Source organism: Manacus candei, unplaced genomic scaffold (genome assembly GCF_025592945.1).
Source record: "Manacus candei isolate 608988 ecotype Guabito, Panama unplaced genomic scaffold, ASM2559294v1 h1tg000007l, whole genome shotgun sequence".
Lineage (NCBI taxonomy): Eukaryota > Metazoa > Chordata > Aves > Passeriformes > Pipridae > Manacus > Manacus candei.
Window position 1 is genome coordinate 2,390,309 of NW_026138055.1, and position 144,179 is coordinate 2,534,487.

Here is a 144,179-nt window from a genome sequence, read left to right on the forward strand (position 1 = left end):
AATGCCATTGCAACTTATTAATGAAGCTCCTTTTCCAGCATTTATATAAGGAGTTTTTTTCTGTGAAACAACTGGAAAGCCTCAGTGAGCTTTAGATGTTGGTATCATAGGTCTTGGATCCTAGACACCACTGATGACCTGTGTTTGGCATTTTTAACAGGGAGAGAACTTGCAAGCAAGACAGGAACAGTTGTGAAAATAAGCAAACAGCTGAGTTTTAGCATTTCAAAAACAACTGCTTTTTTTCCCTTTTTGATTAGCTGAATTAATTTTCCTCCACATCACAAGCACTTTTATAACCCAATCAATCTCTGTCTCACATATAGCAGAAATTTTGGAAGAACACACATGCTAATGGCTCCAAATATGCTGTCTACATTGCTCTTGCCAAATTCATGCATGTGTACGAGAAGGCTTTTTGTTTTGCATAGATTGACACATTAGTATACTGATGGTGGCACATTTATTAACCCATGTGGCCATTTTTTATATGCATCCAAGTATGTTATGATTTTATGATTATTGCTGTGACTCGAAGATCTGATGCTTAGGAGAATCAAGAGCTAACATCTCTTTAGTCCAGGTCCATGAGCATCAGGGGGATAACAACTTAATGTAGAAGATAAATTGGTCACAAGCAATTTTCATTCCATCTAATTATGGATGAAATATATAGACTATGTCTATAGGCTACATAGACGACAAACAAATCTAATGACATCTTCAAAAAAAGTGGTGCCAACTCCTATAAGTATTTAGTTAGTTTTAGAGGGACATCAAACTGTTGAAAGTACTACTCCGGGAAAATAAAGTAATCCCAGATCATCACTGAAAGAGTCAGGTTGCATTAATATAAATGTAATATGAATGTATAAATGTTCTCTTATTTGAAAGGCCAAAAGCATGAGCAAAACATTGCATAGTTTCCACTAAGTCTTAAACTTTATGTTAAGAAATATGAGTCATCAGCACTTGATTCTGAATTCCAATAATTAATGATACACTAGCTTTAATTTCATGTAAGGACTTTTCCAAGAAGCAAGTTGCTGAAATTATGAGGAAAGGTCATCTTCATGCACATATACCAACATCTGAGTTGAAATCAGTTCAGCTAGGACTGAAAATTGGATCTTAACTTTAAACTTGGGCATAAGAACTGACAAGCTTACCTTTGACCATTAATAATTATTCTTTTTTTCTTATTTTTTAATGTGTTTGTATTTACTTTCCTACTTTAACATGCCCTGTCTCACTTTCTTTTCCCTTTGTCTCATTTTCCCAATTTCCCTTTCCTCTATGTTTTGTTTACATTCCCTTATTCGTCCTTCATTACCTTAGTCCTTCTCATTTCAAAAGTGTACTCCATTTTACACTTATATCATTATGTAAACCAGACCACTAAGCAGGACACTGGGCTGGAAATACAACATGGAAATCCCTGATAAGGCAGGCTAGAATGAACATTTGTATTACATTAATGGATTTTTTATATTATAATAAGAAAAATATCTTCTTGAGTTACTGAATACAATACACAATATTTTGCTAATATACTACGGTGGTCACTAATCCGATGTGAAGGTCATATACACTTCATCTATTAGCTTTTACTATTGCTTTCTGTAATAAATTGATAACCCAGCTTCTGAACCAACCTTTACCATCCTTATTCAGTTTATACTCTAATTGAGGATATTTTTGAGCGAGTAAAAAAAAATTAAATAAAAGAAAGGGAAAAGAGAAAGACAAGTTAATGCTGATGAGAGTATTTTTTCCCCTGTGTCTACGCAGTCTGATTCATTGCAAAGTATTTGTATAGGATTGAAAATCCTATTGTTTTTTCAGGTATTGAAATTTGCTGTATCATTTTTCAAGGGTTTTAAAATTGCATTTTTAAATTAAAAAATAGAACCAATAACAATGAATTTCAGCTGTACAACTGTCAAAGAGACATTGTGTAATCCAGGATAGTCAGGAATAATAACACTCTTGGAACGTATGCTCATCTTTAATTTGGAAAACTGTCTGAAATTAAATGCTTTAAAAGTAGAATTCTAACCCAGTTTTATCATTCTGAAGTTCACTGTTCTGCTTTATAATATCAACCTTTCTGGATATTTTCTACTACGAAAATAATTTCCATGCAAGAATAATGTTGAGTTTAAGCAATGGTTAAGGAACCTGACAGAAAAATTGCCTTTAGTGAAACTATACTTTATTCACTATTGGTCCCATCTTGTTCAATGTTTGATAATGAAGGATGCCCAGCTCTTCTCTAAAAGCATGCATAGGCTGTTTCCAAAGAATAAACATTTAGGTACCATCCTCATTACCATGCTCTAAGAAATTAACTGCTGCTGTTGTAGTATAGAAAATATTTTTCAAAGTTTTGCTTTTGCCCTTTACTTCAAAAATGCTTTAAGTCTTACAGCAATGTTTCTTTTTAAGGTCTTGTTATTACTTTTGTATCTCAAAAGAGGTGTTGAAGAAACTGAGAGTTTGTGTGCTGAATTACTTTGGACCCATAAAAGGTCTGAAAGCACTGACATATAATGTTAAAGTACTGTAATGCAGTACATGACATTTAGGACCACCAAGTTTAGAGAACAGGCTATCCAACTTAATCCGAAAGCCATGAAATCATACAATATGCATTTTCAAGGCTATCATAATTCAAGTTGCAAAAAAATAAGATAATACGTGACCTGCATTCAACAAAGATCCAGCCAGGCTATGTCACCCATGTTGTTTTGTCTAAGTCACCTAAACAAAGAAGAGGTATTAGTTTTCATCCATTTGGAGTTCAGTAAAATACTGGCATCGTGTGTAAATGTAATAAATACATAAATACGGTCATATGAAGAAGCATTAATGATGGAGTCATCAACGTCCAGGAGCTGAAGTTTGATGATCCCTGTGGGTCCCTTCCAACTCAGGATATTCTATGATTCTATGGGTAGGAAGATGGGAATTAGTACTGTAACTGTGAGGTGAGCAAAGAATTGGCTAGAAGAGAAGTACTGAAAGTATTGAAATGGAAAAAAAGGGAGGTAAAAAATGGTTGGCCTTGGATCAATGTTGTTAATTTTTTGTGTAAATAACCTTGGATTATAAAACAAAAAGTATTCTTTAGATGGAAAGCTAAAAGGCATTGTCAATACTGAAGAGGATTAGGGTATTTCACAGAAAGAACTGCATGGCCCTGAAGATGGGAGTCAGCATAATCAAGTTAAATTAAATTTAAAATAAAAAGAGTAAGGTCATCAGGGACTATGAATGAGAATTTTTTCTATTGACTAGGACCTTGTCAAGAAGTGACTGGGAAGAGAGAGACACAGGTGTACAAGCTGCTCACAGGATGACTATAAGGTAGCAAGGGATGGCAAGCGTGGAAAAACTCAAATACCATCGTGCAATATATCAGTTAAAGTATTTCCAGCTGAGATAAAAAAGAATAAATTCTGCTATACTAAGCCTTGATGAGACTTAATTTGTAATAGTGTGTACAGTTCTGGTCATTTATTTTCAAGGAAGATATGAAATGGAACAGGCATAGAGAAGGATCACTGTCATTATCCATTGAGTGGAACCAAGAGCTTATCAGACAAGAGAAGAATTCACCTTGTAACCCAAAGGGATGTGATTGGTGCCTGTATGTAAACCAGTGTACAAATATGGGAGATAAACAACTTATTTAAATTCAAGGAGAGTGTTTTACACAGTAATAAATGGTCATAGCCTGCGTGTTATTGCAGTAAGATACAAAACAAAGCAGATTCTGAAATCATTTTCGAAGTAAAGTACCAGGGATAAAAAGTGCAACTACTATTAATATACTGTTTGAAATATTTAAGACAGTAAATATAGGACACTGCGTCCATAATTTAAATGTCAGGGGATTGCATTTGAAGACCAAGAAACAATTTCCAGTTCTGTATTTCCAGGATTCCAGTCTTTAGCCCTTTCCAAGGATTCCAATACTCCTTATGAAGTCATGAAATTTTCAAGAATAAGGTATTGGATATGATTTTTTTAACTTACAAATGTAAGAAGACAGAAAATCAGTATGACAAGCGCAGGCCACTTTCGAAACAGTGCTTAGGCTGTATAAATTTTTCAAATTGTCTAAACCGCCCTGTCAGTGTGGACCATGATCTCTGAAGTTTTATGGCAAACTTCAAGAGGTTCCCTCTTTTTCGGGATTATGGCAACTACACTCATCCAGACCTCACTGCAATCCACAGAAGTCTTTCAGATTTCAGAAAGTTTTGAACCAGGTTATAGATATATCTTTCTATAAATATGTTTATTTAAAATCAGAAAAAATAATTCAGTCAAAATTTAAGTTCATGAAAGAAACAGAGAGATCATAACTGTGCATTTCCTTAACTGTATTTTAACTCAAGCAAATTAAAGCCAAGTATTCCAACACCTCATTCATGGAGAGAATCTTATTCACAGGGCTGCTTTATTCATGATGAAGTCTTGCACATATTCAAATTCATCACAATTTTCTTAGTCTGAGGTTCTTATTTTCATGGAATAAATTCATAATTAACATTTCAACAGAGGGACATCTGTTGACACACTAGAAAAGTATTACAGCTAAGAAGGATTTAAGAACAAATGCAGATATTTTTAAGTGGAAGTAGCTCTTTATTCCCTCCAAAACAATATTCACTCTATCAGAAATTTACAGTGTATGGACATACATAATCTCTCAACATATACACACATAAACACATTAAAAAAAAAAAGTAAAATAGACTTTTGTTCATTAGAAACACTCGTGAAGTAGCAAATGAAGAAATAGGTACAAAAAGTTTAGTAAATACAAGTAGTAGGTAGTCATATTGTGTTTGGAGCTGCAGGCATGGGTAAAGATGATTAACCTGCCTCAGTGCCTTACCTCCAGGGGCCCCTTTCAGCATCAATTATTTTCTTGTTTCGTATCACCTAACACAGACTCATAGAATTATAAAATACCAGGTTGGAAGAGTATCTCGAGGATCACAGAGTCACAGAATATGCTGAGTTGAAAGGGACCCATAAGGATCACTGAGTTCAACCCTTAGCCCTGCAGAGGACCATCCCCAAGAGTCACACCATGTGTGATCATCCTTTCTTAGCAAGAGCACAGTAAAAAGGAGTCCCTTTGGTTTGAAAATAAGTTATTACATATTCATCTCATCTGAGTACGTGCTTTAGACAAGAAATACGTTGGTTTCTCTCCTAGACAAATTTTAGCCACTGATTATTACAGTGCAAAACACTGCCTGGATACTAGTTTATCACTGTTGGAGGCTGAAAGATTATTATAATCTTCTACCAGAGCATTGCCAGAAAGGTCAAGTAGTTAAACAGTTACCTCCCTTCACTGTTAGAAAAGGCTGGATGACAATAGACAGCATAAACTGTCAAAGGGAAGTTTCTAACAGTCTTCAATGTAAAAATTAAGCTAGACCCTAACACTACAATGAAGACATTACAAATGAAACAATAGTGTCTCCTTCAGCATTCCACTCACAGTTCTCATATCCATCTCTGAATGTGTATTTAACACAGTTGTAGGGACCATGGAAATAAAATAAAAATTATAATTAAAAAATAAACTAAACACCAGCTTCCCACCCACACCTCCCTCCTCAAAAAAAAAAAAAAAAAAAAGAAAAAAAAGAAAAAACAACCTTAAAGTGCCTGGTTAGAAAAGGGAGGGGAAATGAAGTTTAGTAAAAATTATATCATTTCTGAAACAAGGATCCTTGCATAAGTGCTTGAAATGCCTGTAAAATATATTCAGGCCCTAATCAGAATTAAAACACTGCTCTCAGATTATTTAGGCCCATTTAAACAGAAACCCACTTATAATAACATAGTACTCCTCTAAGTGTTAGAAGTAATGATTTGGCAAACTTAAGAAGCCAGAAGATAGAACACTAGGCTTAGGACTGTCAGATTTATGACAGTGTTATTGCTGCTGGCAGATCCCTTTTCTTTTTAAACTGCAGCATGTACCAGGTGAAACTGAAGTATTCCAACAGTTGACTCTGCCTGAGTGTTGTACAGATATTAGCAAATGACAATAATTTATCAGGAAACATTCCAGGTCTCTGCTGAATCAGGACTCTGTCATACTACAAGACCTTCATATCAGTGTTGTTCACCTGGCGAATTATAAGGTCTAAATCCTGGTCATTTGGGGTCTGCAAAGAAGTCATCAACATTCTTGTGTCTATCTTTAGCATTTAGGTCAAACTGCAACTGGGATAGTTACACTGTGAAGTACATCTTGTTATTGGTTATTAGTAAAATTTTCTATATTCGTTAACAATTGGCCATTTTGTGTTCAGTTTGCTTGTGTCTATTTTTCTCTCAGTCAAAAATAGGGCTTATTCTAACATAAAGTATTAATTTATTCCCTGGGTATGAAAAGCATATAAACGCATTTATTTATTAGTGTATTTTTAGTTGGATTTATCTTAACTGATTACATTGTTCACTGTCATCATTGCAATGTGTCACAACACTCAGACTCTTGCAGTTCTGTTTTCACAACTATGCAACTTTCTTCCTGCAAATCTGCAAAAAAAAAAGAAGAGGTAAACACTAGAAAAAAAAACTAAATGACAGAACAGTGGCAAACTCAACGACCTAACTCTCAATTCTGGTCTACTGTATGTGGAATATCCTCCATAATAACACTTTGATGCACGATGAGATATGGCTTGCACACATGTGAGCCTATTTACAGCAACAGAGTGATGCAAGTCCAGTGAATATTGCAATAATAGCTTTTGCCTCTGTCTGAAATGTAAATTCACCTCTGAACACCCAAATCTGTGTACATACCTCCCTGCAGCATCAAAACCAGGGTGAAACCTAGTACAAAGCACAAGTCACAGGTGGGAAACCTAAGTGTATTCCATGGATGTCAGCTTCCATGTGCTCTTGTTGGGTGTTCATTTGAACAATCAGTGAGAATCTGCCTTTCAACCCACAGTGAACTCATGAATCTGTCTGTTTTCCTAACAGCTATGCCTGGTTTTCCCTCCTTTATGCCTGAATAGCACTGACATATTTTACAGTTGCAGTCGCACACGTATCCCATTAGACAGGTGGCACTAATTAAATATTGGACATCACAGTTATCCATTTAGGAACAAATATAATTATAATCTATCTGCTGGTGCACAAAAGCAGGAGTCTCTTGAAACTAAATTGAGGCAGGTGTATTTTAAAGGAAACTGCAAATAACTTATCAGAGTCTCTTCCTCTCTAAAGCAGTCCTCAGTGAGATTCAAAAATTGAATAAATGAGATCTAGCTCACCAGGTGGGTTTTTGCAGGCTGTGATGTTGGTTCTTACAGTTCTAAAAAGGAAGTGATAAGCCTTCTGTATTGAATGTGAGTGCTCTACAGACAGGATAGAGGACTGAAAGGAGAAATCCCCACAGTGAGGGATTTGTGAGATTTGGCAGAAAATCTGCATCACAATACTGTGCTATTTCCCACAAGGAAGGAGCCCAGACAATTTCTCAAGAGGAAGGCAATATTCCACCATTGCTACTTTACAAGTGACAGACAGGAGACAAATCGGGTACCAGCAAAGACAGGTATCTTCTTTATTGTGTTCCTTGACACAGAAAAATTTGAAAGGTCTAAGACACCAATTTCAGCCCCATTTCACTTAAGGTTTATATGCAGAATAAAACTCCAAGTTCGAGGTATCTTGGAAAAATCCATAGGGTGAACAGAGATCACTTATTTTCAGAGCTTTCTAGCCGCTTGCCAGACTTGCAAGCTTAGCAGAAGTCTGTAGAAGCAAAAAAACCATAAAGCCATCACAAAAGGCTGTATTTTGGGACTTACAAATGGAAGTTGAGATATTTTAACTATTCAATTAACTGGGGCTATAGGATTTGCTTTGTGAGCATTTTATTTCTTAATCTACGCTGCCCTTCTCTAACCTCTGAATAACTTTTTACTCTCCTCCTTTTTATCTGTCACTACCTTAAAAGAGGAAGCAGAACACTGTGTGAGTCGCAGGACCACCTCTGTTGCCACTGAAAGCCATTACAGGTGGTGAAAGCATTAGAAATTCAGAAGTAAATTGCAAAGTCAGTTTGGAGCACAGTGAAGCATTTAGTTGCAACTCAGTTGGGCATAAAAAAAAAAGAAGTCACACTCCAAAAGAGACAGAGAGCTTTCTCTGCTTGAAATTATTGAATAATTTATTTGAAACACAAATCAAACTATTAGAATGAAGGTGATGGTCTTTAGACAGAGGTCACGCGGAAAAGTACAGGGCCAATAACAACTTTTTTTCTCTTTCATTGGCTATCAAAATACTTGGTTCTTTTAAGGGAGAAGCCAGCCACAATCAATCATTTTTATATCCCCTTCATTGTAGATTATGTCTAATCAGTGTAACTGGATTTGAAAAACGCTATCACATAGAAGCTACAAGTCATGCAAAATATCTCTTAAGTAATGAAGCCAAAATGAAGATGTATCACCTAAGTCCATTGAAAACTTCATTTCCATGGAATGCTGTGTGAAAAGCAAGTTTTATAGTACACATTTGGCTTTACTACAGAAAGAGCTGCCTGACAGAGCCCAGAGCAGTGAAGCCACTGTGCATGAGGCAACACACATCTCTAAAGTAAATGATTATCTTTCAGACACTCAGCCCAGATCATTTGCAAAGGTAGTTTCTGTTAGAACTCGTTAATCCCCCAAACAGGATCTAAACACATTGTAGAGTCAAGGGCTCATGAAGGGAAACAGCTCTCCCCATTCTTCCTTCAGTAAAGCGATGCTCTCAGGCTGTGTCTCTCCTCCTTCTCTCACGTCCATTGTGTTCTTCTCTACTACCTTAACTAGTAAATGTTTCTTCTCCACTCTCAGCAACCCCTTCCACAGGGATCAAACCTCACTTACTCACCCTGCAGAACAAAATACCTCATTTACCTCTCAAGCCTATATATATATACATATATATACTTTCTTCATCACTGTTTTTGATAACTATCCAAAGAGCTACAGATCGCAGAATTACCGCAGCAGATTCCTTAGCCTTAGCCAGAGAAAGGTTTAAAATCCTTAATCTGCTGCTTGTCTTTGATAATCCTTTGTTATTAGCCTTGGGAAGGATCCTTATCAGTCAGCAATCTGTTTTAGCTCCCATTCCCAACTTGTTTGGGTGTTTTTCACCTTGTGGGAAAGAATTGCTTCAAGTTGTTAAGCTTCTTTTATAGAGTGTTAATAAACATTTGGATGTCTGTCGTTCCCTTTGAAAAATCTGCTGTGAATCAACACGATCCTGTTCTTGTGTAAAGCACCAAGGTCACTTGTCAGAGCAAGAATCATAGTTCTTGCACCTTTTTTTTTTCACAGAGCAGAGACAAAATCTTGCACTTCCTTTTAGTTTTTGCTTGATGAACAGCATAATTTTCTCGCTGGTTTCCAAAAATCAAAGCCCAAAATTTTTGAAATACTAATATAACAGAATGTAGGCATTATATACTCAGATACGTAAATTCCGCTTTACTGTCTGTAATCTAGCATTTGAGATTAACTCATTGTAGTATCACAAGCCAGACTTTCATATAGTCAGGAATTTTCAAAGCATTATAAAGGATTAGTTCATGCAAATTTCTGATAAGGACGTCTTAATAATTCTGAGAAAAGAACATATTAGCTTCAGTAAAACAAATATTTAAGGCATCCCTAAAACCTTGTAACCAGTCTGAAACACAGTAAACAGCATCTGTACGTTAAACAAACCCTATCAAAAAGTAAATCTTCTATCCATGACAGACTTCTACATCTCGTTGGTATTACGTATATTCAAAGGCAAGGCTTCCAAATAACACATACCTATAATTTGAGACATGCAGCCATTCCCTTCTGAGCCAAAGGTGACAGCAATATGCAGCATGTACCCCTTGCTCCCCTCAAAGTTTGAGGAGAATTGCAACATTTCTGTGCTTTCCTATCCTAACTGCAAAAAAGGAATATGACACAGGTCTGTGGTTAAGAGATCCGTCCTCAGCTTTCAGCAAAACATTTCCAAGCACTGTTCCTCTCCACAGGCACATCTCACCCTGTGTCAGGGAGACAATTAGGTCCCACAGCTGCTTTCACATCTTAATTTGTAAGTTTGTACCCTGACTGACACAGCTGATAGAGGATGAGTCGGTATGATTTGCCTGGGACATGCCTCCCAATAAAACCTTATCAATAAAAGCTATTAAGAATGTATGATAATTGAAATGTTTTCTTTCTGGTGTTTCAGAATGTTCCTAGTTGAGTTGCCATGTCCTGCTTTTTGCTAAGGTAATCATATATATAGTATTACTAATAATACCTGCCTTCTCTTCCTCTGTCTCTACTCTGGGATATGTTCCACCTAACCAGGAGTTTTCAGCAGTCCAGGTAACCAAAGTTTACGTGCTGAGAAGATCCTTTTCTAAAGACTTCCTTTGTGGACATCCACAGAAAAAAAAAGTAACACAATTTTACAGCTGAAAGTGATGTAAATCCCTTTGAAGAGGTCTGCATTTTGTTTCATGTTGCAAGTTCTCAGAAAGCAATTTGACTTCCTTGCAGAAATAGCCATTTTAAAGATTCCTTGCTCTTTGATACTATTATGAACTTATTAATTAGTCTACTCTTGAGTCAATTTTCAGCAGTTGTAAACTGGATCAAGACCCGTGGGATAAAACAACTAGATAAATATTGAGCCAGTGGGGCAACATTTTAATGCCTGTACTTGGACTTTTTTTCCAAAAGAAACCTTCTGAGACTTCAGTAGTCTTTTTATGGGTTAAGGTGCTACTCAGTGAAAGCAAAATGATCAATACTGGACTCTCAGATACCATGAGCTAATACTTTATGAGACTGGAATTATTTATGTGTATTCTAAACATTTCTAAGTCTGTACATAGCTAGTTATTGCTGACATGCTTAGGAATTTTCATAGTGGATAAAAACCAAAGACCATCTAGCCCAATGTTTATCCTTCACTGACAAGCAGTACAAGAAGTTTCAGAAATCTGCAAAATCCCAGATGGGCAAACCAGGAAGAAATCTCAAGAGATCATTTCATTCATTCAAACCTTTCTGTTTGCAAAATACAGATGAGAGAGTCTCTCTTTCACAAAGTCAATCTGATTTTCATTGCTGACAGAGATAAATTTAAAAATTTCAAATGTCAGATTTAATATACCCTGAAGATACTTAGCACTTTTCTTATATCAATGTGCTCTGGGCTTCTTGGTTCTCTAGCTTTGGCTAGGCTTCCCTTGAAGACCTCCTCTTTATAATTCCTTCTGAAACTATCCATTGAATATTTCAGTTGGTCTTTATTATAATAAAGATAGCTGTGATAGCTTTGTTCTTTGCCTGTTAAGCATGTTCATTAATCAACAGTTCTTATTTAAAATAAAAAAATACTTTATCCTGAAACTTTATGGTTATGGTCTCCTAGCAACAGAATTTCCTCTTAAGAAGCCACTTGTCTTTCAAAGGGTCCATGCCTGGAATATATTTGACAGCACTTTTCAAAAAAATTTAATCAACTCATTTCTTCATATGAGTTAAATAATTTTTTTTTTTTTCACAGAGACGGCAACAGTATCAAATGCTACAATTTTAAATCATCGTTAAAAAGAGATGACAAAAAGTAAGTTCACTGTCCATAAAAATAGCAACTAATTATTATTAACGCTTATTATGAGTGTTGCTGTCACACACCAAGATATCAATGGGCAAAGTTCTGTAAAACCAGAAAATGAATGTACTCCCCTCATGCAGCTTATAGATTTTCATGGTTTCTTTCCACGTTTCTGAAGCATAAGGAAAAGGAAGCAGTCTCTGGTTTCAATTAAGGAAGCCTACTTGTTTACAAGGTCTCTGATCCTTACAAATAATTCTAATGCATTTATGATGAATAAAATCTAATTTATTGAACGGATACTCAAGATCACTTCAAATAGTCATGCTAAATGCAAATGCCAGACTTGAAAACCTGAGACTACACTGTTCTGCAGTCACAGCCTTATTGTTCTCCCCCTGACTCATTTCCGTTAATATTTTCTGGTGCTAGTTGTTGGCTTGTAAAGGGATCATTTGTCATGGTTCCTCAAGATAGCAAGGTACAGACCTCACCATAATAAGAGATCACTTCCTGTTCTGTCCACCTGAAAAATCCCAAACTCCTACAGAGTATGTCAAGACAGCAATCTGAGAGAAGAAAAACCATCTGCAAAGAAGCAGGTATAGAACATCACTGGAAGGGTTAATAGAATAGGAAAACATACCTTGGGGGTGAAAGAATAGATGGGTGGTGGTAGCCAGAACATTAGTGTGGGGTATGAGCAGTGGTGACAGGAAATGGTCCTGGTAAAAATGAAAAACATTGCTTTTCCAACAGCAACTCCATAAAGAGACAACTGTGCTAATGAGTCCAAAGAAGACAATCTAAATTAAACAAAATGCCATCTCAAAACCCAGATGTATCATCATCCTCAGTGACATAAATGCCTGAATAGGCTGGTGTAAGTTTTCTCCCTCCTACCTCTTTCACAATCCTGCACTAAAATTTAACAGAAAGCAACTACTATGTATGAAATGCAGAAGACTGTACCAAACACTTCTAGCTGATCTGCTCACTGCATTGACCTGGATGTCAAGAGTCTCCAAAATGAGCAGTATGAGAGGAAGCCAGTCCCATAAGCTGCTGCTGCTGCTATTTCAAGCAGCAGTCCCCAAAGCCTGGGAACCTTTTACTTCCTAGTCCTCTGCAATCTGCCAGGGAACCTGTTGAGAAGAAGCCAACTTCAATACTCCCCAAGGAACCCATGTCTAAAACCTAAATAATCTATGTACCGTCTTTCTTACTGAGAACCAGAATAATTCAACTGATAGACTGAGGAATTTCCATTGAGCTCAGTGGCTGCTAAATGGTTGGTAGATGAACAATCATTGCTCAAATTATCTTCTACCATACTGATGTAAGAAGCAATTTTGACTTCCAATTCTTCATACATTTACTTTTCATGTGAATCCTCATCTTATTTACTACCACATCACCACCTTTTCAGTCATCACCCTTGCTTGCAGATGAACCTTTGATAGGAAGATGCATGTTGATGTGTTTTGTTCAATGCTGTAGGGTATTTTACACTCTGAAATAGAATTTTTCTATGAACTTTAAAGAAGCATTCACTGCTTTTTTGATACGTCTTTTTAAAATATATATAAACAAAAAGATTTTTTTTCTCTTTCAGTGAGATAAAACATCTAAATAGGAAAAAAACTATTCTGATAAGATATCTAAGTCACAGCTTTGGTCTGAATAAGTACAATGTTCCTACTACAAACCATTTCTTCTTAATTTTAATATTTATCAATACTTGATTAATGAATTGAAATTAAAAAAATCCATCATAACACTGATATATAAAACAAAATAATATTGTCAGAATTATTATGGATAAGTTCTGTCTGAACATAATTTAGATTTCTACAAAAACAAACTTGTAGAGTTATCCAAATGGAGATACAGAAGATGGAGAAAATTAGCCATTTCTAGGAAATGATTACTGTCTTTCTAAGGTGAATATCTAGAATAACTTAGATAAATGAGACCCTGAAATTGTTTATTTCTCGCTAGTGACAGTTCAGAGATCACTGGATGAGCAGCTACTTGTAGACATCTAGACACATTACATCTAAAACTGCAGGAGTTTAATCCCACCTCCTGTGTTTTATTTTGGTAAATGAGTTCAAGATTTTATCTCTTTATAGATCTCATGATCTCTCTTGAGTTTTTTAACACAGTTTGCTGTCTACATGAAACCACATATATGTACGTCAGATGCAAATCTGTCAATCACAAGATGGAATTGAAAGGACAACCAGGAACACCAAGTCTGGTGTCTTGCTGTCCAAAGCAACAAAATGGGCAAGATCTAGCTTGAAACCCATAAAAACTCTTTAGCTACTCTTGAGATGGTAAAAAATCATTCTTTAATTTCCAATCCAAAGTTATCCATGACCCATTTATAACTATTTGACTCTATGCCAACAGCTCACTTTACCTTTTAAAACCTGCCTCATTCTCATATACAGAAAGTGTGACAGCTGATTCAAGTACAAAATCCTCTTGGAGCAGCTGAAACTTGGTGTCACCTCATCACTTTTCTGTCTTTCCACACCATTTGGTGCTGATGGCTGCCCAGAAGCTTTCTTCCTCACTGAAAAATTATCCATTTCTTATGAAATGCCTATCAGAAACCCAGTCACAGTGATACTAGCAGCTAGACTGTACTCTATTTTTGTTATGTTTACATACAAAAACATCTCTATGAAAGGCTTGAGGGGTCTACAATTTGTTAAGCTTAAAATAACATAATGATCACTATACAAGGCCATTAAATATTCATATTCAGGAAAAACATTAACTGAGCCAGCAACATTAAATAACAATGTGCAGGTGACAAATTACCAATCAATATATCATAGCATTTTAAAAGCACGTTCACCACTTTCAGAAACATACTCTTATTCAAAAAAATACTTTCAATAAATTACACCACTAATTAATTTTCCTTTAGTAGATTTTCATGAATTTCTACACCATCAGAGAGTGCACTAATTCATCTATATGACCTTACTACAATTAGTTTTATTCACCCTGATGTTTAATATATCGTTATATTTTTTCTGAAGCAGGTTTAGTAGGTAATATTTTCACACCAGGGTTATATCTTTTTGAAGGTCTGCTCTGTTGGCAGAATCCTTCAAACCCATACGTTATTACCTACTAGGGAAATTAGGAATGATCCCAAGAAAACCAGGAAAGTTGAAGCTAGTTAAACTATTTTCTCATGTGCCTCTATTTGGGCAGAAGGATTGAGGGGTGAAAGGGAAGGAGGAAGAAGGAGGGAGTTTGTTTCTTTTCTTGATTCACAGTAAGAGGTAAGTTTTTTAAGTCCAAGAAATGTATTTCTAGCCTAGTTCCTTGTCTCCAGTCCTGACTAGAGTCCCTGGTGCAGGTGACCACCTTCAGCATGACATCCTGCTGATATTTATCATAAAATTAAGTGCTATCTTGTAGAACTGGACCAGCAGTGCCAGCCAACAATGAAATCTCCACCATGGCTGCTGCCAGCTTGGGCTGGATTCTTATTGCCCTGGAAAAAGTAAAGAGGAGAGATGTGATATTGCTTTCTCTAATGATAAATCAAGCAATTGGTGGAAAGACTATGGGACATGATAAAAAGATACAACATTGCATAGATTTTACTGTAATTTTTTCTTGGAGATGAGAGAAGTGAATTCATTGTCCGTATAAACAGCTAGCTTAAAAGTCAAAGAAACTGGACTTAACTCATTCTTTCTAAACTGAGCACTGAAGAGACAGCACTTGTCTCTTCCTCTATCCTTTCCTCTATCTCACCTTTGCTCCCAGTCTACCCTATACGGACCCTTTATTGAATTGCCCCCATCATTCAGGCCTCTTACTCATTTCAGGCCTCTTCGCTGACACCAATTACAACTGATGACAGGTTATGATCTGGACACTCCTGTGCCAGAAAATCATCTTGGTTTACTGTCCTGTTGAGTGGTCACACAATTTTGAAGTATTTAATTGACATTTAAAGTGTCTTTCACATGGAATTTCACGCTCCATCCCATATTCCCCACATGTTATTTCTAATAAGCAGGTAAAGATTCATTGTGACAGAGGTTCAAGATAATCACCCTAAGAGCCAGGTACTATGGGAAAAGTATCAGAAATGCTCACATGTGTTCACTGATGGGAACACAGAAGCATTTAATTGGGAAAAAGATCTACTTGTTTGATTTTTTTGTTAGCATTTTTGGTTGCACAATTAAAGATTTTACTTGCTTCAGCAGTTTTCCCTGCTGATTTGTGGGGGCTCACGGAGACTTTGCTGCCTCAGCAACACCTGGGATCAGAGGTAAAGCTGTTTTAAACTACTTGGCCTATAGGAAAACAATTTGAGCATTGAAGCTGAAATTGCACTAAATTTTCTCAGCTGTCTGTAACCACACAGATTGACTGTATATGGACTACACTGTAGGGAGAGAAGAGGGGGGGGAAAAAACAAACACAGAGAGTGCATTTTTATAAGTTTCTGACTGAAGAGTGCACACAGTTGATTTTAAAATGCTGTAACAAGCTATATATTGCTAAATATCAGGCTGAATGTTTTTGTTGTTATTTTTCTTTTCCCAGTTCTCACCATATTGATTAAGGCCAGTCTGATATCTTTTATTAGATTAGTATCTCCCTTCATGATTACTCCCATCTAGATTACATGGCTGCTCAAGGACTCTCATGTTCTCCAGAATGAGTAAAGCAGTTCAATTTGTGTCTGAGGCACTCAGAAGCAAAAGGACAAAGGTAAGTATCTTCCTGTGCAGCAGAATGGGAATGACCTGTTCACATAAAAACTTATGTCACCCTTCATCTGTTTGCTGTACAGGGGAGTCAGATTTGCCTTCCCTAGGGCAGCCCACATGAAATGTTTTATCTCTTGTGAGAAACTGAAGGGCCAGTTCCTTGAATCAGGTGTGAGGATTTAAGAGTTTCTTCTAATCCATTAAACCATGGGCATGTCCTCCTGGTGGTGGTCATAGACCTGTACTTGTTCAGAACAGAAGGCTACAGGGCCTCTAATCCCAAACCATACTCCTCAAGATTTTCCTTAAATAACAGCAGGGTTTCACATCACTTATTTTATGTATGGATATCCCCTCTGACCTCCCCAGATAGTCGACTGAAACTTAGCATAAAGTTCTAGAGCGCATATTTTGGTTGCTTATGCAACACACGCTCCGGAACAGGAGCAAATCCCTCTCAGCTGAACAAAAACATTGACACTGGTCACTTAAATTAGATGCCTGAGACAGATGATATGTAGTACCACCAAAGATGGTACAAATACCTACACAAAGTTTCCAAAACCTTGGGTTTGTACCATATCCTTTTTGGGAAATGTGTGATGCTGAAAAAGAATTTGTAAGATTAAGAGTGTGGACGGTGCAACACAGAACTACGTAAACCCAAGGCAGTAGCCACTTCCTCATATACGAAGTTTCACTGAAGTCATACATGTTACAAATAAGTGCTTTAGTAATTTGAGTTTGACTGTACAGACGGATACAGATGACCCTAAATAAGGGTTTATGTGCACAAAACTGAAAGATTAAAGGTTCACCTCCTGCAGTTACTACTGCACTACTCCTTTGCCTGAACACATTTAGGAGAGAATGGCATTACAGTCTCATCCAACACATGCACAAAACATGAACTATGAAGTTTGTGCAGCTATAGTTATAAAAAGTTCAATTTAATGAAGAAAACTTATTTACCACTTTTTAACTCACAGTGTAGTTTTGAGGAATAGTCACTTCTTTCATGTTTGCAAAATCATGATTAATCCTGGAAGGACAGGTTGGAACAGACTACTTATGTACCAGTAAGAAACTACAATTTAAAAATCTGGGAATCATCCAAAGAAATCAGCTGGAAACATGTTCAAAGACAGATGTGATTATTCCCATAAAAAGATGATTCTTCTGAAATTCTCCAAAATGTGTTAGCTGTAGGTATATGGGTTCAAGTGAAGGCTTTACTAATTGTTTCAAAGTAGACAAATCATATAGGGCTTAAGAAGTTCCACAAACCTAAAATACCTAGAAGTTGGTTGAGAAACACAGAAAAATAACAGATAGCTTTGGCCTCTTCTCTCCTTTCTTTTCTGTGTGGAAACACTCCAGTGATAAACCTAAATCTATTTCTTGAATAGTGAAGATTAAAACTGACCCTCTCCTTGCATAAAGGTATTGTTTCTCTTTAACTTCCTTTCTAAGAGGAGGATTTCAGCAAATAATTCCACCACTGGAATACCTAAAATTCATTTGCATGCATAGCCCAGGAAAGCAAAAGAATCCTATCAAACCTCCTGCATATGTTCTGAGTAAAGTAACCTCTAGCTCAGCACAGCATGCACACTTTTAGCCCATAACATAATGGTTTTGCTAAGTAGTTGCTGTGAATAAACATGTATAAGCTAAAAAATATACTCTTAAATACACTATCAATAAAATATACTTAATGTATGAATGTACTTGGTAAGAAAAAAAAATTGACACATGGTGTGAAAACATAATACCAAAAAATATATTCAAGCAAGGAAAAAAAAGGAAAAAAGAAAAATTGTCCTTAATTAAGAGAAAGCCCTTCCAGCAAGAAACCTACACAGAGGGAAAATAAATAAATAAATAAATCTAAGCTTTTTTTCCTGAACTATAGGGCACTCTGGTTCTTCAATCAGTATTGAAGATTTGAGACCTGTTTGAGACTTTTTAAGAACTGGCTTAATGTCCAAAAGATAGTGTAATTCCACATACATGGTGGTGTCTGGTGTAGCTCTTAATTTCATTAATAGATCATGTCCAGCAACACTTAACTTTCACAGGATATTAAAACAGGTCAAATAAAACAAGTTCATCCACACCTTTGAAATCCGTCCTCCACTGATCTGCATTTACTCACATGAAGCATTGGTAGATTCCTCTGAAGCTACAGGCAACCTTCAGATTGGCAAAGCTTTAAGGGAGCTCATGCTGTTCCAATCCTCTTCTAGAGGAAGATAGGGGGGAATAATACCCTTTTTCTGAATTTTTGATGATTATTACCTCTAATATTTCAAAGGTAGCTTCCTTCTCACAATACTTCAAGACTACATGCACCAGGTCTGATGTTTTTAAACAAGATCGAGTTACCCAAGCATGAAATAGTTGAAACAATTTTCTTAACAGCTGAAAAACACTTGGCTAACTCAAAAATAGCTGAACCAATTTTCCCCAAACTTTCCAGTGCAGTACACCTTTGGACTAACACTATACCTTCTAAATTTTCCCCTTCACATGCATCTTTGCTTTTACCCACTGACTAACAATATAAAACACAGATTAAAGATCCAATCCTGCACATACACAAGTACATGATTAAAATCACTTGTAGAATATTGAGTCAATGTTAACAGGGTCAAACCCTAAGAATGTTTGTACCATTTCAACTTCATAACAGTGCTTTATCAACACTGCAGCTCATAAATATGCAATAAGATAAAGTCCACTATATTTTATAAGGCTGTAACTTTTCATGGCATTCTCATATTACTCTCAATAACACTCTGGGGCAAACCTAGTTGGTTGAATTTTCAGAGATTGCTTTCTAAATCTGCTCATGGCTGCTATTTCACATCAGTTGTGCATGTAAATTGGAAATGTTTTTATGGGAACAAATCATGTGACAAGTATGAATCAAAATGGGACAAATTTTGCATGCAATCATGCTCTGAAATGAACAAAAGTGCTCACAAGTCAAACAATAACATTCACCATTTTTAAGTATAAGGAAATTTTAATCCATGGGCTGTCAAGCTTTCTTCCAAATCTGAGCAGGTATCATTCCCAATTCATGCTCTTTATTGTGATAAGTGAACAGTGTTCCCTTGTACATTTCCCTCACTCTAAAAAGCATAGTCATCTACTGTGTGCAGATCCAGTAGTGCAAAACATAAGTAGACCCTCACACCTTAATCAATCTCTGCTGCAGTTCAACATGTATTAGACATTTATTAAAGTCAGAACATATGTATTATTCTATAAGAATTTAGTGTGAAAGTCATTATTTTGTTTTCTTGTACTCCTCATGAGTTGCACCCAGCTTCTAAGAACAACATAAGTTCATTTAGTAATCAAGTCAGTACAGCACATCTGTTATTCTCAAAACAGTGTTAGCACTGGAAAGCTCTAACACACGTGAAAATTAATCACAGCTTCCAGTATTGTTTTTTCTTTTGCTTGGCCAAGCACAGAATGTCCACTAAAGTGGATTACATCTTGAACAGCAGTAGAATATACAATAAACTGGTCCTTCTTCACCTATAAGAAAACTCCCAATTACACTGGCTCCACCAATGAATTTTTCTTCATAAGGCACATTAGTTCACCCCTGCTGTTTTAAGATCATAAAATCATAGAATGGGCTGGTTTGGAAGGGACCTTGCAGATCATCTGGTTCCACTCCCTCTGCCATGAGGTCTCTCCACGTGCTCCCCAAGCTTCTCACAGAAGCCACTTCTTTAGCTCTCCCCTGACCAAAACCTTGACACTCAAACTCAAGTCTTAAGACAAACCCAAATATATTCATTCCTTCTTTTTTTCTAGGCCGTGCCTGCAGGCTTCCAGTCCGTCCTGTAATGCATCCAGTTGACCCAACTCTTGTTTTTAACTTCAGTTTTCTAATTGGACAAGGTCTCTTGTCTAAAGTTTAATAGGCTCCAGGAGAGTCAAAGAATCATGTCACACTGTTTCTGAGCTGTGTTTTAGCTTGCACATTTTTTCAGAACATGCAATAATATTAAAATGCACCTTAAGCCCTCAATCCTTTTCCATGTTATGTAGATCTGCTACCAAGAAGCACTTCTTCCCAGTCAGTACAAATCAGGTTTTGTGCAACTAAGTTTTCCTGTCTGCAGGACTTTACATGTATTCAACAAGATCCATTCTTCTGTACTTTGTCCAGGTTTGCCAGTATCCTTTTCATTTGTAAGCCTGTCCTGTAGCATAATGCCATCTGAAAAATTTAAAAAGGTTACCTTCTACTCCACCATACAATTTATTAATGAAAATATAGTATTTGAGCAAGACAGCCCCCTATCATCGCAAAAATCATTTTAACAATAAATCTAACTAATTCTTCTTGTGCAACCTTAGTATTAGAAAGCTTCTTTCTTCAGGTAATGAGGGATAGAAGCCAAAATTAGAGACATCTAGGCATACACAGGTGGGCTTCTCATCAAACAAAGACACAATAGTTTAAAAGCATCAAGAGGCAGCATAAGCTCACCACGTGGGAAGTCACTTTTTCCTGTTTTATTCTATTCAAACTGCACAGAATCAAAACATGTTAAAGTATATCCCAAAGCAGATCTTGTATGATGGTGAGTCAGTCAGTGTTATATTCATTATTGGACTGAAATTACTTGAAACAGAATGTGCTTTTGAAGAGAGCAAAAAGAATAGGAAAAGGAAATGAATGATTCAATATATTATCTCCTCAGGCTGTAATATACAAAGCTGGCAGCTTCAGCTTTACCAGCACTTTAATTTCAAGAGACAAAGGTCTCATTTCTATTATTATTCTAGTCACTGAAATTTACATTTTAACCAAGAAAGACCCTCTGTGCCAGCTTGAGTCAGAAGTTACCAATTTATATCTATTTAAAAAAAAAAAAAGGAAGCGTTAAGAATAATAGTTGAAATTCTGGCCCAGCTCAAGTCAATGGACTCTATGGTCTCAATTCCAACAAAATGCACACAAGGTGATTTGGTATTCTGTGTTACACAATTAGACCAATTAAATTCTTCTGTTCTGCTAACAGCAGTTAATTTTCTAATGAATACGTAGAGGTAGAGCTACAGAAATACATATACATATACTGCTTATCCATTTATATGTAGTTCGTGATTATTTTAATACCTTTTTCCCAACAGCTACATTCTTATCAGCTATCTCATATTAATATCTTTTTCTCTTAGTACATACAATTATTTAAATAGGACCTCTAGTGGTATAAGGCAAATATGATAGGACATTTAGCATTAGTGGCAGTATCTGAAAGAATATCTGATCTTCATCCCTCAGGTTCCTCTATAGCTGAGATTTAGAAAGTGACACAACAACATCTTTTGCAACAACATCTCTTCACAATATCATAATATGTACAAATCTTTGTAGCTTTTCTGAACAAGAAGATGCTGTCCAGACTGTATATCAGAAGTTGAAGCATCTATAAATTGGATAAGAGGGTGAAATGTTACTAGTGAAGATGGAAGCAATTGTAGGTTTCCATCCTAAGGTCTTAATGAGATGATCTCTTTTTGCCAGGCATGGAAATAGGAAGATGCTACCAAGCAACAGGAGTATTCTGCACCTTCACATCGGAAATCAACAGATACATGGTCCATATTACATAAAAGAAGCCCAACTGCAGATTTAGTGAGCATTATCTGAAAGCTGTTGAAATTTTTGCAGCTTTCCTTGTAGAATCATAGAGTCACTGAATGGTTTGAGTTGGAAGGGAGCCTAAAGATCAGCTCATTTCAACACCCCTGCCATGGGCAGGGGCACCTTTCACTAGACCAGGTTGCTCCAAGCCCTGTCCAACCTGGCCTTGAACAATTTCATTATAAGCACAAATTCTTCTGTAGCTTATGGAAATCTGCAATCATCTCCTTCTCTATCAGTAATGGGGAACGTCACATTCCCATTCCAGTCTCCTGCTTTAACTGTGAAACCACTGTAGCAGAGTTTACATGCCTTAAGCTCTTCTCCTTAGAGTACCACTCTGAAATACGGATCTTTAATTCACAGTTTACAGATGAAAATTGAGAACAAAGTTGAAGACATTTACCTGGTGTCCAAAATCAAAATATTCCACTGCCTTTTGGAGAATACACTAAATCTATGTCATAGAAGTTCCTATATCAGTGCTTTCCTTACATCACTCACACGATACAAGTACAATCACTGGTATACATCTGCAATTCTCCATTTCTTCAGGAAAAGCCATCACCTGGAAGAAGATTTGGCTCTCTAAATGTATAAATCTGTCTCCCATTCAGCTGGAGATAAAACACGGATGCCAGTTAAGGGCAAAATCTGGTATTTCCATTGCGGGCTGAGAAAACCATTTCAAAAGTTAGTAGAAGACTAAAGCAAGTCTGCAAAGCAAGCTTAAGGTTTTGTGATAGTGCAAAGCTGTCCCATGCTTAAGGGTACTTGAGAAGGCAGGAATCTTTCCAGAACTGAGTAGAAAGTAGATGAAACATCCTCTCCCCTTCTCCTTAATTAGCATTAATGCTCTTGATGTAGTCATACAGCCCCTGATAACTGCCTTTGGCAGTCCTAAAATTCAGGGAGTAAGAGTATTACTTTGGCAGGTGGAAAAACATGCAGCCATATTCCAGTACTGTAGAGAGAGTCCTATGACAAAACAGGGCATTGGGTGCATATTCTGGCTTACGCCAAAAGCTGAGATTTAAGAAACATGTAAGAAGGTGAAGCTAGCACTGAAACTACTCTTAACATTGAGATCTCTTGAAACCTAGCTCCTGGTCAAACTTGTACGGATCAAAATCCAGCCTAATAATTTGATGTCTGAGTAACTTTTGTGATGTAATTAATCATTTGGTTCTATCTGTGGCTCAAACACAGCACAGTGTCAGTATATTGTAAACATCTGTGCTGTTAGTCTTGACATCCACTCATTTTCAATCTTGCAGGCACCTAACAAGGATCATATCAGGCTGGCTAACTCAACTTTAATAGAAGTATTGCATTAAAAAAAACTAATAGGACATAAAATCCTCATTGTTCATCCTAACCAAAATATAATGCATCATGTTTCCATTTTATGCATTTGTGATAACTGGCCTGAGTAACAGATGAGGAAAATGAGCTATGTACAGTTTATTCATATTGAAGTTTACATTATTAATAATAATAATACTCTGCATATAAATCTGTTTTGATTCAGGTTTTTTTCATAGGGAGACCTGAATATTGCTTTAAGACATTTTCTCAGTAGACCTACAGAAATTGTTAATTATTTCAATGCCCAAAATTACATTTATAAACTTTATACATAAGTAACATGGTTTTGAATTTGCACAGGCAAAACTACTGACATTATGTCTGTGGAGGGATCTATCTTTTGTGTGTGTTTATATGATGGTTAGAACAATCCAATATGAAATAAAAGCACTCAAATTATTATTATTGTTGTTGTTGTTATTATAGGTCAAGATTTTAATTAACTTCTGTATGGGGCTGGCTAGAGCTCAACTACCTTTGAAATATAAGCCCACTTTTATAGCAATGTAGACAAAAAAGTTCAGGTTGCTATGTCTGAAGACAATCTTCCCAGTTATACACAGCTTATGACTTAGTTATGGCCTGAATTTTCAAAAGAGTCTAAAAAAGTCACGTTTCTTAATCCTATCACATTTTAATAGATTTGGGAACATATATCCTTGTGTTCAGGCAAGGTATTACTATGAAGGTTGGAAAAGCAAAGAGTCTAGTTGCCTTCAATGTGATATAAATGTGCTATTGCTAATAACTAGATGAGAGGCACTCACCTAGAGGCACTCACAATCTGAAAAACTGCTTAGTTGCAAATATGACTAAGCAAGCTATTCAGCAAGAGATACTGAGATCTGACTTAGCCAGAGAAAATGTATCTCACAGAGAAGTATTACTTGAGAAACAGGGAAATACAGAATTCAAAGTTATATGGCCTAGCATACAAACAGAAGAGAGAAAGTCAATAATTATTAGCTCTGAGTGCTAAACGCTTCAGCATTTAAATGAAGTAATTAAATAATCATAGAATGCAGGACAGTCACATGACAAAATGCTGATAATCGAAGCACTACCATGTGGTCAAATATATAAAACCAGTGGAAGCTCTGAGTACAGAAGTGTGCAGTCACTGGACTTGGCTTTGTGAACATCTGGACTTCATGCAGAAAACAGCTCACCTCTAGTTCGTAGACCTATTCTTGCTGCCTCCAGCCTCAAGTGTAGTCTGATATCTCACATTGGTCTATCTTTTGGGGCTTGGAAGGCAGCCTCATTCTGCTAATGTCTGCTTAAGCATGTCCTTTAAGGCACATGAATCCCACACAGATCCAAGGTCTTTGTGGGGGCAACAGACCTTGACCTGTTTAACACATTTTACTGCTAGGCAGGCTTCACAGGGAAACAAATGAAAGATGGATGAGTTTAGCTTTAAGGTAAGTATCTGTGAGTAGTAGAAGTTGTCAGATCCAAGACACTGGAAATGCTAAAACATGTATATAAATATATATATAAAGGAAATTCTATTCTTAACAGCCTGCTGTCTATCAATACTAGAGCATCTCAGCTGAAATACAGAATTTCAGAATCCTGCATTTATAGCAACCCTGACTCAGATTGTAGGTATATTTCTATCTCTTCTTTTAATACACTAGTACTAGTAGTCTTAATCTAGTGTAAAACAAATGAAGAATCAATGGCTTGTCTGGAGTGACTACCCTCTTTGTTATTGAAAGACTCTGGGTTTCCCACTCCTCGCCTTTGTATCACATACTTTTGGCAAGAAATGCTTTTATTCTAGCTCCAGCCAACTCATCTCAGTCCATGTTACCTAATACACATTGTAAAAAGCTTTTCTGTTTTTGTAATGTGCCATATGGTATCCATCACAAAAGTGATGCAGGATGATGCAGGCCGACTGGTGAACCTGCAGCCTTACTATAGGGATTTGATCAAGATCAAAGCACTTTGGAGCACATTACCAAAAAGACTCTAACCACAACAATAAAATATTTCCCCAGGGAGAACTTAAAGAGCAAGTGTCCTTCCTTCACCATCTCCTAATCTTTATTCCCAGCTGAGTCCATCCAGAATTACTAAGGCTGAATTTCCTACTGTATTATAGGCCCTGTGTCACAAATGCTTCCTGTCAACAGTTTACCATCACCTTTCACCACTCCCTTTCCTTATGTATTTATTCCCCATCTTTCTCAAAAGAGGAGGAACTGAGAGAATGAACAGGAACATAACTTAGGTACTTCTTTCCTCTTTAGCTCTAGACAAAATGGCTAGGAAAAGCACAATGACAAGGAAAAGCAGTGCATTTTTCAGTGACTACTACCACCCTGCACCCTTAAGACATCTTTGTCTAATAATACTGAAAGCAATTGACCATGAAAATGCTACTCAAATCTTGTTCTCAAGGAGAATTCATTGTTTTAGTGAGCAAGTTATGCACGAAGAGACATAGATTCTGTGGAAGTTATATTAGTGCGAGATATGAGTCCAAAGCAAAATAAGAATGCTTAGAGAACTATGACTTTATTTTCACTGCTTTCCACAACCTAACTTCAGTGAATCAACAGCAGAAAAAAAAGCTACTTCGAATTATTGTCTTTCAAAAAATTAATATAAGAACATTTTTATCTTTTTTTTCCCCCTTTGTATTTAACTGGCTTCACATATCTCACCAGGTTTACCTTTGTGGAACCCCCTGTATCTGTGTTGATATATTTGACTTTGATTAGTCCAAAAGTGGAAATTATGCACTGACAGGAAATCATGTATTTTGCAAATAATACCCTAGCAATATATATCTTCAGAGTGCAGTGCAACTCAATTATAAAGACCTAGATATAGGTCTTTATAATCTGATAACTGCAGCAGTTATCAGATGTGCTCAGCAGGTTGTTAGGGGGGTCTTAATTGAAGTTATGTGGGAAATTTTAATTGATAGATGCATTTTAAGCAGACTGACAAGGTAGCTGCAAGACTCAGGTGACTCCATTCAATCCTGAAAGATTTGAACCCCAGTACTCATATGACTTTTGCTGCAGAAAAATGTTTTCTAAACCATCAGGTCTTTGCTCTCACTATATATTGTTTGCTCACTCACAGTAACTATTATGGTCCTAAGGGGAGAAAAATGGAAGGGATATGGTGTAAGTCAGATATAACGTCAGGACCAAAGAAACCAATGTCTGCATCAGCACAGGGACAAGATGAAAAGTCTCCGAGGATTAAATCTGGAATCAAGAGGAAGAAAACCAAGAGGTAAAACAGGGGCATACATCCACTTTAACCAGCTGGTGACAGTTTTTATTTTTATATAATGTGGCTCCAAGTCAGGCTTCTGCAAACCCAAAGCTGGTCTGGGTTTTCAAGTCTGTAGCTGTCAAGAGAAGTGTTACTGCCAACCTTCACGGTAACCACAATGCAGCCACAGAGAAAAAGCTTTCTATGAGTATAGCAGTTGAAATAATCTACATTTCTTTGTTCTTCCTGTTACCCATGCTGTATTCTCCTTGGAATACCTGTCAATGTGGCATGAGAGGGAGTGCTCTGTCCAACCAGGGAATAATATCTCTGAGGCACCCAGCCCCCACAGTGCCCTCCAGAGTGCTCCTCATTCAGTCGACTTGTCACCCAGAAGCTTCTCTGTCTGAAGAGTTGTGAATAAGCCCTGCAGCATAAGCCAAATTTCCCCTCATTCATGGAGATCCTCAGAATTTCCAATAGTCAAAGAGAACAAAGATCTTTCACATTTACACTTTGATGGCCTTTCACATTTGAAATATGATGGCACCACCCTACCAAAGACCTGGTCCCCAGAGGACATCTGTGTACTTATCTATGTAGACAGAAATGCAACTATACAGTATTTGCAACATTTCCCAAAATCTACACTTACAGATGTTTCTTGCTGCCTGAGAAATTGTAGGAAGACTATAAAACTGTGCAAGATTAATGTTAAAAAATCTGAAAGCACAATAGCAATCTGAGGAAGGTGAAGAGCAAGTAAAACTCCTACCTCAGAAACTGTCTCAGAAGTCATCACCTGAGGGGTGGTAATGCCTTCTCCCTCAGAAGACAGGGGAGAAGGAAAGAAACAGAAGGAAGGAAAATTGTTTTAGCATCTGCATCTAGGGATATCATGACAGAGGGCAATGGCAAGATAATTAACATTTAACAGGTGACCATGGCCATTGGCACTAGCCAAACAAGAACACTACCTAATGCCTTTTCCCCAATGTGCCTACACTCATCCCATGGCTAAGCAGGGCAGATGCCTGAAAGGGTAGATTCCCAGTCCATCCCTCTCAGGAGTGCTTTAATCAGGATGCTTTCAACGGCTAAACCAGAAATGTATCTATGTTCCCTCTCTGTCAATTACTGCAGGAAACCTGACACACGTCACTGTCTGAAGGTGATATGTTTAATCTCAGTAGGTTCTGAGGTATTCCAGATGGTCCCAGAAAATAAGCAGGTACTCTATGAAACTGTTTTCTTAACTGTGATTTACAAATAATGAGGTGAGAGTCGTCTAAGAGTAGCTGCCCTTCCTGCTCAAACTCTCTCTTGGTTATTAGTCTCCACATGTAGCAGGCAGTCCTTGGGGTGCTCTTACATATACCCCTAGATTTCAGGGCCTACCCATAACCTGCATAACCTGCCTCAATACTCAACATATCTTGCTTGCAGGTTCTATTCGTAAACAGTTTTCACACACAGCAACAGAAAAGTATTATGTATTTATATTATGGCCTATTTTATATTATGGCCTAGAAGTGTGTATCTGGTTTTGGGGCTCACCGTATTCTACGAAGGACAACATCAGATATTTTTCTCCTTTGCTGTAGTCCTGGAAGGTGAAAATCTCAGACTGTCATAACTTTTACATCCTAGAAAAAACATATTCTTAAAGGAAAATGTCATATATGTGGGAGATAGTGTAAGGAGAATACAGGTTGGAGCAGAGATTTGCCTCTGGGATATGAGGAGTCATGCAGCAAGGGAAGTGTGAGTTGACTATGGAAGCTGGTGAACAGTCCAGCCTGACCTTTAATCTGAACTCCACAGTGCCACAGTTTGTTCTCCTATCCTTGGGCAGGAGCAGCAGCTGCAGCATGAACCTGCAAAGGTAGAGAAAAGTGTGATGTCTAGAATTTGTGTATGATACTTCACAGTTACATATGTTGTTTTGCATTTACATATGATGTTTTCATTTACATCTGATGTTTCCTTACTGGCACAGGGTCAGGATATGACTAAGATGAGGGGGTTGAGTCCACCATCAGCAAATTTGCAGATGGCACCAAGTTGGGGAGGAGTGTTGATCACCTGGAAGACAGGAGGGCTCTGCAGAGGGACTTGGACAAGCTGTAGAGATAGTCTGATTCCAACAGGATGAGGTTCAACAAGGCCAAGTGCCGGGTCCTCCACTTTGGCCACGACAACCCCCTGCAGCACTACAGGTTGGGGGCTGGAGAGCAGCCAGGCAGAAAGGGACCTGGGAGTTTGGATTGACAGGAAGCTGAACAGGAGCCAGCAGTGTGCCCAGGTGGCCAAGAAGGCCAATGGCATCCTGACCTGTATCAGGAACAGCGTGGCCAGCAGGAGCAGGGAAGTGATTCTTCCCCTGTACTCAGTGCTCGTGAGGCCACACCTGGAGTGCTGTGTCCAGTTCTGGGCCCCTCAGTTCAGGAAGGATTTTGAGGTCCTGAAGCAGGTCCAGAGAAGAGCAACAAGGTTGGTGAAGGGACTTGAGCACAAGTCCTGTGAGGAGAGGCTGAGGGAGCTGGGGTTGTTCAGCCTGGAAAAGAGGAGGTTCAGGGGAGACCTCATCACTCCCTACAACTCCCTGACAGGAGGTTGTAGCCAGGTGGGGGTTGGTCTTTTCTCCCAGGCAGCTATCAGAAGACAAGAGGGCATGGTCTTAAGCTGTGCCAGGGGAGGTTTAGGTTAGATATTAGGAAGAAATTCTGTACAGAGAGAGTAATCAGACATTGGAATGGGCTGCCCAGGGAAGTGGTGGATTCTGCATCCCTGGAGGTTTTTAAATGAGGCTGGATGCGGCATTTAGTGCCATGGTCTAGTAACTACAGCAGTGTTGGATCAAGAGTTGGACTTGATGATCTCAGAGGTCCCTTCCAATCAGACTGATTCTATGATTCTATGATTCTTAGTGTCTGGTGTGTATCCTTAGATAGTATGTGAAAGGGATCTTAACAAGAGATCTCTGAATTCCTCATTGTCCCACAAATAAATTGTGAAATGCAAAACAGGTAACACGCAGCAGCACTCTCCATACCAGTGTCAAACCAGACAAACAAGCAGGGCCAGAAGATTTTGAGTCAACTAAGGGTACATGTAGAAGAAATGTGGTTATTACAGCAGAACCACAGCATCATGGCAGCAGAGGATAATCAGTGCACTGCACTACCAATATTCCCAAAGAAGGAAGGAATCATTCCTCTTCTGATTATAGTAATTATCTTCCCCCTTGCATGTTCTGGTACTGTCCTAAATGTCTCATGTGGCAATAACACAGATTTACCAAACAATATATTTACACATCATGCTACTACTTACAGTGAGTTGTCATGAGCAACTCATGACACTACCATGGCTTGTCATCATATCTCTTGTGCTATGTCTCAACAAGAGCCTGGCATAATTTCCTTCCAGAAGGCAGCATCTATATGACGAGCTGAGCTGGGGCACCAATACCAACAGTATAACCATCTTGACAGTGTTTTTAACAGCTCAGCATAGTTGTGCCTGGAGCCATCCATCATCACCCTGAAATGAGATCTCATCACCTGGTGGCTTTTTACAGGCAAGTTCAAGGGAACAAGGAGCATTGGTGGGTAAGAACTTCAGTCTAGAGTTATACTGTGGTTCATTGTTATGGATAGAACAGAAAAGTTAATGGCAAGTTGACAAAAGAGCTTTACCAGCAGATTTACTGAGTTTGTGAGAGGGGGGTGAGGACTAGATAAAACTAGGGCCTTTGTAAGAAATTATATGATCTGAAACCTGGAAGTATTCCAGCTGAGGGAAGTCTCATTAAATGTTTGACAGAAGAGTTCTAGAAGACTTTACAATTAGTGTGGGCATAAGAAAGCATTACCTTGTATTTTTAAATAATATTGTAGGCTATTTACAAAACTTACATGTTTAGCAAGAAATTTTTTATCAATCTATCTGAAAGCGTCTCAAAATATGTGCTCTTTGTTTAGGTTTTGTATGTAATAGACACAGTGTTTATTCCTTGAAATGTTTGTTAAAAAGACAGAAATTCTTGTTTGTTGCTTTGGAATGGCCATAAGCAGAAATGAAACACAAAACTGTAATGCCGTGTTTCTGACAGCTTCTCTAATAGTGTGATAATAGCATAAAAATCACAGCCAATTCAGGCTAAAAAACAGTAGTATGTGAGCTGTGGAGAGAGCTAACCAAAGGCTGATAGGAAGATTTGAGACAGGAGAAAAGAAAGAAACTCAAGGATTTGCCTGACATTCTGAGGTGCCTTCCTGCAATATAGCATTTGCAAAAGACCATTTGTCTGTGACTGCAGGAGGAAAGTATTCCTTAAAACTCAGGATCTAGGGCTGTCAGTCTCCCTTTTTGATGCCTGTAGCTCAATAAGAGACATCCGCCAACCTCCCGGTTCCTGCAGATGGTACCTTCATACAGTGTTTTATCTCTAAAGGTCTGCCACTCACATAAGTTTAGTGACAAAGTCAAAATTCATTCAGCAAAGCAATCTTCTCCAAGTTTTCTCTTCTCCCTATCTTTCTTTCATTTCTTATTCCATAGAAATGCAGTTTCCTTTGAATCATCACTTGCACCAGTCTTGTCTTTGGGAATTAGACACTGAAATACAACTATAAAATGACAAGTTATCCAAGAGTTCTTGCTATTCAGAGAATTTCCTTGGTAATTAGAACATTATTAAGGTTCTCGTAATTGAACTGCAAGAAATATTAATCTTTCCTACATTCCACCATGCCCAGGATCTTCAGAATTTTTTAGTATTGGATACAAATGACAAATTAAATCCCTCTTCATTTTTATTGTCATAGACCAATATCAAATTCTTTGTCTGTCTTTTATCTCTTACTATTAAGAGCAAATAAAACAAGTTTCCATAATGCCTTTGTGCCTGAAAAAATGTCTGCCTTTCTTTATGCAGACTTTTCTTCTTCAACAGGTTTAAAAAAAAAAGAAGGCACAAAAAAACCCCCACAAAGACCAAACCAAACACAAATGAACCACAAAAAAACTCCCAAAACACCAATACATTAACTTGATGTTGAGGAATTAGAAAGTAATCTAAAAAGACTTGATGGGATTCTCAAAAATTATAGAAACAGAAGGGTGAATTTTGGGTTTTTTAAAATATCAAAAAATATAAAAGATTTTCTTGTTACATAAAATCTCCCAGTAAACCAAATGATTCCAGATGTTTTGTTTCTGTATTTAGCACACAAAGTATGACAGATAATATTTTGCAGACTAACTTCTAAGACACTGTCCCGTGGCTACCATTTCATTTTAGTGTGCACTTGACCTTACTTGTCTTAGTCATTATGCTGATAATTTTGCCCAACATCTGTACATTCTTTTGCCCCATTCTGTCATTGCTGTTGACATACTTTACAGGTGACTCTCAGTTTTTCCTTTCCATCTTCCAGTGTCAAAGGGAATGATGTCATCAGTACGACAGCTGTCCCTTCCCATCTGGAATTCATAAATGGATAATATTCTATTTCCACAAAAATAGTTCAGTGCTGCCTGACTGCTTGGGTTTGTATGAAAGTCAGATGGTTTTGCCTCCACACACATTCCAATGGCCCCTGATTATTTCCATAAAGTCAGCCCTGTGAAATGTCCTTCCCCAACCCTGACTGCAGGAAATGTAAACTGCAGTGTTCTACCAGCTTCTTGGTGTTTTCCTCTTAGGTTGGATGAAGTGCTAATAGCTTGGTTTTATGAAGTGAAGAGTTTGAACTGTTTGTCTGCATCAGTATTGAAATGACAACAATGGCCATGGGTTTGACTCTGTTCTTGCATTGTACTTGGCTGTCAAACTTCTGGGAAGGGCACAACTCTAAAGCAAGGTAATGATTGCTCAACCTGTCAGCCTGTACTTGGCAAAAGCTAGGGCTGACTACCTTTGTTTTATTTTAAAATATGCAGACATTCTACTTTTTATGCAAAAACAGTTTTTGTTATATTTTATTGTAGTCTACTGTGGTTTGAAGGGGGGGGGGAATTGTATCCACAGCGTGGGGGTATTTCAGATTTACAATCTTTCTCTATAATGATTTACATCACTCACGATTTCTACAGCAGAGGTGGAAAGTAGGCTAAAAAAATTGTGCATATATTTAGCATCTTTGAGACTTCCAGAGACTCTGAAGTTAAGCCCACGTGCAAGAACAGGCACAAAGTTGGCTTTTTTTGACACCTTACTGAATTTCAGTTTTTTTCTTTTACTAGTGGAAACACACAGCTCTCAAAACCACCATGAAAAAAGTGTCATTGTTTGCTAACATTATCCACAACCTCAGCAAACAGGGCAGAATTCAACAAGCCATGAGAGTATATCAGACCACATTAGTCTCCTGCAATGAATGGCAGCCCTTCCAAAACAGAGACAAATACAGTTGGTAGAGCAAGGTGAGAAAAATCTTATGCTGTCATTGCCTTTCGCCATCACATCTTTCAAAAGCAAAACTTCCACACAGAAAGTTGTAATGTGCTGAAATAAAGCTGGTAGTTTGTATAAATATATATAAGAATTACGAGACAAGAAAAATCTGAAATAAGACCCCAGAGAAATACAGTGCATAGCACAATCATAATTTTAAACAGATGAGAAACTACTTGCATTTTTAAAAGCTATGTTGAATCAGAGTCTGAGTTATTATGTGAATTGGATGGAAATGTACTCCATATTTTGGAGGGCTTTGAACGAACTTAGACACAGTTCATAAGCTGCCTCACTTAGGTGTTAAAAATTGTTCTTCCACATCTGTATTTCTCCCAAAGGAAACAGCAAAGTCAATGGCTTTCTTGTACTTTTTTCTCCCAAATGATTGAGGCAACAGAGTAGGATTTAACGGATAAGCACTTATTTGATATTTTTATCTCCCTAAATGAGCAGCTAAATTTGGTATAAAATGACCTATCCCTTTTCTCTGTGTTTGTAATGCTTGTTTATAAAATGATGCCAAATTGTCTGCCCTTGAGCAATGCTATTTTCATGCATGTAAAAAAAAAGTCATAGGCAGCATCAGTGAAAGATTCCACAGAGGTCTCCACCAAAATGCTGTAATATTGAGAGAAAGGAACAATTTACATGGATAGAGGCATAATATGTTTTCCAGACCAGCTGCAACTACATTTTTTTTTCTGTTATGAGGCCTTTCTGCCAATTGTCAGGCTAATTTCAACACTTCAGAAAACATCAGGTCATAACACGCTTAAGTTACTTCTGACTTGAACAGAACTAGTAGCTGCATCTGAGGTCCCATCTAGATGAGGTTAACAGCTTCTGAACTCAAAAGTTTCGGAGCCAATCCAGGTAACCTGATTTAAAATAAAAATTTGCACCCAGTATTCCCTTGCACTCCAAGGAAGATGTGATAAGAACATGCTGACTGGCAGTTTTCACCTTTTAATGCCCTGTCATGTTTTGTAGACCAGATTCAGCCAAGGAGAGGTAAGAAAAGGACCTCAAATGCCTGGGAATGCTTCCTCTTCGCACTGATGGCTCAGAACAATTTTCACTCTGTCCCTGTTGGGGAAATGAGGAAGAAAGGTCTTCCCGCTTCTGAACTATTTAAAGAAGTATAAAGAACAAAAATTTTTATTTGGATATTGTATGATTTTAACATTAAAATTAATTTTATTATTTGCAATACTAATACTGAGATTTTTGGCTATGTCTGCATATGTATGCCCATGTAAATACACTCCACATATATAAAAGGGGCTTCAGGCACAAGTATTTCAGGAGATTATGAAAATGTCCCATTACTCCATAACATAAACATATATGGATATTTGTCATAAAAGCTTGTATGTTCAAAAGGTACAAATTATTTTTTACCATGACTCCTCCTGCATACATGTGACCACTTAACCTTTTCAATCTCTTCCTCAGAAGATGCCTGAAAGCATCACAGAGACTCCCAAGCAGATGGCACAAGTATTCCAGAAGATACTCTGCTTTTTTCAAAAAATTAATAACATATTGAGCTTTATTTTATTATCACAAGAGAATTACGTATTTCCATTTGAAGCAGATGCTGCACCTTCTCAGTTTGCAGTCCTCTCTCACTGTTGGTGTAACTCACCTAACCAGTTAAACACTAGCTACAATTTTTCTTTACAAGTGCTGAGGAAACTAATTAAACCTGATGAAAGCAATCAGTCTGTAAGCATGAGAATGTTCCCTTTTTTCCCTTTCTGAATATAGGTGTAAAGTCACCAACCCTTGGTGGTGGTAAGGCACTCAAACATTGTGCTAATGTATAAATTAAACAAGACGTGAGCTGTAGGTTAAAAATCTCAAGTGCCAATTCCAAGCCAATACCACAGACCAGCCAATTTTCAATTTCTGTCATAAAAGCTTTCTATTTCCTCTTAAACTTTTATTACAAGTTGTGAAATCAGTACTATGTAGAGGTTAAACCTTTTCACTTGAATACAGTGCCTCCAAGATTAAATTATGTTAATTTAACACAAAAAGTTAGCCGTTGAAAAAGAGCAATATATCCTAATTTTTTTTAATATTTTAGGACTAGATTTTCAAACTCTGTGTTTAAGGTGTATTTGAGGTGTATTAACAAGTAGTTGAGCGGGGGAAAATCCCGGTGTGGAACTTTATATTTTGTTCAACATGGCTATGCATCTATGTAACTGTAATGACACTTTTAGGAACCAATATTGTCTCAATCAGGAAAAATTGCCTCATCCTTCTTTATGAATTTGAAAATACTATGGACTTTTGCTAGAAACCATTGATCTATTGTATCAGTCACTTGTCCAAATCACCATGGTTGAATATTTTTTTGGTTCAAGAGATATAAAAATTGTGATTACAGTTTGTTTCAAAATTTTAGGTTTAAATTACAATGAAAAATCATTCTGTGATTTGATTCACCATAGTTCTCATATAAAACAGGGCACCCTTTCCATATGTTTAATTCCTCAGCTTCAAAAAAAAAAAATCCATCTTCAGAACAAAGAATATCCAGGCTGATTGCACTAATTGATTTCCTTGGAGCAAGTGATTGCATAGCACAGCGAGCTGCTAAGTAAAGAATCAGGAAAAAAAACTACCAAAGCCATGTGCTTTAGTTACAAAAGCTGATTTATGGAAGCAACTTTCCAAGTCTCTTGTTGCTGCGTAACGTTCCAGGCGTATCAGGAAAATTCAGCATCTGTGCTGCCTGATGGTTTTTTTGCTGGTTCGACACATCCTAATGTGTGCTGGTGACTGTGATGGAACACTGGAACATCAGAGGAACATTGCTCCAAGGAATGTCGCAGGCTGGATACTGCAGTGAAAAAACAGCAGGGGGACAGATGGAAGGAAAATTGTGAAAATTTTAAAAAGTGGCAACAGCTTAGCACATTCCTCTGAAGATCAGACCACAATGGGGCAGGTGTTGCATTATAATTCATGTCTGTGTGTTGTTGGGGTACACTTTGAGTCTGACTTTCCATCATGAGATGGATTATGAGAACTCAGATCCTAGAGTACTGGTAATTCCAATGAAGTTTGGTAAAGACTTTCCATTGCATAGGTTTCATTCTTAATATTTAGGCTCTTTTGTCTTTAGAGATTTATTTAGAGCTTTCAAAATCATTCTCTTTGCTTATTATAACTAGTTCTATGCTGTTGACTAAAATTGCTAAGTGCAGTTCATTACAGAACATAATAAATAAATTCTATAGCATCATTATAGAAAGAAAGTGTCCCTTTCATGAGAAACTGTGCACTTTTAAGGGACTGTGCTTTCCCACTCCTGTAAAAATGAAGAATGGGAGCAGGAACTGCTGCAGGATACTTCCAAGGCTCTGTAAGCTGCAGTACTGCTCCTGGACTACCAAGATTTTTGGCACAATTATCTATATCTGTTGCTGTCGAAGGTATTCTGTGATTCTATGGTTTTATTGTAGAAGACAAAGGCACTCAATCATTGCAATTAATCACATTTTTCTAGAGTTGCAGCTCGGAGTCATCCACTGCCAGGTAATAAAGTCTGAAGGTGGTAAGTAGTTCTTTGATCATCAAAGAAATGTCAAGAACAGATGTGTTGTATCTTATGCACAAACACTATATTACTGTGTTTGATTTCACAAAATTCAGTAAGTGTATCTGATTCTTGCAGTATACCAGGTTTCTTGTAACATTCAAAGATCCATAATGTAAGGCTCAACTTACATGTAAAGACTCTATTAAGAATCTCTTGTGGCACTGGGATAACAACTGAAATTACCAGAAAACCATATAATTGTCATTTAGTTGCTTCTAGATTAATCATATATAAATAAGATAAATAAAATTAGGAGGAAATTTTTTTTTTAGTGAAACGTATCTTGTGGTCTTCTTTAGTGCTCTGGACATGACTGGATATGAGTGGATTAAGTTTTTCAGGGAAAATTCCTAGGATCTTTCTCATAATCCCAGATAAAGAATAAATAAGAGGCTAGGTAAAGATTTTTGCTAAATTGTACACATAGATTCAAACTCATCCCACCTAGATGCAGGCTCACAGCAGAGCTGGGGAGGGAAGAGACTTCTTACTGTAGGCTGCAACTTACTGTAGGTAGCAACTTCTCCAGATAGTAATTTGTCTCGTCTGAGATCTGGTTCATACCTGAGGTATCAGCTGCTCTTCCTTAGCAGTCAGAGAGATAAAGCAGATATGTCTAGAACAAGCTTAAAATTAAGCATGATAAATCTAGTGCCTAAATGAACAGTGTCTAAAATCACATACATCTGATTTTCCAATAACTTTCTAGCTTTCTTACTGACAGCAATGAGCACCCAAAATTAACAGATATGAGACCTGAATTCAAGCCTTTATTTCACTGACTAAAGGTAAATCTATAAAACTGATGCAACTGAGTAAATTTCAGATACTTTTCAGAGAAGTATCTTCAAAGAAACCGTTTTTTGGTTTTTATTGGAAGGAATCAAAGATTTAAGTCTTGTTAAGAGTGATAGAATTTGCAGCCACATTCATATTAATTTAGTTTCATGTCTTTAAAAAAGAAAGAGATCAAAACACTTGAAATTCTAGTAGCTTGTCAGAAAAATGTACCATTGACTGGGTCACATCTCCTGCTATCATTAAGCAGAATGTCATGGGCAGAACACTTTGAAACAGTAATAAACCACTCCTGCAAAGCTTAGGAAACTGAGAAATGAAAAAATGTTTCAGGACAAATGAGAATTCAAGATTATAATGGACCTAATTCTCTCACATATAATTTACCAAAATTCTCATCACAACATTACTAATTCAAAGGCTTTGTAAATAACTTGACATCTGGAGAAGATGAACAACAAGAGGAAAATGGCCTTTTCACTTTAATGCTCAATGAAGTAATTACGGTTGAGAAAAAGAAGATGAGTTCTCACTGGCAGAAAATTCAAATAATTATGGTGAGTACGATAGGTGAAAGAGAGTCACTGAAACAAAGAGCAGGAAACTGCACAAACAGATAAATTCAGATTTGAAGTTCAATGAGGAAGAAGATACAATTTATTCATTTGGAAAATTACTCCAGCAATGTTTTGAATACATGTAGTTAAAATATTTTTATTTTTAAAAAAATAATTGAGTGAATTAAGTGTATCTTGAATGAAATGGAACACCAAATACAAGAACATACTACACTATTGAGAGCACACAATTGTTGGATTTTTGACTCACTAGAAATAAACAAGACCTTGAGGTGACATCATGTAAGAAGCTTTTCTAATTTAGTATAATTCAGTCCCTGTCTGGTTTAACAGCAAGATTTTGAAGTATTTGGATTGCTTTCCTTCAGATCAGTAGATCTGATTAACCACTGTTCCCCACTAAATTTGAGCATTGATTAAATTTATCCACTCCCAATATGCAGACATTCTGAATAGTCTATGGTTTCACAGAAAACAAAGCCAAAGGGAACAATCAGGTCACCTAATCTCACTTCAGGTCTCTCAAAGAAATTTATATTTCATCTCAATACCCCACATATTTAATTGCAATGAATGTTTCAGTCATCGAAAACCTGAGAGTTATAACAGTATAGAGATCAAGGTGGAAAAGTTCCACATGAAAAAAGAAAGCTGATTGTATGTCAGCTAAAGGGATATATCTTCAGGTGAGGAAGAAAAAGAAAAGCAAAAAGCCCTTTCAGAATAATCAAGGACAAAATTTTTTCTCAACTACACATCAGAAAACAAATATGACTCTAAGTGTGTGAGAAAATAAACCACTCAGACACCTGTGAGAATTCTGTGTACCAAATCAGCGACCTATCCAATACCCAGCTGCTGCTTATTTCTGTTACTTCTGAGGGGAAAAAAAAAAAAAAAGAAAAAAAGACTAAAAACTTGGCAGCAGGGGAAAAATTCCTCCTTGACTCTTACAGATAATCATGTGAAGTCCAAAAGCCATTAGCTTTGATTGTAATCATTGGCTTAATATAATTCTACACAGGCCTAGAATAAAAGCATGATCAGGGAATGCAAATCCTTCTCCCAGCTGTCACTCACCCAGGCCAAAGAACTTCTTCAAACTGCCTGAGCAAAACATATTTTTCAGAAAGACATTTAGTTCTGTGTTAGAAACACCTAAGGTTTCTTCCCTGTTATCTTTGTATTCTACCAATCTATCACACATTTCATGTCATACACTAGATAACTAGATAACATGGAATAAATGACGTTAAACAGCCTTTTAGGAAAAGGTTGTATCTTGGGGCAATTCCAATGAAAACTCCTCTCATATATATCTTCCTAATAGCTACTGCATTGTTAGATTTCAGTGAGACAGAGTTTAACTGAGTTCTCATGCACCCTTATTACTACCACATAATGTAAGCCTCTGAGTCAAAATATCATGAAGTTTAATCAAATGTCTTTGAGAAAAGATATTTCAGGTATGATTGAAGACCATTTAAAAGCATTAGCAAGACTACCTCTGTATCTTCCTGTAGAGTCACATTGCCAGCTTTTTTGTATAAATGGCTGTAAGAAATGTTTATAAAGGGGGCAGCTCTCTTTCTCTTTCCTCCAATCTTCCAGAACAAACTGTTAGACTTTATCTATAAAGCTGACCTACTTGCAAGACAGCAAGGTGGTCAGATGAGTGTAGGAGAGGAAGAAAAAATCGGTGTGACATCATGTAGCAGTCAGCACGAGTTAAACCTAGTAAGTAGAACTGTTAAAATAGCACTTTAATCAAATTTTTGTTTTAGTAGGGACAAAGTTTAGCCGAACTTCTGTTTAAGTAGAAGCAGGTGAAATAATACCAGCCTCTTGCACCTCAGAACAGAATGAACTTTGAATAGTTTTAGTGCACTCAAGGAAACAGCCAAACCTTGCAAGCAACCTGAAGATAGTCCAGAAGGGCAACCATGTTCAGAACAAGCAAGTTAGGAGCACTAACAACAGTGAAATCAGCCATTTTCTGATAGCAAATCACAGAACATCAGTGGATGTCAGCAGAAAGGTATTTTTACCCTAATTAAGAATTTTGGACCTATGAACCAGAGAGACCATGAGTGGCTCCGTGACACTGGAGTGGGGATTCAGGACTGTTTTACCAGCTCCAGGAGGAGAGAGGGATCTGAAGATACCCCAAAGGACCTGCAACTCTCTTCCAGGATGTTGCATAGCACAGTTGGAACAACTACATTAACCCCTCCTGGATTGCATCACCTCTTCCACATCACAGGGAAGATGTGTAATTACTAAAATTGCTTATCTCTATGATTAAAGTGCTTTGATTAAACTTTTCTGAAAGTGGGGCATCCATAATTGTTCCCACCTGAGGAGCTGAGACCATATTCAGCCCCTGTCCCAAAAGGGACTCCACCTTCTTATTGACACGGAATTTTCAGGAAGTTAAGATGAAATCAAGTCTAGATGTCCACACTTGTTTACTTTCCCTAGATATAGAGAGAAATGAGCTAAAGGACATTTCTACAGCAAAATTTGTCTCATCCTACAATAAATGGTTAAAATAGATTACATAAATCACCACATACAGTGACAATTCCCTTCCACTGCCTGTGAAAGGAGCCTCAGGTGTTGAGTTCAAACAGACATAGCCATACTTTCAGCTATCCAAAGTTACATGAGATTACTCTCAACCTGACTATCTTTGAGATTTCTTTCCTCACAAGTGTAGTTGAAATTGCCCAGGAAGCCCAGTTTAATACCTACACACATACACATGAACATGTAAGTATTGCTTCCTTAGGAAAACAGGTTAAAAATAGGAGGCAATAAATCAGTGATGAACTGTGTTTATTTCTTATTCTGTGTCCCGTTATTTCTTTATGGTCTCTGAGGCTGCATGGGCTAGAAATCCACAGAACTGAAACATTATCCTGCATATTGTTGAACGTTATATTATTTAAAGATAATTATGAAAATATTTGGAACCTGTGATCATTTATTTCTGTATAAGGAACAATTACATGATGACAGCTTCTGTCGAACAGACTATACTATACTGTAGCTTGATAAATCTTTTGTTTGCATGCAATAAAAAAAGCAACAGTAATTTACTGAATATATGTGAGCTCTTGTGGGTCTTGAGATTCCCTTCATAGCTACTTGTTCATTCATATTTTCAAGCCAGTCTCATATTTGGGAAGTAGAAAAGCCCAGTCTCAAAAAAATAATTCACACTATTTTAGTAATTAGTGGGATCTAGGTGGAATTACACCTACTTCAAGGTTAGTCTACACTGTAAATTTGATTAAAATATTTTTTAGTGTAAATGAGAATCTGATTCAAAGTGTTTCATTTCTAGATTTTTTTTCTGGAGTTCTTCAAGGACACCTTTCTTCTGGCATTGAAGTCTCTTACTGATGTTATATTTCCCAGAATAGTGAGCTTTATCTCTTCAGGAAGCTGAAAACCTATGACCTCTTCTTGAATAATTTCCCAGGTGGTAGCATTTAATTTTTAATTATTTCTAAGTTTATTCTGGCATTTTCATGTCCTGCAACAAAGCATCTTTTACTTTCACTGTTCTTTCTAGTTTGTCACCAACCACTTTCATTACTGGGGTTAAAAGCAGCAGTTGCCAGTGCTTTACCTCACCCAACACAGACAAAGAAAAATGTCTGAATAGAAGTCTTCAGAGACAGGCACCTCCAGAAGGTGATTCATCTGCCCTATCTTAGATACCTCTCTTAGGGGAAGATGAATAGACTTTTGACTAGGATTCTGTCAGTGAGAAGTTTCATATAAATATCTTTCAGAAGTGTTTTTAACAGAATATTTTTTTTTATCTAAGGAATATAAATTGCTTCTATTCCTACCAGCTGATGTATCTGGCTGGCTATGAAAAGTGAGTTTGCTTATCTCACTCTGGCAACCACTATATTCAAATGCTACCACTGCCATTGAATCATACTACCCCTTTCTTGTTAGCATTATATAGGAAAAAAAAAAAGAGGAATGGAGGAATAAATATCCTACCATCATCTGGTGCTCTCTCCATGTCAACAAAGAAGGAGGTTGAATGGACAATTATGGGAAACTACTGCTGTGTGAAATATATATCTTAATTTTAGTAATCTAAAAATAAGGGATCTGCTTAAAACTAGTTATCCAAGTTGCTTGTATGCTCATTGAAGGCAGACTTGAGGATCATCTTTGCTGGCTTGAGACACCTATTTTTCAATGAGTCATCTTACACAAGCAGTGGCCTGGACAGCTAGGTTGCAACATAAACTGATTTCAAAAAATTAAAGTCAATTCAAAGCAATCTCTTGCAAAATTTACTACCCGTTCCATGGATTTATGGAGACCCAAACAAGAATTGCATCCTGATAATATTCAAGTTATGGGAGGACAAGAATAAAATCAGTGAGATGGATGCTTAGATCTGGGGTACCTTGCTGAGATTAACTAGTCAGCCACTATCTTAGGGAATGGGACTGGGCAGGTTTACTGTGAGCTTGGAAGGAGACTTGCCAACAGCAGAGGTGTATCTTCTCTAGCTTTCACATTCTTTTACTTGTTTCACTTTGGAAGCAAAATCCTTCTCTTAGAAACATACACACAAAAGATCTTCTCACCATTTCATGAACTTTTAACTCCAGTGATTTATATTGACAAATCTGGCTCCTCAAGGGCTAACAATTGTTTAAAATGAGAAACAGAGTCCGCATAATTATAAGACTATCTACTGACTCCAGCAGTCAGAACATTTATGAGAAATTAAACTACTGAGAGAGAGGGAGGAAAAAGCAGAAATTAAACAGTGAACCCTGAAGTGAGGTCCAGTATTTGTGTGGGCTTGCTGTGCTAATGAGTGTTCGGCCATGAGGACTGACGATAAGTGTTCCCAGACTTGCACAGCCCAGCAAAGACTTGACAGATTTTCTGTGAGTCTCCCCAAATAGGTTGACCAGAAAATGCTAAGCAAGCACAAACAGGCAGCTTTTCAGCTACTGCTTACTTGGTGTAGCTCTGACGGTCTCCCTGGGTAGTTATTTCTGCTTTATGTTAGGATCTATATTCAGAACAAATACCTCTGCACAGGGACAGCAGATGCTCCTCATCCAATACATAGAGCAAGCCATGAAGAGACCAACCACCTGGCCATAGTCAGTGGCAGTGACTGGCAACATCAAAAAGGGTCCTGGATCAGTTTGCACTAGACTGGAGCTAACCCAGGGGCTCATCTTGTTTGGCCAGGAGCCAATGCTAGCAAAACGGTGGAGAAGCTCTGTGATGGTTAAAAGGGGAAAGACTTAAGCAAAGAAAAGTAGTTTCCCAGCTTATTTAGGCTTTGTTCACAGGGACACAGTAAAGAATACAGCAAACAGTTGACAGAAATTCCCAGAAAGCAAAACCACTTTATTTCACAGAGCCTAAAGGGCCATTCCTCACAGTAATGTATCTCAGATTTCTTTCCACATTATCTCATGTGGACCTCCTGAAAATGTCTTAACACAGCCTGAGAAAGTGTAACATATTACTGTGTGACACTTCTGAGCAAAGTGGAATACATAAACATTTTTTAAAATACCATCTCTACTACCAGAAAGACCCTGAAGAATCAACCTTCATTTCTGATCTGTGCATAATTCTCAACCGCAACTTAAGTTTAATCAACCTCATAACTTCTTCAGTTTCCTTCCACAGAGACAACCCAAAGCATAAACATAAAGCACCTCCTCCTGTTTTTTTTCTCCTCAAGGGTATCTTTACATGTGAGCAGACATTACATGCTCAGCTTCATGAAAAGTACTAGAATCAGATTTCTACAATATTTTTATGGCTGAATCTGCCTTTGAATTCTGAAAGGTCCTGTGCTTTTATTTTTATCAGTATATTAGAAGCTTTTCATGTTGGCTGTGTTAATCTAATTTAATTCCCATCGTAGTCATTGCTCCATAGTGACAATTGGTGTCTAACTGAAGGCAATAATTTTTAATTCATTACGTGTTCTTTTAACTTGTGTATATGTATTGCTAACTTTCCTTTTCAACTGTTTCTCAAGAGCAAAAAATTAAATCATCAGTGCTAGATGCATAAAATGTTTTTATATGGTTCTACATTTCAGATTAATTTGCAAGTCAGAAGTTTCCAGTACATTGTGCTAAACAACACTATGTATTTATCTTGACAAATGATGCAGGAAAAACCAATAACAATGAGGCATATTGAAAGCTTTTCATCCAAAGATCCCGGGACACACAACAAACTTTACATGCTGATTATAGTCTACACTCAGTATTGTTCAAGCTTTTCATTGGCTTTAAAGTGTATAAATGTAAATAGAAAGCCATGCACAGATAACATCACTCGTTGATATTCAGCTAGGTCTGGGGTAGGAAGTGCAAACAAGAAAGGAATTTCGTCCTCATAGTGCGACACAGAGCATGAGGAATATTATGTGCAGAGAACAGTGGGGCAGCAGCTATAATTACCCAGTGTAAACCACAAGTTGTTCTCTCACTTTCTTCTCAGCAGCGTTCTGAGTAAGAACCAAATAAAACTAAGCAAGTAGGAAGAGAAAAATGCTTACAGGTGATCTGACTTTGTTTTTTTGCCTAAGTTATTTTAGGGTAAGGGCAGAGTGAACTGTGGCCTAAAAGCTGGGGTTCTCTTGCTGTGTCAGTACATTGTTAGTTTGGAGACAAATTTAAAAGGATGAAGAGACTTCCCTTTATATTTTCTGTCTTATTGAAGTCTTAATCTCCTATGCCTACATGGGTTATTAGCAATTTAGGCTGAACTGAAACCCAAGGTCTTTCCAGATCACCATGAGCTGAAAAGCCCATATGGCTTTTATCTGTGTGCTGACTGTGTGGAATTGAAAAGGTTTGCTGTATGTGATAATGTTGTTTTTCTCCTAACGATTCTTGAACCCCTAGAAGTAACTGAACTAGGTCAGACTAAAGCTCCCATTTGCCCGGTATCCTGCTCTCAGTTCCATCTCCCTAAATATGTAATGCTGGCAAAAAGGGTTGCAGGAAAAAGAGGTCCTGCAAGAAGATAGAATTGTGTTTGTAGTCAGTACAAAGCAGCAGCCAGCACAACCCAAGCAATCACTTTGCCTGGCACTGGAACCCTTGGGAAGTCAAGGTGTTGAAGCCCAAGAAGTTAGGATGAGCCTGTCCAGTTTTTGGAAGGTACCTACAAATTTCAGCTGCTTCCCTCTCACATTTCTTCTGCTGCATCCCATGAAACAGATTCTTCCTCTCCAGTGCTCAATATATCCAAATATAATCAACAACTGGTTAAATTATATTATACAACTTTATTAAATATAATATACTGGATGAGTAGAACAAACTCACAGTGGAATGGGTCACATCTGTAGGATATTTTCTCAAGTGCTGCAATTACCGTGATTAGGATGGGTTACGGTGAGGCAAAAGAGCTAGAAGAGAGTGATGTTTATGAATACCTGGCTTGTGAATATATAGCTTCCTGGAGGAAGCCCTTGACCTTCCTCTTGACCTTCTAAAAAGAGTAATGTGGATATAGCTACTCACCCTTTAGTGAACAGAATGACACTGGACATAAAAGCACAGAACCCATGATAACGTGCCCAGAGTTGCACGTAAAATTTATTCTATTTAAGCTCAGCTACTTAGCAGAGAAATCTGAAAATCTGGGGGGCCAGGGTGAAGTTAATCAATTGAGAGCACAAACTGCAGAAACAAAAACAGGAGATGGGGAATTAGAACCTAATTTTAAAAATTCCTGTGTGATTGGAGTTTCATTTTATTTGAGGCTCTGCAATTGTTTGTTTTTTGGAAAGAGGGGAAAATTAACAAGCGGAAGAAAATTAATGTGACTAAAGCTAAGATACTTCACCTACAGTTATTAGCTTTTCAATTTTTTCCCCCTATCTACTTCATTGACCAATAAATGAGGAATTTTTGGACACTAAACAGACAGAATCTTTAAAAGAATCCAAAACCATTTGGATCTTTACACAAGGTAATGCTCGCAAGAGGAAACAAACATCTCAAATCAGATGGTTGGTCAATGCCTGAATGGTGATGAGGGACTTTTGAGGGTCCTTGCAATGGCACCTTCAGCTGTTCAGAGTGAAAATCTCCAAACCTCTGTTCTTATACTCAGTTCTTACTCCCACCCCACCTGTGGTTCTACTACATAGAAACTACACAGAAAGAGTCTCTTATCTATCTTTACCATACTCAAAAGACTTTCCCACCTGACCATTTTGGCACTCGCTGAAGGAGTTTCTACTGACTATTTGAAATGTCTTATTAATGTTCAATTTGATCAATTCTGCAGCAGGAATCAACTCAAGAAGCTTCAGAAAGGACTAGATTCTCCCCTCTTGATGTTAATCAACACATTTTAGCATAGGGATTTGTCCAAGCACAGTTGGAGCTGCCGGGAAAGCTTCAAGACAAGCTGAAATTCCCACCTGGAGAGCTCCTGTGCCAGATAATCAGATGCTTTTATGGTGAAGCAGGCTAGGGGTTAAGTTCACCTTGTCTCAAGTCTCTCCACTGATTCAGATCAGTCTATTATCTAATCTATGCAGCTAGCTGAGGAAGGAGTTCCTGGGACGCCCAGGGAACTCATGTCTAAGATGCACTAGATTTGCACAGACAGATCTGAGCTGCACCATAGTTGTGCAGTGAACTTGAGCTTCGTACTTATAGCTAAAATTACACAGTTCTTGTCACACAATTCTTCAAAAAATGTAGAAAAAAAAGTTTTTGTCCTTTCCTCAAGGAGATATTCTATTTCAAAACATGAGGGTGAAGCATTTCACCACGTTTAATTTTCTACATTCCTTTCAGCTAAAGGCTGAAAGTGAATTCTATCTGGTTAGCTGAATATTTCAGTCTCTCACAAATAATATTTTTCAGCAGATTTACTTCTCATTGAAAAACTCTAGTCTGGAATTACTTTGCTTTGTCTCATTATCCAAAACTGTCTGTGAAGTAGATCATGTGCTGTTGGTCTGTTTCTCAAAAGTCAGGAAATACAGTGTTTTAAATAAAGTATTCAGCTGTCATCTCTACTTCAAAAATTTATGGTGTGGATCATTTTTCTAGCCACACTGTTTCACTGCACCAGACTTACCAAAGGAATATCTAAAGCATATAACCAAACTTTCCTACATATTTATACTTCAGGAAGCTGTTGAAGATACTCTACCAGTGCTATTAGGATTCTGACTCTGTGTAAATACTGTGGGTTTTTTGGCTTGAGTAACTGTCTATTTTGTTCACAGTCAGAGCACAGTTTCCCTTGCTATATTAATATTTTTTATCACTTCATTTGTTATAATTTTTGTTCTTGTCATTTAAAGACTTTCACTATCCTAATTTAATCAGCTATTATAACCTCAGCATTTGGCCTCAAGCATTCAAGTGAATGAAATGGTTCACTTCTCCTCAGCACTGTGCTCATGCACAACGTCTGTGACTGGAAAGGTAGATGCTCTTCATCTGTCTAGAGGTTTCAAGTAGGGACAACATTTTACTGAAACTTCACTTCTTGTTCCTGCACCAGGCAGAGCATCACTCATCCAGGGAAGGAAGATAGGATGCTCTCCCATTGTCGTGTGTAAAGTTGTTCAAACGGTTTATGCAGATGCACACCCTGGAAACAGAGATGTCCATTGGCTGCCTTCCACCTCTCTTCCATAGGTGCTTTCCAAGTAAAAATCCACAAGTCAGCTCTTAAGATTCCTTAACCCATTTCCATTAAAAAAAAAAAAATTTAAAAAAGAGGGTTTTTTACCACTACTTAAGGTAATTTGACTTTGTGCAACCAAAATGGGTGATGAAGTGCTCACAGAATCAGTTCTGCTGGAAAATAAGAGCAAGTCAGCACTGATGCACAGTAATCTCCTCATAAGCAGAGCTGGGCTGAGCTGTGCTCTGCAGAACCCCATCCACAAAATTAGCCATGCTCTGCTATACACTGATATAGAGGAATTTCAGTTTACTTTTGTATTATTATGAAACCAGTAATCTCCATGACTGTGAAAACATGAGAGAGTGAAATGTGGGACATTGCAAAGATAAACACCTGAAATTACAGCTCTGAGAATATGGCTTTTCCCTTACTTTCCAAAAGAATGTTAAGTCTGAAACCTAACTACCTCCTTTTCAATGGGGGCATTGTTAGCTATTTTACTGCTGAGTGTTGTAACAAATCCAGCCAAATTTTGTGCTGAAATTCCAGAGATGTTCAAAATCATCCATGTCCTGAGATGGCTGTTAAGGGAAAACTATCAAACTATGGGAGTCTGCATTATATCCTTGGCATGAAAAAAATGGGAAATGTGCTGAGCAAAAAATAATAGAGTTCTCCAAGAAAGCAGATGATATTATAGAATTGTGCCTGCAAGTAGTATTCTTCTTACTTAAGTTACTGCAACTTGAACTTAAATTCAGTTCCTGTTAAATCATCTCAGATTTTTTTACCAGCATAACAAAACTCAGGTATCCTACCACAGTCCCTGGCTCTAGTTGATCAGAGAGTACACAAGAAGATGATCTCACACCAGCACTGATAGCAGCTACCTCTCCTTGCTCAGTTTGCATCCCCAGGATTTGCACCGACATCTATTTTGGGGAGAATGAATCCTGCTGTTTCAAAATGAATGCAATATGTTGGAACCAATGGCAAAACATCACACAGAACCAGCCAGTAGCTGGACTTTTTGGTCTACTGTTCATGCTACCACTCCACTCTACATTGTTCAAAGACAGTATAGAATAAAAAGGATTGAGGACTTTATATTTGCCAACTGTAAATACATTATTTATTAGGGAAGTTCTTTAAAACTGAGCTAATAATCACTTGCCTGCTGGACAGATGCTTTTTCATGCTTCTAGAGAAAATGAAAAAGAGATCTTTCTACATACAGAAATATAATATAAACTGCTCTGATAGTAACAGTTTTTTCAATTAAAGCCAGTTCCATACTGTTTATATTAGCACAAGCCCATTTTACTTGTTCATTCAGCCTGCTGGCTTAATGAAAGTAGCATCTACACCACAGTGGGAATGGTCTGAAAAATTCAATTTCTGAGCAGCAAGTAAGTATGTAGTGGAGTTACAGGTTTCAGAGACAACATGAAACATTGCATTTTGGAAAACTCAATGGGAAGGCAAAACAGCCTAGGACCAGTGATTTTCTGATAAAACTTCCTTAATTATATAAATGTTGCCCTTGGAGGCTGTGGGAGGAAAAAATTTGGTTTTAACTGGGAGAAGCTGAGCAATCCAGTGAGTAAAATCTAAATGAGTTGTCCTAGGCTGTGTTAATGCTGCTCTGAGTTACGACCTTGGAAATGAGAGACCCCTCATGAATACACCATGAAATAACCCAGTAGTCATTATGTCTTTTCTCCTTCCTTCTCAAATGAATGTCCCTTAATAGAGAGCTCACGGCTCATTCTGTTTATAGGAAATGACTTTCACATACAGCACAAGAAGATGTTCTCTCTAAATTGCTGAAACAGATGTAGGAACAAGCTGAACAGTTGCAGATCCATGTTAAACCATTATGAGTGACTACAAACAAATTACCAGCAACTTATTTAAAGCATTAGAAAAGCTATTTACTTTGATTTATAAGAATATAAGACCAAGTGTTTTTTCATATGAACCTTATATAACCTAGACCATGTCTGGGGAAGAGGAGAGGCATAAGGGTATGGAAATACATGAACAAGCAGAAAAAAAATCATGATTTTAAAGAAAATATTTGACTTGCTAATGAGTCACTGTCACTTGATCTCTTCTTAGGCCAGATTCTTGCTCATCATCAGAACTAGTTTTGGATTTCCATGCATTTCCAAGAGCAGCTTTATTGCACCCCACTTCTGCGTGTACTACTCTGCCCTTATGCAAAAGTATTTACAAAGAATTATTCTATTAAAATACATTCTGATTTCACAAGGGAGAATCATCCATCAGTCACTATGCTTACCTATGCTGCCTAGCATAAAGCAATGTTTTAGCAAACGGGATAACGTGGTTATACTGTTTCTTCACTATATGCAATCTTAAAGTACTTGCTGCAGTTTACTCTTCTAGCACAAGTTTACAGAAATCAATGTATTTAGAAGACTGAATAAATTAATTTTCTCTAAACAAAAACTGAGAACATTTACAAAATTTGCAGTAAGGACAAAAGTTTTATATCACCATAAGAGCCATAATGTAACAATAGCATTATATCAGTTGACATTCTCTTTAAACTTTTCTTCCTACTTTAGCCCTTCTTACAAAAATCTGGGGATTACATTTGTCATCCTTGGGCTCATCAGGCAAGGTTTAGTTGTGTGCAAAGTGGGAGGGTTTTATAGCAGGTGACACTATGATTTCTGAAAAGTATAAATCTTAGAAAGACTCTGCCTCTAATCATACTCTGGAAAGAAAAATATCAAAACTGTCAGAGTCTAATCGTTGGGGTTTGAATGTGGTTAGCAAAATTAAAGTTTCTAGAATGCAAAAAGGAGCCTGATTAGCACAATTTAAAGGTGAGAGAAACAAGAAGTATTCTAGTCCACCTTTTTTCTCAGAAAAGGAGAATTGAAGCCAAAAGACAATATCTCCATAGTCTATGGTCACAACTATTTTGTTTATTTTATTTATATCATGTGGTACTTTTTGAGATGCTCTCAAACAAGTTATATAAAGACATGCTCTAAAGTCAGAGAAAGTGGGCTTTGAAGGGAACCTTGTTATCAACTGTTCCAGCGCCTTTCAACTTTTTAGCTCACATTTTATTTTGTGCCTCATTTCAAGTGTGTGACTCCTGGGACAGCGAGGTGCTTCATGCCTCATTTGCTGCAGTAACGCTTTCACCACAAAGGAGCATATCTCTGGCTGAGAATTTTGTCTTATCCAGCACTGATCCAAAGTCAGGATCTGCTACATCTAAATCATTCTAGACAGAGACTTGTTCTATCATTACAGTGACATGCTTTTCTCTAATGTCTTACCTCAATAACCCATGCTATATTTTAAGCTGTTATTTCCTGTCATGTCTGTAGACACAAGAAGCTGATTATTTCTTTCCTTTTGCTGGCAATCCTAAAGAGCACTGTTACCATGTCCTCCTCAGTGTTCTCATCTTCAAGCTTAGCAAAACAAATTCCTCCAATCTCACCTTAAAGATCATGTTTTCTACATCTGTGGATTACCAGCACTCTTTCTGCTGGGCTCCCTCCAGTTTCCCCATCTGTTACAGTGCACTGCTTAAAACTGGGAACAGGACAAGGTCTTATGAATGCTGAGTAAAGCAGAAGGAGCAAAACTTACAGCACGTCTGCCATTTACCCTAGTATGTGGTTTACTTTTCACAGCTTGGGATTCTTCACTCACATTCAGTCAGTGATTCAGCGGCGTCTGTTTAACTTCTGCTTTGCCAAGAGTGCTCTCTTTCTTATATGTGTGCAATTAATTATTCCTCAGGATAGTGTTCTACACCTCTCCTCACCGAGAGATTTTTCCCACACATCTTTTCTTCAGCTTGTCAAGACAAACATGAATCTTTTCTAACCTTGCTTTCAGTCTTTCAGTTTTCTCCTCCCAAGAGCTTGGAATCCCCTTCCAGGTTTGCTAATGTCTGCAGATATTACAGCTCTACTCTCTGTTCCACCTTCCAAGGTGATTAATGAAACTATTCCATACACTCCATGCAAGGAGAACCCCTACAACAAGCAATCCTTCTTTGACTTTGAGAATGGGCCCTTAATCCCTTCATTTATTTTTTATCCCTAGTAGTTTTGCACTCATCTTATGATGGATTTAGAAAGCCCATTTGCTACTAAGAGTGTCCTGTTAGACTAGATCAGTATTTTATGAGTCGAGTTATATAACACCTCCTTTCCTAGTTACTGTTTTTTCCTAATTATAGGTGCAAATTAGTCCTGTCTGACATAATTTGATCTTCTCAAGTTATACTGACCTGGTGCTTATCATATTGTTATATATTAGATTCCTAGTTCTATTAGTATTTGATCTTCTCAAGTTGTACTGACCTGGTGCTTATCACATTGTTATATCTTAAATTCCAAGTTCTATTAGTTGCACCAGCATCTTTCTGTAATGGATGATCATCTGACTGGCCTATAATTTACCCATCCTCTAGCAGTTCTCAGAGGTCAGAGAACAGCAGCCACTTCATTAGGTCTTGCATGGAGGATTTAACCAGGAACAACTGATCTAACTTGAGCAGCCTCTAAACTGACCATTTCCATTCCCACACAAGTTCTTCCCCTTAGCTACTCTTAATTTACCAGTCATTTCATCATGTCTAATTTTCTTCATGGAGACTGATATAAAAACTGCCTGAAGTCCTAAGTCTTTATATTAAGATTTGCTATTATCTGCCTCTATCAACTGGTATCCAATATTTATGGTGTTCCTCACTTCTGCAGAAGATTCAGGTCTTGAAAAGCAAACAGACCGATTGATATTTCAATCTGTCTTGAGAAGATGCACATTGTTTGGATATGGAAAAGTTACTTAGACAACTTTGAAGACACTATAGGAATAAATACACTAGAAAGGCTGAACAAGACCTCTCAAACATAAACCCTGCAGCCAGGGAAAGGAAAAACTTTGTAATATCTTTTAATAGGAACAGCATTGAAGACAGTTTCCTTGTAGAATAGCCTACACAATTGGTTGGGAATCACCAGTGCAGATAAATAATGTAGATTTATTACTTGGCTCATAATTCAAGTAGAATAAACTGAATTACAAAATTAATGTCTCAAAAGACTTTTCTCTACCAAACTGTTGTAAATTCAGAGCATGTACTCCAAGGAATAAAGTGCATTTATGGTTGATAGAACATGGCTTACAGCTTTGAAGGTATGAGAAGGTGAAGAAACTGTTAATGCAATTCTCTGCACTCGGAAAAAATAGCCATGCAGAATAAACAGTCATAAATATCAGAAATTCATCTGTCTCCTGAGATAAAAATACTGATCATGGTAATAGGAGCATTATGGAAGGCGCAGAGTAGAGGATGACAGAAGAGAAATTAATCAGTCCATTATTGTCATTGACTTAAGAACCAAAGAGCTACTGCAACTTCTACAGATAAAGAATATGAAGTTGTTGGAAAAGCATCCTTTGAGGGCAGCTATCTGCAACCGAGATCTGACACAGCTGCAGAAGAGAGAAAGACATTTAGAATGAAAAATCACATTCCCATATCAGACAAGTTTTCATTCTTTCTGGATCCAAGTAAACACTGCTGCCAAATGGTTTGAAGTAAGAGGAAAATATCCAAATGCTTAAATCAAAGCACCTTTACCTTAGCTTTTCACCAATACAATGTGATGTAACTTTCACAGGGACACAATTCTGATTTATTCCTAACATATATATCTGTAATTGGAGTAACTTTCAAAAAGAGTTTAGAAGTGCCAAAGAGAACTTGGAGACGAAATTCCTGTTTTCAGTAGAAATTCAGGCAAACAGGACATTGCATTTTATGTATTTTTAGTGAAACTTCCACTACAAAATTTCTAACATGAAGCAGGCACCCTGAGGTCACTGGTCTTTGTCTAAGAGCAATGATGACAACTCAGTAAGAAATTTTAATCTTTCGGCTGGATTGGAGCCACCCAGCTTCCCACTCCTAAGGCTGAACTCAGCCTCCTCATGCACAGCTACACGCCCAGAACCTGCCTGTGTGCACACATCCTTTTGGGGAGAGAAATGACTGGCACACAGGGGAGTCCCACCAGTAGCATCTGCTCACAAATTTGGAAAGTTTGGATAGCTCAGATTTCAAGCCATGAGACAAGTTGCTCTAAGGAGAAGGTAAACTGCACTCACCCAAATTAATTCAAATATAAGAAAATGATATTTCCCTAAGGGAAGGTGATCATAACAGCTACCGTAATTAAAATTCTTTAGAGCTGAGGTGACAATAACTGACCAAGCAAAGCAAGTTGACATGCATCAGAAGTACTGTTTTTAAGAAATCCCTCATCTCTGCCTTGATTAGATGTCAGCGAACACTTTTGACAGTAATTTTTCAACAACACAGGAACACAGTCAATGGCTGTTCCCAGTCCACCAGAGAATGAATCTATTTCTAGAAAGGAAAAGAGAGGGGGAAAAAAATAAAAAACTCCAAAACAAACCAGAAATCCTCCACTTCAAGGATGTATGGGCTTCCCAAGGAAGTTTGCTTGAGTGAATACATTAGAGTCATTGCATGCACCAGAGAGCAACAATGAATAGAAGGCAAACAGGGGAGACTTCATCCTCTCTCCAGAATAAGGAGCCTCCCCCGACTGCCAACAATGTGATCCCTGCCATTAGGAGTTGAAAAGGCTGAACTGTGCTGCCAGTAAGTGAGAAGTTAAACGTATTACCAGTATACGACTCCATTAACAGCAGTGGATATGCTGCTATTTAATGCCTCCACTTGAACCAAGTGGGTGTCTGCAAATTCCCATACTTTATGCCCCAAACTACTGCACAAGTTTTGGGTTCAGATAACTCATTGACTTGTGCAGGTTTGCACCAGCTCTACACCAGCCTGCTGAGGACAATAACATTAAAAGCCATTTGTGGCTGCAGTCACTTGCTGCAGAGGTTCAAGAAATTTTGATGAAAACTTGCCCCTAGGTAAAAACTACACAAGTCCAAGAATTATTTACATAGAATGGCACAACTTCGACAGGAGAAAATTGTTCGTTTGCATTAGTTTGCCTTGTATATGTTGTCAGGGCACTAAGAGGCACTTTGTGCAAGGAGAAGAGTCTCAGGATGGTGGGATTATACCACAACTCAAGCAAAGAGCAGTTTGTATAAACAGCAGATGCTGACCTTTCCACTCAGTGAGAGGGGGGATTCATCTCCATCTCAGCTGGTCACTCTGGCTCCATTCATAGTCAATGGAGACAAATGAGTAGTTTTAGCACAGAATTCACAAAATCTCTTTCCAACATACACATTAGGATGAGATGAAATGCATCTTAAACCAGCCTGCTTTTTCCCACAGCCGTAAAAAAAAAACGTGAGGGTAAGCTATAGGTCAGATGTAGACATCTACATTTAGCCTGATGAATCCCACCCATCAAAGCTCAGTGAAATTCCTATGACTGTCTGTTGAGTTCACTGGGCACGAACAGGAATCAGTCCCTGTTAAGGAAGCATTCGGCTACATTTATTACTCACAAATCATAAGTGCATTTATTTGTTTTGCTTTTAATACCAGTGCACTAAGTCTTGCATATTGGTAATTACATAGCATTGCTTCTTAATGGCATTTGCATAGATGTAATATTTAAACAGCCATTTGTAAGAGATCAAACACCTTTTCAACTGAAAAATCAAATCATTTTTATGTTGTTGACTGCGAGGAGTCTACAGGTCTGTAGACAGCCAGTTCAGCCCATGATTTTAACTAGTGCTGCAGCAGACCTTAAAAGTGGGGGTGGTGGTAAAAAAACCACAAATTTTCTGTTTTGCAAAGCATTTCAGAAGCAAATTCACTACTAGCACACAAATTTTTTGTTGTTCCCCAGAGCTCCAACAACTCTCCCACACAGAAATAATTATCAGCTGGAAGCACTTTCTGGCTTTTACCATTCCAAATGAACTTGACAAGCAATTTCCAAAGGAATGTCTGTGCTGCTGTATTTCCCTAGGCTATGTTTTAAAAGTATGATCCCCTTTACTGCCTTTTGAGAGAGTTTAAGCAACTTTACTGTTCACCTTAGGGAATATTAGTGGACATTTTGTGAACAGAACAAGAAGCGATACCATCCCTTTCTACAGGAATTCTCATTACTTCACCCACTCATTAGAACAGTGAAACAGAGGTATCTACAAACGTTCACTTAGATAATTATTGATTTAGGTTAACAAGATTGTATTTGTTTCCCATATGTTACTTAAAATATTATTGGCATGGTGAGATTAACATAAATATATATATACATATATTTATGTGTAGAACATAATTTATTGCAAACCTCTCTGTGCCACAAATGACACCTTTCACTTCCTTTTCAGTTAGTTTATACAAATACAAAGTAGAAATAAAGGCATGTGACATAAGTGATCAGACTATCCAAGTTAAAGATGTCAAATACCTAAAAGTGCATGTGATTTGAACAGTTCAGAGGTAAACCTATAAGCTCATAAATGTTCACATGAAACCTTCACTAAATATTTTCAATTAATAAAAAACTGTATTTTGACCCATTCAAATGTAAGAATTAAAAGCCTAAACTTGTACCATGAATTACTTCCTGAGAACAGCTCAAGGCAGGTAAGCATGAACGGTGCTTGGATTTGCTCCATGGGCACATCTCTATGTAATAAAGAAAACAGTAATTGCTTCTAATAAATAATTGGAGAAAATAATAATTATACTGAAAATGTATGTATAATGACAGTGTATTCCAAGTGTCATATCTAATTACATATACCTTTATGCATAGGCATATATATACATGTATTTGCATATATATATTTCACATACACTTGTGAAATACATTGTTTTCAGTTATCAAAAATACACAGAGGAAGTCAACTGACAAAGGAAATTGAAGTGATCTGGCCAAAGCCAAAAAGCAGCAGCTAAGTGAGGATGAGAATTCAGACCTTATAGGTTAAGTCCTAATCCAAACTGATATGGCCAACAAAATGCTGTATATGTTACTGCTACCCTAAACTAAAACTGTTCCTGGAGGGCATCTAATAAGGGCTGATCACCCCCATGACATTAAACTCTCTTACTTTCCAAAACAGGACAGCAAAACCCATACCATGAGGGGAATATTGTTTGTCCTGTTCTAAAAACTTTGACCATACAATTGTCAGCAAAACCAATAGTTGATCAGGCCAAATATGGGTGGCCAGGGACCATTTAACAGCATGTACAAGCAAGTGAGTGTTCAGGGTATTACCTTACAGTGCTTAACTAGCTAGTAAACAAATAATCAATAGGGTCAGACTACAGCTCCATGAGTTCCAGCCTTGAACTCAGCCCAACCATCCTGTTCTGCCTTATTTCTGTATGTAATCTTCCATCCAAGAGTTGTTGTTGGCTTCCATTTGACCCACAGAGAATATTTTTGCTATAGCTGCCTCCAGGAGGGGTAGTCCCTTCGCTCAGGCAACAGAGGTTCTGTCTTTTGCATTTGGTATCTAAAGCACACTCTCCAGTGATGACCCAGATATCAGGGTTACATAGAGATTGTGCTTCCATGCCGAGTTAGGCACCCTACGGAGACATCATTTGTTTCCCCAGGCAAGAAAGTATTAAACATATAAACGAAAAGTGCCTTCAATTGAAAAGACATTTCACACTTTTCCCAAGTGTGTGAGGGACACAACTCACAGAAACATAATTTAATAGGATTTTTAATGAGTCCTATGATAAATGTTTTATGGCCAAAAAAAGAAAGTAAAAGCCCATTGTACTTTCCAAAGAGGCCAAAGAACATGTGAGTTCCCAAATTAATTCATAGGTCTCCCTTGAAGAGCAATCCTTAATGCCCTCTATTAAATTACATCTCTTTATTTTGAGAAAATGGATTTACTTATTCCTTTGCTAGAAACCTGAGAATAGCATCACCAATCACTTTGTGTGACATCTACTTGCCAGCGACATTGGGTTATATAGTGACTGACAACTGAGACTTCTGCTATACCTAGGAAGAGCTTAATAAAATTGACTTAACAGATATTTTTTATTATTCCCAAGAACAGGGTTGATAATGAGATTTTTTAGCTAACCACACTTCACTTGAAAAATTATGAAGAGATCAATTTTTTTCCCATTAGCCTCACCCTCATCAATGGCTCAGCTGAGGTCAACTAGCCCTTCATTTGTAGTTAATTGTACACAACCTTAGTCTACTGATTTTTCTTTATCAAAGCTTAAAAGAAGAAAAATCAATGGCCTTTATTTCAAATTTAAAGGAAAACAATTTAAATTAAAAACTCATTTCACTTAAAAGACATCACGAATATGTTTGGGAGAGTATGCCTTAGTCTGGCATAAGGCATAACTCGATGCAAAAGCCATAATCTGAGTGGTGCTGACCATTTGGAAATCCCACAGTACAAATTCTTAGTTCTCTAAGAATATTATTGCTAATTTCAATGAGATCTGAATATCATCTTTGAATTTTATCTGGAGATGTAAGAACTCAGTAGTGGGTTTTATTCATGTAGAAGTATCCAGAAGACATATTCCAAAACTTAAAATACTTTAAATTGTGATTACTTCATTGTCCTTTGTACTGCTGTATGAGGTACAGAGTGTGTGTTGTACCCACCTCCATTCCCTTACCTGCCAGCAACTCACCATTACCACAATGCAGATTGTGACTTTTAATAGAAATGTGTACATGCGTGCTGAGTTCCATGACGCATCATTCTCAGACAGTCTCTCTTTCTATCATGTATGTGGAGCCATCAACATATGACATGCCAGCATAGAAATAAAGTATTAAAAAAACATTTTAATAACATTAAAATAAGGATCACCTTCTTCTGGGAAGCTAACTATAATGTTACACTGTTGCTGGGTGGGTTCCAAGGGAATTTAACTACCACTCTAGACAGATTTGTTAGCCATTAGTTGATTATAGATATTGTAATTCAAGTCACATTCATCCTTCCGAACTTCTGGCACTCGGATGAGGCATGTCTCTGTCAGGATATCCCTCTGTGGTCCACAGCAACTTAAAAGTGAAATCTGAATCTCTATTCTGTGGGATCAGCCCTATATCCTTTCCACTGGCCATAACCAAAACCTAGGATGGTCTAATAGGGTTTCTAAGGAGTCATCAAAGGTTAGATTGGAAGAATCTGGATCTCTATATACCTGATGGCTCTGAAAGGAGCACAGATGCATCTTGTCTAATGTAACATTGGGTACCAGTGCTAACACAGCAGCATCATACCAACAGCGGAACATAAGCATTTCCACCAGGCAATTTTTACTGACCCAGGTGTACTCCCTCATGCTCTCTATGGAGACACAGAGACACTAGTTCAAACAGCCTTCTGCTCCTCCTTCATAGAATCACAGAATCATTAAGGTTGGAAAAGACCTTTAAGATCATCAAGTTCAACCATCAGCCCATCATCACCACCATTAAACCATATCCTCAAGTGCCATATCCACAAGTTTTTTGGACACTTCCAGGGGTTGTGACTCCCCGTTTCCCTGAGCAGCCTGTTTCAATGCTTTCCAACCCTCTCTGTGAAGAAATTTTCCGTAATATCCAATTTAAACCTCCAACTGACACAACTTGAGGCTATTTCCCCAGATGAAGGAACTAATACAGGATTTTAGATTTGTATTCCTGGAATTGCAGTTAGACTTGTAAGTTCACTTGAGCATCTTTGCAGATCTAGCCAAAGGGTGTATTCTTTTAATGTCTGCATCAACTGAATTCAAATAAAACTAAGACTCAGGGGTTCTTCCTCTGGATTTTTACTCAACTGCGTCCATTTAAGCTCACACACCGTATCTGTAAGATTCTTTCAGGCTTCAAAAGATGCCAAAAATCTAGCTGATAATTTGCACAAGAAAGGTCTATAAGAGCTGCATGTAATAAGGACAATCCAGCTATAAAAACCATAGCAAAAATTTTGGCAGAGAAATTAATAACTGGTATAACTCTTCAAAAATGCCTAAGGCTTTTTAGGACCTCGAGTCCTTTTCCACAGTTTGTCCTTTAAATTTTCTGCATGCATTATTACTAAAAGGGATATATTACAGAGAGGACTTAGCTAGTCATAATACCAATACATTCCTTTGGCCACAGTGAACAGTAATCTCTTTTTTATGAATGGATGTCAAGTAGATATTTATTTTTGTTAAATGGACAAGCCTTTTTAGTATTTTTTTTATTTGGAAAGGTATTTTGGTCTGATTATAGTCTTTTGTGTTAATCTTCTCTTCAAAATATTCAAACTTTACAGTGCCAATTCTCCTGAAGCACAGCAAGGATGACCATCAGGCCAGATATCATCAACAACTTGCAATGAATGGATGGATCTGGACTCAATTTTTTATAGCAGTCCCAGGAAGGATTGTCCCTACTAAAAATAATTTAAGTACCAAAGTTCCCACCCACAGATTTATTTAGATTTTCCTATGCTTCCACTGAAATCAATACTAATTACAAACTTACATGACCTTGTAGGTCTCATCTCAGGTAGTTACAGTGTTGTATCACGAGTTAGACACTAATGTAAAAATGTACAGAGATTATCAGTTCCTATCTAACTGATCTTATCTTACCCTATCTTAGGGAATTTTTTTTTCCTCAGTTTCACCTCATTTTGTAATGCAAGATTATTACTTCTAGCCCAAATATTGCCAATAATAATACCAGAACTTTTTAAGAAATGGGTGGATGGAAGAATATTGGATCATTTCTTAATGTACTACAAGTACATTGAATACTTAGGGATTTGTTTAACCTCAGATGATCACTACATGAATAAAGTAGATTTTGTGGAGATAATTAATCAGCTTCAGGAAAAAAAGCTTGCACCTTTATTTATTAGCTTACTAGAAAGAGCCAATGAAGCATGAATTGATTACCTGGAATACATTATCTTTTCCAGATGCTGACAACTATGGTTCCTTCTTCCTTTCTGCAGTTAAGTAAAATCATGACTTCTCTTGTTTGGACTAGAAAGACATTGAATTTGCATTTCAAATTCATACAAAAATCAATACAACCAAGGGACTTACTAAGTCTGTATCTCAAATTTGTATAATCTGGCTGTAGTTTGCAATAGAGGGATCTCCAGTACTAGAACAAGAATACGCTAAAAGAACTTTGGCCTGGAAAATAATTCTTGATAAATTAACTGAATTTCCCCTACATCCCAGGATCCATGAGAAAATATTTGAAGTAAACTAGAATCCAAGAAGATACATGGATTTGTCAAAATATTAATTTCCCTAACCTACAAATTTAAAATCTGTCAAATAAAAGCATGGCCATGAGCATATCTCTCCCTGGCCTATGATTGATTAGCCTTACAGTGAAATACACCCAAGTTGTCAAGCCTTATATTTGTCTGTGAACACATTTGCTCTTGGAACAGAGTATTTTGAAATAACTCTTACGGGACAGATCCAAATCCCACAATCTTTTCATTTGTTTTAATATAATAATCTCTATACTTTTACTCACCAATAATCAACATAGCACTTTCTGCTGAAACAGCTGCAGTGAGGAGGCACAAAGGCAGGTCTGACATAAATAAGAAGTAAAAGTGAGGTACAAGTTTGTGCTCCACACAAACAACAGGCTACAAAAATCACGTGGACCCCAGCCCCTGTATGAATGAAGGCATACCACAGACACTTATCCGAAGATCCACAGTCAGTAACAGCATTTTGTTGTTCCAAGAGCCAAAGAAAACTCCTGTAAAGCACAGCCCTTAGAGTAGTGCTGGCTGCGGAGGATGGAGAGAAGAAAATGGAGTAATCAGGGGACTGAAAACATCGATCCCCCTTCTTTCCTCAATAAATATGCGTGTGTGTGTATGTTGTAATCATACAGTGAAGTAGTCATTTTAAGAAAGGTCTAAAATATTCTGTCATTTTGTGAAATGCCTGTTTCGATTCCAGCTATGACTAAAATTTTCAATTATTTCAGAAAACTACCAGATATCACAGATACACAGTGTGGGAAATGCCTAAAGCTAGTTTCTCTTGGATCATGGGACAAGGGTAACAATGTTTCTATCACGTTTAGTTTTAAAGCTATATAGTCATATTTGTGCCTAAATGACATACCAATACACATACAGAGCTAACACTTATTTTCAGAATTGAGACTATTTCAGAAAGTAATTTTTTTTTCTTTCCAATTTACAAAATAAATGCTTTCAAAAAACATCCTAAAGCAGATTACAGGGGCTCAGAGAGGAGGGGAAGGAGGGTGGGAAGTGCTGTAGAGGTTGTTGAAGGCATTGTTCCTTCAGTGATAACCTGACAGTTTAACCCTTGCTAGTGCTAGGACTGACAACTCGCACTTACCTGCTAAGGAAAGGCTCCCTGTCAGCAGCATGTGAATGAACAACTCACAAGAGCTGTGAACAACCCACAGATGCTGTGCTGGACTCCAAAAATGAGCACTTATGGTCCGTCCCAGCTGCAAAACCTCTGAAGAGTGCTGCTATTATGGCAGAGGATTCACTGCCTGCGAAATTAAGGGAAGATCTGTTTGCAACAGGAGCGGAAGGAAAACAGGTGCAGATCCAGTAACAGGTCCACCAACAGCAACACAGATGATTGAGACTTTCTGGCCTTATGATTCCTTTTTCATCATTATTCATTTTTAATTGATTGACAAGAGATAGAGTCATAGGAGCAGCTTCGGATGTGACCTGAGATCCTGTTGCGTGCCTGGAAGGGAGAGAGTGAGTTGGTTTTATCCAGATCAATATTACCCTACCACAAATGCATAGAATCCTAGAATCATTAAAGCTGGGAAAATCATCAAGTCCAACCATTGACCCAACACTGCCAAGTCCATCATTAAGCCATGTCCCTAAGTGCCACATATGTATATGTATTTTAATACCTCTAGGGATGGTGACTCCACCACTTCCCTGAGCAGCCTGTTCCAATTCTTGGCAACTCTTTCAGTGAAGAAATGTTCCCAATATCCAATCTAAACCTCCACTGATGCAGCTTGAGGCCATTTCCTCTCATTCTGACACTTGTTACTTGGGAGAAGTTGTCAATATCCACCTGGCTACAACTTCTTTCCAGGCAGCTGTAGAGAGCGAGAAGGTCTCCCCTGAACATCCTTTTCTCCAGGCTGAACCCCCTCAGCTCCCTCAGCCACTTTTCATCAGGCTTGTGCTTCAGACCCTTCACCAGCTTCATTGCCCTTCTCCAGACACACTCCAGCACCTCAGTTTCCCAGAGTCACTCACAGGCCAGCCCGTCCTGGAATATTTGAATCCTAGTATGTCCTGTTTATCTGAAACTGAAAATGAACCCTCTAATCTCCTGAAGCACCTCTGGATATAAGCAGGATTTTTATGCCATGTGGGAGCCAAACAAAAGAGACTTCCACCCGAAGAACAACAGTTTCTCCTTCACACTCCAGCGAATAACTTAAAAGAAATAGCCTATGAAGAATACAGATATTAAAAGGAGACAAGCTACTTGGAGACATTTTGAGTGTAAGAAAGTTCCCAGAAGGAGAGTCAATGAAAGGTCATGTTGTCCCACGACTAGGGAGTTTCCAAAGGACTGAAAAATGCATGACTGCTCTTTTGCTTTGTATCACTGCTGTTGTTTATTAATTCCCTGAATAGTAAGAAGTGGCTAGAGACGTTATTTCCCACATAACTGCAGTGTGAAAGCACATGGATAATGCCAGGATTCACCTTCTGTCAGTTTATAAAACCAAGTGAAATGGGCATATGATCGAGAACACCTGTAATGCCAGTCAGTTGGCAAAAATGCCTGAAACCTTTAATTATTTCATGAAAGGACTGATTTCACAAGATGACAATAATAAGCACAGACACATAGAGGCATACATAGATTTTTAAGCACTGCAGTGTATACTTACCTGTACATATTTGCACGCCAAACTAAACACACAGAAGCCAGTTGTTAAAGGAATTGGTTATTTCCCAGTGCCACCAGCTGTCTCCTGCCTCTGCAATGATGACTCAGGACAAACCAATGACCCTTGTGCTGTAGAGAACAGTTTGTCTTTTTGAAGTTTGATTTGTCAGCAAGGATAATACTGCCTTAGCTTTTGCACTGTCCTCCACCGTGTTCCTATAGGGCTCCCCAACACCTGGAGAGCAATGAATCAAAATCATTCAGATTCCTGTTTCAGTCCCAGCCATGGCTGCACATCATATAAAATGACTCTCTGGTTGTTGTTGGTCTTTAAAATGTCATTTTCTACAACAAGAAAAAAAAGTTTCTGAAATTTTCAATTCATTTTTCCCCTTCTTTCCTAAACTAACTTGGCAGTCCCAGATTTCTCATCTCGTGCTTCACAAATTAAATACAATGAAAAGACAAGAGCTTTTCATTTTAGGAGGGTGAAATCATTTATGCTTTTATTTATTATTTTATTTTATTTTCACTTCAGTCACAACTTTTTATATTTCCTCTTCTTGCATTGTAGGCTAAAAGAGATAATCTAAGATGACTGTGTGGTTCTCCCAAGCCATAGCCTGTCAGATTGCTGAATTATCGGTACCTAGTCAAGCAGCACAATAGAAACAGATCTCATGCCAATTTCCCCCTTCTTGGTAACCATTTTGCAGTCACTGGAGGAAACTGCACAGTCCAATCTCTCTTTGTATGATCAAAGTTAGTTCAACTCTATAGCTTAGCAGATGCCCCTGGGCAGCAGGTGGTCCAATCAATTATATCAGAGAAACCAATAAGTTCAGTATCAACCTGGATACCCTCTAACTTGTTAAAAGAACACATTCTCCTTTTCTCCTATTTTAATGAATTTTCAGACTGCCAACCTTCTTTAAAAATAGTCTCGAAGAAAATACAGCAATGAAATTGCTTTCTAAAAAAATTTTTTTAGAAGTCTAACATCAGTTGTTGGCATCTGGACACAAAATGTGGGATAAAAAATGTGCTGAAAATATCTAAATACCATGCACATTGACATCTGTATATTCATGCTATTCCAACTGGAGCTATTCTGAATCATACCAACAGAAAATCCTCCCCAGATTAGTTATGTCAACACAAATCAGAATGGAGCACAACCCATGCTGTCAAAAGCACTTAGAAGCACCCTAAAGATGTTGACCACAAAATTAATGTCACATAACTACATGGAAAAGCCACAAGTCCTTGATGCATTGTTGAGATTTTGGTGGGGTTTTTCCTATTGAGAAATGAAACAACTGTTGACCAATATTTTAACAATACCCATCTGCTTTACAATATAACTATGATTCATATTCACTTTGCTACTAACCTCAGAGTATCTATTAACAGTCATGCCCCTGGGCAAAAGTGATGTTTTGTGTTTAATGGATTGGACAGAAAGCCCAACCATCAGCATTCCATCCCCAGTTCCACAAGACTTTCTTTGTGGACTTAGCAGGATTCGTATTTTCTATGTTCTTCAGCTATCCCACATGTGAAGCCAGGATAACAGTCTTTCCCTCACTCACCAGAAAATTGTGTAGCTTAACTTATGATTAGTCACTTGTTTTAAGGTGACTGGCTGAAAAGGAATGTATATGTAAATTATTTCCTATCTGATTTAAGGCTGCTGCTGCTGAAAAACATAGTGCAACATACACAGATGAATATAGACATTTTTCTGTGTATGGCATTACAAAATCCAAATTCCAGCAGCTACAAGAATTAACAGAAACAATGACAGGTGATCTGCATTTTCTTCATCAAGGTAAGGGTTGTATGTTACAGTCTAATCAATAATAGAGCCATGCTACCAAAAATAAGCTAGAAAATCCTTTAAGAAAGCAAAGAGATGGAGTCTTAGGGCTCTATGCTACCACAATTTAACTTCACTGTATTTTGGATTTTGGCATACTTTAAGCAAAAAGAAACCACCAAAAAGCCCCACATTTCTCCATTCAGATAAAGCCTACAGCCAGCTATTTCCAAAATCTCCATTGTCAAGGAGGATGGCAGCAGATTTGTATGCAATGACAGGTTTAACAAATCACCTGATAATGGAGTGTAACGTGCTAGGAAGAACAAATTGAAGCATAAAAATGGAGTCTGCAAACATGTTGCTTTCTTCCTCAGTGGATAGCTTTCCTAGTGCATTCAGGGATTATGCATTTACTTGTTGGCAAAAATAAGTTGCTGCTTTTCGCTGCTTTTCACTCCTTTTAGCTTTGCACAGCCAGCACATAAAAAGAATGGGAATGAATCTATTAGTACTCGTGCATCATAAATGCATTTATTTACAGAGTTTCTCATGCTTTCAAGACAACAGAATTTCGTGATTAAATACAAAAGTAACACTGTGGAGGAAGAGAAGTCAGACACGCAACTTGCACTTTTCCTCCACTCCATGAAAACAGTATAAAACACTCCCAAGGCAGAATTCCCCACAGGTATGCATAGGTCAGTTTACAGCCAGTTTACAGCCACTTTTCATGCAGGTATAAATGACTGCATAACATTAAGGCAGTGCTTAACACACTGTGTTGCTATTATATAATGTGTACTCCAGAGCTGTTATTAGTTTTGATGATGCTCAAGAAACAAAGAAACCAGCTTTGTTCTGAAAACTCAAGCAGAATGCTTGTGCCTAGTGGAAGCAAGGGAGGCAAGATAAATGCTGAGCTCTGTGATGTATCTAAAGACTTATTTTCCTGGAACAGTTGCTTTTGAAGTATTTAATTGCATTTCTTGAGCATCATCAGTACCCAAGAACAGTGTCACTGTGCACTTGAAACAAAACAGCCCCACAGCACTGGACAGCAGGGCATGCTTTACCCTCAAAAGTGAGCATTTCAGGTGATCCAAAACTGTGTTGTCCAAGGGGAAGTTGCCCTCTGGTAACATTTGTTATGTTCCCCCACAGCAGTGGGTTAGTGCTGCTTGAAGTTCTCTCATAGAACAAGCAGCAATATTATGAGATATTTGAGGCTGGAAAAGCCTTCAGGCCCCTGGGACTAAACCCTAAATGGTTTTTTATATTGTAGACAGTTTTCAAAAAGACCTTTGTGCCCTGTATATGGAGTAACCTATAGGGAAAGGTATTGAAATAAAGGATCTAAATTGCAGAGGCCATTCATGCCAAAGGAGGGATTTCCCTTCTGTTTCAGAGGCTGTTCAGCACCGTGGTGTTAGAGTGGAGATCTGGTTAGCAGCAGATGAGTCTCTGCCATGAAATTATGAGTCATATGGCGGTTTTCTTCTTCTACTCAGCCACAGAGGATGGCACATCAGAGCCAACTTCTTCCTCAGATCTACATACATGTAGACCAGTATCCTTTTCAGTCCAAAGAGCAGAATTTAGCTCTCTTTTATATTATCTCATATTTATAATTAAAATATCAGCAAATCTTTGCGCAAGATTTTCACCAAGTACAGAGTGTAGTTGCTGTGACCACAAAGATGCACACACTCTTAACCTGCAATGTCATTCTGAAAGTGGAGAACTGTGCTTTTCATCCTAACCGTGGATGTCTTCCTCCATGAAAGAAGATGTTAGAAATTCTCCAAACTCCCTAGAATATGATCCTGGCTTTGAGAAATTGCCACAGGGCAATTCAGAACAAACTTTAAGTAATTCAGTTGCCTGATCATAAGTACCTTGGGGAGTCTGTGGCGGTCTGGCAGGGTGACAGAAATGCCACAGAACCAAAGTCAGAGACTTTTATGACCAACAGGACAATCCAGTAGAGAAACAGCCAGAGTACAGGGTAGATATTCTTGCATCTAAAAACACACCTGTGTTCAGGCAGTTGAATCCCATTAGGTCAATCTTCGTACTGATTTCTTCACTGGATTAGGTGCCTGGGGATTTATTTGGAGTGGGAGGTAACATACTAAAATAAGAATTCACAGGTATTTTCAAAAAGACAAGTGAATATTGCTGAAAAACACACTTAGTAATCTTTGGCTGTACCATTAGATGTCCATACAGCTCCAAAAATATTGGCCAGTCTGAAACTTCTCACAAAGAAAGTAAAAATCCATTTTTTATATGGTGAGAAAGCACTGCATTTCCATTCTGCAGTTTATATAAGAATAAAAATAAATAATAATTAATATTATCTCTACATCTATTGTTCCAGCTTTATATCAATATTACTATAGATAAAAATACATTAGTATAAAACCCCTAGGTACAGAAGTTCTAGGCAATGTGGCATTCATCACTATCATGTACTTCAAAGCAGATGGGCAGAAATTCACCAGTGGGACAGTTTAAAGAGACTCTCTCAGCTTATCATTTTCCCCTTCAGTCACATGGCAATATGAAAGATCAAAACAGGGAACTCTGAAGAATGCAAACCTTCAGAAAGCTACACCAAAGGAGAAGGTGAAATATAATGTGATTTGCCATTACAACCACAAAGTCAGAAAGTACTAAGAGAGAGAATAAAGCTGAGTGTTTAACAGTATCAGATAAGTAGAGGAGGCAAGGGGGGGAGAAAGCACCTTTTAAATTACCCTTATCCAAATGTAATCAGATTTCTGCAGAAAACATGGAGCTGAACCTAGTTCAGTTACAGCACTGAAATTACAGTAAATGGGGTTACTAAAGTTCTTTTCTTTTGAAGACTAGTAGAAATGCTCCCCGGAGCACGGAAATTCTGCATTGATGGGGGGTTTATTAGTACATGGATGGATGCATGGATGTAAAACCCAATCAGTAAGTTTGTACTTAGGGAACAAGGAAGATTATTTGGCCTAATAAGGGTGAGAGATTTTAGGACCGGGCTCAGTGCCCCAATTTTAAGACAGATTGATGCAGACTTCAAGATTTTCCACTATGTCAAAGAAACGAAAAAGGCTATGGCCTTCTAAAAATAAATGTGCAGTATGGTGTTGATACCTTTCCATAGAAATCTTCAGACAGTAGCATTTTTCATGACTTAGGAAATTCAGCGGAACAATTATGTCTGCAATTACATAAGTCTGTGCTATTTTGACTTTAGCCTAGTTTCATTATATTTTAGGTTTTAACCCAAATCATCATAGGTTTTAATGACTTTAACAGAGATCCTTCTAATTTAAACCAATGTCAGCAAGAGCTAAATCAGGTGCTTTGTGCTCATACTACTAAAAATAGATTTCACAGAGCCATTCAAACATCTTACCTTTACAGCTGAGGAGTAAAGTCAACAGCTTGTGCCTAATAGGAATGCAAGAGAAATTAATTCATTGGAAAAACATTCTTCACCCCATGTTGGATGACTGCTCACAAAAAAAAGTATGTCTGCTTCTTGCTTTCTAATACCTCAGTTGCTACAAATGAAACAGGGAGACAAGCAGAGTTAGAAAGACTGTTTATCATATTGTGAAGTCTGGCCACATGAAAGATATTGCCCATGATATAGGATTAGAAAAGTGATACACCTTTGATACAACTATGATAAAAATTCACCAGCTGTATTTGTGCCAGAATTACTATTTTCAAAGAAAACTAAATGGCTTCAAAGCCACCAGCTCATGGATAGAAAAATCACTGTGTCCAGTTAGGCAAAGAATGAACATCTCTCACTTGGTGAGATGTTGCATTTGCTTGTCTCTGTTCCCATCCACTGCTGACCCACGAGTTTTGATGTTTATCCAAACGGAGTAGAACAGCTCTGTTTTCTGCTCACCTGAAACACCCAGTTGTTTCCACAATCTCAACACACTTTTCATGCCTGAATTTTTTGCAAGGAAAGCGAAGTAGAACACAACACACATAAATATAAGACAAAATCCTACCTGCATCTTCAGCTGACAACATCATTTCTGTAAATTCTGCAGATCTTACTTAGGTGCAAAGATTGTTAGTCGGGATCTAATCCTGCTGTAACCCACAGCTGACAGCTGACTACCAGCAAAATTCCCAACCTGTACCCAATTGTGTCATAAGGCGAGGAGATAGCCTATCTGTGGGAAACTGTAAATCAGGATCTATCTGAAACATCTCTCTCCTCTCTGAAGGCTAAATCAGCCCAGAAAAGCTGCCCTAAACCTGAAACGACAAAAACAAGTTTTCAAAGGCATCTAAATTACTTAGGTTTTGCTTTCTGCCATATTCAAACATCACATAAACTGCAGCAATTTAATAAGCCACTAAGCCTTAGCATTCATTTTCCACCTCCCTCCCCCCTATACAAGAGTTGTGATACTATCAGCTGAGACTGGACAGACAAAGTGCTCCTGCTCCCTTTCAAAGTAAAAATAGAACTACTTTAACCACCCTCCAGCCATGTATGCAGCTTCCAATTGTTAACCCAGATCCATTTCCTGGCATTTGTTCCTGACATGTTTCCTACCCATTAGGGACAGAAGAGTTATTTTATTCAGCTTTTTTTAGTCCTATTTCAGAGAGGCAACCACAGGATTATTCTATGTGCACAGCATCTGACGTGGCACTGCCCCACATGGTGGTTCCTATTCATTGTCGTGATCACAGTCTCCAAGTTTTCACCTTCTATAAGGACACAGTGCCACCAGAGACTTATGTAGCCATCATGCTTCAAAAAAGCCCCAGTACCATAACATCAGTGGGCAGCCACAGCAAAAGTTCCCTGCAGAAGCAGTTTTAAGTAGCCTGGTTTCTACCCACAGTTTGAGCATGATCTTAATATTACGAAGTGGTGACGACATATGTCATATGCCATACTGTAGTCAATGTAAAATGTAACAGCATCTGAAAATGGCTTGAAGTATAGTATGTGGAGAGGAAGCAGCTAGCATTATTAAATAGAGCTGAAAAGTGGAAGGAAACTGAATATTCATCTTTATAACTGTTTGAGTTGATGAAAAATTACTGTGTGCATGTTATGCAATCTTGGTGCAGTAGCACTGCAGAAAAGAAATTGCAATAAATTTGGAGAAAGCCCTATAAATCTCCAAAGTTGAAACTGTCCTTAATCTAATACAAATTAACTCAAATTCAACTCTCCACGTGACAATTCATAGAAGAATAACAATTATATACGACTTAATATAATGGTGCAAAACAATTCTCTGGGGTATCCCAAGCTGACCCAGTGGTCTTTGGCCCAGGGAAACAGAAATCGAGTTTGATCCTCCAAAGGTGCAGGGAAGATGTTGTTATTCCAGCAGTAATGTCTCGATAGCATGTTAGCCTTTCTGAAGTACCTCTCTGCACATACATGATGCTGTGCATTTGTTTCTAAATACTTTTTATCCTTTTATAATAATATATATAGCAATAAAACACTTAACATATTAATTCTTTTTTAAGCCCCCAGTTTCAAGTTTGCAGACACTCCTTCCAGCACTTCAGCCTTGTAGGACAGTCTAGGCCCATCCTCTATGACTTATCTTGCTTTGTTGCTCATACAAGGGACAGTGCACATTTGTACTAAAGACGTGTCCCAGCACCTAGGTCTGTAAGAACAACCTGTATCAGCTTGTAACTCATTTAGTGCAATATCCAAAGGCAGACTAAGAAAAAAACCTCTTTCTGTTTCTCAACTGCTTCTTCCCTGAGGCAAGCAGGAGTTAGCAGTGCACTTCAAACTACAGATGGTGCCAGAATGACACCACCCAATGTAGGAAAGAAATCTGATTTAGTCTGTGTAACAGGTAGCAGGACCATATCCACTGCATGCACAGAGGAGCCAGTTCTAGTTCTTGGAGCAGTAGTTAGGGACTTAAGTTCTTTTGAATTGATTATCCTTAAATCCTTGATATTCCATACACTCACTGTGGAAACTTTTGTTAGTCTCTTAGGATTCCCTGTGGAAACCTTTATAAGTCTATTAGGACAAGCTCCAACCTAGATCAGACATCTAATTAAATGCAGGCCTTAAAAATTTCAGCTGTTGGTAGGAGCAAAAGGGATCCAGGTGGGAGTATGATTCCTGTAGAGCAAATTCTAGGCAATCCAGGAACTGGAATAGGGCTTTTGTCATGGTTTAAACCCAGACAGCAACTCGGACCCCCACAGCTACTTGTTCACTCCTCAGCAGTGGGTTGGAGGAAAGAATTGGAAGGGCAAAATTGAGAAAACTCGGGGATTCAGATAAATACAGTTTACTAGGCAAAGCAAAAGCCACATACACAAGCAAATCAAAAAAAAAAAAAGGAATTCATTCACCACTTCCCATGGACAGGTAGGTGTTCAGCCATCCTTTGGACAGCAGGGCCCCATTGCACGTAACGGTGAGTTGGGAAGACAAACACCATCACTCTAAACATTCCCCCCTTCTTTCTTCTTCCTCCACCTTTATCTGCTGAGCATGATGCCATATGGTATGAGATAACCCTTGGGTCAGTTGGGGTCAGCTGTCCCAGCTGTGTCCTCTCCTAAATCCCTGTGCACCTCCAGCCTCCTTGCTGGAGGGGTGAGGAGCAGAAAATGCCTTCATGCTGTGCAAGCCCTGATCAGCAATAATGAAAATATCCCTGTGTTATCAACACTGTTTTCTGCAAAAATCCAACACACAGCCCCATACCAGCTACTGTGAAGAAAATTAACTCTATCCCAGTCAAAACCAGCACAGCTTTATGTTCAGGTCAAAATCCATTTCACTGGGATTAGGTACTGGAAGTTTGTGTTCTATGTTTGAGTCGGTCATCATAGGCTCCCTGTTTACTGAATTCACCCAGACTGAGTGTTATCAACATTTGTCTGTACAAAACATTGTGGTGCATTTTTAAATATCAAACAAATGTTTAAACATTACCATCTGGTTGTAGATATATCAATACAAACAACTAAACATGATACAACTAAGTAAGTGTATTAATCAGTGGCTGGTGATTAATTCCCACATAATTTCCCTGCTTCCCTACTGTTCAGTTATTCCTGTGTCTGTTGAGACCCAGACTCCTCCACTCTGGGGTGCTTCCATATGTGCAGGTGCCTAAACACACACACACAAACCCAAACACACATGCACGTACATCTAATTAGCACTTGACACAGTGGGATTCCAGTTCTCACCAAGACCTTCAATTTACCCCTATTATAAGTTATGAATAATGAAAATAATAGAAAATCCAAGAACAGAAAAAAGGCCATGGGATGACAGTTGACCAAATGCAGTATTCCCGAAGCTCTAATCAGACCCCAATAGCTTCACTGCACACTGTGTCTGTCAGACTGTGCTGCCGCTCACTTCAGTTATGACAAGGCTGGGTGTGCAAAGCTGGATGAATATACAAAACCATTTTGTCTTTCTGCAGCTCTGTTGGTTGGCTCAGCCATACCTTGCTGAACATTGTAATCCTACAAGCCACCATCTCTCAAAGAAAAAAAAAAAACCAAAACAAAAAACCCCAAACAAACAAACAAAAAACCCACAAAACAAACAAACAAAAAAAGTATTTTGGAGTGCCAAGAACCAAGTGACTCAAAGAAAAACACTTCTTTTAGTGGTTTCATTACACATATTTCCTCCCATGACATCTTTTTTTAGTGCAGTGGAGCATCCAGATTTCAAAGGATGAGTTTCTCATTATCTCATCCCAATCTGAGAAAGAGGGGAAGATAAAGCAGAAGTCAGCTGGAGAGATGTGTTCTTCTCATTATCCTCAACTGCCCTTTACTATTTTGTTCCTCATCCTCCAAACCCTCTGTCAGCTGACACTCCTGTTTTGGCAGAGCAGTTGCCTCTGTAAGGATCAATAACTGAAACTGAATCTCTCCCTAAATTTCCCTGTTATTACCTATTTGTAACAGGATTAAAAAAGACATCTTTCTCACATAAACCTGACAGTCACAAACTGTATGGATAAGTGTTTCTCCTCTGCAATTTCTTGAAATATCTTTCATGTGAACTGTAGGATAAACAATAGCCAGTAATGCTTTGATAATTGTGGGATATTTCCATGCAGTGTATGTCTGAAATACATATAAAGCCGCAGTCTCTTCCGTAAATACTAATAAGAAAAGTATTTTATCTAATGCTAAGTGAAATGGCCAGGAACAAGAGCAAAAAGATGTGTCTGTACCACCCCTTCATTCTCATACTGATGAAAAATCTCATATAAGCACAAAAGAGGTTTCTATGGTTTACTGTGTGCACATTTGAATCTGGCTTTCAGTGGGAATTAAAATTTCCAAATTCAAATGTCAGAATAATCATTTAAATATCTGAAGTGAGGCAACTTGTATGGCTAATTTTACATCTTTCCTATATAGACTATGATGACACAGGTGTTTTCACTGTAATGATATCAGTGTTCTAAAAACACAACAACCACTGAGTTCTTGAAAAATTCATCCAAAATCCTTTTGAAAAAGATTTCTTCATGAATATAAATATAAATAGACTTCATTCTGGCAGCAAAACTTGATAGATGCTACAATGTAGGTGAAATTTTCCTTTTTGAGAGAAGTCCTACAGTGATAACCAAATTTTTCAGATTCTCTAACTTCTACTCTAAAAATGGAAGTATTTTTTGCAGTATCATTTCCAAGAAAAGTGAACCAATTATATTTGACACATCCTGCTTTCCAGTTTGCTCTTCTTTTCTTGAAGATTCATGAAAAGGACGTATGTGCTACATAATGCTCTTCCCCACTAACTGACTGCGCTGTCTAATTGAACATGGGATGGATTCTCTCAGGTGGTCAGATTGATTCCTCTGAACCACTGCAAAACAGCAGCACTGTAACTCCCCCCCGAAAAGAATGAATGACAAAGAAGTGGATACAAATGGCATCTAAAAGTAGTCTGCCCTCTCCAGTGCCACCTAATAGTGAATGGAAACAAGCAAAAAGAAAGAGAAATCAGCTAGATAACCTGATCTGGCACAAGGAAGTCAACTGTAAACCAATTTAATTCTGAACCCTGCACATGCACTTCATGACAAGGAATGGAAACTCATTACTTCAAATGTAAATGCCTGCCCTGCAGATGACAATGACAACACTCTAAGCTTCTCTTTTACTCATCAAAGCATTTTAAATATGTTAAGATCTTTCCTTAACAAGCAACACTTGCATACTGGAGCCTCATATCACCACCACTTCAAAGCAGAGGGTTTTGAAGCATGTTCTTGGCTCTCACTGGGAGAAATCTCTCATGTAACAAGGATGCAAGGTGCAGTTGCAGCAGGTGTCTACACTGCATCATATCTATTCAAATGAATTCAACACCCACTGAATTACTTTGCATAATAAGTGAACAAGGTTGTAAGTTTCATTTCCTTTAGCTTTCTCCAGCAGATGATCCAGGGCATTTTCTCTGTCCCCTTTTACAGGAGCACCATGTGGATGCAAGGTGTTTGGTGCCTTCTCTACACTTCAAGGATGAAAAGAGGAGGCTCTGCAGTCTCTTTGTTTGAAGAAGGTTAAGCAATGTTCCCTCTCTGCACCTCTCAGTCAGTTAAGAAGTTACTTTCCTCTAAGCCACTCCAAAGAACGTGCCAGTAGCTAATGGAAAGCAGTTTCAGCTTCTCTTGGGATTGCCTTTCCAGTGCTACTTCCACAGAAGTCCATGTCTCATCCAAGGAGTCAATACAGCCAATACAGTTTGGCTGATCACATAACACGGCAGCATCAATCACTCAGTGCCCCTGAAATTCACAATACTTGCATGAAGGCTTGTATGATGTGTGCACAGGGGCTAATGGTTTCTCACACTTTCAGAGGCTGATTTTTAAAATGCATTAGTAAGACCCCAACTCTAGAGTCAATCATAGAATCATAGTATCATAGAATCTTAGAACTGTAGAATCATAGAATCACAGAATGGTTTGGGTTGGAAGTGATTTTAGAGATTATCTAGTTCCAACTCCTCTGCCATGGGCAGGGTCATCAGGGAATCTCTTGATCCATTGGAGAAAAAATGGGAAGAAGGAAATGAGTCTGTTGCTTGTCATTGTTTAACCTTGGTAGGCTCACTCCCCCACAGTGGGATGAGGGAGAGAATCAGAAGGGTAAAAGTGAGAAAGCTCGTGGGCTGAGAAAAAGTCAGTTTTATAAATAAGAACAAACAATCAAATAGAGAAGAAAAAAACAAACCTAAGAAGAACAAGTGATGCGAAAACCCCCACATTGCTCACCAGCAATCAACAGTCAGTTCACCTCACCTCTCTCAAATGTCTACCTGTCCTCCACCCTCTGCATGTCCCTTCTTCTCCCTAGTGAGTCCAAGAGTAAGCTAGAAAACCAACTTAGGCTTAACTCCTAGGCTTTGGACAGCTGAAGATAAATGACTGAAATCCCAACCACATCTTGGAAACACCACGGGAAAGAGTCATTAAAAACAGAGGTCTGGAATGGTCTGGAATGGAAGCCTTTCTGTTTTGCTTATGGGCACTGGAGTCCACTGTCTCCACTGTGGAAACTGATTTCCAAATGGTGCATACACACCCAGCTCCTTTGCCACTTTCCCAGGCAGCAGCACCCTTTTCCAGGATTTTTATCCTGTGCATTTTACATGAGAACTGGTGGGGAGGAAAAAAGTATTATTTGGGGGGTAAAAAAAAAGTAATAACCTTTATTTAAAATGAAATATTTTGAAGAGTTAGCAGGAGCCTTTTTGCTGAATCCTGGCAGTAGAGACTCTCTTGTGAATTTTGGAATATAAGTGCCTTTGCCAAGTATACAAATGACCTTCGGTTCTGCAAGAAAACACCTATGGGTTTCACTTTAATGTTTGTCTGGCCACTATAATTAGACTACAGGTGTGATGATGCACACACATAAAGGACATAGATCAGTATATGCACATTGAACTGCTCCCTATATAATACTATTTTGCTGCACTTTCAGCTTCTAACCTAACAGAGAAATTGAGAACTTGACTTTCAGCTGCATGGAAAAATAGACCAAATATCATTCTTTTAAGGAATGAATAAGAGAAGTGCACAAAATTCAAGGAAACTGTATTTGATTAATGTATTCTGAGAAATTCATTGTTGATGTAGGTTAGGTAAGATGGTCTATAGATTCTAGAGGAAGAGATTTGAATACACTATTAAATACAAATCAGATAACTTAAAAAATCAATTTTGTTCAAGGGAAATAGTTCTCTCAAGCCAAAAGAGACTCAACTAATTATATCAAGAAAGTGCATGTAATGCACTGTATATGCACTACTATAGATTTTTTGTCTTTTCACAGAAACAGGCAGGTAGAAAACTATGGGAGATGAACACAGCCCAGCTCAAAAGTGAATTTTATGGCCTTTTGCAGATATATGACCCTGATCTAAACTGGGGTTTGATCAATTTTCATATTGTCATCATTCACCAAAGAAGATGAGAGTAACTATAACTCATAAGCAGAGCCCAAAGCAGAAAACTACCCCTTATCAGATGGAACAGGGAAAGCTTAAAAGTGGAACCTGATCCTGGAATGAGAAATCCTATGAATGCACTTAAGCCTTAATATTAGATACATTTATTTAAGATATTGCATTTCACATTTTCTTAAAAGTGTCAATCCAACTTAAACCACATTTTTTTTGAGTTTGAGTTCAGCTGAACCCATTCCCTACCCTCATATAACATCATAAGGGACAAACAGGATATTCACCCCAGAATACTTTTCCAGCACCTTCAATCCCAACAAAATATCCAACAAAATAAAATTAAGACAAAGCATTCGTAACTTTATACTTCTTCCAAGATCTCATTGACACTAATTATCAACACAGGCCTCATTAAGGAAGTCATCTACACCTCTGTGTCATTAAGGATTTAATAAATATGACACTCGTAGATGGGAGTCTGAAAGGTGCAACAAAGGTCCTGATTTTCATAGGATCAGTGCCTGTGAACTGCAGGTGGTCCTGCAGCCTATATCCTACACTTCATCTTGGCCATAAGCACCTCATTGCATTGCTCATTATACCTGGAAAATAGATGGTCTTTTGAAATCACCAAGGAATCTCTCAGTTCCATAAAACTTCCAAGTTTGCTGATTGTTCACTGATTTCAAGCACCAAAAATGTTAAAGACTGAAAATTCAGTTCTGGGTCTGGAGCACGACCCATGTCCTAGTCTCCCCTTCAACATCTACCCTGCAAAGTACAAATAAGAACCTAAAATCTAGCATTTACTACAGAGTGCAGACCTTAGAAGTCTAAGGAAAAGGAGTCCTGAAATGTCATAAATAAAAAGTTCATTTATTAAGAGGGGGAGAACAAGTGGGTATAAACTCTTCAGCTATCTCCCTCATTGGTATAAAAGTGGTACTTTGAATGAATGGTGTCAGCTATCTGCTATGAATTCTATGTAGCAGACATATTGATCCATCTTGCTACTGCTATACAATAACATTTCAAATCCTTTTATTTCCTTCTTAGGATTCCAGCCTACATATAAAAGAATATACCCCTAAGGACTGGACAACACCTGGTGTATATATAGGGACGAATCACAAGATGTATATAAAGAAATAAAGATCTAAAATCTCTTGACAAAGTAGCTGTTTCAATCCTTTAAGAAGCCTACTGAAAGTCGATCTTAAATGTGATTTCAGGAGCCAAAAACTTCTCTACATAATTTATTTTCTTTACAAAAGAAAAATTTTTGTTCAAAACTAGAGCTGCCACGTGGATCCCCACTGCAGTGTAGCTATTTTCTTTCAAGTTATGGTTGCTTCTTAACATTGTAATTAAGTTTGAATAATGCTGCCACAGTAAATCATGCACTTTACACGATTACTGTACAGAATGTAAAAGGGAAATAAAGTATGATGTGAGCTTTGTTAAACTTAAAATACACTTGACAATCACTTAACTTAATTAGATACATTTGTCTCCTGAAAAAGTTGCTGTACTAGAGGTGATGTTCACCTTTCCAAGGAAAATAATCCTCTCCCAGAGCCAAAGGCATATATCCCACCCCTCTTTATTATTATTACAGTAACACTTCTGTATGAAGCATCAGTAGCCCAGCAGCCAGGGGACGTTTTTCTACTCCCAACTCTGTCAAGGATCTGCTCCGTGTTTTTAGGCTGGTTATACCAGCTCAGTGCCTCTGTTTCCAGATCCGTTGCTTGTAAGTCTTTTCCTTTTGGAAGTTATTATAATACTATGTACAGCATAATAGCTAATAATAATTACTGTCATATACATAATTACATTATGTGCCATGTAGAGAATAATAGTTATAGTAAGAAATCCCTAATACTTTAAGGAAATTAACATTTTGTCGTTATAAACTAACCTAGATTTACAATTCCCCTGGTTTCATGAGATTCCTTTAATAATTTTAAATAGTGTTTTCTTTTAAAGGACACGTAAGAGTTCTTTTTCTCTCTCTTTTTACATTCACAAGAGATTGGAATATACACAAAGCTTAGACAATATTGTCCTTTTGTACAGCTTGGCAGAGCTCCATTTTTTTCCATGGGGTTGCATTAATTTACATCAGATGAGAATCAAGTTTTTGTTTTCCTCTACCTTTTAGACACTGATTTACTTTAAGCACCCATAGTGATAAAACAGAAAGACTCATCCATTATGGTTTCATATCTGTGAAACTTGCTGTTCTTCAGATGGAACTACAGAGAGGAAGTTCTGTTTTGGGCACCTACCAACACAGTAATGAAGAGTAAGGTGGTGGATTTGAGCATGATGCAATTGCCTACACTCCACACTGCTGAGAAAAATAGGCATGTATTTTTCTCTCCCCCAAGACCAATTCTATTGAAAGGGCACCAGGTGTTCTATTAAAACAACTTGAAATCTCTTTTAGGTCACACTGTCCAAAGTAGCAAAGCTGTGTGCTCCACCTTGTCTTCAACATATGCCTCTCCATCAAGATTACAAGGTGGCATAGAGTTGGTGATCCCACCTGCTCCAGCCAAGGGTTATCCTGGATCAGTGAGAATCTTCCTCATGTCTCTCAACACCCTGGGCACTTCGACTCATCTTAAAAAGGCCACAGTCTGAGCTATTCTCAGAACTATTCAGATCTGTCAAAAACAACTTTAATATGTGTTGATTGTAATAAGAAGCATAAAGAGCAGACAAAAATGTACCAAAAACTTTGATATTATGTGGGTTTCACATGAATTAAATCTTTCATGCTCCTAAGGTTAGTTGTTCATATGTTATTTTCAATTAAAGGGTCATCTGAAAAAATGGTCAAAACGCAATTTAATTCAACTTTTCCCCATTTTTATCCGTATGTGTCACTTTGACAAATAGTTCCCCCAGGCTGCAGTATCTACTTTTTCCAAGAAACACCACTTCATGATAATATTTATTATTTAATAATCTAATTTAATAATTAACAATTGTCTTTAATGTTAGTTATTAATATTATGAACATTAAAACTAATAAAGCCTAATTCCTTAAGGAACCATGTCTTGTGGTTGTACCTCCCGATGTGTAATAAATTGTATGTTCTGCTTTGAAGCATAGAAGATAATCTTCCATGTGGCTTCTCCTGTGTCTGGATTGTTGTCACTCTAGAGCCTTTCCATCATTCGGACTGTAATTAGTCTTATCTGTTCGGAAATTCCCACCAGTCTGTAACCAGGCTTGACACTGCTCACCATTTTCATGCAAACAAGAGAAACTGAGAATAAAGAATGACAAATAGATGAAGTATCATGGAAATTTAGGGATCTCTTTTCCCAACAGAGGTCCTTACTCTCTCTGGAATGTCAGTCAGACAAGGAAGGGAACGATGAACCAGTTCAGTCCAGGTTAATACACAATTTTTCATACCAGAAAGTAAATCGATAAATAGTTGCCTAGATCAATTTTCTGTCATGTCTATGCAACATACTGAGGAAATGCAGCAAGGGAAGCACTTGAGGATGTGGCAGGTAGGAACAGAACTGGCATTTTGATTATTATATCTGGAGAGTTTTGAATTACTAGATTTGAGGGGGGGGGGGATTTTTATTTCCACATGTGAGACTGAACTGTGTATTCATCACACGTACACACCACTGCACTGGTTGTTTATGCTCTCTGATTAACTGTAAAAAATGTTATACCAATTAAGTGTGAAGGTCTTCACTAAAATTATAGAAATGTATTTATGGGAGACTCAATATGTGCAGCAGTTGTTTATTAAGGTCATTGGCATAAAATATATGATTGATCTGATGACTGTTTATCATTCCATACAATACACTAACAGGGCACCTTGCCAGATGCATCGGCCTCTCCCAGACAGGACTGGGGCTGATGGTCAGACAGCATATGTGCTGCAGCCTCTTCTGCCATACCTCTACCAAGCAGAGGTCATTAGAGCAGTGTTCTGCCTATGCTGAAGTCAACAGGTGCCAGCCCCCAGCATTACAGGTGGAAGAATTTGACTTTCGAGTCTTTAAATCTGCTTTGTGCAACTCCAGCAGTGCAAAACAGTCTTAATGCCAGCTTATTGGCAAGACCTCTGGTGCAATGAGCTCCCATGCGGAAATAAAAGCATGTTTTGTATTAGCCCAGGAGCAGAATCATCTGGTGATGAGATGCCAGACCAGGGTTACTGTCTGCTTCTGCTCCCTTCTTGCCCCTCTAGGGAGAGAACAACTAGGAGCCTGAAAACATCCCTGTATCCCAGTGCTCAGTTTCATTAGTCCTCTACTATCTCTCTCTACTCAACAAGGATTTTGGTTGACAATTACATGTATTTTAATAATTACAGGTATGCATTTAAAAATACCCTTTTAATTTGTTTCTAAAGTAGCCTGTAACAAAGCTGAAAAGGCAGCTAGGTTTTATTTGCGGACTGTGTAAAGCAGCTACTTTGGACGGTTTTTCCATTCATATGATACAATCCTGCATTCTGAAATAAAAACAGATATTCCTAGGTAATTTTTCCCCAGAGATGAATAACAGGGAGAGTCCATATGACTGTGGTCCAGGAAAGCTGTTAAAAGTAAGAACTCCTGGAAAAAAAATTTTCAGCTTGTATTCTAATGCCAAATTTTGCAAGCATCCTGTTTACATACTAGGACACTCAAGTGAAATCAGACCAGTGGGCCATGACTGAAGCTAAAAATAAAATTGCAAGAAGACTGTGTAAACCTACAACTCTATTCCCTACAGAAAAAGGTAAGGTACCTTTTCCAATTTTGTGAGAATTTTAACAACTCTTCTCTCCTTGTAACACAGCTTAAGACTGTAGAAAAAGTACTTCTTTTGAGAAACTGTCCCATTGGAACTCAGACCAGGTACAGAGGCAGAGCACAGCCCTAACTTCCCTGGCCTGTCAGCAAAGAGAATGAGTTTATTATAGCAGGCAGAGGGAGAAATTTGACAGACAGCTGACCATCCAACACTCCATTATTAAAACCTGTGTTCAGCAGGATGCATTGTTTGAAAGTCATGTTTTTGAAAGCAGTCTCCTACTATCAGCATCTGCATTAACTACTAGTTTATGAAGTACAGACTGTTTTCAATGTCACTGACACAAAGGAAGCTGAGCCCTCTGCCTATTTGAAGGAGAAAAAAAAAATCTCCTGTGGTTATTTAACTTTTTTCCAAACATATGTTGTGAAAGACCTCGCGGCAGTTTGAAGAAACTCTCAGAGCTACAGCTAGAGGCATGCTGAAACCTTCTCTTTGGTAAACAAAAACTGAAGACTTTTGCTTTCCTCAGGAGAAACAATGAGGATGGAGTAGGCTGAGGTACAGGTAAACCTTGTCTTTTCTGGGCTACCATGAAGGTAGAACCAAAGAAGACCTTAATAGCCTAATAGGTGTATTGCCTTGTAGTAGCAAATCCAGGTACAGCACATGGGTAGCAGGATAATACAGTTTTCTTACTGGAGCTCTGGCAATCTACTCCTCCCTCCAACAGCCAGCCTGATCTCCGTACGCTCTGTGGCTGTCAAATTAAAATCTTCATAGAATCACCAAACTATTTGGGTTGGAAAGGACTCTAAAGATCATCTCGATACAGCACCCCTGCCATTGTCAGGGACACCTTCCACTAGACTAGGTTGCTCAAAGCCCCATCCAACCTGGCCTTGAACATTTCCAGGGATGTGACAGCCACAACTTCTCTGGGCAACCTGTTCCAGTGCCTCGCCACCCTCATAGTAAAGAATTTCTTCCTAATATCCAATCTAAACCTACTCACTGTCAGTCTAAAACCAGTTCCCGGTGCACAGTGTCAATTCCCACACAAAGGTGAGGAATTTCTATTTTTTATTCCAGTTTGTGCAAAGCACAGAGCCAGGTGGTAACCCATAAAAGGCTGTCTCCCCGATCATCAAAACATTGCAAAATTTATACATTTTAACAAACAGAGGCATAAGCATTCATTGGTTATAAATTACATAACCTCTCTATTAATTAGTACTCAAACCCCTATTTGCTATTTATGTCTCTTGCTTCTCATGCTAATTAGTCCACAGGGGTGTAACTCTTCCCTCCATTTGAGTCAAGGGTCCCTTCTGAGTAGCTGATCAATGAGTCGGTGTTGTCAATCTCTCACTGCTGGAATTACCTTTCCCAGAGTTCCTGCTCAGTTCTGCTGACTTCATTCCTGGGGGTTCTTGTCCAGATAGCCCATGCATCTTGGGATTGTCTTCTCTTTTCCTTAAAACAAAAGATCAGCCTAGCATACAACATTCACAAAGCAATTGCTAAATGATAACTGTCCAGCTATAGCTACTGATTAACAACCAAAAACAATTGCAAAGTCTGATTCAAATCTTGGCAGTCTCAAATCTTGAGGTGTTTGGTCTCACTATTATTTCATACCCTTGCAAAGAATCTCTTTCCATCTTTCTTGTATGCTCCTCTCAGGTACTGGAAGGCACCTATGAAGAAAAGTGCTATTCATGGGAGGGAGGAACTACTAAAAGTAAGGCTAGATTTGTGCCACAGAGCTTCTATTTTCCTACAGACTTACCCAAAGCTCTTGGTCATTCAATTTACATAGTTTAGAGGCCCCTGAGCAATGCTGTCAAAAAAGTATTTGGCCCCCTCTAAGAGGATATTTTTGCTATACCCATGCATAATCCTAAAGATTATTTAGATTCACATGCGGATTTGCAAAGCCTTCATATTTTTCTTTTCCTAAAGGCATGTTTGGAACCAATCTAATCATTGCCCAAATTGTTGTCTTCTGTGTGCTAAGAGTCCAATTACTTGCCCCTATGCACACACTCACAGAGCACATAGAATGTGCAGACAAAAATGTACACCTGCTCCCATGTGAGGGAGGATGATCCTCATCCTCATCCTAAACCTCATCCTCACCTACAATGAGGCCAAGTAAGCATGGTCATTGATTGGGAAGACCTCATGCCACTTCATGTGGAACTTCTCTGTATTAGACTAGAAACATGGATAGGCTGCAAGGTAAGAACCACAATGTGATCAGAATGAATCATCAGTTTAATCAGCAGTAAAATGTGGTCATCACAACCAACTTCAGCATTTGGACATTTAGTCTCTCAGTGAACTATATATTTGCTCCATCTATAGACAATGAAGAAACAGCACCTGTACATAAATCATAGTACTCGAGTTCTTCACAGTCTCAGGGCTGGGCACTGGCCACAGCAATATCCTTACTAAAATTTGGAAATTTCCCCCTCCATCCTGCGTCTTCCCCTAGGGAGAAATCTGTGCAGGTTAGACACAGTCCACAGCATCTCCAGAATCTTATCCTTCTTGTTTATCCTAGACATCTATCTTACGAAGTCAACCACCCACCTATATTTCTGTTGACTAAGATGACTCACTGGACAACTAAACTCAGCCAAAATTAATTCCATCTGAAATGTTCTGCAGGATCAGACTCTATTTTACAATTACATGGTATTATAGGAGTTTGAAGTGTCTTATTTAAATTGAAAAAAAAACATAAAGAAAAAATCTCAAAGAAAAACTACAAGACCTCATATTTCTAAGCTCAAGTTCCTAAACACACCAAAGCTGTGAATTTTTTCAGTAATCCATTTTCTGCAGTGGTAGGAACATGTTGACTTCTTCTATTAAGCATTATAATTGGTAAGAAAGAGAAACAGAACAGAACAAAAGGTCTTTGGCTGCTGTGTTAGCTATCACCTCCAAGAATAATTTTGATCTTGCAATTGTAATAGCCAATCTACAGCACAGAATTTATATAAGACATTTGTGGCTGGTTTATGAGAGAAAAATCTTGTCACTCTCATAAACATCAATGTATGTGTCTTAAAAGTAATGTTCATAATTTACATAAACCAAACAAGATAAAGTGGAAATTTCAGCTCTCAGGCAAAAAGTGTGTCTAAAAGGTGGTTTCAGATTGAATTAAGTACCAGACGGACTAAAGCCTACTAAAATATTGTCCCTTTCCTCAAAATGATAGTGCCTCAAAACTAAGCGCGCACACACACATCCCCGCACGTGTTACACAGACTCCTGTACCTGTCATCTCCTCCTGTTCAAATCATGAGAATTTGGTGCCAATGCACTATTCTTTCTGTACTCCAAGCATCTTTTCTAGCCTAGTCAGTTTAAAAGCTGGTCTACAGTTTCTTCCTGCACCTCATTTTTATTTCAGTGCCATAAATTGTCTGGTAGACCAGTAACAAAAGGTCACACTGTCTAGCGTTTTCCATGTGGACCCAGCCAGAGCTAAGCTGCTCCCAGCCATATCTCCCCTCTGGAAAGCTCTCAATTATATTGCTCTAATGCAGCCTGATTTCCAGGTCTTCTTCCAAGATAACACTCAGGTCAGTCACTCACCATTTTTTTCTTCCATGATGTTGCCAAATCTGGAGTATGTAAATCCAATTTTTTTTCCTAAATGTGATAATCATTCTCTTTTGTCAGGTACCTGCAGCCAGATAAAAGGAAACCAAATTGGATCAAAAAGATGATTAAACCAAATGTCACTGTTTCACACCCACCTTGACATCTCTTCAAAAGGCTGTAAATTATCAGAGGACTTGGCAGGGGAGAATTGAGTCTGGACAAATAAAGATTCACTGTTCAAGTTTCTCAGGTGTTTTATCAAGTTCTGACTTGGCAATGAAAAATTGGAGAAATTCACCAAACACAAAAGTGTTTTGAGGGTCATTCATAGGATGTTTTATGTTGCTTTAGTAGCTCATGTCCATTATTGTAAAAATTACAATAAAAGCAAGCAAAGAAAAGAACAGAGTTTAACCCTGAGGTTTATCCCTGTTAAGTATGCAAATGAAATGCACATAGATCTCTAAAAGGTTATTTTTTGTGTTGAAAATAATAAGCAAAAGTGTTTTAAAATGATTCTTCTTTCATATCTCTGTGCTTATGAAAGTCCATTTACTGTAAAGGACAGTTAGTAAAGGTGTGGGTTTTTTCAGACTATAAATAGTTGAACTTTGCTAGTTCTCTCAGAGGGACACCATGAGACAGTTGCTTAGATCATACACTCGATGTTAAGGAGCATAAAATCCCAAGCCCTCAAGATAAAAACTTTCTTTTTTTTTAAAGGTATTGGGTACTCAGGCTACATACAGACCATGTACTTGCCTTCTTTTTCTAAAATACAGTGTGTCTGATTGTGTGTTTGTCCAATAAGAACTGTGAAGCAATTACATTTGAAATTAAAAATGAGCAAATTACACTGAAATTTTAAACACTCTCTCGAACTCCACCTATCAGGGCCACATCTTCAAGTACTGCAGACCAAGAACCAAGAAATAGCTATTAAGAAAGGAAGGGAGAAAAAACTATTGCACTCCAGAAAAGATAAAAGGGGATTTCAATAAAGGTCTTAGTTCTGTCACTTATTTCCCATGTGGTCTTGGTTCAGCTGCTTATATTTTTGCCACAAATCTTCTATAAATAAACCAGAACATAACCCCATTTCGCTTCTGAGTGGTTTAGTGTTCATGAAATAGTTGGTAGTCCAATCAATCATTGATGTTATAGCAATACCAGCCATTATTAAGAGTAACATGAAAAATGAGTAGAAAACCAACTTTTCAAGAATTTTGGCGTGTATTTTGCCTCCAGTATTTGCTAAATTCCAAAGTTTATGTAAATAACTCCTCTAGATGAGTTAATAAAATTACCCAAGTCCTGGTTTCCACTTCTGATACCATGGACACCACTCTGTAAGAAATGAGACAGGCTGGCAGGGAAGCAGCTCACTGCACCCCAAGGTTTGCCTGAAGGAGCAGGTGCTTCCAGGCTAACACAGAAAAGAAGAGAGTAGAAAAGTACTGAAGTTCTTGTGTTTAGGAAACCACGTCCCTTGACTAAACATTTCAAAGGAAACAAACCACCTGGTTTTGAAGATTTGAGGAAAAAGCACACACAGAAAATGAGCAAAATTTCCTACAAAGTCTGATGGCATTCCCCCCAGGTGGCAGGAAACAACTGGTTTGTGACAGGCAGCTGAGAGCTCCACCAGAGGTGCTCAGAATGAAGCTTCTCTCACAGCTTGCCTAGGAGGGTAACATTTTTTGAAAATTGAAATCATAGAGGAATATAGGAGATGCAAAACATTAGCAGAGACTCCAACATACATCATCAGTGGATGGATATTTTTTGCTGGCACCAAGAGCACACAAAGAGAGGTGTAACCTGGCCAGTAAGTTTTCTCCTGAGTGAACAGAAATGGTGGGAACAAATGGATCATTGAGCCCAAATCCTGACTCCTTGAGGGCAGCCTAAAAGTTAAACCATTATCCAAAAATATTGTTCGAATGCTTCTTGAACACTGAAAAATTTCTTCATGGAAAGGGTTGTCAAGCACTGGAACAGGCTGCCAAGGGAAGTGGTGGAGCCACCATCCCTGGAAGTATTAAAAAAACATATGGATATGGTACTTGAGAACATGATTCATTGGTGAACATGGTGGTGGTTGACAGTAGGACTTGGTGATCTTTGAGGTCTTTTCCAAATCTAATGTTTCGATGATTCTCTGAATTATGAAAGAGAGATTTTTATGGCTTCACCTTGTAGCATGAAGTGCAGACTCTGCCAGGAAGACAAAGGTTCATGTTCTGTAATCCTACATGAACACGAATGCAACCAGAGACCGTGAACAGAGCCACTGGACCATTGAGAACAAGGCTCAATTCTTAAGACATCCAGTCCTGTATGAGGTACTTCAGTTTAATTCAAACTTAGACCTATGGGAGACCTCCATCCTTCCAGACCATCAGCTGCAGATGAGCACTGATATCCTGGGCATCTCATTTGGCAGTAAGTATTTATATTTAAAAAATTTATTCCTTCTGAACAAAACATCTAGGAGGAAAAAAAAGAAAGAAAATGGCAAAAAAAAGAAAAAGAGCTATAATAAAAGCTCTCTGAATAGTCACTTAAAGAATGGAATTAGAGAAATCCTGAAGAAAAAAGACAGAAGTAATGTCAACTATTTTAGGAACGTTGATGACTCAGCCCAATACGTGCAAGGCCACCTTAATTACCTGGAAATTTCTATCAGACTGTAAGTCTTCTAAATAAAAGGGGCTTAGAGGCTTTTTTCAATATCCTCTCAGTAAGATCAGATGTAATAATAACCTGTGTGATCCTAAGCCAAATTTGAAACACACTCAAAATAGATACCTACCTAACCATGATTTTATTTTTAAGCTTAAACCACCTTAATAACTATATTTTCTTTCCATAACACTTGAGTTTTAGTCACAGATAAGAAGAAAATTGTACCAGATAATTTAAAAGAAGTGAGAAAGCAATAGTTCCTATGTTAAAGAGGCTATAATCAGAATATAAAACAGGAGACAGCAGATGAGTGTACTCTGATGCAAGGACAGAGGAAAATGCTGAGGGAGAAGTTGGTCATTATGAGAAATGGAGTTAGTGAAAATATAGTCAAACCTTTGTCCCCTTTTTTGAGGGCACCACGGAAAAGACTTTTTAAAAGAGCAGTTTGAAAGCAGGTGATGTGATAATTTAGGTTATATTTCTGTTACATTACCATGAGGAAGGGCAGTAGAAAAAGCACGATTATACTTCAAAATTCACCAGTTAGAGGATGAGGAGTGCAATGAAGGGTCAATTCAAAACTATTTTAGAAATACCAGTGTTAATAAAAAGACCACAGGTGGGATGAGGATGCAAATGAGCAACACAGGCAGCCTAGTTTGTGGCAGCTTTGACAAAGGGGATCTAGAGGAAACACTTTAAAAGATAACACACCTTTTATACGTTAATTCAGACGTGAAAATTCAGCTTTTACAGTAAATAGTTAGGTCTCATATAGGATCTTTTCCTAGAACTTCATTTTTAATAATGAAATTAATGTATCTCTCAGACATTTGACAAAATCTTTTATAATTAAGTTTAATATCACTGAAGTCAAGGGAATCCTCTCCATTCATTTCAGAATTAGACTTCTGCTTTATTAAAGAATATTTGAATATTTTTTATTCACTAAATTAGTCAGATTTAATTTTTAAAAAGGATAGTGAGGCATGGAAAGGTTAAGAACTTACTTTTCTGTCCTGAAACTACAGAAAGCTACTAAAAGATCAAAACAGACTTTGGTGATTTTTTTCCAAAAGTGTTGTTTCCATTGTAATGTCAAACCATTTTGCAGCACTGAACTCTTGAGGTAAAAAACCTGTGGCACTTATTGAAGGTAGTGCACATAAGAATATAACTTTTCTCCTTGGTCATCTTTGTTTCTTAATACATTTTGGGAGCCAGAGGAAAAATACATCCCAAAAGTCATGCTATCCATTCTTGGAGTCCTTCCCAGAATAAAACTGTCAGAAGGATCTTGCCGTTTCTCAGTCCTTTTAAGCAGATGTGGAGCTCATTGCAAAGTGCATCCAATCCCACAGCAGTCAGTAAAGAGCTGCAAGGCTTGAGACACCTGCAAAAGCACAAGTCTGCAGAAATGACAGGCACCTGGTTTGAAAAGTTTTAAGCCCTGTTTTTCAGAAGCTCGTGATAAACTTCCCCGGCATGCCAACAAAACTGAATTACCACTTACCTTCAGGTGGGGGGTTCCTCTGCCAAGGGAAGAACAGCATGAATGGCAGCCCTGAATGAATGTTTGCAGTAGAATTACACCTTTCTTACTATTATCTCAATTATTCTAGGTATATTAAAGCAGCACCCACAAGACAGCCCTAACTTCTCAGTATACAAATGTTTAATAGAAAGAAATAACCTGACTTCAGCCTAAATACAGAAAATATCCAAAGAGTGAGCAAAGAGGGATGCTAGGGATGGGGAACTGAGGCAAAGAAAGACTAATTCACTTGCCTGAGGTGACCAAGCTCAGAACTGAAGATAAATTTCCGAATTCTCACACCAATGTCTTAACCACAAAGTTAATCCTCTGCTGATCTCTATTTTTATCCTTCATAACCTTTAAAAAAAACCACTCCTATAGGGCTTCATTTTCTCATTGCTTTGACTGAGCACAAGGGTGAACCACTACGGGGCAGGCAGGTAGATGAATTGTGTTTGAGTTAGACTACAGTAGGAAAATATGTTTGTCCTTTAACAGTGAAAGATGCATTTTTCATCCAGGTAACTCAAAAACAAGTTCTTTTTTATTACATATTGAATGTAGCTAAAAGTGAACATATTTCCTTATACACCTGTGCTCAGAGAAAGCAAAGGCAAAGAAATGCACCCAGCCAGTTCATCTATGCAGTTTGTTAGGAGCTTCCTCAATTTCTCATGATTTCTTCTCTCATCATTTATTCAAAATTGACAGAGACATTTGTCCTCACTGAGAACAGAGGCCAGACTGTAAATGCAGTTATTTTAAAGACAAGTTTGTGCTGAGTTTACCAAATGTAAGAACACTAAAATATTATATATCCCTGAAATGCAAGGCTTTTCACTGCACATTATTAAAAGCAATTTTGTCATAAACTGACAAGCAAGTGTTTTATTAAACTGGTTGGAATTCATTGTTAAATAACAACAGTGTTCAACATTTATATCCTTAAATCTCTGCACATACATAAACCACCAAATCTTGCAACACAAGTGGATCAATTTTTCTTTTATTATTATTACTAAATCTGCTTTTCGACATGCAGCACTGAGGCTCAATTTCCCACCTTCCAGGTTTCTTCCCTGTGTACTCATTTTCATATGTGAAAATTTGTTTAAGATGAGTAAACATAGCAGCTTTCACCCATACTGAACTCACTATTCAACATTCTAGAAGACATCATTGTAAAAGTAATGTTTTGAATCCCATCGGCTTGGGAATCTGGTGGGAGAGCATTATTTTGTAGCAGATCAAGATCATTGGGTGGTAGAGTTGGGAGCAGTCTCTGAGGTTCACTTCCCCAGATCAACAGCTTTGCTTGTGGTGTGTCTGCTGCACTTGCCAAAAGGTGCAGATTTATAGCATTGTGCAAAATTAAAAGGACATGAATTTAACTTGAAACAGCCCTGGTTTGCTAGGTGTGTGCTCCTGTGTCATGTGTCAGTCATGCAGTTGTGCATCTCCGCTCTTCAGATCTGGTTCATCTCTCCACTGACCAAGTCTGCAAAACACTCCACTCTGGGACCAGTGGGGATGTTTGCTGTAAAGCCAGAAATGTTTGTTTCTCCATGCACATCCAGCATCCACTGTTTGGTAAAGCTCAGATGGTTTTGCTGGGAACAGGATGTGATCACACCAGATAAAACTCCAGGGAGTGTTTAGGGAGTGCAGTAGTCATATTTTCTGTGAAGATGATACAAGACATGAATTTCAGGCAATATGTTCTCCAAGCTTGGCAAAAAAAAAAAAAAAAAATAATTGCAAGACCTGGTCTATCATTAATTATAATTATCAGTTGCCACACCATTTCATTCAGTTCTCCTTTTGATCATGCCAGGAACAGAAGGAACCACATTCTGTCAAGGTCTTGCATCAAGAGAACAGGGAATATTATTTTGTATTCAAACAGTTCACATTTAAGGGCACATGGGCTGATCCCTTAAGAAGAAAAATGATGGTGAATCACACACCATTTATGCACTCATATTTTGGGCTGGGTTTTTTCCCAAAGCCAGCAAACAGCATACCATTTCCCTGAACAACCCCAGTGCTCACAGTTCTAAACAATTTTCTAGATTCTGCCTACAACACTATTTTACTTTTTCCTTTTTTTTTTCTTCCTATTTTTCCAGGGCCTTAGTGCAAATATTTTTCAGGGTGACTTTGTCTCTTTCCTATTGTCCTTTCTATGTTCCTCTTCATCTGGGATTTGCCTAGAACCCTATGGTAGCTTCAGGTTATCTGAAACCTTAGCCTGTTTCCTCCAAGGTGGTCCCCGTTTTGGTAATGAGAAATCCATTCTATGGCACTACTTGGCAGCATTGGCTTCACTGATCCTTCTGCTTTACAGGAGCTATTCTTGCATCTCTTAAAGCCATCATGGGCTTCAGATGTCCCAAGCATTGCTCGAACACCACTATATATTTCAATTTAGTACTTTAAGGAAGACGCTGCTTGTCCACTTGGATTTGCTTCTCCAGTTAGTCCAGTGGGATCACTTTTGCTACACTTTGCAACTCAACTGTGCATGGGAGATGGAGCCAAGATTTCTGTGTTAATAAACTATTTGTGAGATCCCTGGCATGCTCAGCTACTGCTCCTCAAGGAACTCAGGCTCTCTGCACCCAGACTTCCTATTCTGGGGATGGGAGACCTTCCAGAGCCCAGGAACAGTATGGATGTATCCAAACTTTGACATTAGGTGTCAGAGGACAGTTAGCCTTGAGGCTCTGCAACTTTTGGGATAACTATTATAGGTGTAGTTTGTTATTCTCAGAAAGCAAAATATAAAGCTCTTAGCAAATCTAGAAGCAACATTATTCAGAGAAATGAAAGTTTCTTCAAAGCTGTCCTGATGTCCCTGCATACATCTCTCCTCAAGTTTTCATCTTGTTGCAAGATTTGTTGCTTCACTCTTTTCCTTCTCTTATTTCTAGGCAGGTTTCTTGATGGCTACCTAAGAGCAGTGCAGCTACCAAAGCTACATTGCGTACAGTGACTGATGGCCAGCATTTTCCTACTGGAAATGGGCCTTTTTTGCTGCTAGCACCTGGGCAAGGTGCTGTTAGGAGCACCCTGTTAGGAGCCTGACTTGTTCCAGTCTTCTCGTTCTTCCTTGGTTTTTTTTCCAAACTAGCAGCTATTTTAACCACAGCTTTAGCAGGGCCATTCTTTTCACCAGACAGCTTAATATGCACTGTAAAACCTTCTCTCAGTTTTGCCATATTTGGTAAATAACATAAAAATTTTCAATTACACAACAGTTGAGTTCTCTCCCAGGCCATTGTATGGGCTTAGGTTTCATGAACCACACAGGATACAGCATTAATGATATACCCAGCAGCCTCATCAGCCAAATGATTTATCCAAAAAAGCACCTTTCAACACTTAGAGGAGGGCTTGATGAGCAGAGCACTATCAAACCCCATTTACACCGAATGGGAGTGTGCAGTGGAACCTTAGTAGTGCTCCCCAGTGATTTTGATCCATATTTTTTTTATTTTGTTTTCTTTTTTTGTTGAAGTGATTCCTATTATTTTTCTTGAGGGGCTGTTCTTTCTAATTTCAAAATATTATTCCAATCCCTAACATAACATCACTATTTTTGTTGTTTATGTTAATGTCCTAGATCCTGCTCTACCTTGATACCTTGCACATTACAGACTTCAAAAATCTGTGTCGGGGACAATCACCCAAGAAGCCAGAAAAGCTGTATCCATCAATGGAAAAAAACCTGGGAGGACTCGGATAATGATTTATCCCAAGAGGAGACAGGTTTCTAAAGCAGATAAGAGGATTTGCCTTGTCTCTTGAAGGAAGCTGAGGATGACCAGGTCATACTTCATTGGTTGGCTTTCAGATACTTTTTGGATATGAAATGAGCCACAGATCTACTGATCAGGAGCAAAAATGACAAATTATGACACTACAGTGCTGGGAACTGTCCAAAACTATTTTGGCCAGCCCAGAAGAGTCATCATTTTATCCTCTGAACTTCAGAGAATTGGTTTGACTGAGGTTTTCACTGTGCAGGAAAGTAGTTTTATTGGCATGCCTAAGTGGGAGCAGTAAGGGAGATTGGAAAATTGTAAAATTAATTAAGAAAAGAGAGGATCAGAGGGTAAAATACAACAGGAAGCCAACTTTTAAGCATCCTGAAGAGCTATGGGATACTCTCTGTATGGTAGAGCCACTGCTCCTGAAGAGCAGGTGCCTGCGTTGCTCCTGCTACATTGAATCAGGTTTTTCCCAATGAAACTGTGCATTTCAGTAGGATGCCTCCTGCACCCCTGCTGCCATTCCTCCCTCAGGATCTGTCGATGTCTCCTTAACTCAGTTTCTCCTTGGATAGAGTGAAATGTGAGCAGAAATATTAAAAGAAGAAGAAAGTAGAAGAAGTAGGCAACGAGAGGTTAAGGCAACAGATAGAGGAGCGGTCTGAAAAGGGATCAAAATATAAGTAAGTGATGAGCAAAGAGATTAGTGATGTTAATTAGTAAATAATCAGAGAGAAGTGACTTTTTTGGCATAGATATTTATTGCAGTATGGAAGTACAGTGCCACAAAGCAACAGTGGGGTAAGGATTGTAAGATGCATCCCTTTACAAGGAAGCAAGAAGGAAAGATTACAAGGAGACTCATGGACTGTGAGCAATAAGAAAGGCATTTGGGGAATTAATTAGCTACAAGGAGATCAGGGACAATAACAATGTTAAAAAAAAAGGGAAGGAAATTTAGCACAACTGCTTTCTTGTTTGATGTTAGCCATATTTTATGTGGACCTTGCAGCATAGTAGCGCTTTTGGTGCTGGAGCACAGCTGTTATAGAAAATAACTAGTTGGGATAAAACAGAAAAGAAAAAAAATTCACAGGTCAAACTGGGACTGGCATACAGGTAGGAAAAAAGGAATTGCCCAAACTGCTTTATCACACTGTTACTGAGCCCAGTAGCACACAGTGTTTGCATAAGCAGATGTGTGTCAGAGAAACTTGCATTAAAAAGCACTGTGAAATCTGTAACCTCTCCTTCAGCACTCATCAGGCTCCCTGTGCCTCCTCAGCCTGCACTTGGGTTCCTGCCTGTGGGCTTCTGCAATGAGCTGTGATAAGTCTTTCTGTTGAGGTGTTGAGGTCATGGTGCTGCCAGAGCTGCACTCTCAGAACAGCACACGTCTGATGACGCTGCTGCTGCAGTTTGCAGAGGCATCTTAGACCAAAACACCTTCACCTGGAACTATCACATTCAGATGATGACACAGATCTCCCTTGACACCTCTGCTACAGAGATAGCTGTGCCTTTGGCTGCACAGCAAGATCCAGCCAGGCTTGGCTGGGAGGCAGTTTCCTACACAGTGAAGCAATGCTGAGGCTGCACCAATCGCTAGTGGTGGAGAAACCCACCAGGGCTTCAGGAGGCACAGTGACAGGGACAGCTGACAGAGGCCAAAGGGGAGACAGTGGAGGAACTACGGGATAAGCATAAAGCAGTAGAAAATATTCCTACACCCTCTCCTGATTTTGCTAGTTTTATTTTCCACCTTTCTCCTTCAGGAGGGCAGTTTGCTGAGCTCCCACATTCCTTTAAGTTACATACATCAATAAAACAAGTGGCAGCCTCTGCTATGCCAACTGCAAGGACGTAATAGCCTGCACAATGCCCACAAAAGCCCTTAACTCCCATTCCCTCCTGCAGGTAGTGTCCTGAGGTGGCTCAGCTGGACAACCAGGCTGTTGGGGTTTCATAAACACCATTTTTCAGAGGGAGCCTGGTCAATCAGTTGAGGTACTTGACTGGGACTCAAGAGAACATTATAAATTTCTATCTTGCCTTAGGTGTCCTGGCAATCTGGGGAACATTCCTGATTCAACTTCCTGTCTGTAAAACAGGGATCAAAACACATACTCTCTCTATTCAAGGTGTGTCTTTTCTTCTTTCTTCATACAGCACCTTGCATCATGGGATCACCAGCTGCAAGAATGGCCCTCACTAAGGTTCAAACAATAAAGATAATATGCCTTCTTAGGTGGAATTCTTTGAAGAAAAAGAGGGTTTAATTGTGCCAAGATTTCAAAAACTCTGTATGCACAAAAGGTTTTTAAAAATAATTGTGTTTATTTTTAATCTTATTTGCTAGCCTTATCTTTCAAGCAGTCAGAGATAGCACCAACATAATCTGGCAAAAGCAACAGTAATTTAATGGAAGGAGTAGATAAAATGTCCAGATGCATGTCCAGCATGTAAATCGAAGGAATTGCTTTATTGTACTTGCCAGATTTAGTGAAGAAAGGTGCAAAATATCTTAATGAGATAATTGTTAAGACTTGAAGTGTTGGTATGTCTCCTATATGGCCAGGAAAATGCTAGAACACAGAAGAAAAAGATCTACATTATTCCAAAGTAATGTAGTGACAAGGAGACTTGGGCTTATAAACACTCTGAACTAAGAATGACGTGAGCACCATAAACAAGTCTTTGTCCAGAGAGTGCTCCCAAAGTTCACAATACATATTCTAAATCAAGAAGCTCATAAAAAGTGCTAATAGACAATTCCACAGGGAGAGGGCAGATTAAGAGGTGCCTGTGGAGCCACCATAAATACAGCTACTATGGAGAGTCCAGAAACAAACCACCACCATGCACAGTTAAAGACCAAGTGCATTAAATGAAAGACAGGCAGGGAAAGAATCCAAAAGTAAGAGCTAACATATGGGAGCCAGTATTTATTTCTTGTTCTGCTGTCTGACCTTGGAGAAGTTATTTTGGGCTTAGACCTGAAAAGTACTGACCAGTCTGTTCCCAAATTAACAAAGCCATTAGAAACATGACTTGCCAACACTGTTATTTCTTGCAGGCATGGAGAAGGTTCTTCTCATCCCAGGACAGAGCCTGTCAAAGTACTCTGTTGTGAATGGTAAGGATGGCATCTCTTTCAAAGCTATATTTGCACTGTCTGTAAATCATACCATCGCTGTGGGTAGGCACTGGCTGATCACACTCAGATCTCATCTGCACAAACAGCACTGAAATCCTGGAAGGGGACCAGGCTTCTACAAAATCACTCTGCCAGTTTTGCTTCTGTCTCTCTGCACCAAGCTTGTGGACCTCCTATCCCAGCTCATGGACCCTTTTGAGGGCTTGCAAGTACCCAAACTGTGTGCAGAGGCTGGTTGGAGCATTTTTGCTAAGTGTGACTCTTGAGTGTGCCTCTGTTCACAAGGAATGCTTCAGGAGCTAGGTACACCTCAGCTCTCAATCATATGGGCCCTTACAAACTTCAATAGATCCCATATCCAACATATCCCCCATGAAACTCTCAACCCTATTCATCTCTCAATTCTAAAAACACAGAATCATAGAATGGTTTGGGTTAGAAGGGACCTTAAAGCACATCTAGTTCCAACCTCCCTGCTGTAGGCAGGGACACCTTCCACTAGACCAGGTTGCTCAGAGCCCCATCCAACCTGGTCTTGAACACTTCAAGGGATGTGGCATCCACAACTTCATTGGCCAACCTGTTCTAAGACCTCACTGTAAGGAATTTCTTCCCAATATATAACCTAAATCTACCTTCTTTCAGTTTAAAGCCATTCCTCCTTGTATTGTCACTCTGTACTCTTGCAAATCGTTTCTCTCCATCTTTCCTCTAGGCTCCCCTCAGACACTGAAGTCTCACGAAGGCAACACACATTTAAACCCACTTGAGCTCATTGTCTGTACATTTTCTGGACCAGATTCCTCCCTGACTCCTATCAATTCTACTGCAGTATAACGCTATAGATTTTAGTGGCGGTATTACTGATTTACACAAGGTTGAATAAGAGGAGAGCACTGGTGACCCCTGCAAGATGGGGATAATAATCTTTACCTACAACCCAAGGGAAATGTGAAAGTTAATTAATTAGTATTGTAAATCTCTGTGAGATCCTAGCAGTCTATAAATAAATTCAAATGGTACAGAGAGAGGGCATAAAATTTTTCTTCTTTCAAAGGTTTAAAAACACAGACAAGGAGGAACAAAGTGGAATACAGATCCAAACATTCAAATATTGAGCAGTGTGTGCATTTCAAGCCCCATTCCAATAAACTGGTTTAAGACACATATAAGACATAATACATTTTCGATGTTGAAAAGCAAGATACCCTGACATTTTCTTTAAAAGAAATTGCTGTCAATACAGCCCAAAGAAGTTCACTGAAGGGCCTGTTTTAAGTTTAGTCAATTAAAGATGTGAGCAAAAGAACTTTGGACATCGTTGACCCAGATATTCTGTGGCATTTATATTCATAAAAGAACAGAATATGGACACAATGAATTGCAAGAAAAATTCCCAATACAGATGGTTAAGTCACCGTTCTGCCTTTCAATAGCGCAGAAGTCAGAAAGGTGATGGAGTCAGATGTAGAGGGCTATTCCCTGATCAAGGGAGGAAAGTGTGCTATTTCATAATAATGAGAAAAGAATAAGGATTTTTTAAAGCTGTTGGAGTGTCAGGATGATGCTCCAATGGAGCAATATTTCCCAAAGGCTGTGTTCTGTACAGACAACCAAACCCATTTCTGAAACCTTAGTAAGGCACCCCAGTTTATTTGCACACCCAAATATTTAAATGTAGTGCACACATGGTTTGCATTGGATCTTTGGGATTAGCTACTCCTAGAGAAGTATGTAAGGACTGCAAATGGAACAATGCTTCTTGTTGTTGTTGTTGTTGTGCTGCACACAAACAAAGGGCATAGAGATCAAAACTTAGAACATCCTTCTCCCAAGATAGCTGGGAATGTGTTCAGTCATGCTCTGAAGTCTGTTTCTCTCCACTGCCAATAAGAAAAGCCCTGGAAGATTTGTTGAATTATGTCCTTACAATGCAGATTTACAGGACATTCCATGTTCTCAAGAGATCATGTTTGAAAATACTACCCGAAAATTAGTCTAAAAAGGCTAATAACATAGTTGGATTCCTTAGATCTCCAGCCAACTCAAGTAAATTTAAGGAAGCAAAAGAAAATGGTCATCTATGAGCCATCATCATCATCAAAACAATGAGTAATTCAGAGGAGGATGGTTAAAGCTCACCTTCTCACTGAGTCCCACACAACGACCGTGTCACCTAAAGATGGTGAGTCAAGACAGCTGTAGATTCAAGTAAGAAACTAGAGGGAGCATTGTTAACTTGATTTGTAGCATCGTGTTAATGGGGCAACAGTATTGTTGTTGGTTTTGAATGTATTTTCCAAAGTAGCATATGTTTTTCCCTCAAAAGAGGCCTGTGGCCATGGCCTCCTTCACCCTGGTCATCCATTACTGCCTATTTGTAGCTGAGCTTTGGGAATACAACTGCAAATACAAGGGTGCTACTTCCAGAGTCATCTATCTGTCCTGTAACTAATACCTTCCTTAACTTCACAAGTGACCTGGCCACCATGATCATCCTCCCTTAGGTATATGTAAAACCTTTGTGAATGAGGCTTTTCAATGATTGCTGTGTTGTAAGGAACCATTTTTTGATATATTGGTACTTGGGCAGTATTTAAAAAACACCCCAAACACCAGCTGAAAGCATCAGCATTTTTCAGCTCTCTTCTGTGATCAGTGTGCTATATCAGGTGTAACCCAGGAGAAAAACGAAGCAAACCACATGATAGCTAAAGATGTCTTTTGAAAAGGCTTTGAAACATATAAGCTCAAAATATTTTTCTAACCAACAAAAAGTACATTGACACTGAGCCCCTCAGCCAGAGACTACATCTGGATTCTAACCCACAAATCCCTGTGATATCTGTGTTTCTTCTACCTTAAGAATGAAATGCATTTGCAAAGCAGCATGAGGAAGCTTCTCTGATATTGGCTTGTGTGAGTAACTACACGAACCAGGCTGGACTCCAGACTGTGAGTCAAGCAACCTTCCCCCTGCTGTCTACCTGAAGATCTGACTCTACTTGTGTAAGTAAACTAAATGGTCTAACTAAATGGAATAACACCTCTTCTTATGCACAGTGCCTAACAGGACTGGAAACCAATAGCTGGTTTTAATATAATGTACCTATTAAAAATAGTTTATTTAGTTTCCATGAGTATCTGATCTTCCTAATGACAGGCAAGGGAAACTGTTGAAATAAAATAAAAATGGCATAACAGATATGAAAATGTTACAAAGATAGTTTATTATAATGTCTCAGGCTAATAGAATCCCTTCTTAATTTATGCTACTACTGGAGTAGACAAAGTGTCTACATGATGCCAAATACTGCTCTGTCTCCTTACCCATGTTGTCTTTTAATCTTTAAAATTTGCAAAGGTCCAGATTTTGAAAATTTCTGTAGTGGCTCTTGGTACCTCAGTTTCCTGCTCTATAATATGTTGGCACATTATTGTTTCTTATATAGCAGTAGTGTCTAGAATAATAGTGCCTGCAGGCCAACCAGCTCAGCATCCCATGGTGCTTTGGTAAGATATGGAAAATTACAGTCTCTGTCCCAGAGACAATTACATGCAACAGTGTAATTGTTTGCAGCATGTGCTAGAAATAAACTGGCAAGATGACTTTATTATGGAGAAATGTGAAAGAACACAACTGAACAAGTCGAAAAGCAAGTAAAAAAGAGGAGTCAATATAAAATGGCTTCTGCCTTATATAAGGTAGGGTAGGGAAGGTGCTAGAACAAAAGGAGGAGTTAAGGCGGAGCATGTAAATTATAACCATAAAGGAAACCATACATGGATCACTGCTGACTAAAGAGTGACCAATAAGAAAATGGGGTTTACATACATGAGAAATAAGAGATAATACATGAAAAGATGATACAATAAAATATGAAATACAACAAAATACAACATAAGGCTTAAATACATATTCTCAAACTGTCTACAAAAGTCCACATCTGCTTATCTTTGTGAGGAGGAATGTATTCATCTTTTGGATATCTCCAACAATAGTTTATCTTCATTATTGACCTCCTATGGACTTTAATCCTTCTCAAGTGCTTAGAAAGCCTACAGTGAAAGGTAGGTTGTAAATGCAAGGAACAGTACCAATGATAATAGATTACTGTGATTGAGTTAAATCACAAACAAATATACAGTGTGGTGCATTAAAAGTAAAGAAAAAGCCAAGAATTTAGTAATCAGCTATCATCAAACTAAAGAAAAATATCTCTGTCATCAAGGAGTGTCACTAGAAAGTGATGGCTGGACTTCAGTTCAAAAGTTCAATTATACAATTTCAGATTCAAAGGAAAGTTCAACTCAGCTGTTGCCTGGTGATACGATTACGGAAACCCTGAAGGAATGAAATTGAGTTTGAACTGAGTGTAGGAGCAGTAATTTACCAGGTGGAGTATTCAGAAAACATTAACCCTGTAAATGCCATTGGCAAGGTAGAATTGATTAATGCAGCAGTGTCTTATTTCTGAAGATAAAAGTCAATTTTTAACTCATAACACAGGAAGAGTATATTTTCAACTTAAGGAGTTGAATTCTGTCCAAAGCCTAAAGAAAATTTCTCCATCTTGAATGCCTGATAGAAGAATTGCTCTCCTGATCTAGTCGGAGGTCCATCTAATCCTGGGTCCCCTATGACAGTAAACAACATCACCTGTTTTGGAGGAAGAAAAATAAATCTTTTAATAGTTTTGATATGATAACCTGCCCCAGTGAATCCCCTTCTTATATTGGTCATAAATCAATTTATGCTCTAAGTTACCAAGTTGCTGGCATTGTCAAAGTCTTTTTTTTAACTACTGTGGTTGGGAGCTAAAATTCAATTTTTGCTATGATACTTATGGTTAGTCTTCCTGTCCATCTTGCTAAAATCAATTCTTGACTTTAAAGTTTCTGTCTTCATATAAGCACATAATTAAAATCCTGTTAATTTCATTTTGCATTTAGATGGCAAATTTCCACCTGCAATGCTAAAAATCTCTTCATTAGCATTGATATTACCCTTGAATAACTATCAAAGCTAGAGCAGAGCAGATGATTGCAAAAATCTAGTTCAACATCCCACTTAATATTCTGTATAGCATTTTAACTCACAAGTCCAGCACCTGGTCCAATAACTCATACCTGAACCAAGGATTTACTTCAGAAAGAAATCCGTCTAGTCATGGACAAAAAAAAGGTTCTTATCTCCAACAGTGACATGAGAGTAGATTTAGATGGATACAAGGAAGAAATTTTCTATGATGAGGGTGATGAGGTACTGGCACAGGTTGCCCTGAGAAGCTGTGGATGTCCCATTCATGGAAGTGTTCAAGGCAAGGTTGGATGAGACTTTGAGCAATCTGGCCTAGTAGAAGGTGTCCTTGCCCATGTCAGGGGGGGTTAACAGCATGATTTTTAAAAGATCAGTCCCAACCTAAACCATTTCATGATTCTAGGATCTTCCAGTGATTATATGAAGGTCTGGTGTACAGTATTTTATTCTTGAATTTTAGCTGTTCAGTCACAGTAGGGAAGGACAATTCACAATAATCTGAGCCCAAATTTTGGAGATACTTACTCAGTTTCAATGTCCTATGCAGATGTTGAAATTCGGTGTTGAAGTCCAACTTTGGAGTCTCACCACAGTAGTTTTCAGAAAGGAAATTCCAAAATTGATTTTGAATCATTGAATGCCAGGTTGATAGGCACCTTAAGGATCATCTGGTTCAACCTTTCTTGGCAAAAGCACAGTCTAGACAAGATGGCCCAGCACCATGTGCAACCAAATCTTGAAAGCGTCCAATGTTAAGGAAACATTCTTATTTTGCTTTGCACATGACCTACAAGAGCCCCATTTTTCAGGAGAAGCAGCTGGAAAATAGTCAGGGCATACTATAGTCTCTCAAGTGTCATTATATGTCCTGATTAAATAACTGAATCATGCTGCTACCCAGCGCAGTCAGGGAAGCCTAAAAACACCTTTAAATGCCCAGCCCTCAGGCTCTTCAAACATATATTATGTCCTTTCAGGCATTTTGAACTGCCTCCCTGGGGTCCACCTGCCAAGCCAGAAGGACACATGTTTCCTGTAGATTGCAACACATTTGCCAGCCTGTGCAATAGCCACGGATTCTGTGAGGCATCTTAGATGGTATAAGGCACCTCATGCAAGGCAATAGCTCTACAGGTCAAGATTCAAGCACAATGTGTGAACAAACTGTTAAGGGCAACAGACCTGACTGACCACTGATCAAATGTGCACTTTCATTGGCATTAAGATTTAGCTCTCCCAAATGAAGAGATAAGATATGGCTGTTCCGGTGGGAATTAACTGGATGACCTCTTGAAGATGACGGCTTGGGGCAATGACCACACCTTTGACGCCAGAGGAACTGCCAATGCAAATAAATCCCGGACTGTTGGCGAACATGGCACTCAGGGAGAAAAGCTCTTAATCTCACTAGACAGTTGGGATAAACATTTATAAAGGAAACATTTTCAAAAGACTAGGCAGATTATAAAGGCACCAGGAGTCACTGAAATCTTGTTAAACATTGTTCACTGCATTACTTTAGATTTTAGTTTGAACTTACACTGTCAGATAAATTCCATTTATCTCCTGAATGCTTTTCTCACTGTGTTTGTTGCTATGAATTCACACCTTCAGTGAAGATTTACATTTCGTCCTTGATCGAGACAAAGATAATGTTCAGCTTCAATCATCCTAAGGCACCTTTTTTTTCTTTTTATTTTTATGTTGACTGGGTCAGTGTTTCTTGGCATGACACTGAAAACACAGGTTATGGTGTTCAACCGTTAGTGTAGGAGAGAAGGATGTTCTTACAGGTAAGGGACTGAGTTAGTCCCCAAAGAGAAAGTGTCTCAAACACTTCCACAGACTTCCAGCCTAACTGACCTTGGAAAAACTACATTAGTCCCTTCATGGATCTATAAAAAAGGAAATAAATGCTTTTTCTTCCCTTTCTGCTGACCTTGCCTTTTTCCTGCAGACAAGACCAAGCACATCGGGAACAAATTTTAATTGAGGCTCCTGATCATTCTTTCAGTACAGACTATGATGAATCATCAACATCATGGTAAATTTGGTGATTTAACCAATGCAATTGCTCCACTGTAATTTGAAAACATAAAAACCTAAATGATATTTTTGGAAGAGCTGTAGAAGAATTCCCTTGAGCACTCCTGTACTTCCATTTGCTATCCTATCTCACTTGTCATTAATTACAAACTAATGAGTGCCATTTTCTGTTCTGCATTGATACTTTACTTTCTCCTCCTGTGGGGCCATCAACCATCACGGAAGGACGTGCCCAGACTGAAAACATTTATCTATGCCATCTCACGAAGCTCAGCATTTCAGATGAAACAAGACTTTAATACAAAATAACCCCTCTTTCCAAAAACTAATTTTGTTGATAATCCCTTTGATTTGGCTCAGTCTGTACTAGAAATTAACTTTACCCATACTCTTATTTGGATGGTGATAAGAATTACCACGTGCCCTGTGACATTTACCCCAGAGCTTCGTACTTTTTCCTGATTTGCTAATATCATCTTTTGACCCAAACTATCCTTAAATTTGGTTTCCTGCTATTTTGACTCTTGGCAATACAGTGAAGATTATTTTGCTCCAAGTTCCTTGTTATAAATTGTGTTTGAGTCAATGTAGTTATTTATACTAATAAATCTTGACCATTATATCTATGTACTTAATGACTATGTCTACAATAATTACCTGTGATACTAAATCTATACTTTTAAATTGTTACACTACTTGCTGGCATGGTTTTGGCTTGGGCTAACAAGGTCAATAACTCATAGGCATAGTGAAGGCATTAGCATGAACCAGGAACCACTCTTGAAAGACTGTTTGAACAGAGTGACCTTATTTTGGGTTAGAAAGTCTGATAGTGCAACTAAGGTCAGTTCTGCTCTATTTGGCTTCCAGGTCATAGAATGGTGCTGGGTGCATTTAGCAACACACACAGCCACCAGAAAGCATCAGTGGAGGAACTGAGAGTGTGCCTGAAAAGGCAAAATTATCTAATTATCCCTAAAATGCACTGTGGATGGGCTGCAGACCCGCAGACTGCATGCTCTGTTATCTGATGACAGAGAAAGATGGTGAGTTTTATACCACCTGGGAGATGAATGGGGATACAAATTATGCCAAGTACAATCTAAAATAGTCCCATGACTGCCTGGACTATCCAGGACTCCTTGTAAGCTGCTCAGCAGCCCCAGACCTTCATGAACTCTGCCTCTTAGAGTCAACCTTGAGAGAGACAAAAGCATGAGCACCTTCTATTCCTATACCAGAATTCCTCATTGCCCATTTTGTGGCTCAGTGAAAAATGCCAAGTGGTTTCTGAGGCTCAGACCACAGAGTCTTCCGTAATGTCAACATGGGGAAGAAATTTTTTATAAAAGTCAGAAAGATTTTTTGTGGTAAGGAAAAAAGTAAAATGCGAATACCCCAGAATCTAAAAATGATTGAAAACTCAGTGTCATAACTTTCCTTCCCACCCTTTAGTAGACAAATTAAAGCTATTGGTAAAAGCATTAATTAATCACACAAATTTAAAGATCTGTGTCAGTAATAAAATAAATAAGGACAGTACAACCAGACTGTTCCTGAATATTGGATGTGTTATTACAATAATTGAGGTAAATAGTGATTACCTGTCTTGTTTGTGGCTATTTTCTTGAGCAGATAACTATAGCTACAGTAAACGACATTCTAAACATATGTGTGGAGCACCATTCACTGATGCATTAACCCTTTTCATACCACAAGCATGAACCACATATATTGTTAATGTGCAATAATCAACTTAGTTGAGCTTCAGTGAACAGTGGTGGGAAATAAACTGTTTACAAACTACAGAGTAAAATTCAATCCAACCATGCTGTGCCTTTATCACTCATCCATGAACGTGAGATCATGGTTTAGTCAAATTCTGAATGATGAGTCTTCTTCGTAAAAATACAGCATGTTGAAAGAAGTGAGATAGACACGTACAGCCTGAGTATGATTAGTAGCTGGCAGTGCAAAAGGTCAGAGAAAATAAAATTGCAGCAGTTTACCTTTCCTTCAGGAAAGAGGGAAATTACTGGATTGGAGTCAATTTGAACAAAAATGGACTTTGTCTTTAAACCAGAGAATGGATGTTCCAATTAATTATTCCCAATTATTCTAGACCAGTACATTTTGCCATACCCAGGAATCACTTCAGAAAACTGGTAATATTTGATATTTCAAAGGATTAGCCTCTATCTCCTGCTCCTTCAGGATATCAGCTTTTCCTCCCTGTCACATCTCCTCTTCCCAGACTGCACTGTCCTCTTCCTCTTCCTTACACCTGCAGCAACAGCTGTGTTGTCATCACCAATAGAGACCGATCTCAGCTGTTTCTCTGAGTGACTTTGCATCCCACCTCCCATCAAAAGACAGCAATGAGTATGTGGCGATTCTTTCTGCTTATATAGAGCTCCCATCCCAAATTCTTCAGTAGCACTGTTCTGTGTTCTTAGACAGCCACTTCTTTCCACTCCAAAGAAATCTGCAGTTCAGTGTTAGGGGAAGAGATGGATTAGATCAGACTGCATTTGTGAATGCTTTTGTATCCTTTGGGAAACAGGATATTATACAAATTCAAGGTTTTGTATTATCATTAAAGTGATGAACTGAGTTCATCCTTAAAGCGTAGAAATTACCAACAGAAAAAACAGAGGGGTTTTTATTAGTAAAATCCCCACTTTATGGAAGTTGAGCTCAAGCCAGTTTTCAAATGTGCAGCCTCAAATGTCCAGCATACATCGAAGAGCTGTAAAGACAACACTGCCTGGATATACCAGCATAGCAAAACCACAGAGGACCTAACTGCCTTCTGAGCTGGGAGAAGCACTTAGGTGATATCAAACTTTTATAAGACAGGGAAGTGGGATCCCAGCACATGAATGCTAAAGAGCATAGGAGCCAGAGTAGAGTGCTGAGGAACAACACAGTTTATCTCATCAGGCTCAAACAGAGCATTAGCTAACAAGAAAAACTAAGAACAAAGAGAAAAAGTCTAAACAACTCAGTGGAGTAGCAGAAAACCATATTTATACCGCAAGTTGTTCTACGAACTTGAGAGGCCAGAATAATTTGAATCATTAGAAATGAGAGACAGACAGCAGCCTGTATTGTGATAAAGGCAACACAGTATTCCAGAGTCCCTTGGACTAGCTGCTGGGGGGGGCTGAGTGAGGACATTGCACAGTCCAGGGGAGGAGGGAGCCAGAACATGACTAGGGCATCAATGGAACCATGAAATATGGTTATATTCTTCACATGCAGAAGAAAGGGATAAAAGGGCAGATCATATCAAGTATTCCTAAAGAGATGAAAGATATAAGAGAGTAAGGAGGACTCTGTTTTTCAGGTAGAGAGGGAAAATCAGATCTTGTATAAGCGTCACTGAATTACAGAACAGACTTCCTTGGAACTCAGTTTGCACACGGCTTTGGGCTCAGATCCACAGAGCAACATGGGACCTTGTGTCTGCTGACCTAAATAGAAGGCAATATCCTCAAGGGACCAGACATAATCTTTCTGAACTTCATTTGTCCATCTATAAAACAGGGGTAACAGCACCTCACTCTGCCAGGGTTTTAAGAAGAGACACTCATGAGTTTTCTTACATCAGTAGCAACGAACACATGAACAATGAAAGTATAGTAAACAATCAGACAGTAATAACTTGTGTCTTACTTGTTTGTAAATATTGCAGACATCGAATCCCATTCATTCTTGGTACAATCTCATTAATGAGGTCACATTCTGCATTGTCTGTCTTTATCTTTCTAATGATCCCTATGGAAAATTGAGGCAGAGAAAATGAGAAGCTTTATTGTGCTTAATATTCAAAGTGACAAGCCGTCTTAAGTGGTGAAATGAGATTCTTCTACACAGGTATACTGAGGAGGCTTGAAAGAAGACTGTTACTGGATTAAATAGGGTAATTGCAGTACAATTAGGTACAAGCACTTAACTCCCCTCTTCCAAATTCTCAATTATAATAATAAAAATGCTTTTGTTTTGCCTTTTGTGCTTTGTGGCTTACAAATGCTCCTGTCTTCTGCAGCTCAAGAGAAAAAAAAAAGGGGGAGAGAAAGAAGGAGCTTTGACACATTTCCAATGCAAGTGGTACAGTGTTCCTCATGATACATTATAGTGATGCTTAAATCCTGACTGTCTGAGTGTAATAGCACAGCTAAGTCTATCACTGTACTTCCTACCTTCTGAAAAGAGCTTTGGATAAAATGCAAAGCAACACTCTTGAAAAACCTTGCACTAGTTATCAGAATTATTTTTTGGACTCATCTGGTAAATCATCTCCCACTTGCAGAGCATGTGGGAGAGAGCTTTGACCACAAGTTGAAAACAGGATCCTTGTGATTTAGTCACTTGTGTTCCCAAGCATCGTTCCTAACAGCAGGCAAAGGAGTCTTGATTCCTACAAACACATCCATTATTGGTAAATATTCTCTAAGTCACATTTGTGAAAAAAAGATCCCTGAGATGGAGGAAGCTGATTTATCTCCTTCATTACTTGCAATTCTTTTCTCACAGGATTTGAAGGGCACTTACATCACTTGACACTGTTTCCTGACTGGATGGCTTTAATTTTTTAAAAAATTTAATTAGGAAAAAAAAAACCAAACACCCACTGGTGAATAGCAGATATGTTTCTATGTGATTATCTTTATTGCATGTAGATCTGGGTGTTTACATAAAGGAGGAATGGGGAATTGCCAAGCCCTAACCAAATTTTACTTTGATTTTTACCTGCCCATTGTACTGTTCATCACAAGTGCCCACCTCCAGTTCATATCCTTTGCTTTCTTCCCTCTCCCTTTGCTGCTTCTTAGGGCAGACCTATGTAGAAATTGTGTCTGTATTTTACTGTTTGGTGACCCCTCTTGATTTTATTGGTTTTTCCAGCATTGCACAGCTGACTCCTTCTGGGCTTCTTCTTCATACCTTTCCAGTATCCAAAAAGGCCTGGGAGAGTTCAAAAAGTGCCCAAAAGGACACAGGGTATAGGGGTACAAAGCAGGACAGAATCTTTAGGATCTGTAACAGAACAGCGTTTTGGAGGTATCCACAATTCCTGTCATGGAAAGAGAAAAAGGTAGTGTTGGGTTTCAGATCCTACAAAGAATGGTGGGATTTTAACACCCTGCCACTCTCCTATAAAGTTAGTACTCAGGAATCCTCAGGCACAGTTTATCCCATTCCTTCGATCTCTTTTAGATGCTTGATGAGGCTGCAATGCATGGTAAAGCAGATGAACGTCACTGCCTCAAACACACTTGCTCCATGTTTTAAGCCCACTGCTCTGAACCAGGTAAGCTCTGTGTGTATGGCCATTCAAGAGATATTTGGATAGCTGTTCAGCTGTCAAAACCAAAACAGATTCTGAGCCCTTCAAAAAGTATTACTTTTCCTCAAGTGCTTTAGCAAAGGAAATACCTTTCCCACAAATACTGTGGGTGATGCTGTGGCCAAGCAGAGCAGATACTCAGAATCAAAACAAATATTCATGCCTATTGGGAGTCTGGCTACAGAAGTCTCAGTCCTGAAGAGCACTTAGATATACACTTAATTTTATTCATATGAGTAGCCTCAATGACATTAATAGGCATGAGGCTTAAATAATTGCTGGATAAGTGCCCTGAGTTACAGAACAAAAGTAAGAGAAAAGAAAAGTGAAATAGAAAGAAAAACAATGCAAAGATTAGCTGATTTTTTTATTATTATTATTTCACTGGAAATTTTCTTTTGTATATCATTATGCTAAAATCTATCCATAAATATGTATGCCTGAAGTTTCATTAAGACACATTAATCCCACATTTTATTACTGTGCATATTTCAGATAAGTAGGGAAAAAGATTCCTTGACCCAAAGAAAAAGCTGATTCTGCCTAACATTTATGTAAAGTTTCAGCATATCTCCTAGATTTGTTGCAAAAGAAGAAAAGATTGTAATTAATTTTAAAGGCCTCTCAAAAATGTTCACTCAGTTTACTCTGAAAAAGTCGCTTCTAAGCTTCTGCTGTTTGTCACCTTTCAGTCATTCCCTGCATCTGACCTTGCCTGCCCAATTTTAGGGACAAACTAGAATAACTTCAGTCTCTCCTGGTCAGCTGGCACTGTACGCTCTTTCAGTTACCAATAACAAGTTTCCACTCCCATTTAAGATGCCCAAGGGCTTAATACCTCCAGCTGCAGCTTCAGAGAGGCACTGAAATTCCCCTTAAGCCAGTACAGACAATGGCACCTAGAGACCCCAAAGTAGGTGGAGATTCAACCAAGTTGACATCTGAGATGCCCCAAGGATTCAAGAAATCACATGCACCAGAGAACAGCAAGGGCTGATACTGTCCCACAAGTGAAAGGGAGCTGGGAGCAAGGATGACCAGCAAAGGTGCAGCCTCATGGTACCCCATCAAGGAGAGCATAGCAGGTCCAGCAATGGGAACCAGGGTTAGTTCAGAAGCTAGATGGCCAGATGAGACCACAGTGATGAGGTAGATCTGGGACAGGAGCAGGGTCTGAATCAACAGATTGCATGGCCAGTCACAGGCATGGCTACTCATCATCATAGAGGTCAACACAGGTCAAGCAGGGGCTATTTAAATGCAGCTCCTAGGAGGAGGCTGGGGAAGCTGCTGTGTTCCTTATTTCTCAGATAGCTCCTTGCAATCATCTAAGTTGATCAGGAACCTCACACCATAAGACTGATGACAGAAATGAGGAGTTTGGGGTAACCCACCACACCTGAGATGACACCAGACACCTATGCTTAGGCAGCTGAATAGGCATTTAATGTTGTATAAGATGACCTCATCAGGCTGACACAAGACCCAAAGGAGCCTCAGAGCCTTCCTATGCAAGTAAAATACCCTGGGCCATTTCACATGTCATTGGATGACTGCACAGACAACTGTATCACAATTCTAGCTTCTGGCCATCTTGATACCTCTGCAGGCTGCATAGACTCCATTTATTACCTCTCTTCTGAATATGAAGTGTGGCCTAGTATTCATAGGTGGCCTAGTATTTATAGGCATCTGCCTATAGATACATAAATTCAGATCCTTAATCTGCAAATCTGTCCCAACTGTTCAATAAAGTTTGAGGAATTTTCTGGGAAAGAGATAAGCAGTTAGAGAAAATGGTCTGTAGAAACAGTGGTTCCTGTTCTCTGTCAAAAAGACAGAGACATAAGGCTTCTGCTATTATCATTCTTGAGATCCTAGCTGTTGTGAAACAGAGCCATCTGCACTTACAAATTCAAAATCAAAATTGGATTATGTATTTCATATTTTATATGTATGTGGATATATGTGTGTATAAAAAGCAACAAATTATAAAAGAAGAGAAGAAAATCTAACTGTACTGGTGAGAGGTAGGTCCCAGAAATTTCATTTTGCAATTGTCTTTTCCACATCTCTACTGTAATAAATTTCTTTGTGCATATGCCCAGCCCTAGCAAGCTTAGAAGTAGACATTACTTTGTCTTTTCTGGATAGAAGTATAAATGTTCTGGGCTAAAGCTTTATTTGAAAAAGAAGACTTGTCTTCTAAGAGGTTATTTTCTTCTGCAGGTCATGTTATGGCTGTGTGAGAAAGAGATACTTCATAAGAAGGAGATAACCAGGATCTCAAGAGGCACGTGGATGAGGAACACAGGGTAAGAAGCATAAGAGACCCCTATCTGAAGTCACTGCATGGAAATAGCCACTTCTGTCTGCATGCTTTATCTGCAGTGATGAAGACAAAACCTTTTCTAAGGTTTAAAAGGGAAAGAGTGCTGGAGAGTATGAAGTGTTTCTGTACTTTGTTAAGTCAGGTTGTATGAGCCATAGACAGAAACTTTAACACATGTCATTGGAGACTGTTTGAAAATCACATACTTCCTCTTTCTTAATACAACATCATGGTTTACAGGCATTGCATTTGCTGGAAATTGATGACCATTCAATCTAGAAAAAAGTTTTCTCCAGCATGACATGCCCTCTCTCCTCTAGAGATCATAATTTCTTTTCCATGCCTCTCTCCCATCTGACTTCTTGTCATGAATCAGAAACACATGTGCTTACTTTTCCTTAATAACAAGGAAATAACCATGGTGTGTGGTGATCCTACTGCAATGTCTCCTCCTGCCTACCACCTTTGTCCCTTTAGAACTCTATTGTTACAGTTTTCAGAAGACTTGGAAAGCTTCTGTAGATTTTCTGGCCAGAGTACACCACATAGATACATGTTCTCCCAGACACACCGTCAGTGTTGTGCATTAGATCATAAATATGTATTTACAGGAGGCTGATGTTGATAACAGCTATGAACCTAATAGAAAATTTTGCATTCAACAAGAGAAAAGATTTTCGTTTTTCATCAGCCTGTAAGGCTTGCTCTCAAATTCATTTCTTTCCACTGGATTCAATCTAATATGGTTTGAGAGTATCATAGCAATCTTGATGCAGCACCTGTTGAAAAATACATGGCCACCTCCTGGGGTGTGGATAAAACCTCAAAATGGAGAATAAATAACTTATTATAAAGAACTGGATTTCCAGTTGTTATTCACGGTAATATAAAAGAACTCCTGCTTTATAATTTAGAAACTCCATCGGTTTCATATCTTTATAGTATTTTGAAGGCATACATCAGGTAGAAGGAAAGAATAACCATTTACTTTTCCATTAAGAAGGGTAGAAGGAGGGGAGTGCTGTGCTGCTTTATATATAAAGGTACTAGACACTGCTGAAAAACTGAAGATGAAAAACCTCATAAAAATAAATAAGGAGCTCTTTTATTTCATCTGTGAAAGAAATATATTAAAGGAGGTCCCCTGACAATAAAACATGGAGGGGAAAAACCCCACAAACTAACCCGCAAAAAACCCCAAAGATTTACTAAGGCATTGGGTTAAAGAGTCAGAATCAGGAACATGAAAAGAGATTTGTACTTCTGGCCCCAGACCAGGTGGAGAATGAGTTCCTAGTGGGGGTTGTAAGTTCCTATTGCATCCAAGATGAGGCTTTGTCTACATCAATCATCCACGGTGTATCAGTGGCAAATCCACGGACAGTGAGACATCTGACGCTGAACTGAGATTTTTTGGCCTCTTGGCCAGAACAAAATTAAATGCCATGGTATCACAGCAAGTGGAAAACAAAAAATGCAATATAGTGAACAATAATACATTAAAAAAATCAGAAAGATTTGAAGATACTCAGAGTAGGCTGACATTTAGATGTTGCATTTCAGTTTCAAAAAAGACGGCTATTACGTGAAAGCTGTGAAATGTGACATTTTTTACCACCTAGCACTAGGTTTCTTGTTCCATCTGCTAGATACTTTCTCATACCTATACCTGTATGTGAGCACAAAAAAATGTAGTTTTTCATTATAATTTTGTACTGCTTGAAGCAACACAGTGCCGAAGGTCTGAAATTATCTCATTCTTTCTCTTTAGATTGTCTTTTCTATCCTAAGAATTGGGTTGGCTTTTCAAAGCCACCTGGAGAATATGGATGAATCTCAGTGTTCACTCCTTCATGCATTGTCTTGATCTAAAGCACAGAAACACAACAGAAGCTGTCTGAGGGTGGTGTACGCGTTGGACAAAAAGAATTGATATTAAGGATACCCAAACTCAGTCTAATGGCTATATCTGTACTTCTAAATTAAACAATACCAGGAAGCCCTACTGGCTGTACTGTTAAATGGTTTGAACAGTGCATGGTGTACTTTTTCCAAAAAAACCTTGCAGACATAGTTTGGGACTTAGCATTGGCTATGGTCCATTCCCAGTAAGCATGCTGGATGCAGCTACCCTATATTAAAGAACTAGTACTACCATGCCATATCCATAGCCAAAGACCTTACCACTGTTCAGCTTGCCATACAGATGTAGCCACTTCATGATGGCATGACCACATCATCATGGTATGACCACAGGCTCCTCTAATATTTTTTGACACGTCACACACTACAGATGCTCCAGGCAAAAGAACCATTAAAATGCAGTGAAAAACAGTGATTAATTATGCATACTTTTGGCAACAGTTGGGAGCATTAGAATTCAGAACTTATTTATTTGCATTTAAAAAAAAATAAAAATAAAAAAGTACTGGGAGCAAAATCTTGTGCCTGAGCACAGATCTGGCACAGCAGTGGATACAGGTCTTAGCTGTGCTGAGTCTTGCTCTGTGACCTTGTGACTTAGACTTCATATTCCTGCATCTCATCTCATCAATAAAACTACAATGACAAAACATCCTCAGTTCTTGGTTATTATACTCAGCTCATCAGGGCAGTGTGTGAACATCTCTTAATATCATTTTGGTCAGCATGAAGCTCAGTTGGCTCTCACTCTCAATTTGGGCCTCTAGGCTTCTGGAATACATCAAAAAATAAAGTTGTATATTCTGAATAGCTTCAGTAAATCATCTATTAAAAAAGAGTCTTCACACAGCTCACAGTGTGCCTCATCACGGCATATCCTGCCAGAATTGTAACAATTAGCTGTCTATCTTAGGTACTTCTGTGGCTCCCAGATCCATAGTATATCAGCATATCACAAACTTTAATGGATTTTTCCTCCCCATACAGCTGTGAGGCTGAGAAGGCAGTGCTAGCATCCCCCTTTTACAGCAGTCGATGAGACCCGTGTCTGAGTAGGCGAGCCTGGGAGTTCAGGAAGCACACTGCATGGTCCCATTGCCACTGCCCCTTGCCCCCTCTGTCATCACCATAAAGGAAATCCCAGCCTGGAGGCTGGAAGGCGCTATGGCATACCCTATCCAGATCCCAAATGTGTGGGGGTGAAGGACCAGGATCACTGCAGAGCACATTTCTCCAGCTGCCTGGAGCTAGCCAGCAAGCCCAAGGCATTCGGAAGACTAAATGCCACTGATTTCAGGAAGGTTGATTTTAAATGCACCTCCAAACCCAGGCTGAGAGACTGATCTGTGCTCTTAAATTGCAGCTGAATCTGATCACAATGTGAGATATCTTATCCACGGTAGCTACGAATTGTGCCAGTTTGAGTGTAATTGTCTGTGTGTGCTCTGGGGTTGACAAAGCCCAAGGGTCTGACCAAGGCTATGGAGGACATTACTGACAGGGAAAGCCATTTCTTCTCCAGAAAGTCCAAGGCAGACCCTGCAACCTCTAAGCTATTTTTCCTTTCAGATATAATTTCCCTCTTGGGTAGCAGAATCAGGGAATCGGAATTTTGTAAATACCCTTTTCCCATCCTAACAATAACTGACCAGACAAGTTGTCTTGCAGCTTCTGGAAATAAAGTGGTTACCACAGTTTAAGTTTCATTTAAGTTTCATTTCAGGAATATGTTTTACTCAAGAAACTGTCAAACTGATTCTCAAACAGTGTTAAGTCCAAATTTTAGGAATAAGTACCATTTAACTCTTGCCTTCCTTGCAGAGAGATCAGGAATTGGAAGAACAAAACCTCTGGGTCCTTAGAGGATCTGACAAGGACAAAGTAATGTGGTCACCAATTTCTTCCCACTAGACCTTGAAACTCTAGGCAAGGTCCCTTGGCCATCACTAGTGATGAAGAAGGACAGAAGGAAGTGATGTTTTTAAACCTGTTGTAGAGTTAAATGAAGCTGCAAAAGCAATCTGCATTTTGGAAGAGAATGAAAGATCGATTAAAATACAGGTATGTTCTTTTCAGGTGATTTTTCCCAAAGAAAATATTAGCAAAATAAATAAATAAAATATCTTTTGCTTCCTGACAAAAATCCTGGAGCTTTCCTAGTTCTTCTGCAACATGTCAGCACTGTCATTATTTTGCTTAGGAGAAGCAATGGGCGAACAAGGTGGAGGTAGAGACTGAGAAAATGGTTGGTTGAACAAAGCCATCATTTCTTTTCCTGCTATTAAGCAGTACTTAAAAGAAACTGAGGTAGAAGCTAGCTTTCTTTTCAGCATGAGGTTGGAGAACACGCAAGATCTTTAAATGCAGTTCAGCACCTTAGCCAGTGAGGAGGAAGTAATTAAATTACATTTGTCCAGGCTGGTTGTTAAGTTGTACTGGGTGGCTGAACAATGGGCTTTTCTGAGCCTGAAGAAAATACATGTTTTTACAATTACATGAAGCAACAAGAAGACAAAGAGACATAGGAAGAATGCTTTAAATGACAAGAGCCACAGAGACGGAAAATCCCATGTTTGTGTTGCTAAGAGAGCATGAAAGGACTTTAAGAAGCCAGTGAAGAAAGAAAGAGGACGTAAGTAAAGCAGAAGAAATTCAGGGGTGTGCGAAGAGAAAACATATAAAAGAGACCAAAAGTATGTTATTATCTTTGTATTTTGCTTTCTCAGTCTGTGATGGAGTTACATAAATCTAATATCAATAGCTGCAATGTCAGTCAGAGTATGGAGAACCTACAAACAATTCTTATTGCATCTGCCTCTGCTCCAGGCAGTCCTCAACTTCAGCTTCTCAGGCTGCAGTATGTGCAGGGCTCAGTGTCATACTCTGGAGGAACATTGCTTTGAGAGGAAGTGATTTGAGATTTATGTTCTTCACCAAAAAATATGATCTTCCAGGACACAGATCTGCTGTACCTTTTTCTGGAAAACACACGCACACACAAACACACACACTTCACTTTGTGTGATACTTTCAGCAAATCTGAAAAAACAGTTGCATCTATATTCCTAAAAACATATTTATATTATCATTTCAGGCAGTGAGACATGAACACTTTAAAAATAAGTTACTGTTTCCTGTCACCACTGTCTTTTACTTAAGATACGCAAAACTTCTATTGCACTGATTTAAAAATGAACATTTCCTTTTACTTTGGGGCAAGAAGACTTATTATGTTACTGAGAAACAATTTTCACAGTATGTTGTTCTGAAAACCTTATGTTGTTTTTTGTGACGTTACTAATTTTTGTTCGTGTCTTTTTCAGCATCCCATTGCCAGTAGTTTATGACAGGGTGAGTGCTCATTTATGTGTTTGCATGTCTGTGCAAGTCAAGGTCTGTGTAAAAGGGAGCAATAATCCCCTGGCACACACACTTCATACAGAAGGTTTTCTATTATTATATAGTCCTTTGTGCCACTACTTTACTTCAAGTCTCTTCAAAATAGGAACAACTGTTGCTTCAATAAATTTAGGATCCAATATGACAATTAAGTGTTTGTAATAGATGTTCCTATTCATACAAAATGATCCACTCATGGCAGAGAGGCTCTTCTCAGACACATGAGGGTCATCTCTTGATTGAAAACAACATAACTTCTGTCCAAAAAAATAAGTCATCAGGGGAATAAAACAAAACTCCAAGAACATAATCACAATGTGGCAAATTTAAAACACAGCTGTACCTTCCTTCTAGTGGCTAGCTCAGCTGGAGAAAGTCATAATTACCTGCTTAATGTGGCCATGGGACTACCACAGAGTTCAGGAGCTCTGCAATTTTCCATTAGTAGAAAACTGATAGAGTTCCAGAATATGTTTTATGTTGGGCATGGACTTCGCACTCCTACATATGGTAAGAAAAAGCCAAGAAGAATGTGATATATTTCAATCCTCATGCTTCTTATTTAATTCCTGTCTTCTTCTGTATCTTTTTATTACTATTAATTTTAATTTAATTGGAAGGGCCTGGCCTCCTTTGCTCTAGGCACCACATACATTAATTAAAATACAGAAAGAAAGATTAAAAAGTAATTCAACAAAAATTCTTTTGATTAGACCAAATATCGGGGTCCAGTAGGTCATCTTAAAACATTCTTCAAAAATACTGTTCACAGCAACTACAACTTTTGCTCTTTGGCCTCTCCAGGACAAAGACCAAAGCAGAAGGTCAAAGAGATTAGAAAATCCGAGCCAAAGACAAGATCAGAGCATTTCTGGCAAAAGCCAGCCAGCAGGATGCTCCATTGCGTCTCAAGTGGTAAAGTCCAGATGGAATTTCATCACTAACCTCAGTTCAGGGAAGGTGAGGAGAAAATATTCTCCCAAGGAAATGAGTTAGTGCTGCACTGTTACATCCAGCCTTCTGCGTTCTCCGTGGCAGTGGATAGGCAGGGTTGGCAGTCTGCAGGGCAGCAGTGCGTGTGCTCCAGCTCAAGGTGTTTGTTGCTAAGTGGACTTGTGCATTTTGCACCAGCTGTCATTCCCAGGTACTCCCACGGGAGATGCTACAAACACCCTTTATTAAGGTGGCTGATGCACTGGAAGCATCAGAGAAATGACTGCACTTATCTCATCATTTTGTTGTCTCGTGCTTGCTCAAGGCCTCAGCTTTATTTTAGGTGCATTTTGCTTTCTGGAAACCAGTATTGTAAAGCCCTTTTCATACTAGTTCTCTCTTTGTACTGATTGACTTCCTGGACAAAGAAGGTTATAGTTCAAATCTTCCAAGGATGTTAGAAATAAAGTAGCTGAGATGATAATAAAATATACAACCTCTTTTTCAAGATAGCTACTCTATTACACTTTTGTGGGATTGCAGACACTGTGCCTTTACTTTAGAAAAGGCTGGAATTATACACTGGTAAAAGCGTTACTATCTTGAATAATTTTTTTTAAATAATCATTGCATATAGAATAACGTGCTTCTTTACAAATCAGGATAAGAAAATATCTAATTAGCATAAGTTCTGCAGAGAGAAACTATGCCTCACTACTCTATTAATATTCTTTGAATGTGTTGATAAATTAGCAGGTAAAGAAGAAAATATTCCTTTGATTACACAAAGTTTTTGACAGGGTTGCTAACAACATGGTACTCCTGAACTTGGAAAGTCATACAGAGGCAAAGTATCAGTGTGAATTAAGAAATGGCTAAGACACAGAAGATAAAGTAAGAATTAATGGTCAATTTAAAAATTTAACAGCAGATGCCTTGAGATTTTACATTGGCATTGGCATTATTTAGCATACCTGTTAACACCTGGAACAGGAAGATGAACAGTGAAGCGTCTCAATTTGCAAATGACAATATATTATTTACATAACTGAGGTCTGGGAACCATTTCAGAGATTCTGAAAGAAATTTAGCTTATACAGGTCTTAGCTTAATGAACACAATAGCAAATAAAGTTCACCATGGAAAAATGGAAAGTAATATGCATCAAACCAAAAGAAATTAAGATGCACATACAGCATAAATTGCTTTAAACTATATTAGGAAAGAGATCAGTCGCAATTTTGACCATATGACAAAGATTGCACTTGCAATTTAACAAGCAAATGCAATTTAATAACAAGAAAAATCATAATACTAGTATATGAAATAATGATGTGCCATTATAATCTTATATCCAAACCAGACCCTGTTATCTCAAAAAGTTATTAAAAATTACATGTTCAGAAACAAGTTGAAAATCATTAAGAGCACAGAGGTCACTTACATAAAATCAGAAAGAAAAGACTGGGATTGTTGGCTTTGCAAATTAGAAGACCTGGAAAGCCTATACAAAAGTGAATAAAATAATGAATTGCTTAAAAAGGCAGATTATTGGCTCTGTTCTCCTTTGCCAAGGAGACATTCAATGAAAATGAAAGATAATCAATTCAAAGCTGATAGAAAATAATCATTTTTCATCCAGTGCATGATAAGACTGTGCAACTCCCTACAGCAAATCAGTCATAAGATCAATAGTCCAGCAAAACCCAAAGAGGAACCAGCTCTCTTACTGACAACAAAAATATCCCTCCTGTTAACAACAACTTGAACAAGTATGCTGGAGGGAATTAATTTTCCAAGGTTTAAGGCAAACTCTGATGATTATTGACTTCCTTGGACACATCTCCTACAGCGTTCCCACATGTTCGTTGACTCCGCTGGCTCAAGCCCTTGCCAAAGACAAAGCTGGCCTGAATGGACCATAAGTCTGATCCAGTAAGGCTGTTCCATATATTCCCACCTTTTCATAAATAAGATTCAAGGACATGCCTGCACAAACTCAGTAGGACTAGAGCACATGTGCACTGTGGTTACTTCTCAGGCAGCAGTTCAGTATTTTGGGGTGCAGTTTCCATGATACAGCCTCCTAAATAGCTCTTCCTGTGATGCTTCTTCCTTTACACATCAGGCTGCAGTACTTAACGAAGGCAGAAGCTTGTGTATTGTCAAATAGTTCATAGAGCGAATTTTCTATCTCTTCTTTTTCTCATTGTGATAGATAGCACAACTCTCCTTCCTCTCATTTACAAAGATTTTTCTCAAATGAACTATGAATAATTAAAATCTAACTCCATTTGTTCTTTTTTTTTTCTTAATTGAAGAAATTAAAGATGTATGTAGTGTGACTTCAAGGACTGCATATGAAAAGATATACATTATTTTATTCAAGTATAGCACTTTAAATGGCACAGTACATATTTTTTTACTAATTCATGCCTCATTCAAGTTAAATATTTGTGCTATATGTGGCAAATGAAGCTAATAAAAGCAGTTTTATTAGACGCTGGTGTTTTTGTCACATCTGCAAACTCCAATTTTTTCACCCTTTTGTTCACTGAGCAGTAACAATTTCTTCTCTACACTTTCTTCTCCTTTTTTTAAACCCAACATTGAGTTATTGCATTTCTATTATTAATAAGACTGTCCATAGCTAAATGAGTGAAATATAGATACATTATGGACATAAACCCTCTTGCTGCAGGGCCCAAGCATATCCCTGACTGTTTGGGGTTAAGAAGAAATCTCCCCAAAGGTCTGGTTGTTACAGTTATTCATTAGGAGATAAGCTGCATTCTCCCTAGACGGATCTCATTATGATGGCTTTTGGAGTGTGAATACTGGAACAGACTAATAATTTAGCATATTCTGTGCTGCTGTTCCTCTGATCCTAACATGTCACTGGTAGAAAACTCATTGGAGATCATTACTAGACACTAAAGAATAAGCAAAACCTAATAGGAAATATTTTCCATATGGATCATTCTCTAAATAATTTCATCTATGGCTAATGAAAAGACGATAGACTAGTAGATCATTAGATCATTGTATGAATTTGTTTGCAGCACACTCTTAAAGTCTTACAAACATGCAGGTGTTAGAATTTTGCATTTCATTATATTTCAGTGGTTGTCCGTCCTATCCTATTTTTAAGCCATCAGGATATTTATTATATCTTCAGTCAGTTATACAGTACGAAACATAGAAGGATGAGGAGAAGTTGTTTGTTGAATAATGAATTTCATTGTTACTCATTTCCAAAATCCCTCTCATCAGAATATTTCAGGTCCTACTCATCTTCTGAAATATATCACTACCACAACTCCCCATGACTTCTTATGGCACAAAATCCCTCTCAATTTCCCAAAGCCACCTCCAGAATCTCTTTCTCCACTTTGTTTGCCTTCTAGGTAGGTAAAAGATGACTTGTGCTATGATTAGTTCAGCACTTCTGCACGGGGACTGGCCAGTTGGCCATTGCCAAATGGAATAAATAAGGGTTGAATGGTCCTTGACATGACTTCAGCTGGAGCAATGATATATATACATCTACCAAACTGTTGATTTTCTCAAAATTTGTAGGAATGTAATATCTTTGAAACATTTATTCCTTTGCCAAGTAAAGCTGAAATTGGCCCTCAGGTTCAGAAGTTATAAGGAGGGACCTAACAGAGAACCTGATGGTGTAAGTCTTGTTTCCTTAGGAAAGTTGGCTAAAAATACCAAACCTTAAAAGCAAGAAAATTAGGTCTTTTTTCCTTAGGAAAGTTGGCTAAAAATACCAAACCTTAAAAGCAAGAAAATGAAGTGCAAAAGACATCATAAACTCTACAGTGCTCTCATGACAGCCAAAAATACATTATCCTTTCCAAGCACCAAAGAATGAGATTTCACCACCACACAACAGACTGTGCAGTGCTGACTGCTGGTAGAAGTCAATGGTGCAATAGGAAAGTGATACACTGCAGAATTAGCAACACACTTAACTCTATTCATCACCCTCAGTTAGATGTTGGAAGTTAACATGTCAGAAATTAGTGTCTGTGTGATCTGACATGGGTTGTTGTACTGATACATCGGTTGTCTTTACAAATAGGAAATGCAGGTCCATAGCTCCTCTTAAGCCTGGCCTTAAACACTGGAAGTCTTTGGTTATACTCATCTGGCATGAAGTCAGACACTTTGCTGGAGTTGCCCAAGCTACAAGGCTGGTCATCCAAGCCTCTCTATTGATGCTGGAGAAAGACTAGCTTTTCTGAAGAGTATCTCAAAGCAGCTGCTGTGCAGATTCATCCTTTGAAGGAATTTCTAACTCTCTACTGACCAGAAAAGGAGACTTGTCATACTCATCTCCTAACTTAAGCTTCAAAGTCTGATGTTTAAAGATAGGTAGAAACACCACCAACCTTTAAAATGCTAGCAAAAAGACTGTGGTTTTTTACCATTTTTCCTTTCCATTTTTTCTTCTCTTGAATGGCACATTAAGCAAAAACTAATCATTTGTTTCTTCTTTGAACACCAGCACCACATATTCCTTTGCACCTTGGAGCAAGTATATTAGTTGGCTAAATTTCCCTTTGCTGGCTCTGTGATAATGGGGATCAAGCAATGCTGATCCATGCTTCATGAAAGGTGAGGTCTCACATATGTCCCTCAGGCTCAGCCTGTACCTGTTGCAGTTTTGAGAAAACAACAAAATGTTGGGCAACTAAGAGTCCAGGCCAGATCAATTAATTTTAACTAATTATTTCTAGGTTCTTCTGCACTGAAATGTTTAGGGCCTAATGTTGTTTCTGTGAAAGCAGTAGTTTAAATAAAATATTTACACCCAGAAGAATGCATCTTACTAGTCTACTACTGTAAGGCATAGTGATTTAAACCCATTTTTAGTCTGAACTAGCAGACTGGATCAATTAAAGAGGCAAGAATAAGAGGACTAATCTGTTGTGGTCAGCCTTCTAGAATGATTATTGATGCATATGGAGTGGGGCATGATAGCTGGGCTCCTAGGTACTATGAAACATCTGTTCCCTCAGCAAAGTCTAAGCACTCTCCAATACCAAATGGGTGCACACTTCCAAAATTATATCATGCATGTTAAAAACCTGGTCAACAATTTGTTGACCTTAGGCAAGCTATCTGACCAACAAGAGTGCAGAAAAGTGGTTAACTCTATTCACCAACTCACAAAGGACTAAACTGCAGCTTCACCAAGAGCTCAGGAGAGGAAGAGCAGGATGATTCACTGCCAAGGAGAAGAATGGAAAACAGACCATATTTCAGATGCCACAACTTTTTCCCCATTTCCCTCTAGCACAACCATTTCAGCTGCATTATTTTGAACAGCTTTTTTCTCCTCAGGCACTTGTAATACCCAAACCTGCAGAGGTGCAGAACCATGACCTAATCCATCACCTCTTGGTGTCCATGGGGAGGTCACACCTTCAATGAAGTTGCTCTCTGCAATGCATGGGTCACCCCACAGCAGAAAATGGGAGGAATGTTCCACATGTTGCACTAGGTGCCATGAATGAATATGTTTAGGACAGTGAAAATGAATGCTACCTTTTTGCCTCCATGTTATGAAACAGTTTTGTTTAGGACAAACCAAGCTGATAACACTCATTGAGGAAAATCCAGCACCACAGCTGTGCTGTTAGAGCAGAAACATTCTTAGAAACCATAAATTCAAATGTAATCAAAGCTTTCTAAAAGCCCAGCAGGTACCACCAGGATGCAAGCAAATTTTGGCATTTCCACCTCCCGCTAAAATCCTCACTTGGAAATGAAAAAACAAGTGAGATCCTCATTTATAGAGAGGTCCCTTTAAATTGCAGAGTGGTACAAATAGGTATCAAATATACTGTGTTGCATATATATACCTAATATGTCTTTGCATGTGTACAGAATACCCTGTGTGAAAGGAAGCACTTCAATATTTGTTCAGTATTTCATCTCCCAATATAATTTCAATATGTAAAACAAATGTTACTTATACAGCACACTCTTGTAAGTCATACAGATGCAGTTTGTTTCACCAGGCAGGATTTATTAGTCACAAATCCTAGCCAGCTTTTTTCTTTTTTTTGTATGTTGTAGTGTTCATAAGACTATTGAGTCTGGGGACTGGAAAACATCCTTATATGCAAATCTCTATATAAAGCATACCTTTTAATTTATTGTTTGGATATTAGGAGCTGTGACAAGATTAGTCATATGATGTGTAATTGGCCCAGTGAGGATTTGTTGGTGTGTATAATGTATACACTTTTATTAAAGTACAAGAAGAAAATTACTTTGTCAATCATTTCTAAGATAAAAAGGGCCTGGAGAAAGCATTAATTCTTCTGCTGTCACTTCTGGCACTCTAGTCCTTTCTATGCACAACTACATTTTTAAAAATATTGCTACTGTACTTAAATCATAAATAATTCAGAAGTTTTCTGATTTCTGATTTGATAGGAAAGATGGTCAGACGTGTTCACACAGGCACGCGCATGTGCACACGTGTCAAGCACCCAAGATCTGAGTTAATAATTTATAATTAAAAACCCAAATAGATAAAACAGATGGGAATGACACTGCTGTCCCCATTTTGTCAGAGGAGAGGTAAACCCCATCGATAGGTATAATCAAAACCATTCTGTATCTGTGTTGATGTCCTTCCACTTTGCTGGAAATAAGAAAACCTGTTCAGTCATCATCAGAAATAAAAGTATTTCCTTTGCTTTGCTTATATTTCGGCCTTAACCACAACATTAGCTTCCTCACAAACACCTAAGGAAAGTGTAGGACAGGCAGGGTCTTTCCTCCTGAAGCAGAGACCGGCTGTCCAAATCCTTTCATTTCCACCCATCACTGCAAGCAACAAGATCTCTCCTCCTGCTTCCTTGTTTCATCTCCTGTGTCAGCTTTTATTTGATTCTACACTGCTCTTAGGGACAATAGCAAATTTTGTCACAAATTGTCCACAAGACAAACACACACACCAGAGTTGAAAACATTTTGTCTTTGGGCATACGTGGAACAGATTAACCTGTAACTTGACTGAAATACCTGCTGGGATTATATAATGAGCCAAGAGACCCCTAGGGTGGGACCTTTTTGGGTCACTTCCCAGGCATGTTATTTACATGTGCATACACAATTGATTGTTGATCTATGTCCAGACTGGGGAAGGGCTTTGCAAAAGATGCCAAACCAGCCATCTAGTAACCAAGTACCAACCTTATTTACTGGCTACCCATTTTGTGGTCCATTCACTCAGTGCCTGAAGTAAGCTCAGCCAGGAGGTTGTGAGTTCACAACGGCAATCCCAACAAAAAACATGGAGCCCAAGGGGCTTCCTGGGCCCAGGTCTGCTCCCAGAGAAAAGAGCTGGTGGCCAACACTCCCTTCAGTCTCCTCAGGATGTCTCCTCAGGTCTGCAGCTCACGAAAACACAAGAATTTGCTTAACTCTGCTGTCCTAGGGTAACTCTGACTAAATCACAGAACATGAGAAGGGACCCATCAGGACCATCAAGTCCAACTCATAGCCCTGCACAGGACCATCCCCAAGAGTCACACCACGTGCCTGAGAGCATCATCCAAATGCTTCTTGAACTCTAGCAGGCTTGGTGCTGTGACCACTGCCCTAGGGAGCCTGTTCCAGTGCCCAACCACCCTCTGGGTGAAGAACCTTTTCCTAATATCCAACCTAAACTTCTCCCGACACAACTTCAGCCCATTCCCTTGTCTTCCGTCACTGGTCACCACAGAGAAGAGACCAGTGCCTGTCCCTCTTCTTCCCCTCACAAGGAAGTTGTAACTGCAATGAGGTCTCCCCTCAATCTCTTCTCTAGGCTGAACAGACCAAGTGCCTTCAGCTGCTCCTCACACATCTTCCCCTCAAGGCCCTTCATCATCTTCGTTGCCCTCCTTTAGATGTTCTCTAATAGCTTAATGTCTCAATATTCAAGGTGAGGCCACCCCGGTGCAGAGCAGAGCAGGACAATCCCCTCCCTTGACTGGCTGGTGATGCTTTGCCTGATGCCCCCAGGACACGGTTGGCCCTCCCGGCTGCCAGGGCCCTGCTGACTCATATTCAACTTGCCATCAACCAGGACCTCCAGGTCCCTTTCCATGGCACTGCTTTCCTGCATCTCATTCCCCAGTCTGTCCATACATCCAGGGTTGCCCCATCCCAGGTGCAGAGTCCAGCACTTTCCCTTCTTGAACTTCATATGGTTGGTGATTGCCCAGTCCTCTAAGTTGTCAAAGTCTCTCTGCAGGGTATCCCTGCCTTCAAGGGAATCGACAGCTCCTCCCAGTCTTCCATCACCTGCACATTTGCTTAGTATTCCTTCCAGTCCTGTGTCCAAGTCATTCATGGAGATGTTGAACGGAACAGGGCCTAAGATGAGCCAGAGGGGAGACAGTCAGAGCCATCCCAGATAGTCTGGCTTGACACAGCCTCCTCCATTCTCTCCTGCCACATCCCCTCCCTTTTGCAGCAAAATGTGCTTTTCCTGTGGGTTGCTTTTTTTGCACGTAACTTCTGCAGCATTTATGAACTTGAGTCTTCAAAAGAACTGTAAAACAACACAACATCACATTGCCTCCTGTACTCTCTGCCAGCCTGGCAGAAATCTCTGGCTCTGCTCTATTGAGCCTACCAGCATAGGTGAAAGAGTAGCTGACAGTAGCCACTGTTTTTTATCCTCTGGGTCCAGATTGAGGGGAATAAATGAGATTTTTTTTTCCAATATCATTTACAATTAAAGCCAGATGGAATGGGATGGTTATTTCAAAACAGCTCACCTTCCCCATCACCACAAACCAGGGGGCCTACACCCAAAATGCCTCTTGCACATAATCCCTGACACACACTAACACTGGGACCATGCCTGAGCATCATTTGGGGAGTGTAAGGATTTATTCAGGCCAAACTTGTACCAGGGCCTTTCATAACAAATACGACAAAATAAACTGCAGTACTCCAGTCCTGGAACATGTGCCCTGGCACTGACTTACAGGTGTAACAGTCTGTCCTTGTGCAAAAGGCCTTGGAGCAACCTGGTCTAGTGGAATGTGTCCTTGCCCCTGGGGGGATTGGAGTGAAATGATCTTTAAGCTCCCTACCAACAAAAACCATTCTGTGATTCTATGATTCCATGATTCTGTGATTCCATGATTCTAGGAAATACCACCCCCAATGCTCCTCTGCTGATTCCAGGTACTGTTCAAACATCTTCCCCTTTTTTTACCAGGATTTTTCTATTTCCAAACCACAGACCCACCTCTGAGCTCCTGATTCCACTATGGCTACGTCCTCCTCCTGCTGTGTTTCACGTCCCAGCCATTTGTGCTGTAGCAGACCCAGCTTGCCTCACTTTCTCACCCAGCTTGCTCACTGGGTTTGAAGTCTTTAGAATCTAGAATAACTCTCCGGTGAAAAAAAAGCATATAAATATTTCTCAGAAACTAATAGTTTGGCCAAAGGAGGTAGCTGTGTGCAAGAACAGCACTTCCCTGGCAAACAGGCAATCTATCTGCCAAACTTCAAGTCCTTGCCTGAATTCACAGTTAAAAGCAGAACAGGCAAAAACTTGCTAATAAAACAACCATAAAATTTTAGTTTTAATATTGGCAGAAAAACATATTTTCCCTGACCCAGTTTTAAAAAGTGCTGATTCATTTTATTAAAAGCTTCCAAAAATATGCAGCTAAATACAGGCGCTTTTCATATTTTTGGAAAGTTTTAATCCAAATTATCACAGTCTGACAAAGTTGTGAAGCACTGAAAAGAGAACTCAACAATGATAAGGACTAAGAAACCTTAATCACAGGCCCTGCTACTGTGGTTAATCCCCAGAGGGGGTTATTACATTAATAATAATTTTTAAGAATTATGGAATTATTTAATTTTTTATTTATTCACTTGGAGAGATTTCTGGTCTAAACATTTTTTGATGTCTAATTATGATAGGTAAATACAGCACTAGTAAGAGTTATTGCAGCACACACATCACTTAGACTGCTAGATTTTACTAAGCAAAGAAGTTTCTTGGTAGAGGGAAAAGTGAGAGAGTTGCAAAGACCTTACTGTTATTCCTAAGCTTGGATTTTCTTCCATAGGTTGATTCATTCATTAGTAGGTTTGAAACAAATTCCCATTTCTGTACTGGAATTCATTATTTTGTTATATTTAAACAAGAGAGGGAAAAAATCAGGAAAAAATATATGGACATTAATTTTATTGCTTTTAAAGGGCCATAGTGCTGTGAACATCATCCCTTGAGTGGTAGAAAGATGATCTTCCCTGCACCATTACAAAAGAACACACATTTCAGACTAGAAAAGAAAAATAGTGATAAATCTCCCTTCTGAGTACCTGCCACCATTTTTACATCATCATGCCAGGCAAATGTATTCTGGTTTTTAAACTTTCAAATTAGAAACAAGGAATAGCTGGTTTTAACTTTTTCTAAAAGCTGACCAAGGTTATATTTGTTATGTAACCTTCATTAAATTCCAGTTCCCATCTGCCTTTTTTTCATACCATTTCCAAATCCTAAATAAAAGCATTAGTTCTCTGTGCTAGCTATAACAAACAACCCTTGTCAGCTATTGCTGTCTCAACAAAAAAACCTCTACCCTTAAAAACTTAGCTGATAGCTCTATATAAAAAGCGACAACACTAGTTAAAAAAAAAAAAAATTCCCAAAAACCCAAACTCCTGGCCTTTCCAACAGGCCAATATATTTGTAACAACATCTTTACTGAGTTCATGTATCTTCTTTATTGCTCTTCATAAACAGGCTATTGGATCCTTCGGACTTCCAACGTGAAAAATGAAAGAATTTCCTCCCATTCTTGCCTCTCTTATCTCATAATTGTTTTGTTCAGAGCAGTAGGAGAGACCAATATAAATGTCTCTGCTGTTTTATTTGCCCTTTTCAAGCTCATTCATACTTTTCTTGAGGGCATTTTTTTCTCCTTTTCTTTTTGAATTTGTATCTGTTTATTGCTCTGTACACACAAGCGAGCTAAATTGCTTGAGATTTTATTCCAGAGCTTATGTAATGCAGATAACAGAACCAAATATTTAACAGTGAGATTTCACCATGTCTTGTAATGATGGTACGAGGTAAAAAATTTAGGGATATGTTCAGCCCCGAGGAGTACTTGTACAACAGAACTTATGTTCCCAAACCCGTTAATCTTCTGAACATGCAACATCAGTCATCCTTCCCTCCAGAGATCTTGAGCTATGTTACAACCCTTGTTCTGAGCTCATAAAGAAAAGGATGCAGGAGTCAGCTGGATACCAACAGCTGAAAGCTCTGTCCTGCATGATAGGGTTCACAGCTTGTGCATGTCTTGAAGTGTGACAAGTGCAACTGGAGAAAGCAAAGAGCTGCTTTCAGAAAAGACGCTGGTTTTGCATGACTTCAGGAATATAAATTGTGGTGTGGAGCTTCAGAAAAATCCCAGGATGGGATACTGGTTGTACTGGGTTTGCATAGCAAGGTTTTTAATAGCGGAACAGCTACAAGGGTGGCTTCTGAGGGAAGCTGCCAGAAGATTTCTCCATATCTGACAGATCTAATGCCAACCAGCTCCAAGAGGGACCCACTGCTGGCCAAAGCTGAGCCCAACACTGATGATGGGAGCGCCTCTGGGATAACAGAGGTAAGAAGGGGGACAACTGTGCAGTTACAGCCAGAGAGAGGAATGAGAATATGTGAGAGCAACAGCCCTGCAGACCCCACAGTAGTGCAGAAGGAGAGGAAGGAGGTGCTCCAGATGCCAGAGCAGAGATTCCCCTGCAGCCTGTGGTGCAGACCATGGTGAGGCAGCTGTGCTCCTGCAGGCCATAGAGGTTAATGGGGGAACAGAGATTCACCTGCAGTCCCTGGAGGACCCCATACCAGAGCAGTGGGATGCTCAAAGGAGGCTGTGATCCTGTGGGAAGCCCACTCTTGAAGAGCCCCCTGGCAGGACCTGTGGCCCCTGTGGAGAGAGGAGCCCATGTTGGAGCAGTTTTGCTAGCAGGACTTGTGACCCCGTGGAGGACCCACACTGGAGCAGCCTATTCCTGAATAATTGTGCAGGAGGGACCCATGCTGGAGAAGTTTGTGAAGAACTGCAGCCCATGGAAAGGACTCAGAGGATTTTGAAGAGGACTGTCTCCCATGGGAGGGATCCCACACCGGAGAAGGGAAAGAGTGTGAGGAATCTTCCATCTGAGGAGGAAGGAGTGGCAGACACAATGTGAGATGAACTGACCACAGCTTCCATTTCCCATCCCCCTGAGTTGCTGAGGGGGAGGAGGCAGAGAAAACTGGGAGTGAAGTTGAGCCCCAGAAGAAAGGAGGGGTGAGAAGGTGCTATAAGAGTCAGTTTTACTTCTCATTATCCTACCTTGATTTGATTAGTAATAAATTAAACTAATTTCCCCAGGTTGGGTCTGTTTTGCCCATGTTGGTAACTGGTGAGGGATCTCTCCCTCCCCTTATCTCAACCCAGGAGCCTATGGTTATATTTTTTCCTCCTCTTCCCAGCTGAGGAAGGCAGTGACAGAGCAGCTCTGGTGGGCTGCTTCACACTGGTAAAATCCATTTCCTGTGCCTAAGCCTTCTTGCCATATAACTCTGCTAACCAAAGTACACACAAGCTGTTCCTGCCTTCCCTCACCTTCCTACCTGTAGCTTAGGGAAAGTGCTTTTGGTGTCTCTAGCAGGCAAAGGTTTAAACTGGACCATGGATCAGCTTAACCTGTGTCCATATATATATATATGGTTAATGATTTGAAATTAGAATTCTATACCTGACTCTAACATTCCCCCCATAACCTTTTCCTAGATGAAAGCTGGCACAGCACAAAATCTACGCCCGTGTTTTTAGATGACAAACTGTAAGGTGTAAGACTGGTACGGGAATAAAGGTGTTATGCTATTAATTATACAACAGAACCTGCTTTGAGAATCTAGACAAGGAAGTGTGGAAATTATCTCTTAGGGGAAATTGTCATTTGGTGTTTTTTTGTATCTTCTTTTTTCCTCTGTAGGTTCTTATACCGCGCTCGCATCTGTAGCAACCAGTGGAGCATTAAGCAATGTGACTAACATCTGTCAAACGTGTGGTGTCTGCTTGTGTGAATACTTACTTGGAGTGCTCCTGAGGCTTGGCAGCTGGTTATCTTTTGTGATCTGGAAATCAATCAAGGGGGACTTCTGCCAAATCAGAGATTTTACATTCTGCTCTGTACTAATCACAGCAGACATTCTCTTGCTGAGGCAAAGACCAATAAGTTGAGAGGCTGACAAACAGAAGTATCCAGAGACACACATTGCCCAGGACAGCTGGGCAAAGTAAGTCTCCTGGGGACTGGTGGAGAGAAGCACCCTGTGCAACCTCATGAGGTGAACTCCAACTTCAATTTTGGCTTTAACTGTCTGTGTTGTGAGGGTCAAGGGACGTTTTATCCAGGAACTAGGAAAGATTGCCTGAAGTTGTCCAAAACTTACAGTAAAAAAGATATCAAGCTATTAGAGAGCTTCCAAAGGAGGGCAGTGAAGACGATGAAGGGTCTGGAGGGTAAGCCATATGAGGAGCAGCTGAGGGCACTTGGTCTGTTCAGCCTAGAGAAGAGATTGAGGGGAGACCTCATCACAGTCTACAACTTCCTTGTGAGGGGAAGAAGATGGACAGGCATTGATCTCTTCTCTGTGGTGACCAGTGACAGAAGACAAGGGAATGGGCTGAAGTTGTGTTGGGAGAAGTTTAGGTTGGATATTAGAAAAAGGTTCTTCACCCAGAGGGTGGTTGGGCACTGGAACAGGCTCCCTAGGGCAGTGGTCACAGCACCAAGCCTTCCAGAGTTTAAGAAGCATTTGGATGATACTCTCAGGCACATGGTGTGACTCTTGGGGATGGTCCTGTGCAGGGCTAAGGGCTGGACTCAGTGATCCTTGTGGATCCCTTCTAAGTCAGCATATTCTGTGATTCTGTGGAAACTGATAATCCTGACACTGCATGATGTGGATGACGGGTCACATTGCCATGGCCAGCTCTTCTGTGATCATCGGGCTGCTGGGGGAGGTAGATCAATAACTGTCTTAATAAGACAGAATAAGAAGAGGAATATAGATAACAAACAAATCTTACATCCCTCCAAACAGCAGCACCCCATTTTTGTGCAGCATTGCACAGACTCTGGCTGGATTTTGCCACGGCATACTGCACAAAGTGCAGTTCCCATCCAGGGAAATAAATATCACCTTTTTGGTCATTTTAGCTGATATATCATTTTCTTAATAGAAAACTACTCTATTCACAGAGGACATTTTTGTGACAGCTTCTCGCTACACTTTTTGATAAAGGCAAGGCTGAGCAGGCAGCGTAATTGCTGGTACTGGAGAGAGGTGCCTGTGGGATTGCTCTTACAATGATCTGGCTGAGGTTGTCCTGTGACCAGAGGGTTTGTGCAGCACAACACAGCCTGAAGGCCATGCTGGATGTGCAGCATGGCACAGGCTGCTCAAGTAACTGCTATGTGGATCACCAGCAATCATAAGGTACAACCGTCACCTCGTCCAGATCAATACATTCCATCCCTTGATCCACCTAGTTTTCCTGTCCCAAACATGTCAGAACTTACAGATTATATTAGTACATGGGGGCTTTTCAGGCCCCAAATACAGTGGCCAATGGAGCAGAGAGGGCCTGTGCAGGATCACTGATTCCTTAAATACTACACCTTGTTCATGACTCCCAGTAGCGGGGCTCCCCGGGAAGGGAGGACAGTTGTGTGGCTGGGTATAGCTGCTGCCCCAGGACAGAGCAGTACATCTCTGGGTCCCTCCTTCCCAATCTCCATTCCAGGCTCATCATGAGTCACAGAACAGCTGTTGTTGCCCCAGACATGCCTTTTACCATTGATAACATCAAGACACTTGAGTCATTTAATGGCCCTGCTCTCTGGTGAAAAGGTATGAACAGCCTTTTTATAGCAACACAACCCTGGTCAGCACTGCAGGGATGAGGATTTAGTCATCCAAGATCCCAGATTCAGAGATACCTAAATCTTACTGACTCATATATTGAATAACACTATTGAGAGAGGGTATGGGATCACATCAGTGAGAGGTCTCCTGACAGCAGTTTCCTGTCAGTGCCTGCTGCAACTGTGCATTGCAGCAGGTCTCACACCATTTAAGCTCATTACTCTGGGGCTCACAGCCTCCCTGAGACAAGCAAATGTGTCTTGTGGCCAACAATGTCAAACATAATGGAGGGATCCACAAGTATGAAAATGGATGTTTGCCTTCCGTGATGCCCAAGAAATTTATTTCAAAAACTGAACTAAACATTATATCAGAAAAACTTGGTTCTATCATTTATAAAGCACTTAAAGAAAAGTTATGAAATACACTTATTTAATACAATAGTGTAATAAAATACCTAGTAAAAAATTAGATCAATTAGCTGAAACATTTTTCTTCCTACCACTAACCTAAGACATATCTAAAATATTATTATGTTTAATGGCTTTCTGGGCTCCTGCTGTAATGACTTCAAGCAGCTCACTGAGCTATGATGTTTTTGTCACATGATGTTTAAATGGAGGGCAAGACACTCAGAGGAAAATTTCAGAGAGAAACGTGACAAGGTGCTGGACTTGATGGAGCCAGGGAGGTCAGGAGAGAACAGGTAGATTTGTAAGTCATTGATGCAAAGCAGATAGCTGAAGCCATGTGAGGCAGCCAGCTCACTGAAAGGAAGGTTTTAAATGAGAAAAGTGAGCCAAGGACAGTATCAATAATCTCCAACTAATTGCCTGGTTTTACACATCATGTCAGATACACTGTGTGAAGTGCCTCCTGGGATTCACCTTAAATACCGCAGAGGAACTGTGTGTGGAAGGAGACAGAGGGTGTTTCTACAGAACTACTCTAGCTCTGCTCAGGACTGTGTGCTGGAAGTAAATCTGATCATCACCTGTAGGCTCATAACACGAGTGGTCTCAGAGGAGGCAACCTGGACTCTCAGAGTGTTGAACTGAACCAAAAAGATGTGCTCCAGGTGCATTCCAACTGCCTGTAAGAGTCCCTTTCCCTGGATGAGAGTAGATCCAGTTCAAAGTAAAGCCTCCAAACCAATTTTAGTGTGGATGCCAGGTCTTCAGCACCACTCCTCTCACTCAGTGTTACAGCCCCCTCCTGCAGTGCCCCACTACTTGCTAATGTAAGCACAGCCATGGTGATATTTTTTCCCAACTTTTCTGCCGACTTCCTGAATGGACTCACATAAATCACTTCACTTCTCTCTGTCTGTGTCCTTCATATACGAAATACTCTTAAAACCACATCCTGCGCTCGCTGGGACATGGAAAGGGTAAAATTGTCAACATACATCAGGTGCTCAGACACCATGGTGACAAGCATCCCTCTACAAGGCAGTGAAAACACTGTTTGAAACAATATTTAACTAGTGTTCAGTAAAAGTGATGGGGACCTCAACCTGCACATTGAGGATAAACATATGGACCAGACTCCTCAATTCAATGGCTTGTGCCCTTTTTTGCACACTCCAAAAAGTGGGTCCTGCTGGAAAAAGAACGTGACATAATCAAAAACAAGGGCTGAAGAGACAGGCTCGGAGTAGTGGGTACTTCACCTTGCTGGCTTCCCCTTCTTTTGAGATACCCTGGGATGTTCCTCCACTGTGAAATTGCATAATGTTCTGTCATTGTTTCATTCAGGTGGTAACAAAAAGCAACTCACTGTACAGCAGCAAGGGAAGTCTCTCTGTGCATTTATTAAGGGTCTGCCATCTAATCTCTTTGCTTGAAATCTGGTCATCATTTTTTGTGGTGATTTTGAAGCTGGTTCATTCCTGTATTTAACCCGCTACAGAATCCATTGAATTCAAACCAGAAACACTGGTCTGATACCACATAACCTCGAAAGATTTTGCTAAATAATTCTACACTCAGCAGAACTGCTACATTTATGTTCTGTAGCAATCATCAGCATGAAGGCTACTGATTTAAATGTAAATCAACCTTTTCACAAAAGGAGTGCTATTCCCTCTAACTTCAACAGCAGTTCTTCCTCAAAACACCCAATTGTACAAACACTCCAACAGGATCTGTTCCTCTTGCTGTCAATAGCATCATCAAGACTCACAGTGCTCACAAAGCATTAGATAGCAAACTGCTCAAGCCCTATATTAAGAGGCCATGTCCCACCTTTTCAGCTTTCTATTTAAATCGGTGAAATTCCTGAATTAACTCAAAAAGGACAATTAGATTTCTGGAGCATTTGCTTTGACACACTTTACCGGCTTTTCTGGGAAAAGAGTCATAGTATCCTAAGATTTTCACAGCTATAGAATTTATGTTTGTTTGCTCGTTTCTGCTATTTGCACACAAATCTCTTTTCACTACACTTGAATGACTGAAAAGGGAAGATCCACACTCCGAACAGGAGGCTGTAATAGCATAAAACATTTTTTTTGCTTTGCTGGCACATCACATTATAGAGGCTGTCCGTAATCTTAGGAGAACAGACAATGTAAAAAACCTTCCTGCTTATATCAGACCTTGTTATTAAATTTATATCCGTTTCTCATAATAACCTACATATTCCTTTATCAGAACTCTGAAAAATAACTCCTCATGCAGGACTTGAACATGGCATTTGATACAGTCATCAGAGGAATTCTGATGTCCTGTCTCAGAGACATGGCAGGGAATTAGTGGGATTGTGAGTAGATGGCTTCAATCATTCCTCACAGACAATACTCAGTGAGTCATGAAGACTTTCTACTTCCAGGGCTATCACCCATGGAGTTTTGAAAGAGTCCACCTAATTCACTGTTTAGAACAGGACCATTAGAGTGAAATAGTTCAGACACAGGTAATACACTATAGACACCCAGTGCTGGCTGGAACTGCCTCTACACTTCTATGCCAAGGTCCCAATGGCACAGCTGGTTGAGGAGCTGCTGGACAAGGTGAGCCAGTCTGCCAGAGAGCAGCACTGGCAACCTCACTTCAGCCTTAGCAACTGGGGACAGCCATTCTTTCCCCTGCTCTGCTGCCCCAAAGGTCCTCCCACCTATTATAAAACCACAGCTTTGAATGGCAAATGAGAAGAATCAGTGTCCAGTCAGAACAAGAGGCAATGGGACCCAAAGCATCCTCTGTCTTCTATCAACTCTACCTTGCCTTCTGGCACCTCTTTCCTGACATCAAAGCCAAGTGCTCCAAAGCCAAGTCACCACTCCACTGCTCAGAGAACTTCTCCCAGTCCAAGAAAACCATCTGATGAGATACCTTCTCCTCCTCAGCACAAGTCTGGGAATATTTATGCATAATATTAATATGTCCATCATGGGCTTTGCAGAATATCCTCTGCTTCTTGTCTACAGAACTTCAAAAGCACGATTAATTTTAAATAATGTAATTGAAATAAAGACTCAAATACATCTGCAGCAGAGAGAAAAAGAGAAATTTAATTGCATGTGTGCATGGAAAGGCAGCTGGACTATCTGTGTTCCATGAGAGTGACCCCTTGGCATCCAGTTGTCCAGTTTATTCACAAATTAAAACTGGGATGTCATTTCGTTTGTGGTGCAGCTCTAAGATGAATGTTTTTAAATACTTCTTCTTTGCCTCGACCTCATTATTCACCTTCTCACCTTTTTATGCAGCATAGTTACTTCGGAAACTCTTACCGGGAGTGTCATACATAATGTTATACCTAACAACACGAGAAAAAAGGATTTTATTCTTTGGAATAACTTGCATCAGGGATAATACATTCATGCTTTTTTGAGGGATCACATGAATCTATTTATTTTCTTTGTGCTGTAGACCTGGTCAGCACAGTCTGGAGGCAAGGTTACGTACCAGAGACACAAAGCACTAATTACTTCCACATTACTTTAGTAAGACCAATTCAAAACATATTTTTAAAATTTTTTCCAAGAAATAATATATTCTACCAGCCCAGCCCATCAGCCTTTAGAGTGCATTCTTGCCAGAGCTCTCTGGTGGCACAGAAATTATTTTTAACCGAGATCTGCTTAGGAGGAAAAAGAAGAAAAGGCCTCCAGCATTCAGCTTGGATTTGTGTGATACTTTTAGCCCTCCTACATGGCAGAGTGAGTTCACATGCTTTCCAGTTTATCATGTGTGCCTAAAATTTGCACCATGAGCTGCTGGCTCACGGTCTGCCTGTATTTTACTTTTCAGAGCTCAGCATAAGTAAGCCCTCTGGAACTGGGCCAGACTATATTCCTGATGTTTCATATTAGTCCTGCCCAGCATCTCCAAGATAGGATAATGGTTCATGGCCCTCTAACATAACTCTGTCACAAAACGGATTGAGAAAAAGCTTACTTCTCTACATATCTTCCCATTCATATCTACAAAAGCTTTCATTAATCTCTTGAGTCTCAATTTCAAGATGAATCAGAGTAATTGAGACATCCCTTCCCCACTTTTCTTGAGGTTTTAAAGTGGGAATCTACCCTTTAATATCAGGACACTGAGCCAGTTGTCCAGATGATGAAAAATGATGGCACTGTTGTTACACAAGCACTTGCAAGCAGAGGATCTGGCTTCTCAGTCTGTGTGGAGCTTCAGTAAGCCTAAAAGAGCCATTATCTTTACTACCCTAGTTAACACCTATGTTAATTTAAAGATTCTAGAGTAAAACAGCTCCCATGACTCTGTAATAAAACTGCAGTTCATTGACTATGAATGTTTGTACAGCTTAAGTCAGGAAAAGTAGGTAATTTACAGTGACATCTCCTTTACCTTATTCGCTGTCCACTGAAGGCACCTAAACACCTCAAGACAGATAGTTATCTCATCCTTAAATTGTTCATGGTTGACATGGTTATTCAAAGAACCACAAACCACAGTTAGGAACAGATTTTTATTACATCTGCACTAGATGCAAACAGGTAGTCAATGGTGGTCTCTAGGCTATGAGTTTACAATCTAAGCAGACCAGATGAGAAAGGACAATGTTACCCTCCACTGAGGGTAAACTGAGTCTTAGATAGATAAAGTGACTTACTATGAGTAGGGATTTCTCACATCCAGAAACTTAACTAAGATCTTTCAAGGTGCAGCTCAGCACCTTAATTACTGGTTCATCTATCTTCTATTCTCCTTAGAAGCAAAGGTTTTCCCATAATATAAAATTCTTCTTGCAAGTCTGAAAGGTTAAGCTAGTTAAGAAATGTGATTTCTTAATCCTGGAAAGATTTGTCCACATAAAAAAAAATAAAATAACAGTAATAAAACATAAGCAGTTTTTACATCTCCAAAGCAAAGCAGAAAATATTAGCTAATTCAACCTTACAAGACCCCTATGAGTTAAGTACAGGCTACACCTCTCAAATATGCTTTTTATCCCTCCCTCTCTCTTTCTCTAAACATGCAACCAAAATTACAAACAAGGTGAATAATCCTTCTGTGTGGTAACCATGGAAATCAGCTGTATCAACTACTGTCAATGGCAATATATCCAGCAAGTCCACAAAAAGCAGACCTACTCCTACATGCAGCCACAATGTCCTACAACCTACTTGAGTATTTCAGCTGAGCAACCTGTTGCAGGCAATATTCAGGAACTACCATCTGTAAATTTGTTTTAGAGGTGAGTAACCAAGAACTGGTTGCTTTGGCAAACCCAATCCTCATGCCTATCCATGCTTCAGATATTCTCTGGCCAACACAGCCCTGGGCTGTATTCTGAACAGGACAGTGTGTTCCATGACAACTCTTTCTATCCAGATAAAATTATCATCTGGACTATTAATAAAGATTATGCCTTAGGGAAGAGGTAATATGTAAATTAATAGGGCCAGAAACACAATATTTCAAGGTTTTGGTTTCACTAAATTTTTGCATTTCCCCAAACTACACTGTTCTCTTCAGCATTATAAGCAAACGTGATTTCACAAGAAGTCGGTGGGCAGGACCTTCAGGATACAAACATGATTTCCAGCCTATTGCAGATAGACCACATCAGTACAAGACTGACTGATGCTCTACTTTTTTGATTACTTCAGCTAAATAAATACAAAAGCCAATCCTTTCCTCTGAGTGCACTGATACAAGATTACAGGCACCTCTAGCTCATATAACCTCTTCCCTTTTGTATGTCCTATCTCAAATGGTTTTTTTTATTAACCTTGTTTTCTTTCAAAATTTAATTCCTCCAGGTGCTTTGTGGCCATACAATGACTAAGTTTAATAACATCAAACACTTTTTATGTCCTTTCTGTCTCATGAGGTTAAGACTCCTCTTACTTGGAGATGTAATTTTTCACATAGAATAACAGAATGACTTTGGTTGGAAGGGATCTTAGAGATCATCTAGTTCTAAACCCCCTCTCATGAGCAGTGACACCTTCCACTAGACCAGGTTGCTCAGAACTCCATTCAGCCTGGCCTTGAACGCTTCCAGGGATGGGGCAGCCACAGTTTCTCTGGGCAACCTGTGCCAGTGTCTCACCATCCTTACAGTAATGAATTTCTTTTTAACATCTAATCTAAACCTGCCCTCTTTCAGTTTGTAGCCATTCCCCTTTGTCCTGTCACTACAGGGCCTCGTAAAAAGTCCTTCTCCAGATTTCTTGTAGCCCCTTTAGGAGGTACTATAAGTTCTCCCTGGCATCTTCTCTTCTCCAGGCTGAACAATCCCAACTCTCTCAGCTTTTCTTTGTAGGAGAGGTGTTCCAGCCCTCTGATCATCTTCATGGCCTCCTCTGGACTCACTTCAACAAGTCTATGTCCTTCCTAGTGGTCACATCCTAATGACCACATCCTAGTGGTCAGCTAATATGGGGGATCCAGCAGGTTGAGGGGCGACTTGAGCAAGCTAATAAAAATAATTTAAATCCAACAAGAATTTGCGACAGACAGAATATGGTTCTGCTGCCATTTGATGTGCCAAAATTCACCTTTGGTCTCCAAAAGCTCATATCAATAGATGCAGCATACCTGTCCGGTTCTGCAAACCCTTCTGTTATTTAGACAAGCATTATAGTTGATCTCAGTGACAGCTCAGTCTGAATCTACACTGTGCAGGTCTATGCTCTCTCTTAAGCAACAATTTACATAATGGTGTTCATTTCCCAAAAAAAAAAAAAGCTTTACAGGCTTTATACCCACAAGGTATCTCTGGATGGAGAAGACAGTAAAACAGAAAACAGAAAGAAAGGAAGATCTGGACAATACCGACATTTGGGCCTGAAACCCTGGGTTTATAGCACAAAGACCATTAGTAATGAGTTACACAGCAATATCCATCAAGGTCTGTGTAAACCTGGATGTCCAATTCCAATGGGGTGGGTGCCAGACCGGGATCTTTCCATACAGAAGTGGCCAAAACCTCAGTATTCAGGTTTATTTCTGAAGATAAATGTGTAGTATCTTATTAACTGACCCACAAACCCTGAGAGATTCAATGATTGAATTAAAACTACTAAATATGTGCCTGCAATTCTAACAGTTGTTTGCAACTGGATTCTTAAAACACTCCCCAGCCTTCCCCAGCTGCTTCCCTGTGCTCCCTTGTTTCCCTAAACACAGGGAAACCTGCACATTTTAATTTTGTTCTAGTCAAGGTAGTTTTCTAGTATGCCTTGCTCACCAATAGCACTACCAGTGACATGATAAATACCTCTCAGGTATCATTCATCTTATCTTTTTTGTTATTAAGGTGAATTGTGTGTGCAGCATAACATTTCGTTTTAAAAGGACTTGAGATTTTCAGGGGAGAAAGGAGGAGATTGATACAATTGTCCATTCTTATTCTGGAGAAGGCACGTGAAAGAAGCAGGTGCCCAGAAAAGTGAGAGGTGATGAGGTTTGCAAAGGTCCTTAGTCCCTGAGAGCCTGTATTTAGTATGGAAAAAGCCACACCGTGAACTCATTAGTGCCTGATGAACAGCAGGGCAGGGGGGAAGGGGACTCGGGGTCTCACTGGAATGATTTGTGGAATCGGTTCACGTCCCTAACGCTGGACCTGGGAAGGAACATGTTGAGGACAGAGGCAGCGTGTGGGCAGGGGTGGACAGTGGGCAGGCAGGAACACAGAGGGCAGCGGGCAGGCAGGAGCAGAGCGGGCAGAGGGCAGTGGGCAGGCAGTAGAGCAGGGAGCAGCAGCCAGCGCTGGACAGCGGTCAGGCAGCAGGCAAACAGGGGCGGACACGTTCAGGGAGGGGTGGACATGGTCAGGCAGGAGCGCAGCGGTCAGGGGGCAGTCAGGAGAGCAGGCAGGGCTGTACAGCGGGCAGAGGGTAGGCAGGGCTGTACAGCGGGCAGACAGGAGCGCAGCGGTCAGAGGGCAGGCAGGAGCGCAGGCAGGGCTGTACAGCGGGCAGACAGGAGCGCAGCGGTCAGAGGGCAGGCAGGAGCGCAGGCAGGGCTGTTCAGCGGGCAGGCAGGAGCGCAGGCAGGGCTGTACAGCGGTCAGAGAGCAGGCAGGAGCGCAGGCAGGGCTGTACAGCAGACAGGCAGCAGCGCAGGCAGGGCTGTACAGCACACAGGCAGCAGCGCAGGCAGGGCTGTACAGCAGACAGGCAGCAGCGCAGGCAGCAGCGCGCCGCTCGCCCTCTGGCGGCCGCAGCCCGCGGTGCACAGCGAGGCCCTCCCCACCTGCCGGCACGGGCAGGCAAAGGGAAAAGAGCGCCGAACGCCACTAAGGGCTATTTTACCCCATTTTTAGTTAATATCTTACTCTTTTTTAGTTAAAATACGAGCTTTGTGAGCACTCTGAAATGGCATGCAAATTGAAAAAAACACTAATCCTTTCGTTTTGGTGCTTCTGTAGGACTGTGAGATATACCAACGCAGACAAATTAGGGAAAGTGTTCCTCTTGATCACTTAATGTTTATGCTTTTGAATTTGAAGTCTTTGACTGGAATGTGTGTTATAAAAAACTGATTCTGTACGACGTTATTTAAACTTTACCGAATGTAGCAGAGGTTAGCTCAGGCACGGGCTGTGGCATGAAACAAGGAAAACAAAAAGAAGGAAATAGTAAACCCTGTATTCATCACAGGCAGCAGCCAAAGAGGGATCTGAAAAGGAGAGTTTGACTTGTCTGACAGTTTCATCTGAAATGCAAATATATTTAACTGTTTATAAAAGGGAACTGGTAGCGGTTCTGCCTGTGAGGGGAGATTTCTGAAACCTGAAGATCATGTTTATGAAAGAGAAAGTGAGGTCAAAGTCTTTGCTAAATCAGGAGCACTCTTTCATAAAGTCTATTATTTAAAAAGAGATGGTGCTATATTGCTGTAAAACAAGGGGTATTTACAAGGCAAGAACATTGACTGCACTATTATATTTTGCATTGATTCCTATAATTCAAGTAAGAAATATTTCAGAACATATCTTACAGTCTTTCATGTTTTCCTGAATATCAAGCCCCTTTTTGTGCTACCCCTTTGAAGACCTTTATAGGATGTGGAGAGATCAAGAAATCAAAACCACAGCAAAAACATAGTCCCTTAACTTTACTTAGATCCTGATTTTACATACGGATACATACAGAGAAGAAGAATTTAATTTCAGAACTGTAAATATTCATGCATGTCTCTCACAGCAAGTGCATCTCAGGAAAGTTTGTAACAATTGAAAGACATATTAAACAAACAAGCAGAAATATTTCATAGCTGTTGTACATATATAGTGAGATTACAAGTTAATGTGCAATCAAGGGCCTTTTCTAGTGGAAGCAGAGCTCTTCTGAACAGAACTCCTTAATACAGAAATGCAGAATGATTCTGGTAGAAATCCTGGATTCTCTTAAATTCAGTCATTTCCCTTCTCAGTACCTGCTCCGTTCTCCCCCCTTTCAACTGATGGCATCTGGTGTTAGATCGCAATCACTGTCCCACAAAGAAATAATTCCAGCATTGACATTTACAACTTTACATAAATACACCCTAATAAAGGCACTTGGGTAAAGTGTGGCAGGTAAATAAAAATGATGGCCTAATGGTGCACACAGTATTTAAAGCAAAAAGGGAGGGAAAAGAGCTGCATACTGGCTCTTGATAAGATTAAACATCTCTCTCTTAAGGAAGGAAGTGAACCAGAACTGATCGGAGCTGGAGTCAGCGGAGTTTCGGAGCACTGCATGTCTGCGAGGAGGGTCATTCCGGTTCTTTTGGAAATCGATTACATTCCCCAGCTACCTACTGTTATATTGCACCAGGATATTATTGTACAGTCTTGCTACAGAGCCCTCCATTATAGAGCAGCTCTATTGGCATTTCAATGTTCAATGAAGGCTAGAATTGCCACAGAGGTTTCAATTAAAGAAAATTCAAAATGAAAATGGAGAAGGACAAAAGAAGAAAAAGGCTGGGTTGAAAGTTTCCAGCAAAGGTATTTATGGCTGTCTGTCACCTTCTCTTTTTTTCCCTCCTCTCTCCTGAAGGGAAGTCTAAAGCATCCATTTAAAGTGACATGTATTTTGCAGAGTTCTTGGGAGGAACACAAATGGCATCATTCCAGTGGTGTAGTAATAAATAAAAAATAGACATCCTTGCCTGTTTGGTATAAACTCAACATTGCCCAAGTTAGAAGGGGGTAAACTACATTTACCTGTATTTCCCCTTGGCTGCATCACTGCAGGATGCTACTAGGACTTATCAAAAGTAGTTATTCCATCTATAACAGGCTGTAATCACTATTTTTCCTAACTCCTAGTCTGGTTCAAACAGCCCGTGGTACCCACCACAGCCACACAGGGGTCCATATATCCTTTTCTAAACTGAACAGGACAGAAAAATGGGCATTTACTGACTACTTTAAGCACATCAACATACAAAAACAGAGCACTCCCTGGGTTAGCAGAGAACACAGCTGCTTGAAAAATGTGGCTCTACTAAGGTTTGATATTTTTAATGTTTTATCTTTTGTATTCATGGGCTGAACAAATTGGGTTAATTGCTTTATTGGCTGTACTAGACCCTATATTTGAGTTCAAGATTAACGTTGCAGCCAGTTTCCAAGGTGATGGCCATTTAATTATTGTTTATGTAGAAGTGATTAACTAAATGCCAAAAAAAATCCTAGCTGAAACTTGAAAACAAGGAGGGTCTGTAAAAAGCCAAACAAAAACCTAAAGAATTCAGGCAAGCATGTGAGATTCTGTCTACAAGGGGGTTTAATTCCCTGAAACAATTTGATGTCAAGAACACCTTGCTGTTTACAATGAATTTACAAATCTTTAATTGCACTTTCACCATTCAGTTACATTCTTTAAAACTTTCCACAAGGCTTTCTGGAGTGAGAGGCTGTTATGGAGGGCAACAGTCATAGTTGAGAGCGTTCTTTTCATGCACAAGTCTCTCTTTAATGCTTATTTTTACATCTCGATTGCATTTCACAATAGCAACCAGGCACTTCAGGCAGTGTTTTTAGGGCA